Below are 144,179 nucleotides of genomic sequence, written 5' to 3'. Positions count from 1 at the left end.
TTTAAATACTTCATGTAAATCTAAATGAACCAATTTACCACTATAATTCACTTTCCCAATGGTATATACAGTAATATGAAAGACAGGATATTCACAACTTTATTAAAGCTGCATGCACAATACATTGTCACATTAAAACAGCTAGCAATGACACACTGTTAGTCATGTTACACTATTAACTGTTGGAAAAAGTAGTTACTGAAAAAGACACAATATTTAGAAAACCAAACTACTGTCATGCAAATCTTACTCTCCAACAGACTAGCATGCTAACACTACTTATGTCCTCATGGTGCAAAAACAAAGACTTACTCTACATGGCATGTCTTTACATTAATAGTTACATCATCACTGCAAGGAGTACACATTTGCTAAAATGAATGCTCCCAGTGATGGGAATCAACACACTACTAGAGCTGTTCCTATTAATTATCATTATTAATTACTCAATTATTATTCATTATTATTAATAGTGCTGAGCTAGTCAGGCTGTGGTTCTAGAGGACACAAGAAATAGATGTGTTACAGATCACAGAATGCAGAGCCCACCAGAAGACAAGGACAAGAGAGGATATAAATTATTAGCATGAGGGAAGACATTTGTGCCAGGGTGAAATTAACCATTTCATAAAACCCAAAGAAACATCAAAGGACACTTTTAATCCTGGGAGTGATTTATTCAAATTAAGTTGCACAGTTTGAAAGGGGCTATTTTCATATAGAACGCCAACAGAAAAAAAGAAAAGAAAAAAAGTTTCAAACTCATTTCATTCAGAATTTACAAGAAAATATCTTGGGAGCCTCTTTGATCATCCAAAACTATAGTACCATGAAATAATGCACTTGTTACCTATTATGTCCGTTATAATATAGCCCATTGTAATGTTAACAATAACTCTACTAACAACATTTGAGTACATTTAAAGGTGAAGGGTGTGATTCTGGTGCCGACAACCATAATTGCAAAACATTTTAATCAGATAGTGCTGCCATAGACTTATGCAATTGGTCAAGCTAATCTTGCTGCATCTAACTTTCATTTATTTTAATTATTTAATCCGCCTCCAACTTTCTTGTCTCTGAAAGTGAAACAGAGGAAAATATTTTAACAGCACAAACATTAACCACGTTTAACTTAATAAAAGTCTATAAGAGAAGGAAATAGATTCCACTCTGGACTGTATATGGATATACAGTTTCAAATATTCAACATAAAATCATTCCATTAAGACCAGCCATCTCATAATGTAATTGCTAGTCCGCTGTTGCCATGGCTCTTGACCAGTTTAAAGGCAAGTGAAGCCACACTCAAAGTTCACTGCTTCTGGCATCAGTCAACCCTCGCTGTTTATGCAGACCATTTGCAATGACAGATTACAGTTCTCAGAGATCCCTGGGCACCAGCCTTTTTACAGGCCACAACGCTCTATCTATCTATCATCTATCTATATATTTATCCATCCATCCATCTATCATTCATTTAGACTGTAATTCATCATTGCCATGACAAATGACCCCAAAATAACAATCAGAACCATGAAAAAACACCAGTTGGATTTAAGACATGAAATCAATATTAATGCAATGTGCGTATCATTCAGTCACACAAATCAATAGTACTACAAATAAAATGAGTGTGTCATTTTCAAGTCTGAAATCACCAACAAATGCTGTTTCTGATTTTGCATTACGCAATTTTAGATGCATGCGACCAGTGTAAATAATGGGTTTCCTTCCCTTGTGTTATTTTATGATCCAGTGCACATGTCTCATGTCACATGCAAAGAAAAGGTATATTGCTGCTCGTTGAAAACTAGCATATGCGATAAGAACCTTGGCGCTCGTTTTGCTTTGCCAAGCACCATGGTTTGTGTTCACTTTGAACCCGTGCACAAAACATACACATCAAACTTCAATAGATGCAGACCGGGCTTGTTTTTCATTTATTTATTTATTTATTTTCCTAACGTCTCCAGCAACACATTGAGCAAATAGCATTTTGTACGAAAAGAGCCGCAGACAAAGGAAACCCTGCTGGTGTTTGTCTCTTTATCTCCCTCGTTTAATTGGATTTCTTTGAAAGTTCAGCTGAACCTCATGGGGCTCTCCTCTCATTTTGCACCTTCACTCTTCTTTTCTACCTGCCTCTTACTGAAGCTGATTAAATCACGAAGCCTTGCTTTAGGGGCCAATTCATGTTTGATTGATTGTTATTTCCACAAACACAGAATAGGGCCTTTAACGGAGATCCAATAATGTACATAATGCTTTTTATTTCAATACAATACATTTTCACCTTATTAGAAACATCAGTAAATGTTATCTAAGAATATGTATGTACATGCATTTTTCTCTTTCTTATGATGCTGTAAGGCTCAGTTGAATGTATGTAACCTAATATATATATATATATATATATATATATATATATATATATATATATATATATATATATATATATATATATATATATATATATATATATATATATATGCACATGACATGACACAAAGCAAAAATAATAATATAGTGTAGACTTATAAAAATATAAGCTTATTTAAACAGGCTAAACTAAAGCAAAAGCATATTGTGTTGTCCTCATATGCACCTAAAAAGTGATAGTACAATACTCATACAAGACAAAAATCTCATGGCTTTTAAATATTCAACATCTGTAATTATCTTGATCATAATTAAGTGTTGTACGCTCATTTTTAATTTAATCCTGTTGGGAATGAGATTCATCTTTTTGTCTTTTTCTCTGTCTCTCTCTCTCTCTCTCTCTGTAACAACTGCATAACTCTCCGAAGCTATTAATCTTCGCTGATTAGACATGAGTGTCTCTCAGAGCCATCTGTACAAAACAAGCAAGCTCCTGAGAGAAGTTATTCTTTACATCTTTCACAATGATCAAAGTCAGTGGTGAAATTGAGAAATGTGAGGTATAATCAAATTAACTGCAAGCCAATGATATATAAACTGAAAAAAAACAACAACAACTAACAAACAAGAAAAAACACAAATGATTTAGAAGCATTATCTTAATACTAGCATGTAAATGAGACAGATGATGATGATTATGATAAAATTCTTTAATAATCCACATAGGGGTAATCCACAAGGTGAAAGCAGAAACACACATACACATCAACGAGACAGACAACCAAACACTGAACAGAATGCAACTTATGAGGGAACGTAAAGAGGGTAATTGACAAGACACACCTGAACATAATGACACAACTAGGTCACACAGAGAACATGAGGAATGAAAACTCAACATAAAGAGTCCAGGGGCTTGACAGTCCCACATATCAACAGTACATTTTTTCATAATGCCTTTCTATATGGCACTTATAAAAAACTATAAAACTATATGAAAAAAAAAAAAAAAAAAACATAAATCTGGAGTCTTCAACAGAGGGGTTTGCAGCAGTTCCGGAAGGGGTCTGCCAATTATGGTTTAAACTAAAAACTAATTCTTGTGAACAAATGAGATGTTACAATAATACTGATTTTACTTCAATAAAAGCTCAAGTTAAGAAGGTTTTATTGTAACCTTCACTTTATGCATTAAATGCATTAAATAAAATGAAAAGACCTGGTAAAAGACCAGATAAAAGTTACTTTAAATTGCAACAATATTTCACATCATTCAAATACTATAGTTTTCCCTGTATTTTTCATTAAATAAATGCAAATTAATTTACAGCTTGTGCTGAAAAATTGGTTTGTCTGTTTAATTCTACATTTAGCTCATTAACCCATGATTTTGCACCGCACTGAAGTTATATGTTAGTCAATGACCTGGTCCAACGTGGTTGTCACCTCATCAACAAATCTGAGCTCCCTCCCATCACCTGTGTTGAAGGACACAATGTCATTGCCTCCTGCTATATAAAAAGCCTATAGATGTCCAAGATGACATACTGGCCTTCACAGAGTATCAGTCAGCCAGGTATGATTTCACTATTGACATAAAGTCTGGTTCAAATGCCAGCTTATTCTAGCCAGTTTACATGATAGCTTATCCTGGCAAAAAAATTACCTTTTTCAAGGCGGTAGAGATAATCTGACTTACATTTAAAGTGGCCACAGTTTATTTTCTATTCATGAGTAAATCCTTGAGTAAATCTAAAATCTATTTGCAAAAGGGCCTATTATAGACTATCTTGATATTGCTGAGTTCAAAAATATTAAAAAAAAATTATATCTTGTACAGTTTTATATGATATATATAGAATGTGTGTGTATATGGTTTAAATCTATCGAAAATGCTACAACATCATATTTAGTGAGAAAGTGTGGCATGCTAGACCAAAACAGACACTATTTTTGGAATCATCAACCAAAAATAAGTAAGAAACAAGAAATAGAAATATGATGCACAGCAGTATAATATATAAAATATTGCAAATAGTCTTTGTGAATGGTTATACAGAAAACACCGTAAAGTGAAAACTGTGATAGCATATTTCACAGATGCAACTCAATAACAAAATGTATAGGCTTTAAACAAAACTCTGAAGCATGAATGCACATCTGCATATTACTGAATAACTACAAAATCCAGTTTAACTTCATACTGAATACTCCCTAGCACCTATTATATATAGCACATTTGCATCAAACAGGGACCTGGAAATTCTCAATCTCAAAGTGATGACATTTCATCTAACATGGATTCTGAGAATATGATTGCTTTGAGAATGCATGGGAGTGCAGGGATTATGGCAAACATGAAGGTCACCTAAGAGGTAAAGCTTTGTTTTAAAAGCCTTTCTTCACATAGCATTCACAGGATGCTTGCAGAAGGCGACTGCACTATTGCAATTGTGACAGCTCTCCTGTTGCTCTGCCATTAGAAGCCCCTATGGTGGCCCATCAGAGTAAGAACATGGCAAGATTACCTCTCCAAGGGACTGGCTGAGAGACACGGGAAATCCTCAATCATTAATGTGAAACAAGTTTATGGTGCCCTCATGGTAACCTGCTCTCTGAGAATCACTTTAAGATGCAGCTAAGGGAAGTAGGAAAACCAAGGTCTATCTCTTTAGGCCTGAGAGCACATCTCCTGCACCTTTTGTCGTCATTTATGCTCCTGGCCTTCTTACAAACTAACAATTTGATAAAATGCAATTGCATTATCTATTTTAAGCATGAATAAACAATACTCTATAGGAAACGAAACATTAGACCTCGTGCATGAGGTGGTGAAAATCAATAGTAATTTGCAATGCATACACTCGGCTCTATAATATTAACAAAGCCATAAAAGCATCAAATAGTTTCAAGCAAAAAGTTTCTAAAAAGAGCAACTTCTCACATCATCACACATCTTAATGTTGTTTCAATAGGGGATTTTCTAACGATATATTTTGCTGCTATTGAACTGAGACCTGCTACGTTAATGTGTTGCTGTATCTCATTAATGTTGGAGTATCATGCTCCGATGGGCTCCCATAATTCATTCTGTTCTTCATGCTGGAAAACGACAGCTGCCAAGCTCTTGCAAATCACAGGGTGGAGGAAATCCCCACACAGCACTTTCAATCAAAAAAAGATCAAGGGAGAGAGAGAGAAAGAGGGAAAATAGTAGAAGGGGCGGATGGGGGTGCTTTTCTCGTGAGCTCCAGAGCAGGAAGATATAACTCAAACTGGAAGTGGGAACAAACACTGGAAAGGTTATGATAATAAATGTATCTTTCTCTGTCGGCCTTAGTTGACATACAAATGATGTTCGCAACAAACTGTGGGAGGATGTGAAAACTTTCGAGAAATACTGGAATAAGGTATATTTTGGTGTCCCATTTTTTAAAGGACAAATCCCATGTTTTATTTTATAGAAAACTGTATAAAATATGTTAGATAAATTATGATCTTCTAAAAAAATTACCTAGACTGAAAGCAGGTGGTTTTATACTCATTAAATGTTTGCATTTCTACTTAAAGGGATAGTTCATCCAAAAATGAAAATCTGATGTTTATCTGCTTATCCCCAAGCCATCGGAGATGTAGGTGACATTGTTTCTTCAGTAAAACACAAACTGAGATTTTTAAAACGAACCGTTGCAGTCTATCAGTCTTATAATGTAAGTGGATGGGAATTATGACTAAAACATACAATAAAACAAACAAAAAAAAAGTACATACACAAACAAAACCAAATTAATTTTTTAAAGGACAAATCCCATGTTTTATTTTATAGAAAACTGTATAAAATATGTTAGATAAATTATGATCTTCTAAAAAAATTACCTAGACTGAAAGCAGGTGGTTTTATACTCATCAAATGTTTGCATTTCTACTTAAAGGGATAGTTCATCCAAAAATATCTGCTTATCCCCAAGCCATCGGAGATGTAGGTGACATTGTTTCTTCAGTAAAACACAAACTGAGATTTTTAAAACGAACCGTTGCAGTCTATCAGTCTTATAATGTAAGTGGATGGGAATTATGACTAAAACATACAATAAAAAAAAAATACATACACAAACAAAACCAAATTAAACCCTGCGGCTGGTGACGATACATTGATCTGTAAAGTCACAAAATGATCGGTCTGTGCTAGAAACTGAACAGTATTTATATAGTTTTTTTTGTTCTGTTTTTTTTTTTTTTTTTACCTCTGATGCACTGCAATGCCTGAACTGTTTGAACTGTATAAGCACCTCCTCAAAACGTGAAGCATCTTCTTCTTCTTGCTTTACGGCGGATCACAGACTTATAAGTTCATTACTGCCACCTATCTCTCAAATGGACCATTTACATGCTATCTACAATCTCAATTAGGAGTGTCAATGGTCTACTTGAGAGATAGGTGGCAGTAATGCACTTGTAAGTCTGCGATCCACCAAAAAGCAAGAAGAAGAAGGCATTAAGGCTCATGCGCAGGCTGTGCTTTGAGGAGTTTTCGTTTTTCGCACAGACCGATCGTTTTGTGTTTTATACATAAATGTATCATCATGTGACACAGGGTTTAATTTGGTTTTGTTTGTGAATGTTCTTTTTTGTATGGTTTAGCCATGATTCCCATTCACCTCCATTATAAGACTGACAGACTGCAACGGTTTGAGCTCAAAATCTCAGTTTGTGTTCTACTGAAGAAAGAAAGTCACCTACATCTTTCCTGCCCTGGAGGAAAGCAGATGAACATCAAATTTTCATTTTTGGGTGGACTATCCCTTTAAAATTGCGATTTTAGTCACTATTAAGTACAAAGCAAACCAGCTTTTGAATGGCAAAACTGAGTGACATCTTAGCTAAATCTGCAACTTTGTTACTTTCAAAAATGTTCAAACCTGATGTATAATAAATCTAAAATAATTTACAATAGCCTATATTTGGATTTACTTGAAGAGGTTTATGATCTACAGCTAGCCATATCTTGTATTCCATTCACAGAAAGTTCCAGTCTGGAAAAGATTCTGTCAATTTAATGGTTTAAAATATTGGTCATTGTGTTAAATGAATCTGCCAAAACTCTTATTTGAATCTTAATTAGAGAACTTAATGCAGATACTAAATCATTAACACTGTATGCATTTGTTAGTCACTGCAAACACACACTGGTGTTTGATAGGGCTCTAATGAGATTAGGTGGCTCATTATTCTTCAACAAGGCTAGAACCAGGAACAAACAGAGCAAATTCCTTAAAAAGCCAAGATCCACTGTTAAGAGTTCTTGATATAAAATATGAAATGTACTGTATATGAAACATGTACAGATTTCCAATAGTAATAGTAGCAATAAAAAACATTCTTGAGCAATGCCATAAATTAATCTCTTGAAAATCAATCATATGTTCTGTACAAAATCCATTGGTATGTATCAGACAGGCTGTTTTTCTATTTCGGTCAAGTGCTCTTATATAGATAGCATGAAACACTCCATCGCATTTGCTGCTGGTGACTCCACATGAGCTCCATGCATTAAAAAATAGTCAATAAATTATGAACAGCATCAAAATCTGATGCTAAGAAAAGGTCTACCAGTCTTAAGTGTCTATAAATCACTCAAATTCATCAATATTTTATCTAGATAATAAAAAAATTATGTGAAACACAATGGCTTTTGTTTTTCAAATCTAATATTTGGGACACAATGTCCGTAATGTCATTGTGAAAGTATTCCAATTGGATCTATTTGTTCAGACACTGTCCCCGAGGTTGAGAACATCTGAACTAAACCGATTGTGGATGGATACGGAAATATCAGATTTTTGCTGCCTGTCTGAACAAAGCCTAAGTGACAGATCGAAGGGGTCTAACTTAGTTTATTCTCGGCTCCCTGATTCCTGTCCCTCACTCTGTTTCCTCCCCCTAGTGTGAGAAAGCAAGCTTAATTCTCTTTCACCAAGGGCAAAGCAATGACCTTGAACAGAAGCCTCCATTTTATAGTTCCTCTTTCCACTCAGCCTGACTGTGTTGATGTTTCAGCAGAATGTCATACAGAACTCTGCTAAGTGGTTCAAAAAAAGAGGGCTTCTTTGAAACATCTGTGACTGCTTCATATTTCTTTGTACCAGGAACTTCACTGGTTGACAAAAATGTCCTTAGCGAGAACAGCTCAAAGAACTAAGACAACACATGAGAATAAAAATAGATTTTCTGAAGAATGTTTAATTTTGGGGGAAATTATCCCTTCAAGAGACTGAACCACCACAAATATACAGATATGCTTGATCTGACCCCGCAAAGAGTCTTTACAGACACTAGCACTCAAGACAGCATTTCAAATAATTACTGGAAAGTTAATTATTCATTTAGATCACAACAAATTAATTAAAATAAATTAATAAAAGAACTTGCCTTTGGGTAGTGTACTATTTACTTCATTTGCATTATTTAAATGTCTCCTGATGGAGAGCAACTCAAACCTGCTGGTGGGAGGTGAGAAACACAGCTGAAAGAAACTCAATGACGCCATCAGATCTGCAAAAGTGCAGTTGGTGTCTCTCTTGGTGAGCTGAGATGACATTTAACAATGCAAGTATCCTGAAAATATCATGTGGATTTTTAAAAGTCACAAGAAAATTAAGGAAAACATGCTCAACAATGAGCTGCAGTACTCAAACACTCAAGCAAGTACATCACATAAGGTGAACAGATTTAAAGACATATTTTATATTTATATTTTAAAGATATATTGAATAAAAGCCACAATGAATCTGATCATAAAGCAGGCCATTTGCAGCCATTAATTACAGTGGAGAAGGAGTGCTGTAAGGTAGTTTTTATGAAATAGGGAAACATCCCAAAAAAAAGTTTTTAAAAAATATATAATTGTGCCCATTTATGAAACCTAAAAAAAAAAATTAAGAACCATAAATAAGGATCATAAATAATTATCATTATTAATTAATAATAATTAATTTACTTTTTATCATTAACTAAAATTTTACATACACAATGTATATTCATAGTAGTCAAATATGTATGGTTATGTACTCTACAGTACATATCATGCCGTTTTCAGTAAGCAGTATATCAATTGGATAAATGGAAACACCACTTTTGATATTAATAAGACAGTGTTGTGAGAACAGAGTGCTGTAAGATAAAGCAAGATCATTAGTACACTCGCCTGCAGCCTGGTTAATCAGTAGTGAAAGATGCCACTATATGAAAGTACTGAATGTCTCATCCATCATGCAGCTTCAGTGGGGTGTTTCCATTAGAAGCGAGGGCAGACTGTGCTGTTAGAGAATTATTTTTTGTTTCAGCAGTCAGTCTCCCAGGAGCGTCTCTCTCCTCCTGCTGCCACTCAGGTGTGAGTCTGATGAGCGGCATTACCAGCGAGGCGTGGAGGGCAGTGGATCATGAAGGACAGGAAGGCATTACTTTCATTTCTTTCTCTCCATCTAAAATCATCGCGAGCCCTTCTCTTCCTCACTTCGTCCATTCCCGCAGGTGTGCCTGAGAAATAATGGCTTCAAGTTCACTGGCTGAAGTTTCACCTTCTGTTCTCAACAGAGCTCCTAGAAACGACACCATCATTGCCAATGGACGTTTTTGATTTAAAAAGCTTTAACTAATAATACAACAGAAAGGTCAAACTTGAATGAGAAGTTCAGTTTGCCAATTTGTTAAACTAATAAAGGCTAATGACAAGGTCATGGACGCAGTAGTCCAAGAATGATTCCATCTTGTCTGTGCGATAGTTTGTGACAATTGCAGCCTTTTTACCCATTATATATGTACAGTCTTTATGTGTTAATGGGAAACTGACAGTTATCTGAGAAATGACAGCCTCACTGGGTTTTCACCTACTGTTTGATTATGTTAATAATTTCACCTACTGTTATGATTATAAATAATACTGTTATTATACGGTTATAATTAAGAACATTGAGGTATATATATTTATTCATAAAATGCATGTATGTATACTTGGACTATACTTGGTCTAAATCATTTTAAAATGTCCTCATACATTTTTGCATCACGCAAGCTGATTTGTGTGGACATTTTAACTAGTTCCTTTTATTTGAAATGCTCCAAATCAGCCAAAACCTGTTTAATAATGTCAAGAGGTTCATGTACTGTAAGTGCTGTGCATTAAAGCAAATATCATTGTTTTAGTATGAAAACCATCAAATCTATAAGAGATCTGCGCTAATATAGCTTCAAAAGCATGTGTGTGGGTGGGTGAGAGAGTCTGAAATGATAGATGGTTCAGATCAACCCTGTTCCTCATTCCTCAATTTTATGCACCAGCACCTCCCTGGAATTGGATATGCAGACAGAATATGATGTCATTCCTTGTGATCGATGGCATTTGGGGTTTGCTGCCAGTGAAACCTCAGTGGTGCTGGTAAAGTATGACTGTCTGAAAAAATACACATATCAAAACCTGAAGTGATTCAGCAACTGATGGGCACAACACAGTATTATGTCTCACTCTCACTCAAGCTGTGATAATCACTGTCAATTCATTTAAAACTTCTTCCAAAGTAAGTAAAAACAAAAACAAAATGGATGATGCTGTAAATTGAGGTGTGTTTGTGTTTGTATTTAATGTTTAGCGTGTAGGGACTATAGGTTATTAGTGAATATGACAGAGGTTGTTCATCTGAAACATAATGCATAAACTCTTCAGTGAATAGGGATTATGTTTATTAGTATACTAGCATTCAAAAGTTGTAGGTCAGTAAAATTAGTTATTGAAATGATTCCTTTTATTCAGCAAGGAGATGTAAAATTGATTCAAAATAATTTAAATTCAAATAAAAACTGTTCTTTTGAACTTTCTATTTATCAGTGAATCCTGAAAAGAAAGACTGGATTGAGGATTCCACATAATATTAAGCAGCACAAATTTATTTCCCATTTATTTTTTCAAAGTTTTCTTCATTTATAATTATTAAAAAGTGCTTCCTGATCACCAAATCAGCAAATATAAGAATGTTTTCTGAAGGATCATGTGAAAATGAAGGAGTGATGGTATGTGATGATCCCTCCTTTCTTCAAAAGTGAGCTGTTACAAAGGTTACAGTATGACCATCCAAATGAATGGACCTCCAAAAGTTGGCTAAACTCACATCTCAAGTGAGAATTCAGGGCACCACTCTATTTTTTTGCCACTCATCTGACCTTCCGACATCACATTTTGACTTGCAAGAGACCTGTCAGTTAAAAAGGGAAGGAACTACAGGAATGACAGTGTTTTACCCCTCTCCTGCTCCCCTCTGCCCCTTCTGTTCCTGTCAGCAAAGACTTAAATATCCAGGTTCACAGGAAGTAAGGTGACAGGCTCTGACACACGGCCTCTTCAGTGTGTGTGTGTGTGTGTGTGTGTGTGTGTGTGTGTCTGTTTGTGTGTGCCCCAGTTCCTCTCTGTATATTTATGTGTGTGTAATCATGCTTGCCAGGTTTGCTGGTGCTGTCAGAGCCTAGCATATTGTGCAACAAGCTGCTATTTTGCCAAAGACAGGAGAGGAGATGACACAAGGTGGGGGGTCTTTTCTCAGCACAGGGGTCTGTTCTCAGGCCTGGGGCTTCACGAGTGTACAAACAGAGAGCTGACAGTGAAATGAGTCAGACTCTGCCATGCAGCCAGCGTTAACAAGCGATCTGGAGTTCTTCCTTAGCACCAAGACAAACAGAGGAAACTCTCATTTAACACCTGATTATACCCCCCTGATTCCCAACAGTGTCATGCTGGGAGCCTTCAGATAATTGTGGGTCAATCACAGCACAGGATATCTAAAAATACAGCTTTACCAGCTTCTGATGCTGACATTCATGATGAGCGTGTCGTGAAGCAGTTCAGTCCTGGTGCCAGGTGGCAAAATAAGGATCCAGGAGAAGTTGAGAGAGCCGTAGAGACATCCATCGGGGGTTGATTTCTTCTCACTAGCAGACAGGGAACGTTGTCCATCTGTCTCTCAAAGAGACAGAAAAGGCATGGCACAGAGTTACAGAAAGACCATGGTCCTATGAGATAATGAGCGCAGATGTATAGGAACTGTTATAAGGAAAGACAGGATTTGCTTTCGGGTTTGAGATATATTGACTAGATGTCACACTTCTATTCTGTATAGGCACATATTTTAAAGGTATTTTTACCATCATTGCTGGCCAAGGGGTAAAATAAAGAGAGAGGAAAAAAAGAAAGAAAGAGAGAGATTTCATATAACACGAATTGACCTTTCGAGAAAACGTGCCAAAAAAGATAATTTATAAAAAATAAATTAAACATACTGTAGGTTGTTTGAAGCCAGCATACAAAACCACAGCTAAAGACAATTTGTGTGAGTGTGTGTGTGTGTGTGTGTGTGTGTGTGTGTGACTTGACTCAAAATGTGACATTACACTAAAGCATAACTAATGTGATTTTAATCAAGCATCACAGAACAGCATTTTAAAAAGCAATACACTGGAATAAGAGTACTGAAATAGAATCTCTTCACAGTAAAGATTTGATCGAGTGAATATGATTTACACACCATTTTGACTGTCACCTCCTATACAAACCTTTTTGAAGCTGTGCCACCGCTTCATTTGTATTGTATAGGTTCTCAAAGCTGCTTTTCTCAGTCTATTTGTAGTCATTTGTGTGCAGCATCACACAAAAACCTGCCACAAGCATATTTCTTAAGAGCTTTGCCTACCGTGAAAGGCCCTTTGTAGCATCTCTAATTATAAATCTGTTGTCCTCGCATGTTTTGTATCCCTGTTTCTACACTGAAAGACACTTTTCACATTCTGGCGTTCCATTCCAAGGTTGACTGAAATTTTTTTCATACTCTAATTTCTGCAGCAATTTTAGAAACCTTGCCCTGGGAAAATTTTCTCTGTGAGTGGCATCAAAACAGAGACAAACTTCCTACTGGATTTGCATCAGGCTGTCAGATGGCGTTGATGAATGACAGAGGGAGTGAAAGGCTAGACGGATCTTTTACACTTGCTCCTCATCAGCACTCAAACTTCTCCAAAGCTTTTGAAATCTCTCCAAAGTACACGTCTACTGAGTACACAAGATGTTAAATTGTGCAGAATTTTTATGGCCTACTTGGGCACTACTGTGAACAAGATGACAAATCGAGACCATAAAAATGATTGATTTGTCACTGAGTAAAAAATTACATTCCGTATTTTCCACATTTAAGTTAAGCTGATGTTAAAAAGAAAAAGATAATTTAACCATTGTAGAATGCATGCAGCCTATTCATAACAAACCATTAGAAATGCATTCTGAAATAGATTTTGTTTCATATGAAATAGATTATTGTGAAATTAATTCAATCATTTCTGTCAAATAAATAAATAAAAAATAAAAATAAATAAAAACTTTTGAAATTCAAAAACAAAAACTAAATCGTACCCACTTTATATTAAGTGGCCTTAACTACTATGTACTTACATTTTAATTAATAATTTAGTACAATGTACTTATTGTGTACATACATGTTTTTACATTGTACTTATATTTAAAAAAAACTACATGTAATTACATGTGTATTTAATTTCTGTAATTACATTTATAATTACACTATTGACCCATACTTTACACCTTAGCCCACCCTTAAACTTACCCATACCTCCAACCCTCTCCCTAACCTTACCCCTATCCCACCTCAATAGCAGCAAAAGTGTTTTACAATAAAATATGAACACAGTAAGTACATTGTACTTATTTTTTTTATGTAAGTACATAGTAGTTAAGGCCACCTAATATAAAGTGGGACCACTAATTCCTTTAAAATAAATATTACAGTAAAACCTTTTAGAATATTACAAAAAGTTGCTATTTTTAAACAAGTGCTGTTCTTTTCAATGTAGTAAAATCATAAAAAATGCACTTGATCGCTAATAATATAAATGATACAGTTATTATATGCACAAATAGATCATTTCTGCCCCCCAAAAAAACAAGATTCAATTGATCAAACGTTAAATTCCAAAAAAGTAAAATTAACATAGTATACATGAATATAAAAACCTTGAAAACGCACTTGATCAATCATAATATTCATGATAAAAATTATGCACAAAAAAGAAGCCTTGTGACTAGAAATGATATATGATAAATGATAAATGAAACTGACTTCCATATTTGATTTTCCACATTCAGACCAAGCAAAGGCCATCGGGGAACCATAATAAATGTAACGTGTTCATACTCAGGCATCCAGGCAAGCGAAAATGTGATTGCGATCATCTAACTTCCTGTCATCCAAGGATTCTTTGCATCTACATTACATCTTCATAATGGCTATAAAGCCCCATTCAATTCCCCTGACCGCACTCTAAACCCTAAAACTTCTAGTCACAGCTCACCGTTAGTAGCATGTCACATCTGTGTGCCGCACAGAGCTGGACCAGTTCAACACTGCCTGCAGACTGCCATCGCAAATGAAGCCCCAAATCCCTATGTGTATCCTCCAACCACCTCTGCACTGAGAGATTCCCTTTTCCTCTCGAAGAGTTAAACCTATTGTTCTTTGATCTGTACCTGCACCCTCACAGGAACTCTTGTGAGAAGTCTGCCATGCCTTTTGTTTTCCGTGAGACATGTCTTGAATGCCAACTGAATGACTGATTATATGCAATCAGCTAGCTGTGTTGTTAACATCAAGGCAATAGCTATGCATGTTTTTGAATGACTCACTCGCTCACTCTTAATGGTGCCGTTTTTAGTCCCAGTTGCGGCAAGATGGGGGAAAATGTTCTGAAAAGCGGTTTATTTCACAGTCGATTCGGAGTTAGGGCACAGGAGAGGATAAACGCGATACACAGATAAAAGAGATTATTCTAGGGAATACATTTCATTATGCATGGAGGGAACCCTGTCTAAATAGCAATGTTGATGCATAGCAATGGGAAAATATGTATTCTATACATAGACAGAAAAAGAAATGGACACAGCGACCCCAGTGGATTCAACGGAGACAAGTGAAGTCAATTAGAAGCACACACTTCCTGGGGGTCGGGTGTACTGCGCAGACTCAAACTGAGCTTGATGACCTAGATGTCACGTGAGAAACCTGTAAATCTTCTAATCGCTGTGCCAAGAGAAATCTGAATCACCCACCGAATCTTCCAGAGAAGGCGAGCGTGAACAGGAGCAAATTTTGGTAAGTATTCTGATTAATTATCTCCCTTGACTTCATGCCTCCACATCCCCCCGATAGCCTTATAGACAGTAAAAGATTGCCTGCGAGCTTCTCCTCCTGTCCATACGGTAATTTCTTTACTGTGCGACAGAGAGTCACAGGTTATGATGCAATAGTTAGCCTATTTTTTTACAAAAACTGCTTCTACGGGACCATAACGTAAGATACAAGGTAATAGAGCCTTTTATACATTTTCGTGTTTCTTTAAAAATAATGAATGGACAAATGGAGTCTTTAAACGCCTCAGATGTAAAGTTATTCGGTGTCAAAGTGATGGCAAAATGAATGGGAGTCAATGGAATGCTAACAGCAGGTGGGGATCCGCTAGCCAATGGCGGCGCCCAGGGGTGCTTCAATAAAATATGAAACCCTGCCCCCCTGATTCTATACTATAAGTCATATTCATTTGTTCGAATTGCTTCCAGAAGCAATGTAATTGGATTTAAAATTTAGCAACTTTAGCTGAGAATCCCTAAGGCCACGATTTTACAAAGTAATTCATTTTCCTGGATCAACATCTTTTATTGATCCTGAATCAACATTACTGTCCAAAAATACAGAACTAACCCAATCCCTACCCCTAAACCTAACCCTACCCATAATTAATTTATAAAATCAGAGGGAACTGATAAGTGAATAACAAGGGTGAAGAAGCATCTAACCCTGATTGTAAGCCTAAATCTGACATTTCTTGAAAACTTATCCCTCGATTCTGATTGGTTGATTGGAATGTTGTTCCAGGATCAACAAGAATGATATCATGACCCTTTCTAAATGATAAAGACAGCTATAAAAAAAGATACATCTGATATTACAAAAACATTTCTAACATAAATTAATTAATAGTTTTTATTCATCATTGCACTAAAGGCAAAACAAATTATAAAAATGTCACACAAAAAAAAAACTAATTTTTTCAACAACAAAAACAACGATAAAAATTGTGTCAAAGTTTTGCTCACCAAGGTTGCATATTTACATTTTCAGGTTGAATTTTCCACATTTACTCCACTCTTCAGTGTCACTTGATCCTTCAGAAATCTTTCTTAAATGCTGATTTGGTGCTTCTGTCTTATTGTTATCAATGTTGAAAACATTTGTACAACTTAATATTTTCATTGAAAATTTATTAAATTTTCTCAGGATTGTTTGCTCAATAGAAAGTAAAAAAGGCAGCATTATATATATATATATATATATATATATATATATATATATATATATATATATATATATATATATATATATTAACACTAACGTACACTTGTATAAAATAATTTATATATATATATATATATATATATATATATATATATATATATATATATATATATATATATTTTATTACTGGTACTGTCTCAAATTTTAGAAACTTTCTGGAATACACAAAAGTAACCAACCACCAAGACCCCCACAAAAACACTATGACCACTCAATACACACTGGGCAACTCCCAGCAACCACATAGCAATACATTAACCTCACAAAACACCTGTGTAATCACCCTTTCATCATCTTTATTATCGTGACAATTAGCACTGCATGTGCAGCCACTGCTTACTCAGAAAATGTAAAAAAAATAAATAAATAAAAAAAATACTAATAACAATAATAATAGACTTTCCATCATTGTTTTGATTTTTTTCATTCACATTCAAACAAGGAACACTGCAAATCACCATACGAAGAAGCAATAATAGCAATGAGCCATTATGCAAGCATTATATTCAATGAGATCACAAATAATTCCATCTGTAAAGTATCACAATAATAGTGCAGGCAAACAGCTTGTCAAGATGACAACCGAGCTCTACTATTATAATTGATACCATAATAAAAGAAATCACACTTTTATGTCATTCTTTTGTGTTGCTCAGACAAACTACCCAATATGAGAGCATGTTATAGGCACTGAGGTTTCTATGATGGATATGAGGCTGATGGTTATGAACACAGTTTAATCAAGAGATTTTGAAAGAAATGAAGGCAATCGTCCACAGAGGGCTGAAAGATGGGCGCATGTGGGTTTTAGACAAACATCGAGAGCAATCTTGATACATAGCAATGCAGGTCATGTAATAGAAGAGTAACTGGAAAGTAATGGGTAAGGAATCATTCTCTTACCTGCAATGGATTTTCCAAGAAACCAATTGAGCTCTGCATTTGAGCTTGTGGAAACAAGGCCAGAAGGCTGAGATGGAGTCAGTACAATGCAGTCAAATGGAGCAGAGAACATCATTACTGAGGAACTGGCTGAGGAAAAGCACTCAGTTACTAGATTGTCTACTCTTTAGCTCTGCTGTAGATCAAGTTTCTATTTCAGGAGGCCTCTGTTAGATGTTTTCTTCCATGCCAGTTGGGTCAAAGGTTAGCTGGCTACAATAAACTGCTTTTAGCTTAGACTGTGAGAGCAGCTCTGTTTTTAAAAGAGGGTAAAATACCAAGTTCAAATGGAGGGACTCTGGGTTTTGTCTGGGGTTCAGTTTTAGATAGGCTCCCTTGACAGTTGAGATATGAGCGCTTTGATGTGCCAGAACTGTCAGCTCTGACACTCATCTAAAGTCTTTTAACCGAAGTCCAATGAATTCAAGTCAGCCATCAAAGGCACTGTCTGTTTGGGAGAGGCCCAAGAGTGCTAAAGAGAGGCCTTGGGAAGGACTGAATCAATGACATAAAGCTGTGCTTTAATCATTAGGACAGACTGTCTAAGGAAAGCCTGGTGAGTAATTGGAATAAAATTTCATGACCTCCTACATGAATATTTCAGTATGAGGTCATCTGAGGATTTTGGCACCATGTTGAAGTAACCTTGACCTGAGTTTTCACATTCATCACTTAAAAAAATAATAATAATAAAGTTTGAGAGCATATTCATCTATTGAGAATGAAATGTTTAAAAACTGCAATACTGACAATTTGGACATAAAATGTAAAGATTAATAAATAAATAAATAAATAATCAAGTCAAGTAGTAAATCAGGTAAAACAGAATTTTTTAAAATTAGAATTAGTATAATTCTATAATTAGAAATTACAACTAATTTGAGTAAACAATCACAATTTATCACCCTTGGAGCTGAGACACTTTCCAGCAAGCACATGCATTCAGCTCAGCACATGAGTGCTGCAGTTCATGAATATTATAAATGTGTTTTGTCCTTCTCGCGTTTGATGGACACAAATAATTGATTAAATCAACGTTAACCAGCAAAAGCCATGTAGGGGGGCAGCTTCTGGCACATTCTGTTGGCTAAACTCAGCGGCAAATGCTAAAAAGACTTCTAAAAGCTCTTCACTGTGTTCTATCAAGGAAGAAATTACATTTAGACGCACCAATTAAGAGCAGCCAATTGTATTTATTATAGTTTCGCTTAAAGCTGATTCTGATTTTATAACTTTATGCTGCACTGATTCAAGTGCTGCAAGGCCAAGTCACCAACTGTGATATTATTTCCACTGTGCAAAATAGAAAAAAAATCTGAAAATGTGAAGCAAAGGGAGCATAACAGTGCTGAATACTCCCTCAGGTAAACAATGAGGATCTAGACGCACACCTATATGCCTCCTTTCATTGGTTTCTTTAATCTGACAGTGACTGGGAGGTGAGAACGAGGGGAAAACCCATAAGAGGGCTAAGAAAGTAAAAAAATGGAGATGGAAGGAAAAAGGTGAACAAAGAAATACACCTGTTGCTTCACTACTTTTACAGAATGTCTTACTCTCGCCATAATGTGCCCCACACTGATATGTTCCCGCTCAGGTTAGCAATAATTCACCCCCTCATACTTGCATTCAGAACCACATTTTGACACGGCACACTTCCTGTCTGTAACTTCGTCCCTGAACTGTATAACAACACTAATTAAATAATCCAAACATACCAAAAACATACCAAAACCATGCTCTGACAACGAGCAAAGGACATGAGATATGTTAGCAGCAGGTTAAATAGTAACAATAGTAATAATAAAGAGATTGATAACTATATAGATTCAAAATATTCACATGTATGATTTTTTTTAAAGCCAGACTTTAAGACTCTGTCTGAAAGAGAAACATGTGGTACATTTTATTTTATTTTAATTGGAAGTATGTTCCACAACTGAGAAGCTCTTACAGAAAAAACATAATTGGCTGAATGAAGTGGACCTGAAAGTGATTTCACAGTGGAGTCAGTGGATCTTGTAGATCTGTTGTTTGGATCTTTCTGCTTAATAAAAAAATACCTAATGGTGGAAGAGCTTTTCCATTTCAGTTACTAAACATCAAGCAGGCGTCATTTTTTTTATCATATTTGCGCAAAATATCACAGTGGTGGTATGTATTAGGTTTTTTTTTCTAACACTTTATTTGCCTGCTTATACAGGGAAAGAATGGGCTTCAGTGTTGTACTGTGTTGTCATACAGTATGTTAAGTGAGAAATTATCATTGAGTTTATATATAATTTTGCTGCTGTAGTCTGCATTATGGGGGACTTGTAGATTGTATGCACAAAACATTTCTGTTTTTCCAATTTTTTCCCATTCATTTCATTTGGTAAGATATTTTTCACTGAAGACCTTGAGAGAATTTTTATTTTATTTTATTTTTTTATTCACATACCAAGTGCCTCAAAAGTCACCAAGTTTCATACCATTCTGTGGAAAAGCTATAATAAATAATATATATATATATATATATATATATATATATATATATATATATATATATATATATATATATATATATATTAGGGGTGTAACGATACGCGTATTCGTATTGAACCGTTCGGTACGACGCTTTCGGTTCGGTACGCGGTACGCATTATGTATACCGAACGGTTCGTTGGAGTAATTAATTATATTTGAAAAAAAAAAAAAAAGAGAGAGAGAGAAATATAATGATATGCGTTCAACAAGGTAGCCCAATAACCCAAACAACGTAACAGGCAACGCCCCTGACACTCCCGAAGAAGAAAAAAACACCATCTTATATGTTTATGTTAGGCTACTCAGCAGGCGCTCGCTCACTCAGTACGCCCTGAAGGCTCGTTGCAAAATAGCCAATGCGTTTAACAGACTAGAAATGAGAAGATCCTCCAATAACCAACAGGTCTGGTGTTTGGGTGCACTTTGGATTCCCTTTAAGCTATAATAGTGATGGCAAGAGAGTGGTGGATAAATAAACAACGGTATGTCGCATCTGCAACATGACAGGGTACACCAGCGGGAATAAAAAAAAAAAAAAAAAAACACCAGCGTGAATATCTGGGATATATGCGTCAGTACTATCTGGGAAAAGACGAAAAAAAGGAGAAACATGCACGCAGCAAACTATCCCTGCAGCATTTAGAAACTATAGCTTACAGGGAATCCAACCCAAACACCAGACCTGTTGGTTATTTTAGGATCTTATATTTCTGGTCTGTTAAAGGCATTCGACATTTTGCAACGAGCCTTCAGCGCGTGCTGAGTGAGCGAGCGCCTTAGGGGCCGTTCACATATCGTGCCTAAAAACGCATGGAAAACGCTAAGCGCGTCTTTCTCCTCCTTTCCAAAGCGCTTGGGCAGAAGCGCTCATGAGGCGTCTGTCTTTGCTAAGCAACAATGACGTGCTCTCTCCATGAGACGCGGAAATTTCAGCGAAGGATAAATGGATTTGCAGCTCTAAAAATCGCTTGCAGTAGCTCTGCTACTAAATTTATTTCAAAATTGCAATCCATATACAACTATGATCAGCTGATCCTTCATCTTGGCTGAGCTCTCAACGTTGTTATGGGAAAGGATGAAGCTGATTGGTTGGTTCTTGTCACATGACCCGCGGTGCGCTTGCGGCATTCTGAAAAGTTGAGATGTTTTTACATTTTGCTGTATCTAAAACGTATCGAACCGAACCGAACCGAACCGTGACATCAGTGTATCGTATCGAACCGAACCGTGAATTTTGTGAACCGTTACACCCCTAATATATATATATAATTAAAAAAAAACCGCACAAGGGTTTTAAAACAGAAAGAAAGAAAGAGAGAGTAAGTGAGAAGACAATGAAGACCTGAAATTCCAAAGACATATATTCTAACCTTGTGTCCAGGAGCAGGACGAATAAGTGAAGTCAAACTGAATTAAACATGAGACCCTAGTGTCACACCACAGATGTCAGTGAATTTGGATGGGTGTCTCTGCGTGATCCAGTGGGGCAGAGGCTCATTCGGGCAACAGCTGCATCTGGAGAGGACGAGTGTGTGTCTCGTGGTTCCTCTAGGGTTCATGATGAGGAAATCAGCAGCTGCCAGTGATGAACATCAAAGTGGAGCATTCCGTAAATTATTCATGCTGTTCTGAGCTGCTGAGTGTGTGCTTTTAAAGTTATATCCAGACTGGAATGTTTTAACCTGCAAAATCATTTCATTGAACTCATGCTAATATATAAATTATGCATTTGCTTATTATTAATAGTTTAATGGAACTTAAATGTTCAGATGTAATAGGCTTTTTGCGTTCGAAGAATAAGTGTGACTCTCAAAATGTTCTCTTCATACTTTATGTGAGAAAATAACCAAAGTTAAGCAACTTTTCTATAGCAATAACTGTGAATAACCCTGTAACCATAGTGACAGTCACTAAAGTAAATGTCAGCGATAGTGGCATTCATAGCACCATAAAGTCTTATCGCAACTGACATGACATTATTAAATAAACGAGTATAGTGGGGGTGTAAATTAATCCGTCTAATCTTAATTAACCAAGTAGAGTGCAGCATTCAAGTCGTGCCCAGAACACAAAACTGTGACTGGATCTAACACATTCTGATGACACCACTACTGTCCAGTGAGTTACAGGATAAAAAAAAATAAAAAAAATAAAATAAAAACAGCACACACTAGACAGGCATGTATGACAGACAGCTAGTTGCCCGCTGCATTATTGCATTCACACAGCACAGGCTAACTGAACTCAAGCACAAAATTCATTTAACCCTGCTGTAAATGTAAGGGAGTGCCTTCAGTTACAGAATACAGTTGTCAGTCTCACTAATAACTAAACTGTGTGTGAATCAGGGTTGTGGACCATTCAGATCTGAATTGAGAATGTTTTTCAGATTCCAGTTTAATTGGGATTGACATTAAGGTCATACAATTGTAATGAAACAAATGAATTTAAAAGAAATTCATAAAACCAAAACAAGTATAATTTTTAACAAGTAAACAACATTTTGTCATAAACTCTATGGGCCCTATTTAAAGGATCTAAGCATATGGTCTAAAGCACACAGCACAGGTGCACTCAGGGCATGTCCAAATCCACTTTTGCTAGTTTAATGACGGGAAAAACGGTTGGTGTTCTCTTAATGAGTAATGGGTGTTTTGGGGCATAACGTGCCATAAACCAATCAGTCTCCTCTCCCATCTCCTATATCGACTCGAAAGGGTTAAAGGTCAGTTGCCTCCACGCCATGGCGGGTTCGCTATTTACATGGCAGATAAAAATGTGTCATTTTTAAAAAAAATTGTGTGCTGCTCCATATCGCTGTGTGTGAAATACGCAAAGTGCACGCGTGTTGTGCTACCATCAATAGGCGCATAATACTAACTTCCTCTTTAAATAACAAATATAAAATACTGTGCCAGACTTTAGGATAGGTTTTTTGTTGGTCAGCAGCACAGTCTATTTCAGCTGCCTCAAAATGGCAATGCACCCAAACACAGCTCGTTTTCAGACCAGCATGACCATGGGCGCTCAAATGGGCGCACATGCATTTACCATTTAAACAACGTGGTGCAGGATGGGAAAATGCCAACTGTGTTGGGCTGAAACTAGCAAAAGTACTTGCGTCACATCTCTATAGCTTGATGTCCTTTTTTGAAAGTTTAAAATAAAAGTAAAAACAAATTTCGTTTTCTAGCCTTTATTGGCTTTAAAGACAGATGTATGCATTTTATTTACCGGAATGCATTGCCCATTGAGTTCCACTTTGTCATTCTAATTCAAATTCTGATGAAACTTCCTGTGGACTGTGGCCAATTCAATTCAAATTTCAAATCATCAAAGGTGAGGGGTTTAATTATTAATTTAACAAAGTAAAGGAAGGTTTTTGGAGACAATGTTTATAAGCCTTATAGAAAGATTTATGAATTTTGTTTTCTAGAATGTATGTATCTATTGAATTGCAATTCGGAAATTTTCACTACTTGTCATTTCAAATTCCAATTCAACTTCTTTTCGGTTGTGGCCAGTTTCATTTAAATTCTAACTCATTGTTCAAAAATGAGTCAAGTCTTTAGTTCTGAATTTTGTCCTAACTTGGTGTGATCAATTGTATAATTATATTAGTGTCCACACTAACAAATGTTCTGTTTAAGTATAGGCTGCAATTTTGCTGTCTACTGCTTCAAATGATTCTGATTCTGGTTGGCTGTTAAATATTTTATCGTTTAACAGTTGGAAAAAAAAAGAATAATTTTGAAAGGCATTCCAACAGTTGTTCCTCTGTGCCATTATCATTATAGTTCTGATGAGGCTGTGCTCTTCTTTTAAGTTTAGAAAGATTTTTAAAACAATATCTTTGCTGTTATCATTATAGTTCTCATCCTTGATTTGAATGGACCTCTAATATTTCCAAATGAAAATTGAAGGGAAAAAAGAGTCGATAGGAAAGTAAGTGCGTGCTCGTTTTAGAGGTTTTCACACTGAGAACTGCAGGAAAGAAAAGCCTGCGGAGACCCCTGTGGCTTGATGTTTGTATCTCTCTCCAACTGACACCGCCCAACATTGCGTGGGTGGCAGCCTATCCCAGGATGCTTTGCAGTAACAGGGTTTCAAGCGCCAATGGCATACTTTTGAATCCAAATAACTTCTGTTAAAAGTTTGACTGTTTAGAGCTGTAGACCTAGTTTCTGGCTGTGTTTGTAATCGCTGTAACATGTTTATCTATGAATGTTTCATAACCCACAACCACACAAACAGCAAATAGCTCAGAATAGACCTAACGGAGATACAATATAGAGCACGACGGTGAGGATTCTTTGAAAAGTCATAGTTTAAAGAGAAAGAACACTGACCCTTGAATGTCACAACCTTTTTCGGTGTATCTTTTTGCTTTGGTGCAAAATAAGATGAATATTTGAATTTTTTCATTAGCCACAAGAAAATCATTCAGGATTCATCCTTCATAGGTATGAAAATGGAATCTATTCTAAAATCCCGATCACCTGCAACAAAGACAAATCACCAATATGATGTTTTTAATATCTCAGTTATTTCTCCTAGACATGTTCCATGGAGAGTTTTTCATGGGTTACATCAAACAAAATCATCTCGAATTCAGTCTGTGAAAGTATGTAAATGCATTTTGTTGAAAATAAAATGTCTTTAGTATCGTAATTGTTTCTCCAAGATGGCAATGAGATTAAATAGTGATCAAATGGCGGTTTTCGCTTATGCCTTATATAGTACTTCTAAGTAATTTTTCTCCTGAGAAAAAGACACAAGAAATTTCACATACTGTACTGTATGTCTCCTCCAGAAATTCTCAGTTTCTCAAACTGTGCTGATATTTGCCAAGATACTGTCTGCAATCAAAAGTCAGAGACCTCAATATGAACTCAAACATTTCTTATCAAATATTGGCAAAATCTAATTATCTTGGCTGCTTTCCACATTCATTTTTTTGCTCTATGTTTTGAAAGAAGGTTCTCATGCTTACCAAGGCTGCAGTAAGTCGATGTTTTGGGTATTTTTAATAATAACCAAATATTTTTAATAATTTTTTACATTTTTAATTTAAATAATTTAAGGAATTCTAAGAGAAACACCTGGCAAAGGAAATGAAATGAAATCCAGAGAACTTGCTCACTCATTCATGCTGTTCTGGCCCAATACAGTCCTTTTTTTTTTCTTTTTTCTTTTTTCTGACAGCATGGTAAATTTAAAGTGAAGGGACATTTAGAGTGGTAGTCACAGCCGTGAATCACGCAAGGCCAGTGTCCATGTGTGCTGCTGTTGACCTTTCACTGACTTCACTGCTTTCACACGCACAAATATGCAGATGCTAACAAAGAGAGAAGTGAAGGCATGTGAAAAGGCTGCTCTTAAAAGTAATGGATCAATGCACCAAGGCATATGTGAGATATCAGACTGATCTAAATGATCATGCATGCCTCTGTCTTCATTTCCTACATTCTCACTTTCCTGTAGAAGTAGATAGGAATTAGAGATTTCCACAATGAGATCAAACTATCTATAGCTGTCTAGATGTCTTTGCCAGAGGCATCGTGGAACTGCACTGAACAGTACACACCCACTCTGTGCAGCAAACACACTGTCCCTTATCAGTTTACTCTATAGTTGCCTGTGGAATACTAATGCACTCTTACTGCAGTCCTGCATGTGATGCATACAGAATAGAGCATGCATTATCTTTCTGTACATCCAGGTTACTAAACGGGAAGCTACATCACAGAAAAAGTGAGAGCGAGTGAGAGACATCAATGAATGTGATTGAAGAGAGATTAAAAATAGAGTCTATGTTGAATGCAGAGAAGAAAAATGTGTATATTAACATTGCATTTATTACAAAACATTAAAAGTGACATAGAATAAGTTTAATTGAAGTTAAATATAAAGTTTAAAAGATATATATTGTATTGCAGCTAATTGCCAAGGTAACATTTCTCACTTTCATGTAGTTGAACTTAATGTGCAATATCATGGGGCTAAAAAAATAAAATAAAGAACATCATTTTTTAAAACAATTAAACTTACTTTTGATTTTGGGTCAAATTATGACACATGCTTGACAGTTTTCTTTGAAAGGTACATCTATACATCTCTTAAAGTTGATCTTTTATAGTTAATGTGAAAATAATAAATATGTGTATAGATCAGAACATCCTTACTAATTATCCTGCCTGGCCATATTTGTGATTGATGGCATGGGCAACATCCAAACTTTTTAAATGGCACCCCAAAATTACAAACTATCATCATGAATCTTCCTTAAACAGCAGACCTACAGACTAAGTTTGCAGCTAAAGCTGTTGTGGTATTCATTCACATTGTTTGTAGTAGGGATGCATGATAAAAATCAGCTGATAATTAATGCGCATCATGTCAGTAAAGCTGGTTCTCTAATCAGCAGTAAATTCCATAAGGTGCGTGATTTCACATAGAGCACCTTTTACTGACAAGAGCTGTTGTTAACTGACAAACTGCGCAAATCCACGTTCATTATCAGCGTGGGTTTGTGCAGCTTGTCAGTTAACAACGGCTCTGTGTAGTAACAGCTGCTCAATGGCAAATCACACACCTGATGGAATTTACCGCTGATTAGAGAACCAGCTTTACTGACAAGATGCGCATTAATTATCGTCAATTTTTATCATGCACTCCTATCATGCACTCCTAGTTTGTAGATTATTTTGTAGAGTGATCTGATGCATTCTAAAAAATTGCTGAAAGCTTCATTGGCCAAAAAATTAACTTTTCACAAAAAACTGATTTCACTGTTTTTTGATCCTGACAAAAAATTACCAGCTTAAATTATGACTAATCATATCAGCAGCACATGTGAAAGTGTGAACGAGTCCTAGTCATTAAAATCATTATCATACTAATTAGATTGTAAGAGCAGACTGACTGCTGTAAAAGGAGGGAAGAAGCACTTATTATTGTTGTGAATTATTGTTCATTCTGTTAGCAGTGGTTACCCCCAAAGAAACACATGCAGCCATCATCACTTTACATCAAAATGGCCTCACTTGAAAGAAAATTGCTACAAAGAATATTGCACCTGAAATAACCATTTACCAGATCATCAAGATCTTCAAGCAGAGAATTTTGACTGCAGTGAAGAAGTCTTCAGGATGTCCCAGAGCATCCAGCAAGCGTCAGGATCGTCTCCTCCTGAGGATTCAGCTACAGGATCGTGTCTCCAGCAGTGCAGAGCTTGCTCAGGAATGGCAGCAGGTTGGTGTGAGAGCATCTGCACACACAGTGAGGCCAAGACTTTTGGACAACAGCCTGGTGTTAAGAAGGGCAGCAAAGAAGCCACTTCTCTCCAAGAAAAACATTCAAGGACAGATCAGTGGCCAAGCAACTCCCCAGATTTCAATCCCATAGCGGTCCTCAAAAGGCAAGGGGACCTTTCTTTTTGCCAATTTAAAGACTTTTAAAACATTAAGCTTATTGTTTTTTCCAGTATACCCCTGAAATGTGGAAAAATTAACTACAAATACTGTACTGAAGCAGCAAACTTTGCAAAACACAACATTTGTTAATGCCAGAACCTTTCACCATGACTGTACACCTGATGCATAAAATTGTACCTTCAAAATGAGTGGCCCCGATGCACAAGAGTAGATCCTTTCCAAAAAAAAATAAATAAAAAATACAACACCAGTTCAATCACCCAATGGTCAGTATCATGATTAGGCTGTCTAGCCCTCAGTTTAACATGCTCTGACACTGCATGGGCCAATGTTCTTATCATTTGCAGTCCGAATCGGCCCGTGGGTCTCGTCCTCTGTCTGCAGCCTTTGAACAAGAGACATCTGTCAAACATTTATCCCACACACATCTTCATCGACAGAGTGACAGGCCTGACTACAGCCACGGATTCCACATAGACTGCAATGTTCGATGGAACCACCTTTCAACAGTTTACATTCAGTTTACAGGCATGCAGTGTCGCGTTAGCAAGCAACAGAATTGTGTTGGTGGTAATGAAACATGAGGCTCTGCTGGGCGTGTACCTCAGGGAGCATGTGCCATATGTTTACTGAGGGGACTGAACCAATTAGGGTGCCACACAAGACTGTTCATCTAGACTGTCATGGTACTAAGATGTTTTTTGTTTTGTTTTTTTTATCTCAATGGTTTCCACCACCTGCTGTGATCATTAAGATAAATAATGCACCATGAATACAACGCCAATCGTTGCAGAGTGTTTTAAGGTTTTCTGATGTTTCTAAACAAACCTGGCTGGACATTAGAAATGCTAACAATGAAACAACTGAGACTTTCTGACCAAGTTACTTGATGATGATCATGACATCATGTAAAGGTTTGTAGGTTTTAGTTTCCAAGAAGATAAGCATTTGGAAAATACTAAAAGTAATTAATAATTCTATTGGACAAATAATGTTTAAGTCTTAATAAACTGGATTGTGACATCTCAAATAAATCGAATCAATTTTGACTGTATTTTTTGTTAACAGTATGACTGAATTTTATAAATGGTAAAATATGAATTGAAAATGTGACAATATTTTTACCTACTTCATGAATTAAAAATATATTTCCTGAAACATCAGCAGTCAGAAGCTGTATAGTGTAGGGGAGAAATGCACAGATTCATCTCAAGAATAAAACTCTATGAAACCATTGACAAAAGAACTTCCCCACAGAGCAAATGTTTTCTGGCCCAGGTCCGGGCCACACAATCACTTTTCACTCGGCACAAGTGCTGCAAAGAATGACTACCATGAAGTGGTCCAGAACTGGAATAAAGTTCTATATAATTTAAGTTGTTAAACACTGAAAATACTATCCCGATCCACTCCGTGAAGGCGTGTGTTTCTTATTTAATAACCTGAAACATGACATGTCGCAAACTGATGAAACCAGCTTCCATATAATTTGTTGTAAAACTTCTTAACGGCAAATTTTTCAATAGTTACTATAGTTACAGAGGAAGGAGATATGTATATCGCAGATGAATGGTTTGAATTTGGATCCTCACACCACGCATCAAAATTCAACATTTTTATGATCATTTTATTAACATACTAATAAAATGATAAATAAATTATCTCTCTCTTTCTCTTTCTCTTTCTCTCTCTCTCTCTCTCTCTGTCTCTCTCTCTGTTTCTCTCTCTCTTCATGTAAGGATTTTAAGATTATTTGTACCAAGAATAATAATATAACATTTTATAAAATTAGTGTCAGGAACCAGGCAAGCCCGGTCTCAGTCAATCCACAATGCTCACGCTCCCCTGAGTATTAATCACCCGCATCTGATCACCATCAGCAAGGCACTATAAAGCACTCACCTCAGCACCAGTTCACCATCAAGCGTCCAACAGGAATTGACCTCACAATCTTGTCCCCAACTCACATCGCTTTCAGAAGACCTCCAGAAGTAACGTATACTTACCTTTGAGAAGCTAACCTGTGTGTGTCTTTGTTCTACTGTCTCCAGGACTCCTGAGATAACCCAGTTACCTGAATTCCCTACGAGCTTCGATATCTCCTGTGTTCCCATAAGACTCTCTGGGCAGCGGCTTCCCCTGTAAATGTAAAGAGACAAGTATTAGTATTCTGGAACTGTGTGGCTTTGACTTTTCGCCAGTTGACGAACTCCCCTTCATTCCGCCGCTCACTAAGTGATCTGCACAGAATCCGCACCTGAAATGATCTCCTACTCCCCTTTCACAAACTCATGAAATAATAAACACTGTGTTGAATTCAACTACCTCTGTCTCCAGTGTATATCCTGACAATCATAGGCCTTATTAATTGCAGTTCAATGGAGTTGACTGATTTACTGATTTGACCACATTCCTCCCACTAGAAATCAGCCCTCATATTGTTTGCTATGATCCACGCCGTACCATCATTGCCACACATGGCCCAGCCCTGGCTGAGAGGGTACATACCATTGCCGATAGGAGGCTGACTCAGTTAACTCTACAACGTAATGACGCTGGTGTTCACATAAACAACGTATAAATCAACATGAAACCTCATAAAGTAACAAATCTGAGACACACCTCACAGTAGGTGACATTCTTAACAGCCAGTTAAGAAACATGACTGGTTTCTGTCTCAGATGTCACACATTATGGACTGTTGGCTGAACATTTGATGCAAAAGGCACACAACATGGGAATCACTTCGGGAGTTTCTAGCCATCATCTGATTGGCTGAATTCTACAAGATTTCCAGGAGACGTGTGTCACATTGTAATGTTTTCCCACTCTCTTTGTTTTTTTTTTTTTTGCTGGGGTCCCAAACAGGATCTCTGTCATTAGTTTAAGTTTCAATTAAATAAAACCTTGAAAAATCTTGTGTAGTCTGATTTGTCTTACACAAAACCTGTTACTTAATAAGATAAGGATTTTGCAACAGCAATCAATGTTATAATAACCACTTAAATAGAAAACACAACCCATTCAACACAACAGGACACTTAGAATTGCATTTAAATATGTATATTCAAAAGTGAGAAAATTGTTACAAAATTCATTTTTGATTAGAGAGGAAAAAGGAAAAACAAGAACAAAAATCAGTTCCAAATTGTCTAGGCGCAAAATAAGATACAAATTAAAAATTAAAAAAGTTTCCGGTTCAGAAGGCAAACAGTAATCCAACCAGTATAACTTGATCTAACTTTAATGGTCCCGATACACCCTCATGGAAGAAGAAAGCCTGTTTAAAACTGACAATGAGATCAACGAAACGCTGGGTTTTTTAAAGAATGTGAAGTTCGCAGCATAGACTCTGCACCAATTTTTTTTTTTTTTTTAGCAAACTTGCTCAAAATTAATAATTTATTGGTTGTACACTGATCGGGTGTTATTATTAGGGCATCGACTTTACATTTTTATACCAAAAAAATGACTGATCAAACTGTGACTTGTTGCTTTATTGTGTGTCAGATGCCCTCTTGGTCAGTCCTTGGCCAGTCAAGGCTGTGACAGAGTCAATCTGTAGATCTGGCTATGCAAAACTACTGCCCATACAATAACTAAATTTTCTAATTACTTAATGCACATTAGATCTATAACTATTTCATAAGGACAAGTATTAACTGAAAACATGATTTTGTGTTGTCTCTATTTTGTCTAGTATATAAAGTATATATAATGTATCTAATATAATGCATCTTAGTGGACAGTCACTTCCTGCAATCAGAGACTGACTTCACATTGGAAGTGTGCCTATAATAGCCCCCAAAAAAGTGATCTAGATAAATAAATAACTAGATTTTGAGACAAGAGACTCTTTTCTTTTTTTCTTGCAATATTGACATTTAAAATGGATGGTGGGCTCATTTCCTGCCTTGCTTTCTTCCAGTAGACACCAATGACATCTGACCTGTCCTCCTCCTCATGGGAACAGCCCTATCAGCCACTTGCGGCTCCCCCTCCCCCCAAACAATAAGAGGTTATCAGCTGATACATCTCGGTCTAAAATATTAGCAACTAGAGCCACCTGGCAAGTCTACTGTTGTCTTTCTGTCACTCTTCTTTCACAGTTGTTCATCCAGCATAATATCAGGTGTTGGATTTGATTTATTTGTTTGACAGTTTCCTGCGTTATGTGTATTTGGACAGCATCTACCCAAGGTTATGACCATATGATCTATTCAAAGCTAAATCACATTTGTTTTGTTCTAAAGGGCATCAGCAATACATCCAACAACAACAGAGCAAATACTTAGACGAAGTCAGTTTAAACAGATAAAGGGTCCAAGGCAGCATCAATATACTGATAGATGCACATTAGAGGTAAAAGCATCAATATCACATCACTGAGAGTGCAAAGACACTCCTAATTAAAGCTGGAACACACTCAGAGGGAGTCAAAACAAAAGATTCAAGAGGTATTATGCAAAACTATAAAGTATCATTATTATGCAGATGGACAGAATGATAGAATGACAATAGAACAATAGACAAAGATCAAAAGACAAATAAACCGAACAGTGGATGGAACGAACAACAGACAGACAGACAGACTACATGAAACAGTGTAGGAAACTGGTTGTCAGGGACAACTGTCAATTATGTATCTTACAAAAATATATGACACTGTAATTGACCAATGAGAATCAAGGATTCCAGGGGACCTAGAAAAACATTTTAATAGCTCTAGTCCCACAGTGTGAATTGTTTGTGCTAAAATTCAAGCTGAGCCAAAGTGAGACAAACGGCTTTGAGGGGGGATTTCTCACATTATCCCTCAAGTAAACAAATATCTGTCAAGTTCTCCCAGGAGAACTATTATTCTCCATTGTGCAACAAAGTCGACATCAAACGTCCTTAGGCTTGCATCTAATAGATGTGATATATAAGGATGTAAGATACGTTAGCTATAGTGACATCTTAAGACCAATTTAATTTATTAGCTAGGTTTCAAAAAGTTTAAGAGAACAAAGGAAGGACTATTTCTGATCACGCTTTATCATGTTTCTGAAGATACATCAAACTCCAGATGGTAGAGGACCTGTCATTTTGTACATGTACAAAAAGCATCTTTGTTTGTGTAGGCTGAAGAGGAAGCAGCAGTGTAAACATGTCACAAATGGATGGTGACCACCGTTGGATGCTCGGGGTTGGTCGCTGATTGCTTTCCTTCTCACGCTCCTGAATCAAAATGTCAGCCAGCATGAGCAGGGCGCCCATGCTGTGTGTAATGGTAATTAGGACAGCTATGGTCTGTCTGTGTAACCAAACGCCAGGCATGAACCAGAAGGCTGCCATGAAGTTACACTGAAAACAAATTAAGTTTGCCTTCTTTTTAAGAACTAAATATCTAAACATCCTTAAAACAAGACTAGTTTTCATGGAATGCATTTGATTCACACTCCAGTGTTTCTTCTACTTCTTGTTTTAAGCACAAATCTCTGAAAAATGACAGATGTTTAAAACAACAAAACCAACAGGGTTGTTTTATTTAAGCAATATTGTCTCAGATGTTTCTCTTAAAATTATTTAGGAAAAATAAAAATGGACATTAAGAAATAATTCTAATATGCTGATTTTATGCACAAGAAACATTTCCTATTATGAATTATTTAAACAGTGCTGTAGTTCTTTTTTTTTTTCATATTGACCTTGCGATCATCTTGATCTTTCACTTTGGTTTGTTGACTTTGGCATCTTAGAAAATAAATCTAGAATTCTAGAGTAGACTTGTCAGATTATTAGGGTCTTTTTCTCAGGAGAATTTCTGAAAAGCAAAAAAAGTGTATATATATTAAATTGAGATGCATTGGACATTTTCCCTTAGAATATATATAAGGTCAGATTGTAGCTATCATTTTACAGACCCCATACACAGTCCAGAATCCCTGCACATCCAGCAAAAAAAGCTTTCTCGATGTGCCAGAATCCTGGATGTTAAACATGATATCATGCCAAGCGTGAGTGTGAAAGGTTTCCTCCAACAGCATTACCGCCGTTATTATAGTAACGAATCCTGCATGTGTGGGGCGGCTTTACTCACTCAGCACGGCAATGCAAACCTTCCCTGCATGCACAAGGTCAAGTGAACAAGACCAGACGACACCTCTGTGTATTCTTCCCACCAGGGGAATCGCACTCGGTCAGAGACATAATTTCATAGTGCAGCATGCCTGACTTGGAAGAAACCTGCAAAGATTCCAAAGCAGCAGAAATAATCTGAAGAATGTCTGATGTGTCCAATGGCATCTTATCTACTGCAGCCTTGAAGATGCTTTGAGTATCATGCAGCAAAGCAATGCAGTCTATACGGTTTAAGGCTGAAGCAGTCTGTGTCAATCATCTTCAATTAATCCTTCCATCCTTTTCTGCTTTCTATTGTGCCAACGGTCCATCCATCCCCCTTCCTCCTCCTTCCCCCAGTCTGATTTTGAAAACACCACTTCTGATCAAATTTAAGATGTTATGGAAGACTTAAAGCTGCAGTCTTTAAGTTTGTCTGAAGGCAGTGTTGGTTTTCATGGTAAGTCACTAAACCATTTTCACAAGTATTCAATGAACATTTTCACAAATGTGATGCTGTGAAAATGAGAAAAGTAGGCCTTACAAAGCGAATGTAATGACTATGCTAGTGTCAATATAATCTGCAAGAACAACATCCATTGAGTTAACGCAATTCATGTCAAATTCATCTTAGATGTTAAGAGTTTAGTGGGGGTGGAAACAACATGACTATTTAAGTTAGTTCACAGAGATTAAAAGCAATATGTTTATCTCATTTGTAACACAGAACAATCTCAGAACAGTAAGGCAACTAACTGAAGGATATTGGTGTAGGGCTTGTGTTCATATACATCGACTGCACAAACTACTGCATGTATTTCATATCACCTAAAAATGCATAATTCTCCAAGAGAGCTTAGAAGAAATAATGAAAAAAAATGAAAATCTGATGTTCTGATGTTCCAAAGATATAGATGCCATTTTCTGCCTTAGAGTAAAAAAAAAACAAAAACAAAAAAAAAAGTAAGAAAATTAAACCTTAAACAATCACAATTTCCATTTTATTAGATGGAAGCAGGTTTCCATGTAAACCACCTGACTTTTTCTTCTTCTATTGAACACAACATTAAACATTTTCAAAAATGTCCAATATCATTGTTTTATTTTATTTTATTTCATACAAAACATTGATCAGCAGCTATCAATTTGAATGCAAAAAAAAAATTAGCACACAACAAATGATGTTTTAGTAATAAGGTTCGGGAGGAGCGCGTCAGATACTTAAACTAATTAACACCGGTGGACCACAATCAAGTAATCAATACCATAGTATTAATATCACTGACTTACCTCTATCCACTGACGGTTTATCAGCATCCCTCCCCCACCCCATCTCCTCACTTCGAGTTCACTTTACAAATAGACTGGGAAGGGAGGGTACTCTAGTTTCGGGCCATTCCCAAGCTTGGAGCCCTTCTCCGGACAGCACGCCAAATACGCATTCCATACCTCAGCTAATTATTTGTAAGCGTGAACTCGTGAATTGATGAAAGAACTTTAAGGACTCGGGCATACTGCATGAGACCAGCTAGATAATTTTTGTTTGTTTGTTTGTTTGTTTTTTTTGTGTTGAAGCAGCATAGGTACACCTAACCTCAGCTATATCAGGTCTGCATCATCAAATCATACACAGTAGGATGAACGTTAACTATAGAGTCACTCTTGCCTTTGCATACTCATGCTGCAGTTGAACCAGTTGAACACAGAGCCTCTATGCATAAAGGCATATATATAAATATGCATTGCTATTCAAAATCAGAATTTATTTAATCAAAAAAAAAAAAAAAACAGCTGCATTGCGAAATATTCTGACTATTCAGTAGTCTATAAATATTATGACTATAAAATATTCTATTAATGACTATTTTAAAATAGTTGATTTTTTCAACTCTGATAATTACACATATATTATCAGTGTTGAAAACTGTGTCTTAACTGTCACTTCTGATCAATTTAATGCATTATTGAAGCAAAAAATAAAATAAAATGATAATAATAATCCTTTAAACAATAGTATATATATGCGACATACCACAGAAATTGTCTTAAAAAAAAGCAGAGTAAAAAAAAAAAAAGAGTAGAAGAGTTGCACTCATTTGGCATCACTATGCCATGATACACCTGGTACTGACACATTGGCAAATGATTCAAAATGCTGGGAATGATGTAAAGAGGGTAGAACTTCACAAAACAGGTCTTCCTTTCTGAATAATGATCAGCCCTGTGCTTAACACGGCACTGAACATTCTGCTCTCTTTTGAGGGAAGGGATCAACACAGCTTCAGACCGCCATCTGGACCATTGGACACAGTTTGCACGCTTGTTAAATAAATTTCATGACAGCTTCAACTGAGCCATAAAGTAAACTTCACAAGTTGCCTGCGACTTGGAAAGAGAAGCAGAAGAGGCTGTTTAGATTTATGTCAATCTAATTTGGTCCATATTTTTAGCATTTTATTGGTTTCCTGCAATTAATGTTTAGCGGTAGCATGGATACAAATAGCTCTTATTTGAACTCAAATCAAGTCATGTTTTAAATCTTGTAGCTTTTCCTTAACAGGTTAGCTGTGTCAAATGCAGCAATATATATATATATATATATATATATATATTTTTTTTTTTTTTTTTTTTTTTTTTACTGACCATATATCAGAAATTTTGTTGTATGTCTTGTTTTTGTCTAAACACAAACCTAGCTCTTATTCATGAATTAATCATCTTTTTAGTCAGTGTTATTGTAGTATCATTGAGATACTATTACTGTATTTTTGATCAATATTTAGAATTGATTTATTTTAGTTTTTATTTTATTCTGTTACTTTTTGTTTTGTTAAAATATGTGGGTATATAGTGTTTTTCTTAATTTTAATAAAATAAAATAAAATCAGTTTAGGTTGTTTTTTTTATTTTTTATTTTTTTTCAAAAAATGTGGATGTTTCAGTATACCTTGCAATAAAGGACTTTCTTTAACATGGACATGCAGCTACCAGCAAAAAAACATATATTATAAAAAATTTTGGTAACACTTTATAATGACTGCACACTATTAATCATTAATTAAATTTTGGTAACACTTTATAATGACTGCACACCATTAATCATTAACTAAGCATTAGTAAATAGATAATTCATAATTTATAAAGCATTAATAGACAGTAATAATCAGTTTATAAATACAGATATAAATGCTTTATTCTTGATTTTAAAGCATATCTATAATGTGTAATTTCATACTTTATTCATGATCAATTTATCATTTCTCAATGAAATATAGCATTATTTACAAACCAGTTATTTAGGAGTTCATAAGATCACAAGAAATGTAGTAAATTCAGGTAGTTATAAAGCATTTAGTAGTGGTCAGTTAACTATTTATGTGAGCTCATCTAAAGCGAGGACATGTTATGCCTTGTAAAGCATTTATAAAGGATATTAAAAGGCTCAGTTATCTTCTAAACAAAAAACGGAAACAAACACAACACAGTGATACAAAACATAGCAATATTAACAGCCTTTAAATCTCATTTGTAAAAGCTTTACAAGGCATAAATAGTCCCAACTTTAGATGAGCTCACAAAAACAGTTAACTAACAACTACATATGTTTTATAACTACCTGAATTAACCCTGAATTACTGTAGAAATACATGTTAATAAACCATTTATTAACACTATAAGTAACTATTACTATATGTCTGAATAAAAAGATGTATGAATGCACATTTAAATAGTTTATTAATCCTTTACTTACAATTTCTAAGTGTTCTTATGAACCACTGACAACTCCTTAATAACTGGTGTGTAAATAATGCTATACTTAATTTAGAAATGATAAATTGATCATTAATAAAGTATGAAAAAACAATTATTAAATACCTTATAGATATGCTTTTAAATCAGATATAAAGCATTTATATCTGTATTTATAAACTGCTTATAAATGTCTATTAATGATTTATAAATGATGAATTAACTGTTTCCTAATGCTTAACTAATGATTAATAGCATGCAGTTATTATAAAGTGTTACCAAAATGTTTTAATAGTTCATATTTATGAAAAATAGATCAAATGCAGCAGTCTTTTTTTTCTATTAGTAAATACTTTGTCTAAACAATATTTCTGCTTTGCCAACTGCTCTGCAGTAGCGGGCATCCCAGGACTGAGTTAATTTAGGCTAACCTAACCCCAGTTATAATTCTGAGTAATTTTTCCAATACAGCCTGACCAATTCAGATATTCTAATGAAATATGTGCTTATATCAACTCAGAGTGTGAAAACCATTCCTTGATGAGTATGAAGGTTAATTGATGTAAACTTTATGCAAAATAAATAGCATATGCATTAATCATCCCTTCTGTATTTAATAGGTCTCTTGAATTCCCTGTGCACAGCACTGACAAATGACACTCTGCAACTAACCTCAAGAGGTAGTAAACACATGGTAGATTGAACACATTACCATTGTTCCATTTTAATGGCAAGTGAGACACTAAAGGAACATTTGCACTTGCACTTAAGTGCGAGTGCAGATGTGGGCCTCCCCACGGGCTGGGGCGACAGGCCAAATTTAGAGCAATATGGCGCCTCTCTTGTTTGGGTGCACCTGAGGTCTGTCCTCTGTCATTATAGTTGCTGGAAGGAAAGACATTGCTGATGGAGGACACATGGGGGCACTAATATAGACCCTCTAAATAAGTATTTGCACAATGTTGGTCACTTACTGTAAATTAAACTTAATCAATTAATTAAATATAAAATGTATATATAAAAATATATAACAATTTAATAATTGCATTTAATTATATAACACTTATTAATAATAACACATAAAAAAAATTTTTAAATTATTTTTTTTTCTCCTAAAGAGGATAAAGATCATCATTCACCCAATCCATCTCAAGTAACTGTCTCCTTTCCGGATCTGCTCACCTTTATCTCCTCTTCATTCTCATCGCTCCTCTGAGTCAGTAGATATACCAGAGTTTACTAACCTTCTGTCTCAGAGTACGCTTGTTACAGATTCTCTGATCAAACTACTATTCAAAAGTTTGGGGTAATATATATATATATATATATATATATATATATATATATATATATATATATATATATATATATATATATATATGGAGGGGTGGGGTGTAGGTCGGTATACACATACAGTAGCAGCAAAAACTGTTTTCAACATTGATAATAATAATAATAATTATATATTATAAAAAATATTATAATCATAATAATTGAGCACCAATAGTACCTTATAATAATTGAGAACCAGTCAGCATATTAGAATGATTTCTGAATGATATATGACACTGGAGACTGGAGTACTGAAGCTGAAACTTCTGCTTTGCCCTGACAGGAAATCACATTTTAAAATATATTAAATATTGCAAAATTGCTATTAAATTAAATTACTATTATTTTTTTTGAAACAAATAAAGGCAGCCTTTGTTGAGCATAAGAGACTTTCAAAAACATCTCAAAATCGTAATCATTTCAAACTTTGGGCCGGCAGTGTATAATGCAAAGAAAATTATGCATTTTTTAGCATGGCTTAAGTGTTTTAAGTGGTTAAGCGTCCACATACTTTTTGGGGCCATTATATTCCATTAGCTACAGTCTGAAAGCACTACATCCTTTCAGTGCAATCCTCCATGGCTTCACTGCATCCATGCCAATGCTTATAATCCAACCTAGAACTGAGAGTCGGCCATCTGGGTAGGATGTGCATCAGTAATTCAGATGGTGGGAGTGAGAATTAACATCAAAAATCACAGATCCAATACAGTGAGCTGTGAAAGTCTTGCAAAATCCTGTTTAGAATACGAGATGCTGCTTCGTGCAGGAACAAACCTGTTGGATTTATTACAGCTTCATATTGACAATCTACAGGTCTGAAGCCTGATGCACCACTGACCTCACATCAGCTTTCTGCACTGAATGTGCAGTCCATTCGTCTGTTGTTAAGCAATGCTAAAATCTCATTAGGCTCATCAGAGGACAGTGAGCACATTATTTTAAGACTGTTACAGAAATAATTACCCATATACCACAAGCAGCTCTAGTGCTTATGGCATGTGCTAATGACCATTCAAGGAGAAAAAAATAGGTGTATTACTAATTATTGTCTTAAATAATGAAACAAAACAAAACAACAACAAACAAAAATATGTACCACAATTATCAAAAAACACTGTGTCACAACAGTATATGGTAGATCTACTCGCTGCAAAGGATCGGATGTCTGCTCACGGAAGTGACTCATTCTCCAAGTTTGCTTCTAAAACTTTACTTTTAAATCATGATGCAGGCATTGGCTCATCTCAAGTAGACTGAAAAAGCTACAATACATTAAAAAAGGAAGGTCTGTTTAAAATGAGGCTCATGCCTGTTCATTAATCTTCTTATTTAATGGACTGTGTCTACCAAGCACTTTGATCACTGGCTGTAATTCATTTTACCCTGATGTTCAGATGGGAATTGTTACTGAAGCACGCAATAAAGCAGTAAAAAAAAAACAAAACAAAAAAACACCCAGACCACTTAGCAATTGTACAACCGTACATGCCTTAGCAACCCTAGTGTCAACTTAACAACCATCCAGAATATCCTTGCAACCATCTAAGAACCTGATAGCAACCAATCTGAGCAACTGTCATTCTAATATAATAATATTATAATATATTATATATTTTTCTAATTATATACAGTATACACACACACACACTTTATATATGTATATAAACCAAGGGCCTTACACTCCCTCTCTTGAAACCAACACGGAAGTGACTAAAACTGTAATTCATTGACTGGCGCTGGAGACTCACTCCAAAAGGGAGTCAATCCCATAGACTCCCCATGTTAAAATGGCCAACTTTACAGCAGAAAAAAAAAAAAAAAACATTTGTACAATCTGGTTAAAAAAATTATTTTGGTTCTATAGCTAATTTTTCCCTTCGTGACAACTGTGAGGGGGTATATATTTTTTGTGACTCATCTGTTTAAATGATATTAAGTCTTAAAGTTCTGCATAATTAAGGGCGTGGCCACTTGAGTGACAGGTGGATTGCCGCTGCCAGCTAGGTGGGCGTGGTTTTAGCCACCAGCTACCGCCTTTTTGCCCATTTTCAAATATCCGGGAGTGGCTCGCTGCCAAGATAGCGACTGCCACCTCCGCCCACTTTTGACTTAAAAAACACTCATCGGAAACTAGTGGGTGACGTCACGGACACTTGGTCCATGTTTTTATCCAGTTTATGATATAAACACATGCATACAGTAAGTATATAGATTTAGCTTTGAAACTGTAGTTACATTGTGGTTCCCAAGAGTTTGTGTGGGCCTTAAGGGAAGTTTATAAATATTTTTCTTTGTTCTTCTGTACTACCCAGTGGCCTTTCTGCACAATAGGCAATTTTGTGTGCTGGATGTTCTCTTGAGAGCTGCCCTTTAACACTTCCCAAACCTGGAGTGATATCAGTATTCAAGCTGCATACATATTCTACAACAACCACAGAATTTTGCTAGTGTGGAGGTCTCATTGTGTGGCCTCCAAACAAAGCAGCAAGTGTGGTTTACATAGAGGGATAAACAGCAGATATCCTTCAAAAAAAAAAAAAAAAAAAAATTTGGATGTGTATAAACCCAAGACAAAGACTCTAAATGAGAAGCAAGACACCCTTGCAATCAATCCTTATTGTTTCTGCCAGGCCAACACTTGCCAAAAAACTGGATTATGATAAAAACGAAGGATGCATCTTCTCAGGAGCAGGGACAATTTAGCAGGTTGGCAATATAAAAGTGATACAGATTATCTTATGTTAGTAAAGAAAGCAATGTCTGCTCTTTCCACGAAAAGAGAGCCAAGGAGCTTAGTTACCACCTTGGATTTATAGGCGAAAAAATATGAGTATATGAGTATTACTGCTCATATAAATCTCTATAATCCATTGTAAATTAGAGGAACAGGTGGAACAAATTGCATTTATTGTTTTTGCAAATGGACCGTGCAGTCTGCATTTCAACTTCTAAAATTGCTCATATTTTAATAAACAATTTAATCAGAATCTAAATTAAATTACACGAAATCTATCTATCAAGTATTAATACATGAGCAGTGCATTAACAGAGATATGCAACCTCAGGTGGTGGGATCTAATGAACACAGCTTGATTTGGTATTCCTACAGGAATCAATTCTATACATATAACTTCTACAGTAGATCACACAAAATTGGTCAATTATTCAACTGCATTCTTACAAAAGTTCCACATGCATTCGTGATGCAAACAAATAAGACAGCTTAGACCCCTTTCCATGCCATATACCAAGTATGCCATAAGAATGCTGATTTCCTCAAAGCGAATGTGTTTACACTGCAAACACAAACACTGCTCCTCTAGGATTTACTTATTCAGCCTATTTTGACTCTTATGCCAAATACTTACACAATATTAAACAATCATACTTTCTAAGTAGCAGCAGCAGATATTTTAGGTGTTGTTTTTGGTTTTTCTTTGGTTTGTGTTCCTTTGGATTTATTTTTATTTTTTTGTTTTTTTCTGTTTCCTGTGTATTTCATTAATAAAGCAAGACCAGGCCAAAACGGGATTCTTAGTCTCCATGCATTTGGATTCAAAGCAGAGTATAGAACAATCCCATTCAGCAGCAAAAGTCCAACTGATAGTTCATATCAAATCTTTTATTTTATTTTATAAATGAATAAAAAAACATTGTACAGTATATACATGCAAAGAGCAACTTATGCTCACCGGGGGTGTGGTTATTTTATCAAAAATAGATATTGTTAGATATTATTAATACTAAAAATATATTTTAATGTATTGAAATGTATTCAAAACATATTTTAATAATAATAATGAAATTACATTTAGAATAAGAGCTTCCGTACTGTAATATTTATTGTTTTATTTATCCGTGAATCTCAGGGACACATCTGTTCCATTTATACTGTAAGTGTCAAATAAAGAAGGCCAAAAATGCTGTAAGAGGATTTTCAACATAAACACAAACACTGCCACTAAACTTGATCCTGTGGAAAAGAAATGAGAGAGAAAGAAAATGTGGATTCATTGAGTGGACTTATGGAAAGATAGAAGATTTGCTTCAGGGTTTGTGAGCACTGGTCCCTCTCATTCAGGCTGTATGGACAGGTAGCTGTGGGAAACTGGTGGCTTTTGACTTAATTATGCAGAGTTAGACTTCATTATGCTTCTGGCTCAATAACATTACTGTGATAAATCCAGGTGAGACAGGAGGGGTTTTCACGCACATGAATGGCCTGATGAATAAAAAAATGCTGCTGAACCACTAATTCAGTATCTCCAAAGGCAACCACAATGCTGAAGGGCTAATTCTCACTTTTGTTTAAGTTTACATAAACATACTTAATGGCAACATATTGGTAGCCATTTAGTAGCTGTAATGATGTCATGTGGATCTTCCATTAAAGGCTTGTCAACTAAAACCTCTGCCCATTGTAAAAAATAAAAAAAAAAAAGTATTTGATTTCACACAGTGCACTTGATTAGATTCTTAGTGGATATATTAGCTGCAGATGCTTTTGTAATATAAATGTTAAAATAAATGTCTAATGTTAAAATATATTGGGATTGTGCCTCTATCCAAAGTTAGTTTGACATCGTATCATTGGCTGTTTTGGCTGTCTACCTAACCTCCCTTACAAGATGCTCACAAGTCCCTCCAAACCTTTATTCAAGACAAACAGAAAACTCTAAGCAATCTCAAGTGACATTTACACATGAAAAATGTAATCACTTCATTTGAAAAGGTCAGCGTTGAACCTTCAAACATGTATATTCTCCCACCTCAGGCCCAACAATTTCTAGGGTTGTAATACTATAATATATACTGCTCCTAATATGATTTTACAGAGTAACACAACTGCTTTTTAACATCATTACATTTATGGGTTTATAATAGTAATAATAATAATAATCAGGGAATGCATTTTTTTTAAGTAAACCTTCCATGCACTAAATTGCTTTGGGTAAAAATGTCTGATAAATAGAAAAACAGATAGATAAATAAAAGTATAGTAAACAAAAATAAGTAAATAAAATATTAATATCTAAGAAATATGTAAAATGCTGCTGAAATTCTGATGTACCAAACATTCAGACAATGTAATTTATTTATTTAAAAATACTTTTAAAATTACACAAGCATTAAGTTCTGTGATCTTTCTGATAATCTTTTTCTCAGGACAAAAAACTACTTCTGTGCTGAACTAAGGGAACAAAGCATGAGAACTAAACACTAAACCAATCCTGATCCTCTGAAAAACAGTAAGTTTTCTCAAGAGAAAAAAAAAAGTTGTTCAAATGTCAGTTTCAAGAGTCAAGCAAAAAGTAGAATGATCACTTTTACAAAAGTTAACACTCATTGGAAACCTGCACATCATCAGTAGGAGGTGGTGAATACAAATGCCACTCTACTAAAATAATACAAAACTCCCTAATGCCAACTGTTCGGGACATAAAACTTGACAACAGCCTTATACTGTAGAATGTACCATGAACAACACGCATCCCGAGTGGGAACATGACACAGAACTGACAGTGAATAATCATGACAGAAATAGCAATGCCTTGGGTGGATTCGCCACAGGTCTTTTATCAGCGAAGTTGTGTAATAATAGGCCGAGAAACGGTCCCTGCTGTTAGTAACAGGGAAAACGAGAAGTGTTTTTTAACTGAAAGAATGTTCAGATCCATGACAAAATAAGGATCATTGTAGTCATCTTACTGCGAGGACAAGTTCATTGTTGAGCCATTATTCCTGTTGCCCTAAGCTCAACTCTAGAAAATGAAAATGGTTGTCCAACACATTACGTTTATAGTCCTCTAGACATTTTGTACGGAAATTTGGATCTGATTATAATAGAAGCGTGTGCTTTAAAGGAATAGTTGACCTAAGAATAGCAGAAAATTTTGAAGTTTGTTTCTTCAACAGAACAAATTTGGAGAAATGTAGCCTTGCATCACTTGCTCACCAATGGATCCCCTGCAGGGAATGGGTGCCGTCAGAATGAGAGCCCAAAAAAGCAGATAAAAACATCACGATAATCCACAAGACTCCAGTTCATCAATTAATTGTATTGTGAAGTGAAAATCTGCATGTTTGTTAGAAACAAATCCATCAATAAGGCATTTTGACATTAAACAAATGCTTCTGGCCAAAATATGTCAATAATCCATAATAACACTTCCTCCAAAAAGTAGATCTCCTGTTGACATCTCACATCAAGATCCTCTGATGTGTTTGTTTAGAACCGTTCTGGATTGTTTTCACTTGTAAATGGTGCTTGATATGTGTATATGTCTCTCATGTTTCGGACTAAATTACTTTTTCACTGGAGGAAGCAAAATGTAAACTCTTTCATCAAAGAAGTTAGTCTGAAGAATGACTTCCATAGTATTGTTTTCCCTGTTCTACATAAGTCAATGGGACCCGATGGGGTGACTAACATTCTTCAAAATGCTCCACGGAAGATAGAGATTCATTACGTTTTTGCACTAAAAACTCTCACCCAGAGACAGGTTTCATACCTTTTTTCCTGAGAGTGCATAAGGATTTCTGGATGCACTTTTTAATTCACGTTAACTAATGTTTTAGAGTTAATGAATGAGACCTTACTGTAAGTAGTAGTGTAGGATAAAGGAAGATGCTCCATTTAAGAACAATGTGGATTTACTTTTACATTGTAACATATTTAGATATAATATATAAATGTGCACAATGATGATGAATCAGCCAATATTATTTTACAGGAAATCAACAGTAACATTTGCTAATTTAGTTGTTATAGCACAAAATGTAAAATATTTAAGGAGGGGAAAGAAACCCCACCCACAGGTTAACTTTCTGTAACTTTTACAAATGACTAATGTAAAATTTAAATGTGAAATACTAGATCAAATATTCTATTTAACATTTTAGTTTGGCAATTTAATTTAATTATTTAATAACAAATGACAGACAAAGCAAAATCCCATTAAAAGAGATTCATTTTGAACGGTAAAATTATTTTATGACAGGTGCTGGTCATATAATTAGAATATCATCAAAAAGTTGATTTATTTCACTAATTCCATTCAGAAAGTGAAACTTGTATATTATATTCATTCATTACACACAGAATGATATATTTCAAATGTTTATTTCTTTTCATTCTGATGATTATAACTGACAACTAAGGAAAATCCCAAATTCAGTATCTCAGAAAATTAGAATATTACTTAAGACTAATACAAAGAAAGGATTTTTAGAAATTTTGGCCAACTTAAAAGTAAGAACATGAAAAGTATGAGCATGTACAGCACAATACTTAGTTGGGGCTCCTTTTGCCTGAATTACTGCAGCAATGCGGCGTGTCATGGAGTCGATCAGTCTGTGGCACGGCTCAAGTGTTATGAAAGACCAGGTTGCTCTGATAGTGGCCTTCAGCTCTTCTGCATTCTTGGGTCTGGCATATCGCATCTTCCTCTTCATAATACCCCATAGATTTTCTATGGGGTTAAGGTCAGGCGATTTTTCTGGCCAATTAAGAACAGGGATAACATGATCCTTAAACCAGGTACTGGTAGCTTTGGCACTGTGTGCAGGTGCACAAGTCCTGCTGAAAAATGAAACTGGCATCTCCATAAAGTTGGTCAGCAGCAGGAAGCATGAAGTGCTCTAAAACTTCCTGGTATACAGCTGTGTTGACCTTGGACCTCAGAAAACTCAGTGGACCAACACCAGCAGAAGACTTGGCACCCCAATCCATCACTGACTGTGGAAACTTTACACTGGACCTCAAGCAACATGGATTGTGTGCCTCTCCTCTCTTCCTCCAGACTCTGGGACCCTGATTTCCAAAGGAAAATTTACTTTCATCAGAGAACATAAATTTGGACCACTCAGCAGCAGTCCAGTCCTTTTTTAAGTGAGACACTTCTGACGCTGTCTGTTGTTCAAGAGTGTCTTGACACAAGGAATGCGTGAGGCTGAAACCCATGTCTTTCATACATCTGTGTGTAGTGATTCTTGAAGCACTGACTCCAGCTGCAGTCCACTCTTTGTGAATCTCCCCCACATTTTTGAATGGGTTTTGTTTCACCATTCCCTCCAGGGTGCGGCTATCCCTATTGCTTGTACACTTTTTTTCTACCGCATCTTTTCCTTCCTTTCGCCTCTCTATTAATGTGCTTGGACACAGAGCTCTGTGAACAGACAGCCACTTTTGCAATGACCTTTTGTGTGTTTCCCTCCTTGTGCAATGGTCGTCTTTTGGACAACTGTCAAGTCAGCAGGTTTCCCCATGATTGTGTAGCCTACAGAACTAGACTGAGAGACCATTTAAAGGCCTTTGCATGTGTTTTGAGTTAATTAGCTGATTAGAGTGTGACACCAGGCGTCTTCAATATTGAACATTTTCACAATATTCTAATTCTCTGAGATCCTGAATTTGAGATTATCCTTAGTTGTCAGTTATAATCATCAAAATTAAAATAAATAAACATTTGAAATATACCAGTCTGTGTGTAATGAATGAATCTAACATACAAGTATCACTTTTTGAATGGAATTAGTGAAATAAATCAACTTTTTGATGATATTCTAATTATATGACCCGCACCTGTACATGCATATGTATATTCACATATTTAATATTCCATATTAATGCAATGAATGAATTTGCCATATGGTTGCAAATTAAATGATTTCGCTTAACCACTTGGGGGATTCTGTGCCAATTCTGAAGGTTCCATCTTACCACAATGGTCGTATTTTATCTTTTTACTTCTAAGTAAAAAATTATAACTTACTTCACAAATCTAAAAACAATGACTTGTCTACAGATCCCTCATTAACAAACTTCAACACAATTCATGATCGTATATCACTATTTTCTAGACACAAAATTAGATCATTTAACCTCAAAACTGTTTTGACTGACTAAATCTCACAAATGTTAATTTTCAGATAAAATGACAAAATCATTATTCACAAAGTGCTGAGATGGGATTTAGTGCCATCTATGGCAAAATGAAAAAAATAATAAGGAGTTTACCCTATCTTTCTATTTATTATCTATTCTATCTATCTATATTTATTTTGACAACGTTTTAGGGTACACTTACACATACTGTAGATCTCAATCTCTAACCTTGAAAACATGCTCCTGTGCTATATAGATAGATAGATTCAGAAATCAATAAAATGTTTGGGTTGTGTATCTGAAGAGGTCAGTGGGTGTTGCACAGGCTTCCTTAGCGGAACAAACTCTCAGGTAATATAAGCATGATGTGAACAGCAGTGGAAGAAAAACAAACCGTGAAATTAATTTTTACTGCGCATGCAGTCCAGCCCATCTGGAGTTCAGCAGATCTGGTCTTGATTTGGAACTTTTATGGCTGTAGACCTGCACGTCACTACCCATAATCCTCCCACCATGGGGATTAATTAGTGGTCAGCGAGGATCAGAGGAGGTTTGTGGCTTCTTCAGCTGTGGTTGGAGAGATGGGTTTGAAAAGGTTATTAGCTGAAGTCATGGTTCATTAAGACTTGGGCTGTAACACCCACAGAAGTGGAATATGTGCAGAAATTATATTTTAACTGTTACATTCAGTGTATTCCTAGATGTTGAAATTGATTTAGAATTTCATCATGTGAGAGACTAGGTGAGACATCTTAAAGGGATAGTTTACCCAAAAATGAAAATTTGATGTTTGTCTGCTTACCCCCTGGGCATCCAAGATGTAGGTGACTTTGTTTCTTCAGTCAAACACAAACGAAGATTTTTAACACAAACCATTGCAGTCTCTCAGTCATATAATGTAAGTGGATGGGAATCACGGCTTTGAGAGTCAAAAAAACACACAAACAAAACCAAATTAAACCCTGTGGCTTTTTTTTTTACCTCTGATATACGCAATTCACGAGCCGCAGGGTTTAATTTGGTTTTGTTTGTGTATGTTTTTTTGACTCTCAAAGACATGATTCCCATCCACTTACATTATATGACTGAACGACTGCCACGGTTTGTGTTAAAAATCTTTGTTTGTGTTCTACTGAAGAAACAAAGTCACCTACATTTTGGATGCCCTGGGGGTAAGCAGATAAACATAACATTTTCATTCATGGGTGAACTGTCCTTTTAAGTAGCCGAGAAACCAATCCGATCAAAACTCATTCTATTCACTAATTATTTCTCATATCTGCCTGAGCAAGTGTTCAGCTCTTTACAGAATGCTTTAATGAAAAAAAATTTCATCAAATGAGTTGGGTTGATTAGCATTTCATGTATTATTTTTGTCATTTGACACCTGTCGATGCCACCTAATGAAGAACAGTTTACTGACAGATTTCCTTACTGCTAATGAGTGATGCGATATTTGAGAAGGAGGCTCGAAAACACTTTTTGTGGATCATTTGAAGCTACTGTGATAATTAAAATTTATTGATTAATGAGTATATTTTACCAGATGTGAGATGTGCCTTGGTTAAAGTAGTAAAAAAAAAAATGTATGTGGAAATCCGGTGCTTGACATTCTTAATGTTCCAGCATATTGTTTTTTGTTATTTATTTGAATAAGGCATAACACATCTCATTTTGTCTGCAATGTTCTCACTCTGATCCAAACAACAGCTGAGAATGAAGCCAGCACAAACTGTTCTAAGAGAATACGCAATGACATATTTGCTTATTCCTAAACATCTTTAAAAACGAACTCTGATGGAGGTTGTGAAACCAGGTCAAATAATCTACATGCATTTTATATTCTGCCCGCAATGTTTTTTTCAGTGAAGACAAGCTTGTGTTTTCAGGTTAAGTCTGAGCACGATGTGCTTTTCACAGGTGTGAAATCCGCATGAATATCTTTGCATATTTAAACGTGAATATTCAAATATAACACATTTTTACTGCTTTGAATATCTGAAAATCCTTGATGAGGATGATCTGGTGTACAACACAGCAACTCAAGCTTGTGGATCCTTCTGAGCATGTAGTCACCCCATATTTTACTTCAAACACAGCCTTTGAGAAATTTTGGTGCATTTAGTTTACAGTAGCTTCATGCGGAAATATGTTTTAGCACAGAAGTGCTAAATGTGCTAAATTAGGTAAAAAATGTCATGACCAACATGGCTGAATTACAAAACATGTTGAGCATGTCACAACTGTTTGAGCTCAGATAAGAATACCAGGGGGTTGACATCAAAAACAGAGAACATGTCACCACAAGTGATCTTTATTTCTGTACCAAAAAATGCTTCCCTCATTAATTCAATTTAATGAACTCATCTTTGGTTGTGTTCCATAACAGCTCTTAGTTTAACAAGACAATTATGGGAACAGCAATTATTAAAAAGATTATTAAATAACTAAAATATTTTGCATATATTATTCCGCGCACTGTATCATTTTAGGGCTTTTCATTTAATTATATTAGCTAACCTTAAAAAACTTTCTGCAACTAATTAAACCCCAAGATTCCAAGAACAATTTTTATATTTATAAATAAGAAAATGAAACCTCTCATTATCAGTTTGAGATTTGCAAAGAAATGTGCTTAATTGATGCACTGTAAAAATCTCAATGATGTTAAAATAGGCTTCATTTTCTTTGTGCATATATTATTATTTTTTTCCTAATTTGATTTCATTTTTAAATAGGACCTGGATTTAATCTAGAGATGTGATATTAACTTCTAGTATTGCCACTGTATTATGCAGAATTCCCTTGATTTTGATCTGGGCACTGATCGTCCCATTTTTAACCCATTTGTGATGTAAGTCAAGGCAAAGAGCTTAAGGTAGTCTTGTGTCTTTTGAAGTCTACCTCGGCGTGTGTCTCCACCCCTGCGCCTTCTCATGCATGTGTCGCCTTTGATCTGCCTGATATCCACTGATGGAAATCCAAGGAGGTATTAGAGATGACACAGGAATCAGAATAGAGACAAACGCATTAATATGTAATTGAGAAGAAAGCGCAGATGACTGAGCCATCTGGCCGGCGAGGCTGAGGGACTTAAAGAGAGGGATGCTGGGGAGAAGAAAGGAAAAGGTGTGAGTGGTTGATGAGAAAACTTCATTCCCACACAGCAAACCTTATGTCATGGGTGTACAAACTGCTTCAAGTATACTGACAAACATCTTGGCATCTTCTTCTATTTACATGGGTGTTCATTTCAAATGGGTTTAATGTAATAATTCAGGAAGCTGTTACAGTATGCATGATGGTAATCTGACAGTTTGATTGTAAGAATGTCATAAATATTGTGAGAAGATTAAACAGTGGTATTTACTAACATCACTAATACTGTTACTGATATCTCTGAGATATCTCTCCCTCCATTGACAGACTATGCAACTACCACTAGTACCATGCTTTAAAAAAATCTTTAAAAGATTTTAAAACTAATCCATATTAACTGAGTGGTTGATTGCTAAATTAGTTACATTGATCAGCAAACATAAACAGAAGATGATGTGCGAACCAATCCTCATTGGTTCTTACAGAAGCTCAAACATGTTGCATAACACATAAGAATGAACCTCATTGGGTCTCAGACGTCAAGCTCGCTTGAGTTTCTGTTTACAATCTCTTTTTTGAAGCGTGAAAGTAGAAGTTGTGTAGACTGTCAGTGGCAGAACAGATCTTTCAGAGATAATTAAAAATATCTTCATTTGTTTTCAGAAGATGAATGAAAGTCTTACCGGTTTGGAATTACATACGAGTAAGTAAATGATAATAGATTATTTTATTTTATTTTCGGGGGGGACTATGCCTTTAAACTTACTGTTGTACCTAATGCCAGTAAGAAACCACCTAGCAACTATACAAAATACCCTAGCAACTGCATAGCATTATTAATAATCAGCAAGAACTGCTAAGCAACTGCATAGCAGCAGGTTTAAAAATACCTACAGTAGAACATGTTATCAGCTGCTGGTTAACCCTTTGTAAACCATTTTCATGGTATTCTGACAAATTGAGGATTGTACATTACTTACACAAAGCTTAAACATGAATGACAATGAAACAGTCACATCAAAATATATAAGAGGAAGATTGTGAAAAGCTTCGGAAAAAGCTGCACTATGGTGGAAATTCACCTTCAAAGCCATTCAGTCTAAAAGGATTCTTTGTTTGAGGGAAAAAAATAAAAACAAATAGCATTCCAAGTACACGTGGAGATTGACACCAATAAACCTTAGGGGGAGTCAGAAGAGAAAGGAATAAAAAAAGAAAAAGAAAAACCTAATATTGCTTTGTACTTGCTTGGCTGACATGAATGCCTGGGTGAAATCAAAACGTCACCTTTAAATAACATTTTATGGTGATTCAGAGGTTGTGTTTCACAAAAAGATCAGCAGAATTAACATGGTGCCTTAAACCAAACAGTTGCTAAACTTGCTAGGTTTTGCCACAGCAAAAAATAAAAATAAATAATAAATCATATTTTCCCACATTTATTAGTAATAACTCTCTCCCAGTCTCTTAGGACTTAGTCTAGAATCTCTTAGTGTTTGTGTTGCGAGAAAAGCAGAAAAAAAAACAGATGTGAGAAGGAGTGGCAGATCAAGCTAAAGGTGTGTAGGTGCTTTCTGGAGGTGATGTAATTCTGGGCCGTGGGATCCAAACATCCCACATGAAAAGAAAGTTTAATTAAGAAGCATCAATACCAGATCAATTGGACAGAGCCGCCAATAATTGGACATGTTTCTCTTTGTTCTCTGAGCTTAGATGCATGTAGGTGTGCAACTGGGAATTCGCTTCCCAAATACAAGGCCATATTATTTTATTTATTTATTTATCTTTAAAAGAAATGAATTGTTCAGCAAGAACACATTCAATTAATGAAAAGTGACAGTAAAGACATATATAAGGTTACACATTGAAGCGCTGTTATTTGAACGTTCTGTTAAGAAAAGAATCCTGAAAAAAGTATCTCAGAAGCTGAGAGTCAGAGACGTCTGGAAGAACAGATTTCTCCTTGTGTAACAGAGATTCAAGTTGCTTGATGCAGCTGCAGACTGTTAAGTGACAACAGTTTTCTATAGTACTCCCGAGCCCATGAGGCTATATTTCACGCAGTAGCATGAATAATTCTTATGTAGGGCTCAAAGGTCATGCATTTTCCAATTCTTTCCAATTCTGAATTGAGAAATATGATTTTTGATTTGTCTAACAATTCTCTTTGAAATTTGGCACGAAGTGATGAGCCATGACCCATCTTTGCTGGCAAAGACAGAGGTGTCCCTTTTACAATCAATCACAATAATTTGACCTACTGTATTACCAATTCACCTGCTTATCTTGGACTTTTTCAAAACAATTCAATGTCTATATCATGTAATCTTTTTACTTTTACTATGCCTCTGCCAAACCTTTGAAGTGTGTTTTATCCATCAAAATAAAAATGTATTTATATTTACAAAATACATTTAAATTGGTCAATGAACACAATGGAAATATTTTCTTTGTACGTTTGTCAATTAAATAATGCTTAAAAAGACAGATTCTTGAATTTATTGCATTTTTACAAAACATCACAACTTTTCTGGAATTAGAGTTGTAGAATGAATTCTGAGACCCTGAAGACTAGAATGATGGCTGATGAAAATTCAGCTTTGCTTGGAATAATTTACATGTTAAAATATATATTACAATTGTACAATTTATTTAAAATGTAATAACATTTCACAATATGACTGTTCTTATTGTATTTTTTATCAAATAAGTTTAGCCTTGGTGAGCATAAGAGACTTCAAAAACAAAACAAAAATTGAACATTAAAAAATAAATGTATAGATAAATAAAAAATATCATGGCCCTTTTTTATGGGAATCTATTATGCATGAAACTTTAAAAAGGTTGTTAAAAAAAAAGATGTAAAGAGAAAATCTGAAACATATACAGTAGTCTAGAGAACATACTGATGAACTTTGTCAATTACTTCGCAGACTTCTGCAGTGACCCAGAGAGCGATTTCAGTTCCAACAAAGAGATTTTCTGAATTATATCTCCTCATGTCACATAACTCATGGACCCCTGACAGAGATTCAGACAATGCGGCTTATTGCTGCTAGTTTTAGTACCAATTTTCAGTGCCATTTGTAAGGGAAACAGGTCAATTTAGCTCAAAGGGAATCATTTAAGATTTTAAAGGGAATTTGAACAGATTCACTGTTTCACGGCTGTTCACGGAGACGCGCCTGCGGTTCAGTGAACGAGCGTTTAACATCAAATCTGCGCTGGATATTAATATCCAAACTATAGTGAAAACACTATCAATTAGCACAGTAACAATATCGGCAGTTTAAGACATTAACTTGTAAGCACAAAACACAAGATACTTCTCTTTTCAATATGAATAAGGCTTTATTAGATAAATCTAAGACATATAAACTAATCTAACACATAAACGCACGCACACACACATTCACACAAGTTGCAGGAAGGTCGAAAGTTAGGGAAAGATGAGTTTAAGAGAATGGAAATATGGAATCCCAAGTTAACAGCAATACGTTAAATTGCATAGACATGAACAACCATCAATCACGTAATTAGCGCTCGCATTGAGTTCCTCAATGAGGTTAAAATTATATTAGATACACCAGTAAAGGTCACAGTCTGGAGGTAAAGTTACTTGCATCTCCTGTGAAGAAGGAGCCTCGGTGAAAGGGCTATCCCGAGGTCGTTGATTGGCTGGAAGTTCAGTCTCTGAAGTGACGTCTTGGGGAGCCCGTGCTTGGGCGTTGGCTGAAGCTGGAGTTGTGTGGCTGGTTGGAGTTCAAACGCGCAGACGAGGTCGACGTTACAAAACTTAACTCAGAACACGAAACTCTCAAACGGAAAAGAAAAGAAATAAAGTTTGACGAGACTAGGTTGTGTTCCTTCTCATCGTGGCATAGTAGCAGCAGGCAGGCACGCTGGAACCGCGCTCAAAGAACAATGATGACTAACCGCATGGCTAGATGCTACAAGCTAAAGCTAGGTAGCAAAGCTACAAGCTAAAAGCTAAGAGCAAGCATGACTAATAGCATGACTGATAGCACGAGCAAGGCTGGAACTAAAAGCAGACTAAAAGCAAGGCATGACTGATGTCCAAAGTATTTAAACTTCCTTGTGGGCCACCCCTCAAATGTTGCCTTGACCAATCAGATATGGTCTTGGGTCTGGGGTCATAAATCATTTGTTTATCTTACCAAGCATGTGGTTCTTGCCTCACAGGGTCTAATTTTGGACATGATTCCTATAACATGATTATGATATATTTTACAAATAAATGATTGTCAGGACAACATCAAGCAAGAAAATTCGATTACATCAATACTAGACATGACTATGTATCCTATAGTTATCAAAAGACATACACAATAAGTTATTATACATGAAATTCAAATGTGTGGGATACACATAAATGAATATGGAGTTAAGCAATGGAACGATTCATTTATAAGTCTTTTTGAGTTCATTCTGGTCCATATATAATGTACAAAAAGCAGTTTCTTTGCCATTCTCTGGCAAAGGGACTTTTCTGTGAAGACGAAGGTTTAAAGCCCTTCCCCCTTAGGAATTTCAGTCTGGTTTCACTGGCTGGGGGGAAGTCAATGCAAGTATTTAACTTGATCTCCTGGGTTTACATGTGATGTCCAGCGTTGCATTTCAATCACGAACAATAAATTTGACAATCTCTTCTTCGAATTAAAATTGTCAATAATTGTTCTATTGGTGTTAATGTTGAAAGCTGTTGTGTGAACAAGTTGGTTGGTTGGTTATCTTGCTTGGTTCTTGTGGCACTATAACTGATTTATGACTTCCTGAGGAGTTCGGCTCTCGTTTCAATGCACACAGCTCTGATAGACTCTTTGATTTGTCTGGTTCGACTCATTTCTGCTACACATTCATATCCATGTGGTGCCACTTCTGAATGAGAGGCTTCTCTACCAGATCTTTTCTTTGAATGGGCCTATAGCCAAAGCCATCAAATTTAATACAAAATGCTATCTATAACTTTAGCACACTTATATACATATATATATATATATATATATATATATATATATATATATATATATATATATATATATATATATATATATATAGATAGATAGATATACAGATTTGAAACAGCAATTCATTGTACACAAATTACATGCATGGCATCAATCACCAATTAATACATTTTAAAATTTCTATTGTATGCTGAAACTCTCTTCTCTCAAACAGCCATGAAATCTCTATTCCAGAATGTAACCCTGTATTTTCATGCTGTTAGGCTTTAGTTGTTTGTTCAGAGGCTGTAAAAATGAATGGGAAAGAATGGAAAATGTTCTGAACTGTTGCCTATGCCTATTTCAAAAGCATACGCCTTTCTTTCTGGGGTTAGTCCAAGAGATCAAAGGTGTTCAGCATCAGCGTGATGCTTAAATCCTGCAGTCTGTATACATAGAGTACAGGCACTGGTCATGACCTCAAATAACAGGTGAACGTGTCAGTGGGAAACTGAGAAGCAAAGATAGGGGAAGTGCGACAGGGCAGAAGCCCTTGTAAATGGATAGAGAGAAAATTGCATAATTCACAGATTCTCTTCCCACCCAGGGTGAAGTTGCACATACACATTAAAACTACCAGAGCAAACTGAATCCATTCTTAAGAAAGAGTCCAGAACAAAACAAACAGATCTTATATGAGTGATCAAATCTTTCATCAGCAGTGCTGTGAATGATGCAATCATACCATAATGGCAACGCTACACTAGTTGCCATTTCCCCTGACACATGATGTAAGAAGATCCCTATATAGAAACCCAAGTACATCCACCATCAGCAAGATCTACAAAACTGACAATCTACAGCCAATCACCTCTCGCAGGCTCGTTTGCCATCATTTTGCCAAGTAAGACATGTTCCTGGATCAACAACTTTTGATGATCCTGGATCAACATTGTTGTCCAAAAATATAGACTTAGCCCAGTCCCTATCCCTAAACCTAACCCTAATCATAATTTATTCCTAAAATCTGTGGGAAATGAATGGTAGCTGATTAACAAGAGCGTAGAAGCACCTAAGCCTGATTGTAAGCCTAAAACAGACACACTCAGCATTATATTTCATTATTATATTTCCTGAAGCATTATATCTCAATTCTGATTGGTTGATTGGAATGTTGTTCCAGGATCAACAAGGATGATGATCCAGGAACATGTTGTACTTGGTGAAATCACGCTCACCCACGGGCCCAGGCATGCTAGATACCATGCATTGCTTCTGTTCTGAAAGATTTAGATTTTCTTTACAGATGTTTTACAAAATGTACAAGAATGTAAACTGACTTATGATACTTTTATGACACTATTTAAAAAATTATAATTTTGGGGTGAACTCAACTTTTAAGTGCTGAGCTTGCTTGTTCAGTACCGTGTACAGACAAACTCAGCCTTTCTACGTATAGTCTCAGGAACAATATAAGCAAGAAACTGACCAATTTGTGGAAAATGAATAGGAGGATTCACAGTGTTCAATACGGCAATTATAGTAAAGGAAAACTCAACTTTCAGCTGAAATGGCCAATTACCTTATTGACAAATGCACTGTGTGTGTATTAGCTCAATTGACCTGAAAAATACAGCTATTTTACCTTGATCTGAGCTGAGATGAGGAAAATCTGTAATAACTTCAAGTAGATTTGCTCTAGTGGAATAGCTGCCTGGGTACGTTACCATGATGGCCGCCAAGGGAACTGACTTGTTTCATTTTATCTGAGTGTGGAAGTAGTTTATCTTTGTGGTTAATCAAAACATCCATGAGGTCTTTCCTAGATAATAACCTGATGGTAAATCAAGATCCAGCTGCAGCCTACCTCCATTTATTTAGCTGTAAAGCCTCTGTGCCTTAGCGTATGGCTTTAATAAACATGAACTCATGAAAGAGAACTGAGCACTCTGGCTTTTATTGAAATGTGTGCGAGTAACACATCAAACAGAGGAGGAAAGCCTTTCCAACTCAAGGCGGGGGAGCAAACAACAGCCGCTGTGAGTTATTTTACTATGCTTCAGTAATGTGCAGGCACAATGGAATGCATTCAATGAAGACAAAGACATTTATCAAGTTCAGACTGCTGGATGGTCAGTGTGCGGTGTTGTTGATGTCTCCTCTGCTGTGCTTGCAGCTTCCACCTGTTCTCATGTGTAGAGACAGTGACATTTTGCTCATCGTTATAATTCACAGAAGTGGATTTTGAAACACTAATCCTATAATGAGGTAAAACATCATTTTAATCCATTTTAAACCCTTTGGTTTTAATTACTGCATTTGAGTGAACTCCTACGCTTGAGCATTAAACTTTGATGCACAACTTGTCATGCATCGTTTGTGCCACTGACATGAATTATACTGTATCTCATGTCATGCAGATTTTTTTTAAAGTAGCGCTGGGTTGTTCTTTTTTAAAGTAATCTGACTGACAATTTATATGTAGTGGATGATTAAACAAGCAAAAGAGATTTTGTTTTTCATTGAAGGATGGATAGAATATCAGAATTAAACAATTAATTCAACAATTTGGTTCTAGTTTGAGGTTGTTCGACCGATAGCATGCAGGAATTGTACATAATTGATCGTCGTGGTGTGCGAGAGTGTTGGACCTAAGCAAACAAAACTGCAAAGCAATGCAAACACCTGGCCAGGACAAAAAAAAGGAAGTATGGTAATGCTACTTTTAGGGGTGCTCCGATCACGATCGGCCGATCGTTAATGCGCATCTCGTCAGTAAAGCCGGTTTTCTAATCAGCGGTTAATTCCATCAGGTGCGTGATTTCACATAGAGCAGCTATTACTACACAGAGCCGTTGTTAACTGAAGAGATGGGCCAATAAACGCTGAAAATTAACGTGATTTGCGCATCTTCTCTATTAACAACGGCTCTGTGTAGTAACAGCTTCTCTATGTCAAATCACGCACCTGATGGAATTAACCGCTGATTAGAGAAGCGGCTTTACTGACGAGATGCGCATAACGATCGGCCGATCGTGATCGGAGCACCCCTAGCTACTTTATATATATAAACTTTATTTCAATCAATATATTTTAGCGTGCCAACAATAATTGTTTTTTTTTTTGTTTTGTTTTTTCTAGAGTGTGCATAAACGCGTATGTGAATAAATGTATAAGGAAATCTTGAGGAAAGAAGTAAGAGGGAACCCACGATGTATCAAACATCAAATAAGGCAAAACAATAAGATCAGAAATAGTGATGTTGTCCTCAGATTCCATGTTCATTACAGCTGTATTGTCTATTAATTATGTTGTGGAGACAGCTGCTGACATAATGAACCACTTTAATACAGGAATAAAGTATACACTAATTACATATAAGCATGAGGGCATTCTGTTTTTCATATAAATAATAATCTGACATTAATTGCGATCTTGAATCAATTCATTTCCAGATGTTGTTACCACAATCATATATTGTTGAACGATTACATTTCAACAAAGCATTGTACTACAGTAGTCGAGCCGTAAGTTACGTCATAAGGAACCATCTTAGCAACCACATAGCATCAGTCTGGCATCCACACAGAACACCCTAGACTTGGAAAACACCAGAAATAAAATCTAAAAATCATTTTGTCACACAAACTCTTCATGCCCTCCCGACTTGGACAAAATGTTCTTTGAGAGATGCAGGTTGGAGGCCAGATTCTCTCGATTCTCAAACAATTTAATTTCGGAAGACGCACTACAAAGATAAATTTGCTGTTCTGTCAGTGTAAAGAGCACCATGCATCCTCCATCTGTCAGTGATGCTACGCTCAGCATTTTATCGTACCACTCGAGTTTGGAAATAGAAATGTGTGCAGTAAACATAATGAAATGTGCATTTGCCATTTAGTAAGTCTGGATGACAAATTTATCATTTATGTAGCATTCAGTAATAGCTAAACAGCTGGGGTAACGTTACCTAAAATGCAGATCCATTTGCGTTCATACTTCAGTTTCTGCATTTTAATAGTAGTGGAGATCTAGCAATTTGGTAGACTGTAAGGCAGGTGACTTTGACCAAATATCATCACTATAACTTTGTGTGTACACTGGATATTAAGTAGTATCCGCTATACAGTTTGCACCTGTAGTTGGCAGTTCAGAATGCTAATTCTGCCAATATTTGTCTATAAGCTTTGTTAAGCAGTGTCAAAGTGATTTATAATTCTTTGAAACATCTGATATCATAATTACAGTTCCATGTTCCAGCCGGTTGAGTATGACGTGTGTAAGTTGAGAGCTGCACATCAGGACAAGCCTGTGATCGCTGGAGCAACTGTGCATCCTAATTATTCTAAGAAAGAGATGTTTCTGAAAGATTTCTGAGATTCTGAAAGATCTCTTGTGTGTGCCACTTACTCCTGTGTGGTGTATCATGGAAAGCAGGACTTTCCTTTCCTAAAAGTTATTAATACTCTTATTTAGCAAAGACGCATTAAATTAAAGGGGTCATATGACATTACTGAAAAGAACATAATCTGGTGTTTATGTGGTTTAAGGTTAAAAAACATATTATTTTCCACATTATGAACATTATTGTTCCTCTATGCCCCACCTTTCTGAAACGCAAAGATTTTTACAAAGCTCATCGTTCGGAAAAGTGATATGTGTTCTGATTGGCCAGCTATCCAGTGTATTATGATTGGCTGAACCCCTCAAGCGTGTGACAGACCCCTTATACCCCTTACCAAACTGTGATGCCATGTATTACATTTATGCATTCAGCAGATGCTTTTATCCAAACTGACTCACAGTGCATTCAGAACGTAATTTGTTTTACCAGTATGTGTGTTCCTTGCGAACTGAACCCATTACCTTTGTGCCGCTAATGCAATGCTCTACCACTGAGCCACAGGAACCCTATGAAAACATACTCATAGACTGTAAGTCAGAAGCGCCAGACTGTCCTTGCAGAGTTGGAATTGCCCCACTTTATATAAATAGACACATGCATTGTAGGCTACTCTCTCAGGAAACAATCCTCGTCTTCCATAAGATGCGCTACACACATCTGTATATTTGGGTTGAACTGTTCTGGCACAGTGTTGTAAATACAAATTAACCACTGTGATTTCTAGACGTGTTCTCTTTTGGAAGGCCAAACAAAGTAACTTTGCCTTAACAATGAAACACACAAGTGTCTCCACAACATGGCGCCGGTGGCGAAAGCGAGAATAAAAGTTACACCTTCTTTCTTATGTGAACATTTGGACGGCGTTATGCAAATCTTCCCACATCGTGATGTAGACATGTGGGGCCATGTTAGAACAAACCGTTTTAGGAGGGTGTGGATGACTCTTGACTAATGATGCTGAAAATTCAGCTTTGCCATCATATGAATAAATTACTTTTATATATATATATATATATATAATATATATATATTTTCACACCTCCAAAACATCATTGTTGTGTAAACAAGTGGCCAAAATGCATAAAAGTGTCTGTTTCAGTTGAAAATAGCGTTGTGTAAACACCCTGCAAGAGGCAATGCGCACCAGACCTTTTGTTGAGTCTAGGGGGAGGGAAGAAAATAATCATGCAAAATTAAAATCACGACTATTTTTGGTGCAAGAAACCTAGACTAATATAAGCAGACAAGAGATACTGTGAGAGTTTTGCATATCCTGAAGAATATGTTCAGTAGTGGTAAAACAGATAACAGCAGACACAAAGACTGTTTCTAATCATACAGGTCCAACATCCTGCATTTTTATTAAAGTTTCCTGTGCTCATCAAAGATAAGGGCTACCTGTCGGAAGCTCAGGATGTGAGAGAAGACGACAGACAAAGAGAGACAGAGACAAGAGAAGGGCAACTGCAGAGTCAGCATAATGTATTCATGCCTGAGCGGCTACTTTCAACCTGTCATAATAATTCACTCTCTCCACATGAGCAGTCCAACGTCGGTGAACTGAATGGAGCACTGGCGTCTCTCCGGCATCACCAGCATCAATCAGATGATGGTGAACGTGCTGTAAATAACAAGTACTCTGTTGTTCCTTCCTGGAGAACGGAGGATGTCTGCTATCCTGATCCTTCGAATCAAAGAGAAAATCCCAAAGGATGGACATGTTTTGGGGGTGTGTTGATGATTATTTAAAGAAGAAAGTGAGTTAACCCCTCCAATGCATCGTGTTGCTCCAGGGATTTTTTTTTATTAATTTTTTTCTCTAAAGAACCGTTCTCATTCAATAGTTTTATTTAGTTTTCAAGCATCATAAAATGTTATTTATCTCCTGTAAGCATTGACAATTGAATAGATATGGATGCAGCCACTCCAAATAGGGGTTTCTGCAGCAATGCCATATAGAATAACCATTTCTGATTGCCCAAAGAACATTTCAGTGAACAGTTCTTAAAAGAACCATGTTTCCCTATCTATAAGTCACTACATGTTAGTTGTGATGACATTAGTTAGACCCCTAATAATGTCGTCATGACTCCAGTGTGTGGCACATTAGAGCTACACTGTTGTTCCCAACTTTGATCATTATTTGGTCTTAATGCAAAATGTTATACTATTATGTTCAACATTTAAAAAAAATAATAATAATGTGGTGGCAGGATAATTACCGCACCAAATTTGCTCACCAAATGCAGCAAAGAAGTTGTTTTGCATGAAATCTTTTCTTGTCACAGCTTTAGGGTTCACACTCAAAGGCAACAGGAAAGGAACATCCAAAGGAGACTTCCTGTCAAGGCTTCTTTCATAGAGAGGAAAAAGCCCTTATTTTGAATCAGCACTCTATTGACTGCTATTTTGGAGGCATACAGAAGTGATAAAACAACCTAAATGATCTCATCCGCAAAGGCCCTAGATTTAAAGTAAGAAATGAAAGAAATCCCGCATCCAGCTGCAAATATATGAATGGATGCATAATGGATAAATGCTGTCAGCGCAGGATGTGTCAATTTCATCACAAAATCATAATACCAGATTGTGGTGTTTCAGTAAAAATGCAATTTGTCTTTGCTGCCAGCTCTACCCATGATTTACTTTGAGAAAATAGGTCAGTTGCTTTCTGGAGCAATAATTTGATCAGAATCTCACGCCACAGGGTGTAACAAAATTAATTAATAAATTCCTAAACACTTTGATGCTGTGGAAAACATTGAAGGCACAGGAAAATATCTCAAAGGAAGATCAGATGATCTGAATTTATAAATGGACATATTGTGCTTTACATTAGTAAAAAATATCCTGATTATGCATAATCACATGGATATGATGATTTTAATTTTGATGATATATTAATAATTATAAAATTATCATTATATTATTGCATTATTTATTATAATTTAAACGTTTATTTTTTTTTATTTTTTTTTTATGATTCAATCTGTAAAATATGAGACAAAACTACATTCAGAAATCATCGTTGTGTTGCTACGTTGTTTCTAGGGGAATTCTGGATGGATGGGGGGGGGTTCACCTGCTTTACCCTCCACCAAAGTTTCTCTTGGTTCTTGGTATTGACATGACATGAAATACATGTTCTGGTTGACAGAGAAATCGCCCGAAAACAGCAGTCTGCATCATCTCCAACGTAATTGAGGAAGGCATTTTAGCAGAGCTACCACCACGGCAAATTGCTTTAAAACTAAAGGCGGGCCAGCAGATGGGGTCACAAACAGAATGATCAATAAAGAGTTGTTGAGATTCCAGAAATCAATAGCAGCAAACACAGGAACAGAATCTTAGAACTGATGTCTTCTCTCACTGAGGTCCCTCTTAAAAGACTGGTCTGGAGAATATTACACACTTGAAAGTGAATGGATTGGTATACTTTAATATGAAACAGAATGAGTTTTGGGTCCCAAAAGGATTGATTCGCAAGAACAAATGATTCAAGTTGCTCTGCCTGAGCTATTTGTTGATTGAGCAGTCAATGTTCATTTGAGTCAATAATATAGCAGATGGGCCAGAAATAAATAGCATTGATTCTAAATCATGTCAATAAATTAAAGGATTTAAGCTAAACTAAGCTTTAGGCCCTTTTGCTAGGTTTTATATGGCATCCATTTTCCCCCGAAAGTCACCTCACGGACGAGCATTTCAGGATGACTAGTCACAGGCAGCTCTGATGTCCGCCGAGGTGGAGAGCGCATCGGAAATCCATCAGCGGTGAGGGACTGTTCAGTGCTTGTCCGAGGCGGTTCTGAAAAAGTTTCTCGAGGGGCTTATCTAGCATGTGGCCACATGCTCTGCTGCATAAGGAGCTTTATACATCACGGTGATGACTGCCCACTTTTTCAGCTGCCTATAGGAAGCATTTTTACTTTTTGTCTTCACATGCATTTTAAAAAAAAAATGCAAAGTAAAAAAATAAAATAAAATGAAACAATTATCTGAAAGTATAAAATACAATATTTGAGCTGCAAATTTCAAAATATTAAATAGAAAATTAACATTTATAATATGATAATATAATAACATAGCAATGTGGCACATCTGCTAAAATACATCATAAAAATCTAGCAAGTGTTAGCTGACTAACAAGCCTAATTTCTGATGACACAGTTGCAATCTTAGACCTAACGCCTATCAGAACGCATACATTACCATTGCAGGAAGAGAACATCTGACTGAACAAGTTGCTCATGGCAACCAGCCTGAATAAAAACACATACTGCGCAAGAGAGGCAACAGTCCATTGCTTTTTAAAAACACGTCTCGTTTATGCATAATATGGAATATACTGCACAATTACTCATGCAATCAACTGTTCAGCATTATAGCAAGGCTTAAAAGAAATTTAAATCACTTTAGCATCACGGAAGGATTTGTTTGAATTAAACTATAGGGAATGCAAGGTTATTCTATTATAATCAGTGGTTAAAGGGTCTTAAAAGTCATTGTCACATTCACAAATGACAAATATAGCAAAACCTTTAAGTTCCTTTTTGCATTTATCAAGTGGTTAGTACATAATAAAAATACACACATTTTCATTAAACATTCAAAATGTCATTATGCAAATTGCACATATTACTAAAAAAGAAAATCCTGTCCCTGAAATGCTCTATTGACCAATCACAACTACCCATTTCATAATGATTTTGTTATGGCTACAATTTCTGTACTTACACATTATAAAAATGCAAAAGCGACATTTCCCTTCAAGGGACTCAAAGTCTCTCTTAGCTAATATCTAACAATCAAACCCTGAAACAGAATTTAAACAAGGTAATATTTTACCCAAGCATTTTGGTTCACTTATTAGGCTATTTCTCATGGGGCCGATTTCCCTTCGGCTTTGTTAATGTTTCTTTTTTAACGTAATCATGAGGAACTAAAATTCTCAACAAGGAGAACCTGAAATGACTCACGCAGCCTTTAGCCATTTATTGCTTCCACAGCCAAATGAAGCCATTTCTTCATTTGTCCTGAGCACAAAATTCTATGGCAAGAATTTTAAAACTAACTGAGATTCATTCTCATCCTAATTTATTATTGAATATTGTGTGCAAAAAGCTGAATTACTTTCAGTTTCTCTGAACTCCAGCAAACAGGCATCAATATATATATATATATATATATATATATATATATATATATATATATATATATATATATATATATATATACATATATATGGCAAAAGTGGCACCTCATGTGTTCTGCTTCCATTGTTAGTATACTAATAGAATCAGATGATGTCCCAGAATACTCTTCAAAGCCAAAGCTATGACAGCTACAGTTTCACTCGCATGCCTCAACCTGTCCTAGACTTCAGAGACGGAAAGACTGGAAACATACAAAGTCCTGTGGTTGGGGTTTACAGCCTCATTTTATTGAGGGCCCTGTCTGTGTGAAGAGAAGATGGTACAAATGCCATAGCTGACCTTATCATTAGAAGAAGAAAGAAGAAAAAATAGCAGTAGCTAAATAAATGTCATGATAACAAAGTTGAATTTCCTCACATAGTTGATGCATTAAGTATAAACTAGCATTTATTAAATCTCCTTTATGTTTACATGTATTTGAGTGATCTCTAAAACAATTTAGGTCTTCCAGTCAATTGCTTTTTAGGCTTCCTTGCTGTAATTCTAATTCTAAAATTGACCATGAATTTTATATGATGGGTCCAAAACTATTACAACTATAGTAGAGTTACTACTACTACTACCAATTACTTTTTTGTTTGTTTGTTTGTTTTGCAAATACTTAGTCCTTCTTGTAAAGCACCTTGATAAATAATAAATAAAGCTAACTGATTGATTTTTGCTAATGTTAATTGTACATATACACATAAAATGGCATAACAATTGTTTTATTATTTGTGTGACTGAAATAGTATTTTCTTATAAAAATGACCTTTGATCACATTAATGAATGAACAAACTGATTTGATAAATGTTGTTCAGTGTTAGTTCATGATATGTATTAACCAAAGTTAACAAATTAAGCCTTATTTTAAAGTGTTACCCATCTCAACAACATTTTATTCAATTTTCCAGTGAATTCCTCTGAAGATATTTAACAGGCTTTGTCCAATTTCTCGAGCTTGCAGCCTCAAACCAAAAAGCCCAGCTCTGGCACTGTGATGACTGACTGTTTAAAGTCAACATGACACAACCTTCACAGCTTATTCTACTTCTGTAACATGATGTATTTCTAAGTGAAAATAAAAGAGATTACTGCCATCCAAGGTGGTCTGTACTGCTTATAGAGAAAGCTAAATAGAATGAAATTTTAGCAATTTGCAGTATATACACCAATTTAGTTTTGACTTACTATAAGTATCTTACCAAGTTTTGAGTATGTTTATACAACTATACAACTGACATCAAAGGTGCTTTATGCAAGTTTCTGGCTCTACTAAAGCATACAAATACCATAATACAGGTGCAGCTCAATAAATTAGAAACTTATTTCAATAATTCAATGGGGCAGCTGTGGCCTAATGGTTAGAGAGTTGGACTTGTAACCTGAAGGTCGCAGGTTCAAGTCTCTGTGATGGCAGGAGTTGTAGGTGGGGGAGGAAGTTAATGAACAGTTCTCTCTTCCTCCCTCAATACGCATGGTTGAAGTGCCCTGAAGGCACTGAACCCCCAGTTGCTCCCTGGGTGCTGGATATATAGCTGCCCACTGCTCTGGGTGTGTGTGCACTTGTATGGGTTAAATGCAGAGCACCAATGCTACCATACCTGGCAAATGTCCTGACTTTCACTTTCAATTCAAACTGTGAAACTCGTGTATTAAATAAATTCAATGCACACAGACTGAAGTAGCTTAAAGGGTTAGTTAAGTCAAAAATGAAAATTATGTCATTAATGACTTACCCTCATGTCGTTCCAAACATGTAAGTCCTCCGTTCATCTTCGGAACACAGTTTAAGATATTTTAGATTTAGTCCGAGAGCTCTCAGTCCCTCCATTGAAGCTGTGTGTACGGTATACTGTCCATGTCCAGAAAGGTAAGAAAAATATCATCAAAGTAGTCCATGTGACATCAGAGGGTCATTTTTTGAAGCATCGAAAATACATTTTGGTCCAAAAAAAAGTACGACTTTATTCAGGATTGTCTTCTCTTCCGTGTCTGTTGTAAGACAGTTCAAATCAAAGCAGTTTGTGATATCCGGTTCGTGAACGAATCATTAGATGTAACCGGATCTTTTTGAACCAGTTCAAAATGAACTGAATCGTTTTAAATGGTTCGCATCTCCAATGCGCATTAATCCACAAATGACTTAAGCTGTTCACTTTTTTAATTTGGCTGACACTCCCTCTGAGTTAAATCAAACCAATATCCCGGAGTAATTCATTTACTCAAACAGTACACTGACTGAAGTGCTGTGAAGAGAGAACTGAAGATGAACACCGAGCCGAGCCAGATAACGAACGAAAGAATGACTCGCATATATTTACATATTAAGAACAGATGAATGTTTAGCAAAATTACTGGAAAGCTTGTTTTACACTAGATGAATACACAGCAAAATAAATGAACAGGATCCTCCATTCCTGATATTTCATTAGACTGCAGATTTTCAAATGGTCATAAGTGAAATGAAAATGAATGAGGACATTGCAGGCTCATTACCTCAGTGTTTGAAACTCTAAAAATTCTATCTTATTTATTGACTGGTGCTGAGAGAGTGTTAAGGCACATTGTATTTCATTGCTGTGGTACTCTGTACGAATATGCATATGACAATAAAACTGAAACTTGAAACTCTAACGGCCACCTTTCCAAATCCATGGTGCTCCATTCTGTTTGTGCTGTGCATCCTGATGCAGCAGGGTCAGCTTTGTCACAGATTATTTAACATGGTAAAGAAATGACTAATTTCAATGAGTATTCACTTGGGAATTTACAAACGAAGAGAAAAGCAAGGCCATTATATGCGGTCACACCTCTAAACGGGATTTCTAAACGGGTAGCTGTGTTGTGTATCCTTTGTCGCTTTCCTTTATTCATTCAGAAAAGCTTTAATGCGCAAATTTCCCAAAGAGAGCTGACACAGGATGACAGGAACAGAAATGTATTGCATTCAAAAAAAGTTAATGTTTAGTTTTGTGTCAAAACAAATAGTTTTTATGCATGTATGAAGTACAGCCTGGAATTTTCTTTTTTTTTCCTCAGGCTCTCGTGTTGCTATTTAAATGAAATAACTGAACATAAATAAAGGAGCCTGAGAAAAATGCTACTTAAAGAAAATTTTAGATTGCACTTAGAGGCTTTTGCATCTGAACTTTTCATATATATATATATATATATATATATATATATATATATATATATATATATATATATATATATATATACACACACACACATATACTGGAAATGCTCCATGTATGACAAAATGTGTATGGGTAATTCATACAAAAAATTTAATAATGAAAACACTTGGAATAAAATGTAAATGTACATAAAGTACAATTAAAATGCAAATTGAAAATATGCGTCCTGTTTACTAGCGCAACACAAATTCAGGAACTGAACTGAAATTTAAAAGCCATTTTATTTAAAACAAACAAACAAACAAAAAAGTTAAATGTCAAATTTTTAACTATGTACAAAAAAAAAAAATCATAGGCATTTTTGCCCATTCATAGTAAATAGAATGTATACTAGCATGCATGCCTGGAGCATTAAACATCATAAAAGGGATTTTGTGCGATCAGATTATAATTTATTATGGTCAGATATTTCCTAATGGTTTAAGCAGAAGAAGACAAAAGACACACTTCTTTTTAAGGCATTTATTCATGAAATACACACTTTCAAAATTTTAACAAAATCTTCCATAAAATTGTAAGAAACTCCAGCCCAGTTCAAACAAAACTCCTTTGTGTGACTATGGAAACCATGTGCAATAAATAACCATTATGCCAGAAAAAAAAAGAGACAAGAAAAAGGACAATATTAAATGTCAATATTTTACCACTAAAAGAATCTTAATAGCTGTAACAAGAAAGAAAAAAACAATTATTATGAGGAAAACAATGTGCTATGTATGGAATATTAGTGTGAGTTGAGCCAAGCAGGCACCCGTAGAATCAGAGTGATGAGAACTGTATGGACTCTATCTGTGACCTGAGCACCTAACAAACAGATATAAATCGAATGAAGCTTCCAGAGCTGAAACCAAGAACCATCTGAGAGACATATATTGCACATTTATTTCCTTGGATACATAACGATCGTTCTACACGACCCAATCTGAATGCTTTTTCCCCAGTCCCACCAAAACCTTAAAATTAATTTACAGCTTCTTATACACAAGCGCATACATGGAGAAGACTATATGCTGATTCACAGAGAAGGAAAAAGGTTATAATGCTTAAATTATACTATTTCATCATGTTTGAGTCCTGTATATATCAATCAAAACATGTACAGATGAAGACATAGATGAGAAGCGGCAAATCTCAAAATGTTTTATATTTCAGATCACTTCTGTCTTTACAGTATTAATAAATAACATTTAATGGGGGGGGAATAGTTTGGACAGAGAAATGTGATAAATATAATGGGCTCATTTTGAGGTGCCACCATGAAGATTGGTTTTCTAAAATCATTCTTCAAAACAACAAAAATCCAAATACAACACACAGACTTCGAATAATTGTGAAAACTGGTTGCCCGGACAAGCTCCTGCTGCCAATTAAGACAAGATTTCTTACAGGGATGTTGCAATGTTTTTAACTGACAGCAAACAATATCCATATTGACATACCTGGCAACCACTGGGCAATCAGGCTCACAATCAATGCAACCCAAAACTGACCCATCAAAGTAGCTCAATGCTACCTTAGAAAAGCCGCCTGCTGAAACCATTTTAGGGCGGGTTTGCGGTTTCTGTGTGTCGGCCTCAGTCTGATTTTACAGACTCTCAGACGTTAATGCAGAGTGCTCTTTAAACACACTGCTCTAGTGAGAATACAATCACAGCAGATGACTCAGAGGAGAGACAGTCCTGACTCGAGAGAGTGACTGGAGAGAGATGATATACAGAATGAGACCTAAACTGAAATGGTGCCCTTTTAGGGCTGCTGTACGCTTTTCAAAAGACAATAAATAAGAAGTGCTTTCCAGCGCAGCTATAATCTCACACGATGGAGAAATGGATTGGGTTTGTTTTTTTTTGGAAAGGTTTTCTGTTGTTATAATTCACAAAGAGGTGAATCGTGAAAACATGTCTAGGTCCAAAATCAAAAGTAAAAAAAAAAAAAAAAGAAAAGAAAAATTATATTTTACATATAGAAAATTAACTCATTTACTCACACTGTAGTTGTTATAAAAACTAAAGATATTTTGGAAGATATTTTGAAGCATGTTGATACCAGCTACCAGCGACTGACAAAAGAAATGCATGGTTTGTAAAAAACATGGAGTAAATGATGAGGAACATTTTGAGTGAACTCTCCCTTTAAGGTTTGTTACATTATGGCATTTGTATAAAAAAAAAATTCATAAGAATTAGGCCAAACTTGCCCTTAAATTACAAAACAAGCCATTTTCCATATTTTATTATTATCTTTTTTTTCCACATGAAACTAATGAGATATTTTAGCATTACTTTACATGACAATTGGAGGAAAATTTATTTTATTGTTAAATACGTCACACTGGTAATAATTTCTTTTGTTTAGATTTTTGGTGAAATAGGACACAGATGTTTTACAGACAATTTCCTGAGGTTCACCTAAGGATCATCCTCTGATATCATCTCTAAATCCTCATATTTGTAGCTCAGTTTTGAATTTCAAAGTCAATCACGAAGCACCATTGTTGCAGGGCCACACGCTGCCAAAAAAATAAATAAAAATAAAAAATAAAAACCCTAGTATATGGAAATAAAATGACCAGTTTCCAGTCTTGGCAACTGCAATCTGCACACAGTCCACAGCTTCTAATGCAGTAAAGCAGGGCTCTAGTAAGCTTGTTACAGCCTGCCTGTCAAGTGAAGTAGCGCTGATGTCTCAATGCAAGTCTGATAACATGGCCCGAGCATCGATCCATCCCAATACTGCACAGCGAATCTACCTCAGAGCGTTAACACACCTCTCATGCACAATGAGGCCCTGGGAGAGTGGAACTGGGTGGTGATTTAAACAATACTACAGCAAAAAACCCTGTCTTTCGCCCTGTCTTCATCGCCAAAAAATGGAACAACCACATAGAGATTTGTGATAGAGGTTTAACAATATATAACAGTGCCAGAACAAGTTGCCATGTTCAAATCCTGGGGTGATCGAGCAAAGCTGTGGAAATGATGCACGATAGGTCTTTACTCTAAATGCCAGTGTTGTTTATGTCGGAAGATGTCAATGGTGGTGTTATTTTGCCATTTGAGACTTATTCAGAGTGTCATAGGACAGCAGTTAATGAAAATCCATGAATCCACACCCAACTTCCCTCTAAGACAAGCTGTAAAAACAAGTTTCACATGACCTGAGAGCACCAAACATGTAAAAAAAAAGCTAGGTATGATAAATACGGGTATTTAAAGACTCCCCCCGGTCTGCACCATGTTTAGTTCGGTTTATTTTTTAAAAGATACAAAAGATTAGCACCAGTTATTGGCTCAAATGGGAGAAATACCAGTGAAGATCAGCCTTCACACAATGGCAATGACTCACCCCAGTGTTTGCCATGGCAACGACCTCAACGACCCCACAAGTATATGTTGCGAGTATCAGAATGCATTAAATAAGAACAGTAAAATCATGCATTTGTTGCATTTTCATCACCAGGAAGAAACCTGCAGTCTGTGTTTGGAATGCTAGCCACATAAATGTTTGCATGAAATGGCTGAGACATACAAGAACGCAATATTTAAACCATCATGGCATCATCCTCTTTACAAGAACAGATCAGTGATGCAATAAAGCCAAACAATATGCAGTGAAGCTGAAGACAGAATGCATACTGAGATAATTCACATTATAAGAAAGCGAAAAAAGACTCACGGGCAGATGAAACATTGTTTCTATGCAAGACTGCAGTATTGGATTTACAAAACATCAGTACTTGTGAAATAACTTAATGATGAGATCCAGAAAGATTTGGTCAAGCTGGTTCGGCATTTACCCGTGTAAAAGATGACCACTGTAGAAGATGATGCATGCCTGCTCATTGCTTCAAAGTAAAAACAGACTGTTGAAGTAAATGTTTGGATATAAAAGTCAATTAGCTCTTTAAGAAAGGTTTCAAATACATTTCCGTTAGAAATCTTATAAGAGCCCTTTAATGTTTGTCAGAATGTCTGCCAACGTCTACAATGGAAATATAAATTACTAGAACTCATTTAGGGCTCACCAAAAAATAAAATAAAATAAAACAATCGATTTCAACAACTAGCCAATTTTCACGAACCCAACCAGAAAAATCATAAATATAAAACTCTGATCTCAATTTCCCATATTCCTCTATATTAAATCGGTTAAGGTCAAACACTGTTCGCATTCTGCCATTAATGCAGCTTGCCATCCGGAATAGAGTGAAGTCAGGGGGGAGGATGAAGCCTTTGGCACTAAAGACAGTGATAAAACATATAACTGTACAATACATGTGGACGGTTACTTTTGGGTTACATTCATACTGTGGAGGAGCGGAAAACTGACATCACGTGATCGTAAAGGAAGGACTGAATGTTTCATCTTTTTGCTCAATTAAAAGGTAATGCATTGCATATGTGACATTGAGGTTGTAGGATTATATGACAAGACATACATGTATCTGAGGGGTTGGCTGTTTATGAAAGTAAGTTAAAGATATTAACAAATTAAGAAATCATCCTTTGGAGGGTTCAAATGATTAAAAGCACCTTTTTTGTTCAGAAATCGATTTTTAATCACTGATGCATTTAATTAGACACTTAAAAATCCTCCTAAATTAAAGAGGACCAAAACATAAGCTTTTTGCATCATAAAAGGCTGCACACTGAAAACAGATGTACTGAAAGGGTGAATTTCATAACTTCATAAATAAGCTTGGGTCATACTTTACCCAAAAATGTAATGGAAAAAAAAAAGAGGGAAAAACTACATATTTATATATGTTTTGTAAAATATTATTAATTATGAATATTATTAAAGTTTATTTATTAAATTATATCAAAGAAAAAGTCGTTTGTTTTTATAACCATTGAGATTTTTTTTTTTGCATTGTGACGATATTTTCTTAATTATTAAACATTCTCCAAAACTTCTTATTACCTCAATGCATAAACAATAAATAAAATCTGATTTTTAAAATTCATTTATACATCACAGATGTATAGACTGTATTGCTATTAAGATGTGCTGTAAATAATAAGCTGAATTTCATTTTTGTTTTTACTGTAATACTTTTTTTTACTGTATTACAGTGATGAGAATCTTCATTGAGAAAAATGAAAATCAGAAAAACAGTATTTATAACGCATCTGTATGTTTTATGACAATGACTGAATTTGGGTGGGGGATTTGCGCAATTATGAAAATAATGGCAAAACAAATCTTAATGGTCCCAAAACCAAACTTAATTTTCTTTAAGCAAAATACAATTTCTTTTTCTTCTTCTTTTTTTTTTTCCTTTCGATTTTGGGGGGGGGGGGAATATTTTATGAATTTCACCCAATTTGCAATCTTCCTCGAATTTAGCTGAATATTTATGTCTTTTCCATGTACCCACATAAACGAAGGCCAAAATATAGCACTTTTGGAAAACCACTCTAAACCGTCTCTATTTTTCTAGTCTTTTAGTCTTTCACACACTCTTTCATCCTTTCTCTCCATCAACAACTTTTATATACAATATTGGTAAATAGAACATAAATACTACACATAAATTTGCCTATTCACAATTCCACTCGTAGCAACGTCGGAAAGTAAAGAAACCACTCATATAAACTGCTTTATATAAGTTTAGAAAGGCTCTGCTCTCCCGAGAAGTGTTAGGTTAGACCTGAGAGAGAGCGGTCAGTTTGAAACACCTCCTCTCTTCTGGTTAGCAGTGTAAAAGTGGACACTTCCACGGAGAACGGCAGAAAACGAGCACCAACTTGCCCATCATTGAAGTGGAAACAATGTCCAATAGTACAAAAAAAAAAAAAAAAAGTTAAACCTTTCTCATGAACTTTTCTTTTTGTCTTTTTTTGTTTTAATAGTGTAAACAGTGCACCAATTGGGTCTTGGTTCCACTTTTCTCAACCATACAAAAGTATAAATATATGCTTTCTCTCAATTTTTCACATATCTAGGACATAAAGCGGACGAACAGACAGAGAAAAGCAGTTGTTCCCGTAAGTCGCCAGCGTCGCAGTGGCTGTGCTGGTTTTGTTGTTTGCTGGCTCATATCCGTGTTGACGGGTGTTTGTTTATTGTGGGCGTTGATGGTCTATGCATATAAAGCACGTAGCACAGTCCTCAGCCACTGGGCCAAAACAACCAAGCCTTTTTGTCCAACTACAGCAGATCCATTTTGGGTCTGTAATGAAGGAGGAGGGGGGATTTCTGGAACGCACACAAAACACACAAGCATTCGTGTGACTGAAAGTCATAGAGCCACTAGAATGAAAACAAAGGGGAAAAAAGTAAAACACATCTAAACAACAAAAAGACAATTTCATAACTTCACAAATTCTATTTGATTATGCATGCAAAAAAAATTGCAAAGTATCCATGCATGTATAGAAAGTGACACACACATCGATACAGCAAACGGGAAGACTAAAGTCAGGCTTATCTATAATAAGCAAATTTGAATGCACGCAATTTTCTCAATTACCTTAAATCTCCATCTTGTTACCACAACAAATTTCAAAGTATGGTCCTTGCCCAAGATTTCTTCATTGCATAAGATGTCCAGCTGAAAGTAAGCACACAAATATAGCAAACAAACCCCAAAAAATATACCATACGAGAGAAGTCTAAACAAAACAACGCTTTCCGTGATCTTTCAGTACCATTAAATAAGTCAGCTGATCATTAGTGCACAATAAACTGAATATGGCTCTTATTAGGGATGGGTCAGGACGGTCAAATAGATGACTGCTGGATGACTAGCTGGCTATGCGGAAAGATCCCGAGTGAGTTTATTTGGATTATTTTTAAAGTTTTAATATTTTTAGCACCTTCTGACTTCCTTGAGAAGGTTTTAGCATGTTTACAACTTTAGTGTAACAATTACAGGAATCCACTGCTCAAGTTTTTTTTTCTTTTTTTACATTATTTTTTACTCTTATGAGTGATTTATTTTAATTAAATTTACAATTTAAGAATATTTTATTCACACCTAAATATGTAGAACACAATTAGGACAATGCTCAAGTATACAGTTTATCAGCCATGATACAAAAATATGAGTAGAGATTAGAGAATGCAGCAACTGACCAATCAGAATAAAGTAATCTAGAGGACCGCATAATCAATTGTGCACGAACGTCTCTGGGGACAGGTGGGATTTTATGGTGCTTTACAGAAAAGTGACAGTCCTTTGTACACTCAAAACATTTAGTTCCACCTATTATTCAAGCCAAAACAAAAGACGCAAAATCTTTAATGCACAAGAGCAGCCATAACCGTCCAGAGGATTGTGTGTAACACAGTATCTCTGGAATAGTGTGCACTGAAACACCAGTGCCGGTGTCTGCGTGTTTTGGCTCGCTGTGAGTCAAATGACAGCAGTACAACCACAGCAACACCTGCTGGAGGCCATGAGCTCTCGGCACTATTCGGCGTTTAAAGTCATCTAGGATGCGAGCCAGGAACGTCTGACAGTGAAGCAATGAAACGTTTGATGCTTATTAGAATTTAGTTCTTCAAAGATTCAGCTTTTTACCTGCACTTCAAAGCAGAGCCGCTACACAAACTGCTCCCATTTCGGAGTTGTATTTTTGGTATTATACTGTTGGCAGCTCAAGCTCTCAATACTTGCGGAGAACAACAGGCATCTGACAGTATTATTGCACGGGAAAGTTTTTGAGGGGTGTGTGCGGTGGAATAGCCCACGTATTTCTAACACAAAGGAGGAAACAACGGTGATGGAGCAGCAGTAATTAGTCAAGTTTTGTGTTAAATTGCACTATGAGATGTTGGCAGGCTGCGAGATACATGACAGAGAGCAAATGATATTACAGGCTATTATTTGTCTCTGAAAATATGAGGCACACTGAAAGCTTTGTGAGAATCGTGACAGCGCAGAGGAGCTTTGAAATCCATGTGGTGACTCACGCAAGAGCCATTGTCTTGAAGTGCATGCCGATGCTAGCCAGCGCAGTGGCAAAGGTCTCTTAACAAGTTAACTTCAGCTGAGGGAAAAGGAAGATAATGGGTTTTCTCTCAAACTTCGGGACTTCGAGAGAACTATGGGGCTTCAGGTCTGGCGGATCACGTACCTCATTGAAAGATGTCAGGTTTAGCTTTTTTGCGATGAACTTCTTGAGGTGGAGAACAGTCGCCTGAGCCGAACAACGAATCCACTTCCGCTTGAGGCCTCTGAGCTTACTGCTGTTACACTCCAGACAGATACTCACCTGAAGAGATAGAGAGAGAGAGAGAGAGAGACTTAGCACTGATAATCAGATGGATGATTTAGGTAACTGCACTGTGTGAACAAGAAAATTAATGAAGATTAACATGTTTTGCAATGTTTAAATCCATTCCGTCTAGGCTCAGACTAAATATCAGATACTATGTAGAGCTTCACAAAATATTTACACATGTAAAAACCTGATATTTCAGGAACTAAAGGATCATGTGTCACTGAAGTCTGGAGTAACTATGCTGAAAATACAGCTGTGTCATCAAATAAATAAATAACATTTTAAAATATATAAAAGTAGGAAACCATTACTTTACATTGTAATAATACTTCACAATATAACTATTTTAAATCGAATAATCAGCCTTTTTGAGCTTAAGTAACTTCTTTTAAAAAACATTAACTGACATACCAACCCCAAACTTTTGAATGGTACTGTACGTCACTGATAAATCAAGAAGCATTCTTAATATAATTTAATTAAAAGTGCTAATTATGTTTGCAAAAGAGTTTCTAAAAAAGTTACAAGTCAAATAGTAAGTAAATATCACTTGTGCTTAACAAGTGTTAACTTAGGCCCTTGCCTGTATGACCTTTATCCTTCCATTTGGATGAATCGTTCATGTTAAAAGCATCTGCTAAATTAATCAATGTCATTGTAAACCCACGCATAAACACAGACGGTGCATAAAGTCAAGAGTCTAAGCAAAAATATGCTAATTCAAAAAATGCATAGTCACACACACAAATATAGACTCCAGTAAAATAATTTCCACAACAAAGCAGCAGATGCCAGAAAGTGCTCATCAATCTTTAAAAACTGAGCTGACGGCTGAGTCGCCAGTCAACTGTGGCCGCTTCGGGCTCCCGGCAGGTGCAGTGGCAGAGTAAGGGAGGGCTTCAGAGAGTCAAGATGCATTAAGGGTTTCATGCCTCTCTCTCTCTATCTCTCTCTCTCTCTCTCTCTCTCTCTCTCTCTCCCCGACCCTCTGTCTGTGGGTCTGAGCAGTGCAGAGTGGCACAGTGGCACATTTAGAACAGGCCTCACCAAGAACAGACAGTAATGGAGAAGGATGAAGAGGGGCAGTTGCGCCTGCCGGCTAAATGCCGGTCCATTTCAAGGTCAAACGATGCCGGAAGAAAACAAGAGGCTTTCTTAGGGCCACGTACAAACACATTCTTTACAAGACCAGTGTGCTGTAAATCTGATATTTGCTTGGTTAAAGGCAGGTGGTGGTGAGATGTAATACAAACATATGCGTACTATTGAACTCATGCAAGGAACTTCACTATTAGCTGCGTATGTGTGTGTGTGTATGCGATTACTGGGTCATTACTGCACGGCCGGGGCTGATATGCTGACCGCAAACAGTCACACAAATGACTCACGGTAAACTCACTCAACCAATTAAACCTCCAGACCCCTAGAATGACTGTTAGAGAGGCCTTTTATTTTACAACTGAATATCCTTCCTTCCTCGAGATGTCGTGAGCTGTTGATTATTGTGATTTAAAATCTAATTCTACAAGGAAAGATATTCTGGTTTGTTTGGGGAATCACCACAGGATGGTATCTATCACACATTCGCCATGTTATTATAAGCCCATATTCAGACGGCATTTTAAAAAGGCTGTATTTTACACATGCAGGGTTTATTTTCCCCCACAGAACTAATATAAGGTTTCCATTTTCTATATTCTCTCTAGCCCTTAAAATTAAATTGGCTCTTTGTAATCTATTTTACAGGCAACTGATGGTCTTCAATATGTGAACGAATCATTCTTATGAGTCATATATTTTTTTGCGATTCCTATGGTCTGAATTGTACTAATTGGACTGATTTGGTCCTAGTGGTCCTTCGGAGACTCACTGAACTCTTTTAGAGACGTCAAACTCTGAATCATTTCTATAAACAACATGCAAAAAGTGGTGACAATTATGTGAGGACCAAATTTAACCACTGAAAATATTTTTTTTTTTTTGCATGTAATGCAATATAATTATGCTTTTAATTTGTAATTGGAGAAAAAAAAAATTTAAATGAACAATTTTAAACCTTTAATTTAAACTAGAGGACGCACTACCTAATAACAATCGCGTTGTTTGATGACGCTAAGAAGGACCGTGGAATAATGGGATTTGTTGTCTTCTACACAACCGCTGACGGCCATCAATCAGACGGAAAGATAAATCACGGATTTAACAGATGAGGTAAAGTTTTATAAATGTTGTGTTTGATGTCATCATTTTATTATATTGAATTAGACTCGAGTAATGGAAGGTTTACAACTAAATAGAAACGCATAGATCAACGAATTGCACGAGTAGATTAACGTTACATACAAAGTCAATGCAAAGACGCGATCAGACTATAGAGGGTCGAGGGTCTAGAGACACGATGCAACGCGTTTGTCGTGTATACCCCATAATACTAATCTTGTTGATCATTATAATAGCATATGATTTCTGTAAAGATACGAATCAAAACAACTCACCTGTCGCATAAAACACAAGCGAGATCAGCATCTCTTTCTAGTTGAAGTTTGTCGCAAAGCTCTCTCCATCTAGAAACCGTACGCTTATGTTTACGGTAGCTGTCCTTGTCGACAGAACCAGCAGCAGACGGTAAACAGTAATTATGTTCCATAAATAAGTAACACAATCCACCATAAAACGTGCAAGAAGTAGTAAATAAGGAACTGCTTGAAGCAAGCTAGTGGTATATAACACTAAATATATAACACTAGCCTAGTGGTTTTATGGATATTTTACTTCAAATATCTTACAAATTGTACCTAAGACCGATACAGGTTGTCTATTAGCAGTGGAGTGTAACATTCTGTAGCAATAGTACTAATTAAATCTTTACTGTTAATCTTTTGGTCTGAATGATTCTTTCACAGATTGGACTGAATTGGTCCTGATGCTTCTGAAGTAAACAATTCAGAGACTCACTGAACTGACTCTTTTGGACAAGTCAGACTTGCAATGATCTCAAATAACAACACCCATCACATGATGATGATCATCTGAGGACTGTCCAAAAATAACCACTTAACCACCAATTTAAGCAACGATTGTTAAAAACAAACTGCTCAAAGATCTAGTTTGCAGAATTCCCATTATTAAAGGCAATCCTATGATGTACTTCAATTCAAAATGGTGAATGAAGCAAGATAAACATGCTTATAATTAACTAAATGGAAGAAATTAACTATTTTAATCTTTAATTGAAGCCAGATACAGATTGAATGTTACCCAGCAAGTCTGTATATTAGCAGTGGAGTAAAACTTTCAGCACAAATGGTACAAAACAAATCAATAAATCCATTGAATTCATGTGCATTTCCCAGTTTTGGCACAGGCTGGTTCTTTTTGGCTCCAACAAGGTCATGTCGGATGGGTCTGACCCAACAGAAACATTAGCAGAGGGGTTTCACAGCCATCCTAGTGTAGCTTAACAAGCACTGCTGAAATTTTAATTCACTTTTTATATTATATATGAGGCCAAAGTGCCTGCTTTAGCTTTACTACAGCAGACCGCATGAACAGACAATCTGTCCTCGCACTTTTGCAAGACAACCCATGACAACAGGACATCAGTAACTCTTGAAATCTTCATCGATCTCTTCCTCCTACAAACAAGAACACACACCCATACTTATGCCATTTACACCCTAGCATACGGTCTCCATGCCTTCTGTTCTTCTTTGTGCTTTCTGCTTTATAAATCTCACTCACACAAGCACACACTCCACTAGGGATTCTTATATCACAGTAGGAGTTATTTTATGAGTTGTTTTTTTCCTGGAAATGCAATCATTGCAAAAAATGGTATATATTTTAATATTTCCAACCACACAAATATATCCAAGATGGCATATGCAGCATGACAGACAGAACACCCTACACTCCACTGACATCAGATTCTGTATAAGGAAGATAATCTATTCCACAAAGCAGAAGCAGTGAGTAGACAGCAGCCGCACAACCTTCCGTTATTACATTATTAAGAAGCTCAGAGGAGAGCAGGAATACAAATTACACCATATAAGAATCTGTAATGAAACTACCAACCCTCATCTGAACACAGACTGGATATTACAGACAGGCAGGGGCAGATCATTTGACATACTGACATTTTTTAAAATGGAACACTAGAACACTGCACTGAATACTGCTGTTTATATATAAAAAGGTAAATGCATTATGCAATGATAATAGTTCACAGTATCGTGGTACACTTGACCTCATTACGTGCACATTTAATTTAAAAGGTTCATTCAAAATTAACCTTAAAAAATAAACATTAAATATAAAGTTGCAACATTTTAAAATAAATAATTCGATTTTAAAATATATCAAATAAGAAAAGAGATCTTTTTATCTTGTAATAATATTTCAAAATATTGCTGTTTTTATGGCTTTTTGTAAGCCTTGGAAACAGCGACTTCTTTCAAAAAAACATTTATGAAATTTTGTGCAAAAAAAAGTCTAAAAAAAATAATAAAAGTTTATATAATTGGTTCATTCACCACTCTAAAAATGGAAACATTGAGCACATTGCATTATGGGATATGTTATTCTGTTCTGGGCCTGCTCTTGTAAACAGGGAAATATATGTCATCCATGTATTCTAGAGTACTGTACACTGCAGAAATAGACTAGTCCAGTGGTATGATATTCCAAACATAGCACTTACGTGTTCTTACTAACTAGGTCATGCTAACAGAGTGTAAGGCTCACTTGAGGGACATTAGCAAGGTCAGATGGGTACGGGGAAACCTACCTGCTCATCACTGCGATGGTAGTCATTTTCCTCCTCTGCTTTCTCGTCTCCTGCTTCCTTATTGGCTGGATCTTCTGATTTCAGGTCACCTGGTGGGGTAAAATGTAAACAATTGTTTTGTTTTTTTTACAAGACGGTCTCCAGACAAACCATAAGAACCATCTTTTTGGTGAACATCAATCTCTCCACAATTCTGCTTTCAAACTACTGTAGAAATAAAAGCACAGGCATTTTTCTTTCCAAACATCATCTTCGCATTTTAAAACAACACGTTTATCATGGTTCGTATTAGGATTCCAAGATTTTGTAGTTCGTTGCTTCTCAGAGCTGGAATCATATTGCGTACTAGTTTGTGAGTATGGGAGGAGTTTCTTCATTACACAGTGAAGAAACATTCATCAAACACAAAAAAGCAATTATCTCAACCTGCTCCCCCACGCATTCGCCAATCTCCAAAACAAGTCTGCACCTCATCAGTGGAAACAGATTAATTTGTGATTCAACCTGCCCAAAGAACGCTTCACACCTCAGACAGGCAGACAGCTTCCCACTGATCAGGTCAGAAACTAGGGCTGCATCTCATTACAGATTTATGGAAGCATAAAAATACTCTTCTTTATCAATATTGATAAGAGGGATCCAATGTAACGTAACCTACACTTCCATACAAAAAAATAGGGATCAGTAAGATTTTTTTTTTATTATTCAGCAAAATGCATTAATTAATAAATTAACAGTGACCGTAAAGATGGAATTAATAGCTGCTGAAAATTCTGCTTTGCATCACAGGAATTAATTACTTTTTTAAATATATTAAAACAAATTAGTTATTTTAACTTATAATAATATTTCACAATATATATTTTTTTTAATAATAAAAGCAGCCTTGATGAGCAGAAAATACTTTTTTCAAAATTATTTTAAAGGGGGGACGAAATGCTCATTTTCACTCAATATCCTGTTAATCTTGAGTACCTATAGAGTAGTACTGAATCCTTCATAACTCCAAAAAGTCTTTAGTTTTATTATATTTATAAGAGAAAAATAGTCTGTACCGATTTTTTTCGGAAAAACACGAGCGTCTGGAGGGGTGACGTGTGGGCAGAGCTAAAGAATCACGAGCGCGAGTAAGCTTTTGCGTTGAGAGCATTTTGAAGCTGTGACATTACCGTGAGGAAAAAAAAAAACAATCATCCAAATCAAACCATGGCTAACAGTCAGATTCAGCCGTTTATTTATGATCCAGAATCAGATCCAGAGGCTGAAATTTAACAAGAGCAGCATCAGCAATGACTACAGCAGGACATCTCTGTGTGGTACGTATTGAAACTGTATATATTTGCTTAGCGGTTTTGGAAAATGACTAAGTTCCACTTTATGTCGTCGTCTTTTTTTTTTTTTTTTTAAGCTGTACATGTGGAAAGTGCAGTTTGATGCCAACATCGCATGTTGTTTACTTGATGTGCTTACGCGCCGATAGCTAAGTTAACAACACAGAGATATTTGAAGCAGTTTTACTCACCGCCTGCGGTTCCAACACATGATCGTGACGCTTTTTAGTTGGGACCGCATTATCCTTAAGAAATAAACGATGTGCAAATCCGGCGTCAAACTGGGCCTTGTTTGTAAAACAAGCATCTTCGAAATGCAGGGGAACAAACAAAAACACTTGCACAACTCCGTGGATGCTCTGTAAAAATAAACTCCGTCCACTGGTCCCTTAATGTTTTTTTTTTTTTTTTTTTGGTAATCTGTGCAGGGTTGTCTTGCCCTGGCAACCAAAAACACACTTCTTTTGTGACATTTCGCGACGCTCTCGCTCTGATCAGTGAATGTCTCTGCTCTCAGTGCTCTGCTATACGGGAGCGCGCGCTCTTCCGGCAGACGCGCCCTTAGGACCCACATAAGGAAATTCCGCTCCATCTAACCTCACACAGACCCATACTCGAAAAAAACTTTCCGAAACTTGTGACAAACCGGAAGGAGTATTTTTGTAACAAAAAAACTCCTTCAAACGTACAACTTAATTTTTGAAACTTTGTCCATGTTTAGCATGGGAATCCAACTCTTTAACAGTGTAAAAAACTCAGTATGCATGAAATAGCATTTCACACCCCCTTTAAAAGAAAATCTTACTGACGTTCATTTTTGTTTCTGTGGCTGTTGACAGCAGGCCACAGACGGGTCCATATAGTCCTCAGTTTATATCCTCAAGACTACATTTTTTATTAAAAATCACCAAAACTGGCCAGACAGAATTAGATACATATGACCAGTCCAGTCAAGTGTTGTTGACTTATTTTATTGCATTTCAACTGATCGACTGTCCACACACCCTCATGATTTTATATGAGGGGCTGTCAAACATCACTATGACATTGTCATTGCATCACCAGAAATCTCAACTGCAGTAATGGGAAAGGAAAAGAGATTTTGTGCATCTGGACGAAATGCAGTCTGGGTTCAGTCGTTCTTAAGCCTCGACTGCTACAGCGATGGCTTCTTCCCAGGACACCCCCGAATATCCTTTCCGATAGTTAAAATGTTCCCTGACTGGAAAAGAAGTTCACGGAGTCTGAGCTAATCTGCGGCAAGCAGACTGTGAAGGAGAGAAAAAGCAGGACTTCCAGCAAAATACATTTCGTTAGGGTGGTTAATAGACGGGGTGCCTCCATAAAGCTGTCCGCCGATGAGGTGGACAAGCTCAGGTAGAAATGTTACCATGCTTTCCGGAAGGGTGGCTTCTTTTTTAAGCTCGGCAACAGTCTGGTTAATATCAACTGTGACGGGATTTGAGAAGCACTGTCAGGTACCCTACCATGGCAGATTCAGGCAGATATAATAGCACACCTGTGACACCAGGCCAGAAAAACACTTTCGATGCTCATAAAACTTCTAAATAAAGGCTGTCATGCTTTATGCTTATTTGTGGGTAGGTAATGTAGTAACGCAGTCAGTTACATCGTCATTTCACCACGTGCCTCTCCTCTCAGTTCAGATTGATAGTTCTGTAGATTGCTTGAGGACTGAAGACATCAAATGAAGCAGTATTGAGAAAAAAAAAACAGGTCTGCTAAACTAGCTGAGACAATGTGGAACAAGAGACCACTTATGTCTGAGTCTTATTTACAACAATGCATGAATCGAGCCATAACAACTGCTGACTCAACCTGCTTGAGGCCCAGTGTTTGCTCAGATTTCACTGCGCACGGTTCTAAAAGATGAAAAGAGAAAGATACTGCCTGGGTTAAGATGACTGTTTCCTCAAACAAACACTAAGAGTCTGTTTACCACCAAATCAACTGAAATAATGGGCTTGTTTTGAGTCTGGAGACTTTCAAACATTCTTCCTTAACAGCTCCTTTAGATTTATACAGGCGACATAATGCCTAAACAAATGTTAAGTTGCAATGTGGAAATTAAAGCATGTTTTCACATCAATTTTCTTTATTGTAATGCAAAAAAAAGAAAAGAAAAAAAAAGAAAAACAAAAGGCATGAGGTCAGTAACACGTTTTAATGTTCTTGAAAGAAGTCTTGTAATGCTTCCCATTTGTTTGATCAGTGATAAAAATAATGTTGTAAACTATTCCGAATTAAAATAACAGTTTTCGGTTTCTTTTTCCTGTGTTGTCAAAGCAAAATTTGCAGCATCATCATGAAATCACTTATATTTTGATTTGCTGATCAATAATTTTTTTTTTTATTATGAATGTTGAGAAACAGTCGTGCTTCTTAATGTTTTTGTGAAAACCATTATACTTTTTTCCAGATTCGTTTGACGAAAGTTCAAAAGAACATTATTTGAAATGGAAATCTATTTTAACACTGTAAATGTTTTTAATGTCACTGATCAATTTAATGAATGTTTAATGCATAAATTATATGAATATATATAACCTTATCCCCAAACTTTTAAATGGTAGTGCATTATTAACATTGGCATGTACAATAGGGTTGTAATAACTTACTAAAATACTCCATTTCAGTAATGAGGAAAACCATTGAGATTACAGAAAGCATGCAAAAGTAAATCTGTATGCAATACATAAATGAAGACTTGGTAGAAATATGCTAAACTAGCATGAAAATAATGTCATACTGCAGAAATGTTAATATTCCTTCAACATGCTTTAGTGTCTTTATACAAATTTTTATTTATTTTGTATTTTTGCGGGGAGGAGTGGTGAAATGTGTTACAGGCATGTTTTTGAATGATTTAGACTTTTAAAAGGCACTCTGTACCACTTCCACTCAGATCGCAGATGGATTGTACCACCGACAGTAATTAAAGAGAGCTGGGACGTACCATTGCGTTGAGCGTCCAGGTGGGTTTTCATGTTGCACAGCTCTCCTTTGATGTCTCCAGGCACCTCCATGCCTAACTTCTGATAGAATTCTCTCTGTTTCTTCATCTCCGCTGCACACAAGAGAGCAAAGAGGAAAAATTAAAGCCTTCCTATTAAAATCTTACACATAATAAGCTGCTTCATAAAATATGCATTACATAAGAAAAATATGAAACATCCAAAACTAAAAGGAGGGGTGTGGGGGAGAAGGGGGGGGGGGCAAACCTTCTTGCAATCCTGGCACCAACTTATAGACAATATCTTGCATTGTTCGGTCATGGCTGAGGGAAGAGAGAAACAGTAATGAATATAATTTATTCAAATATGCATTATTACACAAACAAGAAAATTGCATTTCGCATTTGCATTCGGCAGGCATGTTTCCTCATGACTATGATTGTTAATTAGCATATAGTGTAGTTCTTCTTCATGTCTTTATATTCTCCTGTGACTGGCGGTTCCCAGGGCTCGCAGGTAAAACTTATTAAGCGTGTGTTGACATGTTCATCTCTGTGGCGTCTCTGGTACAGCTGCCTGCCTCCGAGAACATGTTACCATGCTGAAAATCCCACAAGTGCCGGTTCCAAGCCAAAACAAGCACCCGCTTTGAGATTCACAGCTCTTGTCATGCTGCTTATACTTTCTAGGACACTGTAAATGAACTCTGGAAAAATCTGAAAGGAAATCTGAAACTTTAACTTTGAATCTCATAAAACATGTTGACAAGGTTTACATAAGCACGTTAAAAAAAATTGCCTGCATTGTGACATTATTTTCATGAAACTTAAGAACATTTACCCCAAATTCTCATTAAAGCAAAGAAACATAATTGAGGAATTAAAACATTTACACTACTTTTCAAAAGTTCTCACCAAAAATTTTTTTTGAGAAGCATTTTTCAAAAGAACAGCATTTACTTGAAACATAAACCTTCTGTAACATTGTAAATATATTTTCCTTGCTGAAAAAAAGCAATAGTTTCTTTTAAAAAAAAATTTCATGACCCCAAACTTATGTCTATAAAGCATAGTCTAATAAACATTCAGTATATCACAGTAAAAGGAATTAATTATTGTAATGAAAATAATGTCACAATGCAAAATACAATATGCTATTATTTTTTTTAGATTTTCTAGTTCAGTGAACAAGTCCTTGAGGCAGGATAATTCCTCTTAATGGCACATAATGACTCCGACTATTCGGAAACTGATCTTAGATCTACACTTGTGCCACTTTGAGAAACGAGGCCACATTCTGTGTCAGAGTCCAGCTTGCTGTTAGCTGATCTGCTCCCTGAGGGCACAATGAGCGAGAGAGAGACAGAGAGAGTTAAGGACTGTTAGGCAGAGGAGCACCTGTGTCCCTGGTGCACAGCCAGAGCTGCCACCTGTTCCCAAATCCCAGCAGCCTGGCGGGGAAGGCAGAGGTCCAATTAGCCGCCACGGAGCATCCACTGAGGGGGTCGGTAGGCCTGGTGGTGAGGGTGGTGACTGGCATTTAGCTAGCTGTTCAACAAAAGCTTTGTTTTGTGTGTGTGTGGGTGTATGTTTACACAAGTACCAGAGAGTACTGAGGATCAATCAGCTGCCACTGTTAATACAGACAAATCCAGTTTTCATTCACGATCAAACAGCGTGGTTCATAAACACCGGGGTGTTAAACTAAGGTCAGATTAATCATGCGGAGAGGGAAACGAGCTGGTTTGACAGCATACAACATGATGTAACTGACCTAGAACTCTTATATTGTCTCTTCTTCTCGTATCCCACATGGCTTTTTCTTTTTTTATCTACCAGCAGGGCCGCGTCGACTCTTTTCCGCCCCACTCAGAAGGAAGAACTGGGACCGTGGTGAATATTTAATGTGTTTGGAAATTGTTTCTCATCAGCGAGCGACTGTGAGCTTCTATGCTGCTAAATGACAATTATAAAAGACCTGGCATCCGGCCCAGTGCACCAGCAGATCCATCAGACACTGAGGCACCGATGCTCAGGGGGCAGATGGACGGCACACCCCAACAGTTTACACACACCTACACACTACGCACATCTGCGCGTGTCTCTCAGCAGCAGTTTGTTCTCACAGCATAAAAAGGTTAAGGCCATTTTTGTTGAAACAGGAAGTTTGAGTTGGAGACATTATTGCAAAAGGCTTGTTCGGTCAGCTCTTTAAGCTCATAACCTGCAAGTTATTTATTTGTGTTTTTTTTATTTTTTATTCACATTTTATGGAGTTTGTTGTGGTTGGTTACTGTCAAAAGAGTTCACATGTCTATGAGACTTTGGTATCTAGATAAGTCTTTGCCTCTCCTTTCTTGTACGTCTGTAGGATTTATTTTCTGCCAGGCAAAAATTACTCAGGAAAAGTGTGATCACTTAAAGCAACAACTCTTCTCAACAAGCGGCTTTCAACAAGCCATCAACCTTAAGAGTGAGCAAAAAAGTATTTTTTACAAATTACATATACATATATATATATATATACATATATACATATATATATATACATATATATATATATATATATATATATATATATATATATATATATATATACACATATATATATATATATATACATATATATATATATATATACACATTATATATATATATATATATATATATATATATATATATATATATATATATATATATATATATATATATATACATTATATATATATATATATATATATATATATATATATATATATATATATATATATATATATATATATATATATATGTGTGTATGTAATTTGTAAAAAATACTTTTTTTTTGTGATAAACAAACATCCTGTGATGGTTTAGCACAGCTGCTGCCCTTAAAATGACATCATCTGGAGCAATTCAGTTCCAGAAGTGTGTAAAACTTTCAGGTCACATCAGCAGATGTTTTCTCTGGGTTGAATGTGCTGGAGAGGAACGCTCCACCCTGGACATCAATAATTCACCCTCCGACAAAGACAGCTGGAGGGAGCCACGTCGCCTGCACGACAGTGACGACACACAACTAACATTCACAGAAGCCAGCAGTCGAAGACTCTGCTATTCACCGGTGTGCCTTGATGGACCCCTACTGGGCTGCTGTATGGTTTACATTGATCAAGAGGTGTTTGTTTACTGCGGTAAACTCTTACCCGATGTACTGCAGTGGATGGCTCTGGTGAATGACAATCCGACATGTGGGACACGTGTTGTTCTCTTCTAGATACTTCACCAAACAGCTCCTGCAGACTATAAATGTACAAACACACAGTTTAGACACCTTTATTAAGTTGATTCTGTACGCATCACATAATACATCACAACCATAATTATATTGATTTCCAAGAAACAAGAATGTCACATTAAAGTGAATTTGTTTGAATGACTCCGAAGTGAAAAAAAACAAACCCTAATAGCCCCTCTAGTTTTATGACTCAAACTAAAGCATACTAAAGCATAATTTCAAAGGCTCTTGATCTGTGGCACAATGACTCCCTCTAGTGTTTTTATTCAAATACTAGCTTGACATGCTAATATTAATCTGAAAAATATTTTTTGACTCCTCCTTTTGCTGTTCAAACCACATGATTTTAACAAAAAAAGATTTTGAGTCAGATCCTTTTAATGCATCTGTCAATCTGGTTCACAAAAACAGTAATAAATGATTTGTTCACTAAGACTCTTCTTCACATTCAATGTGCTGTTATATCACTGCAGCTGCATCCCTGAGCCAGTGAGTTGAACCTGAATCAGTCTGATTCAAGAACGAATCATTGGGACCTGATTTTGTGAACCAGACCGTTCTCTGGAAAAGATTTGACTCGAAGAATGAACAACTTAACTTAAATTTGGGATTTTATTTTTCATTTTATGTCACTTTATGTTCTTTATAGTGACAAGAGCGTGCAGAATGTTCTTTAAAATTCACCATTTATGGTCCAAAGAATAAAAAGTCTTTAAGGTGAATGTAAGTCCAATTTACATTTTTGGGTAAAGCACCAATTCTCCACCAAATATATATCTATAGACAACATAGATTCAAAATATTGTTCATAACTGAAAGACTAGATGGTGGCATAGCAATGACACTTACAGGTGTGTAAGCACTCCGTGACCGTGGTGGCGTCGATCAGGTACCCCTCACACAGACGACAGGTGATGTGGGCATTGATGTCCCACAGTTGAATCTTCCTGGTTAACATCTCGGGGTTCTGGATGAGAAAGAAAGGGAGGGAAAAGATAGGTTAAATCATTTAAAAAACAATCCAAAAGTCAGGCTGAACAATCAGGGGTCAAGAGGGTGAACTCATAGGTCACTGAGGTCAACCCTTTAAACCAACCATTGGCTTGCCTTCACCCATTTAATCAAAACAAAGGTCAAATTCAAATCTAACTTCATGTTTTAAGTGAAGTCAATGTTTTTGGGGGGCTAAAACCTAGTCTCCACTTTAAAGACAAAGTGTGTTGTTTGTTCAGGGATGTGAAGCAGCCAGACGAATATATTGACCAGACATGCTATCCACTGAAGTCCAATCCGTGTCAGGACATGTGCTGCTCATATTCAATACCGTTTAAACAGATTATTCACCACTTCAGTGGCCCACTGGAAAGAAAATAATTAGATACATGTTTCTCCGTTATTTGTGATTTAGCTTTTAAGAAAAAAAATGTGGGGATTTGCACAATATCATCCATTTTAATTTTGTGGTGATTGATCAGAGATTGTCTGAAATCCCTGTTTTAATACATGAATCAATTTTGATAATCATATTAGGATTAAGTACATAAATATTACACAAACATCAACATTAAAGTCAACATACCCAAATTACTTCCCCGTCTCATTGTGCATGGTTTATCAGTATATGTTATTTATACAGGTACCTACAGGTTTCCATTTTTTATAACATTATAAACAAATAATAAAAACTTTTAATCAAATCTAACAGAATTTTTTTTATTTTACATTATACATATGTACAAATAGCATTTAAAAAAAAATTGGAATAATGTGCACTGATAAACTGAAATTACAAAAACTGAATGGTGTCTTTAGAGATGTTAGAGATGGTTGGAGCAGAAACAAGTGCAGAAAAGTAGATGATGAAAGGGAAGCACTGTTAGTACCGCAATAAGGCTAAATGTGTTCAGTTAGGCATGACCACAGATGTTTTATGTTATGGCACTTCCTCATAAAAGATTTTTTTTTCAAACCTCATGAATTCAGCCACCAGCCATGATGCAATAACATAATCAGTGTAGTGCAATGTCAAATGAGGACAGAGAACTGCCACGGGCTGTAGTGAATATTACACTCCCACATTAGTGGGCTTCAATAAAAGTTGGAGTTTCAAAGCCATTAATTTACCCACGAGTCTAAATGCAGTATTCTGAGAAAAAAAAAAAAAAGTCAAATCCAAGTATTAACAACACATTACACAGGGCCATGGATGACACATAACAGATGTCACAATACAATTTTTAGTCTTAGCATAGACAAACTGTTAAAAAGTATGACAATTCAACTTGGCACAAAGGAAGTTTGTGAGCTCTGTGGCAGAGGAGATGATTATAAAGGAATTAAAGACTTCTAAGCTTTGAATTTAGCAAAGTTATTTGGATTACTTTTACTGGACCTTTTAAAGCTGAATAAATCACCATTCACTTGAAACGGACATTCTGAACGTCTCGGTTGATGAAGAGATAAAACAAAGGAAACAGAACAACATAATGGAAATTTTGGGGTGAAAATTTTAAAATTGTTAGAGGAATATTCACTCAAAAATGAAAATCTGCTGAAAACGACTCCCCTTTGGGCCATCTATGATCCTCTGCAGGAGTTCAAATAAATGGAAAAAATAAAAAATAACAATAATCCACGTAACTTCAGTGAAGCGAAAATCTGCATCTTTATAATAAACAAATCCATCAAGATGTTTTTTTTTTACTTCAAATCATGCTTCTGGCTGAAATACAGGTGCATCTAAAAAAACTGAATAACAAAAATAGAAAACTTCGTATATTCTAGATTTATTGAACACAAACTGAAATATTTCAAGAGTTCTTTTTTTTTTATTCTGATAGGAAAATTAAAAATTCAGTATCTCAAAAAAATTTATATTCCATTTTGAGCATGATTAGTTTGATTAATTTTGAGTATAAATACTGGGTACCTCTTGGGCTAGTTTGGAACATGCAACCACAATTATGGGAAAGACTATTGACTTGACAGTTAGACAAGAATTGTCCAGAAGACAATCATCAACACCTTCCACGAGGAGGTCATTGCTGAAAGGGCTGGCTGTTCAGTGCCATTTGAAAATATATTCATAGAAAGATGACGTGAGAAAGAAAAAGTGTGGTAGGAAAAGATTCACAAGCAACAGGGTGACCACAGCCTTGGGAAGATTGTCAGGAAAAGCAGATTAATGAACTTGGGAGAGCTTCACAAGAAGTGGACTGAAACTGGAGTCAGCGCATCAAGAGTCACCACGCTCAGACGTCTTCAGGAAGAGAGCTACAGCTGTCATATTCCTAGAACCAAGACACTCCTGAACCAGAAAAAACCGTCAGAAGCATTTGACCTGGGGTAAGGAGAAAAAGAACTGGACTGTTGTTCAGTGGTCCATAGTCCTCTTTTCAGATGAAAGTAAATTTAGCATTTTATTTGGAAATTAAGGTCTGGAGTCTGGAGGAAGACTGAACAGGCACAGAATCCAAAGTCCAGTGTGAAGTTTCTGAAGTCAGCGATGATTTGGGTGCCGTGACGTCTGCTGGTGTTCGTCCATTGTGTTTTATTAAGTCCAAAGTCAATGCAGCCATCTACCCAGGAGATTTTGGAGCACTTTATGCTTCCTTCTGACATGCTTTATGGAGATGCTGATTTCATTTTACAGCATTTCACCTGCCCACAGTGCAAAAAACACTTCCAAGTGGTTTGCTGACCATGATATTACGGTGCTTGACTGGCCAGCCAACTCACCCGACCTGAACCTCACAGAGAATCTGTGGGGTATTTTGAAGAGGAAGATAAGTAACATCTGACAAACAATACAGAGGAGCTGAAGGCTGTTATCAAAGCAACCTGGGCTTCAATAACTCCTCAGCAGTGCCACAGACTGATCGCCTCCATGCATCGCCCCATTGAAGCAGTAATTCATACAAAAGGAGCCCCAACCAAGTATTAAGTGTATTAGTGAACCTGCTTTGGAGATCTTGAACATTTCTGTTTTGTAAATCTTTTTTTGATTGATCTTCTTTTTTTAAATTAAATTACAAAAAATAAATAGCTTTTCCATGATATACTAATTCTTTGAGATGCACCTGTACAAGTCTATCAATAACATTAAATCTATTTACTTATTTTTCCATTGAAAAAGTCAACTCGCATGAATCAGAAGTGAAATCAGGAATGAAACCGATCAAGCACAGTTTACAAATAAAAACAGTTCTAAATAAAGGGTGGATTTTGATGTGAGAGGAACAGCAGGAGATGGACTTTTCCCTGGAGGAAGCATTATTATGGACAGATATAACACATTTTATTGTATTTTTTGCCAGAATTGGCCGTTTTAAGTTAAAACATCTAAATGGATAATAATGGATCCTTATTACAAAAAGTTCAGGTTTTCACTTGACAAGATGTTAATCGATGAACTGGAATTGTGTGGATTAATTGTGAATTATTGGACTCTCATTCTGACGGCACCCATTCACTGCAGAGGATCCATTGGGGAGCAAGTGATTTCTACATTTCTACATTTCTCAAATTCTGTTCAATCTGTTCAACTCATCTACATTTTGGATGACCTGAGGGTGAGTATATTTTCAGAAATGTTTTATTTTTTTAAACTATTCATTTAAGTCGGATTAAACATTGTGCAGCACAAAAGGAAGTGATTCACTTACCCCCAATGCCGCCATGTGTCTACTACTGAGGGTCTGGCAGCCCGGCTTCTTCTGCGAGACACAGGGTGGTGTTAACTATGCATCCTGTGCTCCACTTCACACAGCTGCAAAAACACACAGGCATTCATTTATTTACACACATTTATACACAAATAACTGCAAGGAAATAGACTATTTTCCCCCTTTGCCTTTCCAGAATGTTTTAAGTAAATAATATTTTCAGTTTTCATGATTAAGCCAAACTACAAATAGTATGGAGCTTTTTTCCCATGTCTTTCCTAAAACTGTACTATGGGGTTACAAAAACTGTGCAATAAAGGTATGCAACATCTTTAAGATAATACTGTTTGTTGATTACAAACAAGATATGCATAATTATGTCATGACCAATCATTTTTCAGTTACAACTGGAAAAACTTAATTATTAAAGTGCCACTATTAAGGATTTTTTTAATTACCTTTCATGCAGTGTGTACCACAGCTCTAAGTGAATGAAAACATCCTGCAAGTTTTAAAATCTGAAACTGCACTGTTTATAAAGTTATTGTCTCTCAAAAAAAAAGAGTCGACCCTGAATCATTGAAATGAGTCTTTTTTAAAATGAATCCCAAGCCGTTTCATTGTGACGTCAACATGAAATATAAGCATATTGCCTGCCCACTTCGTTGATCTTCGTTGATCGCGTTGTTCTGAATGAAAATTTTAATTCATTCTTTGCCAATGGGCTAGTTGCATATCTCCGCCATCTTGGATTTCCTGTCTTGCGAGTGTGTGCGTAGATATTTCCGGTTGTGCTTAAAGTCAGTGCAGAGAACCGGAGAAGTCCAAATATTACCTTCTTACAGGATTTATAATATCACTTCATATGCAAAGAAGATATACACTGCTATTATCACTATACTACAAATGTTAACTGAGCCAGTGGATTTGAAACTTGTGTATGTTTGGGTCTGGTGAACGAATTAAATACACTGTTCACGAAATGAAAGTTGAACTCATGGTGTGTATACACAGCTATATAATGAAAAGTATTGCATATTTGAGAGGTTTGTGTTTGAAAGAAGAAATCCCTGTGGACCTGACCTGACGCTGATCCGCATAATCAACAGAAGAATAAAGCAATCTCCGCGTTGTATCTTGATGAATTTCCACACAGAGGTACGCAAAATATAGGGAGGATGTTTCCCCATGTTTTTGATATACCACTATCGGCTGTTAAATTTGAAAATCATTAATTATATACATCTAGCCAAGTTTCGTATGTAAGCTTCCCTTACAGTCAATGCGAGCGTCGCAAGACCGGAAATAAGTATGCACACACTCTCCTCGCTGAAGCTCACCGGCGCCATCTTGTGCACCCAGCCCATAGGTGCCTCTTTTGGAGCGGTACAAATATCGGTTATCCCGGTAACGCTGTACACAAATCAGCACTGCGCTCACAAACGCTGCTTTATCAGTCAGGCATGATGAAATGAAAATGAGACCAATCGACCAATCACCGCAGATTAGCGTCACGCAAATGAGGGGATTGGAAAAATGAATCGTTGAGCGAGTCATTTGGGAGTCGTTGAGCAAGTAAGTTAAAAATAAGGTAAAAATAAATGCATATTATAAGACAATGAAAGTTTTTTTTGGACCTTGCATGCATGTCAACCTGTTGTTGGGGACTCCCAAAACCAAAATATGAACCTTTCATTACCCATAAAAGGGGCACTTTAACTTGTATTATTATTACGATTATATCAATATATGTTACCACCAACATACTATACTATAATTATATAATTTAATATATATTAAATCATATTATAATTTATGATATAAATAAAATATCACAGATACAGATTACAATTTGCTGAGACTTTTCTGAGATGCCCACACATGTTTGTTGCTGGCCTGCTTGAGTCCACACTCCAGACACAGAGACTCCCAGTCTGGGAGTTCCTGTCTGTTCGCTAGCCTGTGAAATTAGTGCACTTAAACCAAACACATGAATGTAGGTCATCTAAGGATATACGAGTAAGTGTGTATCATCAGAATCACAGCAGAACCAACAGTTGAACATGTTAGACTATACAAGTTTAGAACTAATGGGGAACTAATAGTTTAGAACTAATAGGTGACAACTAGCAATCAAATCAAGGCTTGGTCCACATTTTGTTTATGTATATCCTGTTTCAATCAGAAATGCATCACATTACGGAAGTAAAAATGGTTGACTTCAGTAATTCTCTTTGTAAACTGAGACTCTAGACTTCCCAAATTCCAGTTTAAGAACAACATTTCCTGAAAAAATCAACAGCAATTTAATCTACCATTGCTGAGGGCACCACTACTTTGTTGTGGTACTAAAATAACAAAAGAAAACAGATCTCATTACAATACAGGAAACTGTGCCTAACACAAACTGCAGACTGGAGCCACGTGAATCTCAGTGGGTTTTAAAATAACATGACCAATATAGATAGATCATTGCCACACAGAGTGTCCAACATTTGAAGGACCAAAGTGACATTGGTGCTAATTGAATCAGTTGTTAGTTTGGGTTTGGAGCAAAAACTTCATGCTGGGGCTGTACAGGAAATGAGCTGTGATTGGGAACCATCGCATCACAGCTGTACAGCTTAGAGCAAAATCAAACAGAACCTACACACAACTGTACATTGTGAAAACACTTTGACCAGAGACTTTGACCAGAGATGGTATGATTTGTCATGTTCTTATCATTAAACCTACTGAAGTAAACACTCTATCATCATCACCATATTCAGACAACAAAAGAACAAAACCAAACATGTTATCATGACAAACAAGAGTTCCAGATAAGAGATTTTTGAAAATTTGCAGTGAAGATGCAAATATTTCACAGAAAAAAAACTTAGACCTAAGCTCTTCATTATATATATATATATATATATATATATATATATATATATATATATATATATATATATATATATATATATCCTATATGTCCTTATCAAGACAATCTCCTGAACTCCAAACTGAATGTCAGAATGGGAAAGAAAGGTGACTTAAGCAATTTTGAGCGTGGCATGGTTGTCCGTGCCAGACGGGATCTGCTCAGTTACTAGGGCTGGGTATTGTTCAAAATCTTTCGATCCGGTGCCAATTTCAATACCTCAGTTTCAATACCGGTTCCTAATGATACTTTTTTTTCGATACCATATGTTTTTTAAATCCATTTCAAGATCAACACAAATACATTAAACACAAAACTTTTATTTTTCACCTTAATTAAAACTAATTCTGGTAACACTTCACACTCAGGATAACATTATTAATACAACTGGTTGTGCTTTTTGGATAGGGGTGCGCCATTCAGGGCCGGACTGGGACCAAAAAGTTGCCCTGGACTTTTTGAACCACAGCAGCCCACCACATCATAACGCAAACACACCTGTTTTGATGTAATTTATTAATTTAATATTTAAGTAAACAGTTTGGGGACTTTAACCAATAGGGTAACTGATCCTCTGTTGAAAAAAAAAAAAAAACAGCAGCTGTTCATTTAGCGACTCCTAGTGAGCGATACATGCTCATCAAGACAAACATTCTTCTAGAACTTACACTTTGCATTCAGTTAGCAGATCCATATCAATCATGCATGAAATCGAAGTTTATAAACTCAAACGACAGCTTTATGTGCTTTACAGATGAAATTGAAGTCTTTATTCATTTGAGATGTTCAATAATAGATAATCTTTCGCTTGTTAACTTGTTTCTGTTTCTTAGCATGTTTCTTAAATATCTGGTAATAGAAAAAGTCAAAATACGCCCCTCCAAAAAAAAGTCTTCACCAGGTGCAAGATCAAAGGCTAAATCAAATAGCAGAAAAAAAAAGATCTGCACAATGTTATGCTACCTTTATTCAAAGAGTTAAAAATAGCAACGTTTCATTCAAAGACCTTCGTCGGGCAAACACACAAGTCTGCAAACATATTATGGTATTTTTGTGCTTTAGCAGAGTCAAAATCTTTGACGCTAAACTATTTGACAAAACACATTTGAAACACCAAATAGTGCAGCAGAATAAACCTAAGGGCAGTTTAAACCTCTCTTACTCCGGACACAGCTCTCCATAACAAATGCAGTCAAAGATTATGACAAATTCAGTCTCAGCTTGAGCTTTCTACAAGAGAAACCAAAATCCATGTTCGGCCAGGCCACACAGTGAGGTTTACGAGCAGAAACTGCCTTGACGAGTGGGCAGCACTCGTCATAGGAAATGCCCTTACCTGACCCTAAAGAAAGGCCATCTCATATGCCACAGGTGAATAGGGTTTTCATAACGGGGTGTGTCAAACATTTTCATACAAAGTGTCCAGCAGTAACACCTTTCGCTCAGTTTCTCACACATTTGCTGCCACAAAGGATCCGCTGTTATCCGTCAGCAGCTATTGAAGTGCTCTGAGACGGCCAGGCACACAGACGCTGCCAGCTGTACGAAGCGCTCTGTGAGGAGCTAATGAGGCACCACAGTATGACAGACTTACTAAGCGGAGCAGTTTTGTCTCTGGAGAAATGGGTTTGTGTGCGACCCCAACGCTTAAATGAACACGGCCCGACAATCAGACAAAAATAGTGGTTCACGCTTGTTACAAACAGTCTTTTATGGCCTCATGCTAAAAAAAAAGAAGCATCAATTGAGGAGTGTCGGGTCTGTCTGAGGAGCAGGGAGCGACTCTATGGCTACAGAGCCGGACTATAAGATTGCTGGACAATTGAGATTTACTGATGTCATTCAGCAACCTGATAATACCGCTTTTCAGAGTGCTAGAGCACCTGGCCTAATGAATTAGTAAATGACAGATTCAATAAACCTTTACAAAAAAAAAAAAAAAAAAAAAAGGTATAGTGGAGGTACCATGGAACAGCAATGATATCAGATCGCAAAAACCTGGTACTTTGATATGGTGAGTGATGGAGTTTGCATAGTAGTCCAAAGAATATGATGGTACAATGTCCAAAATATAATGCCAAGGCACTTTTTTTGGTAAGTAAAGCACATATAGAAAATATCTGGTTTAAGTCACTGACTAAAATCCACTGAACTCATAATAATGCTTCTTTACAGACCTTGGAACATCTTGTTTTGCAAAAAACATTTATATAAAATCATAACTGACCCAACTACTGTCTTAACACACACACACATTCCTGCTCTTATTTGTGACCAGGAATGACAATTTATCAACGCACATCAAGAAACAGAAATGAACAAAGACACTGAAGTAAGACTGACAGAAAATTACGATCAATTTAAGTAATATAAGTCCAGCAGGATATACTGTGAAAAAATATGTATATCTCACACAGACAAACTGAACCTTGTTACTCTAATAGCCAACTGGAAACAGCCCAAGCCACAAATTCTAGATTCAATACTTTATCAGAATCAAATGTGTGAAAAGTATTTCACAAGACGTTTGGCCAAACAATTTCTTGTGATAAACCAGTGTAATATGTTGCAACCATTTCATAAAAGCAATAACTGATGTGGCCCCATTACCACACATCAAGAGGTTACATTCGTTTTAAATAATTCAATAGTCTGTTAATTCTTTCTTAGCAGACACTTTCTTATCAGACTTATCCGACTGTACATCTACTAAAGAAGAGTGATCATTGCCATATTGCCCCAGATCTGAAAGCATCACCACCTAAAAATTCAAAAGTTCATCAGACAAGAAGGCACGATTATATCAGTAAAATACCATATCTCTTAAATTCCAGTAGTTAACCTCATTAAAAAACATCACAATCACACAATCGGAGTTCATCGGCTTATTGCATGAAATCCTTTAAAAAGGAATGCATTGTTCAGCTCTCTAAAAACCATCACCAGTTTTACAAGCAATAGTAGGAACTTTTATATTGACTTGAATCTTGTTTGTGTTCCAGAATGTGTAATCGCACAGACAAATTCGGAGTTTGAAGGTTGTCTCCTTAAGATAAAATACACAGAAAGCACGCAAGTAGCATGTTGAAAGACTGACAACATCATACGGGGAAGTTTAAGTCAATGCTGTGATTCATTTCCACTTACACTGCTTATAAAGATGAGAATTTGAAAACCCAGGGGTTGTCATTTAATGTTCTTGATTAAGCCTGGTTTACAAATAAAACACTCTTCTTCACACTGAAAACTGTTAGTCATTTATTGTCATTTATTTCTTTAATAAAAGACAAAATGATACATTTCAGCACAATATCTAAAACAAATGGACAATGTGATATAAAAGCACAAAAAAGTAGTCCACATGGCTTACATTTTTGACAGTTTCTCACACAAAGCTATCAAACCTGAGCACACTTTAATAGTGTTTTAGTCATGTTTGGAACTTGACAGCATCCATCCATGTTCACGTTCACTTGTAGCAGCATAAACATTATGCCTATGATCATACAGAAAAAAGAAAAACATATGTTTGCACCAATGTCTCTAACTATCTAAGCAAGTTAATTATGTAAATTTCCATTTCTGGGTGAACTAAAAAAAAAAAAAAAAAGAAATCTGTTAAAACGTCCAACTCTCTTATCATCTATACACAGGAAACATCACTAGCTCTGCCATAACCCACATTTACGGAAGTGAGACTAAAAGTGTATCAGCAGAATTCATCCACTATGACCCTGGATGCTTGTGAAAGAGGGGTAGTAGAAATTGCAGAACACTTAGGTCAAAACAAAGGATCTTAAAGGGTTAGTTCAGCTAAAAATGAAAATACATATAGCTTTCTTCTTTCAGACAAATTCAGAACGTCCACCTCATACGTAATCCGCCTGGAAATGCTTCAATTTACAATAGTGAGCACAAGCTACATTAAATTTATTATAATGTTTAGAGATGCACCAATTGCAATTTTTGTTATAAATAAGAATAAATAAAAAGAAAAGCACAAATAAATGCAATAGAATAAAGTGAGCTATGTTGTTTTTGTTTTTTCAAGTTAAGTAAGTTTTTATTCAGGTAAGAAAAACTACAGAAATAATCAAATGTACATTTTTATAAAATTTAACTTCTGTAGTCTTCATTGTAAAAATTAAATACAAATTAACGCTTACCATTAAAGTTTTAAAACAGATTCTGTCAAGAGCAGAAAGTGATTTTTTTTCTTTGATTAACAGATTATTGGACAGCGGTCCCTTAAGTTTATCCACAGACCCAATATACTGTTACACAACACGAGTTCTCTTTCTCAACTATTTAACGTTCTGAAACTGACCGGGTTTTAAATGCCCAAGACGGGCATTTTGACTCAATATTGTATGTATTTGAACATTTTAGTGTAGTTAGGCACTCATTTAGGTATATGTGGCTCACAAGCTGTTTGAGACTGAGCGCAGTTTGTTCTCTTCATCGATCAGTGCTGGTGCGCGTGCTTTTGGTGTAAAGCACAAAACTTGGGAATGACTAAAATAATGCTCAGTACAACCACTATGTAACCGGTGAGAATGAGATGTGTTTGAAAGAGAAATAGAGGTCTGCACGGGCTTTAAACTGAAGCACGAGATCGTCTGACCCGACCCGAGCAGCACAGTTAAATTTAGAGCCTGACCCGAAAACTTTTTTTTTCTGTTTTTCACGACTGCATGGCAATGATCAGTAAACAAATACATGTAAATAAACAGGATAAATTAAGGCATGTCAAGTTCACAAGACGCAAAAAAAAAACCTTACCATTTATGAAAGTTTATGAACATCAGGTGCAGGCTTAGGACTGCGAGACTGCGCTGCTGAAGTTATTGCCTGTGCCGCTGATAACAAAATGGATTGGCTCCAAATCGGAATGAAGTGAGCCTGAATGGCCGGTCACCGATTTAGGCCAATAATGAAGAAAATCGTCTGATTCCAATCCATGGCCGATCGATCGGTGCATCTCAAATTACAGATTAAATATACACATTTTTCTTACAAAAAATGCATTGATTCACTACGGCCTTTGTGCAACCCCTGGAGCTGTGTGAGATACTTTTTTTTAATGGATGAGTGCTTTTTATTTCTCTTTTATTGGACCGAAGCACTGCAACACCCACTGTGTGCTATTAAACAGCTTGAAAGATCAAAGACAATTTTTTCATATGACTCAGACTGGATTCGTCTGAAAGAAGTCAGTCATATATACCTAGGATGCCTCTAGGGTGAGTAATTTATGGCCAAATTTTCATTTTTGGGTGAACTAACCCTTTAATGCAACCTGATAACTTTAATAGGGTTGGATCCCTTTACAGAGTGTTATCATCTGAAATTGGCATAAAACATAAAAAAAATCCGAAATGGACAACCAAAAATAGTGATACTGTCCAAGCCAATTAATCAGCCAGTCTTGGTCAATTTAGCATTGATTGATAAAACTGGAACATATAAATGTCAGTTCCAAATTCTTTTGATATTAAATATGAAAAATATTAATTTATCATATGCCTTTCCTAAATTATATACTATCATAAACATAAGGCATTGGACAAAAACAGTCCAGGCTGATTGTAAAAATGTGCCAGTCGCAATATTTCTGCAGAATATTATGTTGCTTCTTGCACATTTTGTAGCACTTTCAAAGTGTAATGTCCAATGAGCGGCACTTACAGCAAGTTCAGTTTTATCAGATACAGACGAACGTGAATTTGGCCTCATTTTATTACGTTGGTTGTCGCAGTTCAGAAATGAAATGTCCAGTGAGTCGAGCTTAAATGTTAGTGCTTTAACGGATAGTTTACTCAGAAATGAAAATGTTATGTTTATCTGCTTACTCCCAGGGCATCCAAGATGTAGGTGCCGTTGTTTCTTCAGAACACAAAAAGATTTTTAAAACAAACAGTTGCAGTCTGTCAGTCTTATAATATAAGTGGATGGGAATAACGGCTTTGAGAGTCAAAAAAAACATACACAAACAAAACCTAATTAAACCCTGCGGCTCGTGGTGATCCATTGATGTGTAAAGATACAAAACGATCAGTCTGTGCAAGAAACTGAACAGTATTTACGTTTTTTTTTTTACATCTAAATCATGCAATGTGCAAACTGCTTGAACTCTCCTAAAGCTTGTACTCCTGAGCGTGTTCTTGACTGTCCCTTTAATTGAGTTTGAAAATAAAATATCATGAACTCTATACTCCACCCTACATGTTTCACTAGACCGGAGTGCTCCGCATTGCAAGTGTAATGTTGTACCAGGTGAGCTACCGAGCAAGTTTACTTTTTTCAGAAAAGCTATACATATGCAGCTGCTTATTGGATACAAATGGCAAAATGTATTAGTTTACAAACCATGAGTTTTAAGGTCATTACATAATATTGTGCAACGAATGGTGTGAAAATGAATCTTCATTAATTAATTATCTGCCCCAACAACCTTAATTTGTGTGAAAAAGAAAACAAAAAAGTTGTTGGTGTTTCAACGCCTCTAGTGTTCATTTCAGATGGAAGTGATATGTGTAGGTAATTAAAAAGTCCATGTTTTTCCAATGAGCCTAGGTTGATGCCAATTAAAAACAATATATTTATATATATATATATATATATATATATATATATATATATATATATATATATATATATATATATATATTAAAGGCATTAGACTAGTCTTGATACATCACTTCTCTTAAAATCACTTAAATTATGAAGCAGAACAGATGATTAAAGCAAAACTGAAGAATTACATATTTTAGATAAATCAACGGAAAATGGAAAATGGAAAATGGAAAATGCTTTTTGATTTAATGCCTTCAATCCACTTGATCAAATCTACATAATAGTAAATGTAAGCCAACACCTCAGCAAAACCAGGGTCACATTTCACCGGCTCAATATTAAACTCATTTTGTTTAATGTAAGATAGCTTAACATCAGCGTGAATATCAGTCTATACTGCTTAATGCCAGACCGCAGCCTGGACCACTATTAGAACTCGCTTTTCAAAGTCTGCATTAAAAACATGGACAAACTGAAAGGCTTTGTTTTCACTGAAAACCACTTAGGCTAACTGTTGCTGGCACATTAGAGAGGACTGTGAAATAGCCATAGGCCAGATAAGCCAGTACTACAAAAGGAGGTAAAAGTGTTTTAAACATAGCTATAGGCATAAACAACACATGTCTCATGACTTGTATAAACTTCATCAGCCTGTCAAGAAAGAATCAGACAACAGGCATGATACTGACTAAGCGATTAATCATGTATTAATATGAATGTTTGACTAACTTATGTAAGTGACTGTGTGTGTGTGTGTGTGTGTGTGTGTGTGTGTGTGTGTGTGTGTGTGTGTGTGTGTGTGTGTGTGTGTGTGTGTGTGTGTGTAAACCTGTCAAGAACATGTCAAAGATATATTTAGAAATATTTAAACTTTTTTTAAATCAATATTTTTTCTTAGCATTCTGTGTGACATTATTTTCATGAGATTATTTATATTAATGCAATGCATACTTTTTTTATAATTCTCAACGGTAAATCTAAATACTGATTCGTGTGGGGGGGGGGTTATGTAAACAGTCATGAAAATAATGTGACAAGATCAAAAATCTTAGAAACAAAATTAAAGACTTAAAAATCTTTATAAAATTATTATTTTGTACCTTTCCATTTGTAGTGAAATGCAATCTGGACTCATTGTTAAAAGACTTTGTGAGATTTACGACAGCAAAAAAAAAAAAAGGCTGAATTGTAAAAGGCCTCACTCACAGTGCAATACTATAAACAGCGTGACATGCACAGCTGATTCTAAGCAGACACCAAATCAATGTGGACGTCAACCAATGTCCAGACATGACAACTCAACACGTCCATCATGTAGGGGTGTAGCATAGATCCCATGGAACATAAAGGAGACATGTCACCTCACAACTTTAGGACAACAGAAAAATGTCTATACTGAAATCATAACAACTATATCCTGTTTTCCGTCCGTCCCCCCAACTATAACACACAAAAGTGAATGTGTCCAAACTCATGAAGAAGGACTTGTTGGTTGTTCCTGCTCTAGGAGTCTGGGGTACAGGTTTGCACATGCTTCCCCTACAAACCCTCTGGGCTTTAACTTTTTCTCTGGCCCAGATTTCATTTTAGCTCACATGCAAACCTGCCAGAGCATCAAACCCCAAGTTTCAACAAACAGATGGGCAGATGATGATTATGATGGACAGGAAGCTCTCAAGAACATTCCAGGCAGGAGGAAGAGGAGGAAAACTGACCAACACAAGAACTGCAATCAGACACAGGAGTGCATGCCTATGAAACTCCAGCTTCACTAAATTACACTTTTTCCCTTCTTACAAAAGATGACCCGGTTAATAGCTGCAGGGCCCGGCGTCGCCATACACACATACACATTTACACACGTATACACACACGCATACAGCACGACCGCACATATAACAGTACGTATAGCCATGCAGAGCTGCCATCAAGCGGAAAAAAACAGCGAGAATAAATGAAAACTCCCCGTTTGCCGTCCGAAAGAAAGCTCGTGCAATCATCAGTTGAAGTTTAAAGGAACAAACCTGTTTATGGCCAGCGCGGTCCGCTGGATATTGGGTTGAATCCGAGTTAAATCCACTATCAGTAAAACAAAGAGGCGAAAATGTCCGGCCAGTGCCGAAACAGGCCGAAACAGCACACTGAGGAGCCCGCTGCGCATGCGCACACTTTGTGGAAGGGAGGGGGTGGATTATACTTTTTTAAATGTGATTCATTTATTTGAAAAAAGTTACAAGATAAGTATCATTTAAATGATTAGGCTTAACGTTTTAAAATAAAAAAATACATTATGATTGTTTTATGTTTTATGTATTTATGTATGTAAAATATGAACTATACGATTAATACAAATATAGGCTACAATAAAAACACATCCCAAGTGTATGGTACTTTTATTATTATTATTTTTTTTTTTTTTTTACGCTTTTGAGACACATATCCATATTTCTTAATTTAAAAAAAAACAACGAACTTAATAAAGTAAAATAAAAACTGGCCTCTTCACAGGTCCTTGTGTTATCATACCGCAGTGTCAATTTTGACATGATCTGTCCGATTTATATTCACTTAAGTAGTAAAAACCATTTTAATTATTCTCATTTAATTTCCAAAAAAAAAAAAAAGTTTTACTGTGTATTTACATCAGTTTTAAGAAAGATCAAAAGAAAAATGTTTTAAAAAAATCTAACATTTTCTTGAATTTGAACTTATAGTTTATCAATTACTACATAACAACATTTGGTTGCAAACTAGCTGATAATTTTAATGATAATGCTGCTGCTGCTGATGATGATGATGATGATGATGATGATGCACCCTGAAGATGAGTTTTGTTAAGGTCTGTACAGTCCTGGATAAAAAGTCTGACCTTTGCATGAGATGTATTTGAACGCAATGCTTAATTTTTTTCTTTCTTTAATTAGACTGCTTAGGAAATCCTTTAGTTTAAAGTACTTCAAGTGATGTTTCCTAAATTTGAGGCAGATAAAGTGTGGAGTTTCAGAGTAACCCGACCGGCGCTATGACAGTGAGTCACGGGTGGAAGGGAGTGGTGAAGTGATTGTGGATTGGAGGAGTGTTGTAATGTTGACTGCGCCTAACAAACTCTCATTCACCGGCATATAATGTGAGACTAAAACCATAATGGTTTCTCTAGACAAAGCATACAACCATGCACTTGAGTTTTAGTTGTTCACTATCTAGAAATGTTAGTCTGGAAAATGTTTAAGTAATTTGTAAAGATTATTAACAGAAGTGTTTTGTACCCAAATGGATACACCGCTCACGAGGGTTTGAGTTTTAAGAGTTTATAAAACTCGTTTAATGTGATCTGGTTGCGGTTCGAGTTTGTCATCATGGATGATGCTGGACACGCGGAGACTGAAGCGCTCATCGGGATCTCGAGTGAACATGGGCGCTCTCACCTGGACGCAAGAGACACGACTGCTGAGTTCAAAGTGTACAAAAGGAGATGGTTCATCTTATTAGTACTCTGCCTGCTAAACTGCTCTAACGCAATGGTAGGATGTTATACTCATTCATTTAAATAGACTTATTTGTACATAATTCATCGATGCACGTTATTTCAAAAACATTGGTTTTCTTCCTTATTTTTCATTAAAATGTTCTGAACATTTTAAGTACAAATATGCCAGAGAAATACTATCCGAAGGTACATCTGAATAACTCCGCCTCTACAACAACTGTTGTTTATGATGACGTCATGAATCCCTCTTCCCAATCACAACCCCTCCAGCCTGAGCTGTTTTTAAACATCCAATGAAATTAAAATTTACGTTTACATTTTAAGTGTTTTTGTTTTTGTTTTTGTTTTTATTTTTGCTAGCTTTCACCACTAATTATGTTTTAACAAATATAAGCAATTTGCAGTCCTCTACTTCCTGAAAAACTACTAAAAACATTGATATGTATCAATTCATTGTCACATATCTTGCACTTCAAGCAGATCCACATTTTTGTCCAATATAATATTTCCACTGAAAAATCCCTCCGACCACATGCATCTGACTTGTAATTGCATGTAACAAATCATGGTTCAAAGCCTTGATGTAAACTAAAGATTACTGGCTATATAAAAAAAAAAAAGAAACAAGGTTTTTGCAGGCCAGTGATAATCTCATGTACAGTCATGCGGATATATGCAACAACAACAACAACAACAACAAAAACTGCAGTTAATTGCAATTAATTTGAACCGTTGATTAGCATATCATTTTCTAAATTCAATTAAAACCTCTCCTCGTTCAATTTATCCATTGTTGAACCCATTTAGGAAAAGTTCACACATTCTATAGTGATCAGTGCACTAGGGGCTTCAGTCTACAGGGTCATACAGGGTCTTCCTAATAGCCCAGCTGTAGTAGGACATGGATACGTCCCCCCGAGGCTATTATCTCTGAAGAGGGCGTGTGCCAGAAAGGGGCTTGTCAATCTTAATTACGCACCCATGGTTCCCATGGGACATGTCATTTGCACGGACACCATTGTATATGTGTTACAAGGCCAAGACGTCCAAAGCTGTTCATCTGAAATATGAGAAATCTACACCGTGTCTTGGCACACTGTGTTAAAGCTTAGCAGATGGTGTAATTCTGGGTTTATTTAAAGATTACAATCTTGAGGAAATGCGATGACAGTCTAAACCAGTAGATGTGATTCTGGATTGTAGGCATGTGTTAAGAATTTTTAAGTACAAAAATAATGTGTAAGGACAGTCAGAACGGACAGTGCATTTTAGGAAAGCATCTTATGTTATACCAAGTGCACAAAGGACTTCCACACTGACCGTGAAAACAGCATCTATGCTTTTGAATTAATGCGAAAAAAAGGGTCTCAGTAAACTGTGCAGTGGTGCATAAAATGACTGTATTGTGTTTTGGAATCAGCTGACTGCCATCTGTCACACTGCTGCATACATATAATATTCTCGATAGCAAAAAAAAAAATGCTATTATTTACTTCACTGCAAATGAACAATCAAAAACACTGCAAAAACCCTTCTGACCTGTGGTTCCTGTTTTATGCTGCGCAGGCAATTTAATGTTAAACTAAGCTGGTCCAGTTTCATGCACTTCATATGTATAAATGTCATAGATACATAATATAAAGTATTTTATTTAATGTTGTATTTTTGTAGACTATATATTGGAATAATGTACACATTTAAGCTACACCTTTATTTTGATTTTGTTCGACTTCTCCACAGGCATGGCTGACTTTTGCACCTGTGGCCGACCAGACAGCACAATATCTGCAAGTCTCTCTAAATCTGGTCAACTGGCTGTCACTAGTCTATGTAGTGGTTGCTATCTTCTTCAGTTTGATCACAACATGGGTGCTGGACTCACTGGGACTGCGCTTCTCGGTTTACAGAGAGATATTACCATCAAATCTATATTGTTAAATATTGTTTACCAGCTGTTACCCACAACACCAAGGAATAATAACTATAGTTTTTGCCAAATACCATTGTTAAAGTTATTGATTCAGTTATTGTTAATTAGATTCACTTGTTGTAGACTGCCACCTGGTTACCTCACTTCACTTCAGTAGATTCTTCAGAAGCGTAAAAAAATATATAGATAACCAACAAAACACGTATGAAGCATAAAATGAGTTATCAAATTATTTTAATTTTTAGTAAATTAGTTTATTTACTTAACACATATATAATTTTTAATGATTTAAAATGCCATTCCACCACAGAAAGTTATCAAACACAATACATAATTTGGGATGTAGCCTACTCACAAAGACGCTGTGATGAAAATGTTCATCACCTTTGCTAAATATACTTTCTTGCTGTTTTCTGGAACACAGCTAATCATGGGCTCATGGCTACACATGTTGGGCGCTATCCTGCGTGTCATCGGCATGTTGAGGTGCATCCCTGATTGGGCCATTTTTCCTATGGTCATGGGGGGGGGGGGCAGATGCCTTCGCCCAGCCTTTGGTCATCTTTGCCCCCACCAAGCTGGCAGCTCTCTGGTTCCCTGATCACCAGAGGCCACAGCTAACATGATGGCTTCCATGGGTAACCTTTTTACTGTTCATATTGTATATGGTACTTTAATACCTGTAGCCTACTGTAGAATGGTGATATTCTTCTCCTTTGTTTTCCAGCTAATACTGTTGGGCTGCTCTTAGCGAATATCTTCTCTCCAATGATACTTAGTTACACCAATACTCTTTTCATGCTGGTAAGACAGAACTTGGGCAAAAAAAGGATTTTATTTCTTATATGATGCGTCTCTCTGTCCGACTTGTAGCTCTTGATATATGCTATACCTGCCACCGTAGCCTGTTTCCTAGCAACAGTGGGGATCCTTGAACGTGTTCCCCCCACACCCCCCTCTGCCAGCATGGTGACCTCCAGCTCTGAACCTTTTCTACAGGGGGTGAAACTGGTACTACACACAGTTTTCAAACAAACTGGCATAACAAATTTTCTTTATTGCATATACAGTATTAATGAAATATAGCCTCTGATTAAAGCTGGCTTTTATGTCGTTTTGTAAGGCTGTCTGAGATTCCCTTTGTTCTGTCACTCTTTTATTTGCAGCTACTGACAAACAAAGCATACGTGTTCCTGCTGGTGTGTTTTGGTTCAGGAATAGGGGTATTCACTTGCTTTTCCACCTTGCTGGAGCTGATACTTTGTGTTAAGGGCTACTCAAATGTAAGAACCCCAAAAGAATTACACACACATTTACCTCAATCCATAAAACCAACCTGAACCATATGTTAAATAACTAGAAATAAAGTTGAACCTCAACTTACTAGCTAACTTCAAATGCTGGATTTAGAAAGCCATTAATACTGCACTAACTGTAAGGATGGATGGTTTATATAAACACTTTCAATCACCTTCTAAATCTGTACAGTAGTAGTAGTAGTTTTAGTTTTGTAAAGTCAAGATAACGGTGTCTCTACATGTTTAATGAGGCAGGACTTTGCAGGACTGTGCGGTGCAGTTGCTATTCTATTTGGTGTCCTGGGTGCTCTTCTCCTCGGCCTGTATGTGGACAAGACCAAGAGGTTTACAGAAGTCACTAAAATAAACATGTGTCTGACATCCCTGGGCTGCTCGGTTTTTGCAGTGGTGAGTAGAGTAAATGATTTCACTGTTGTTAATATGTGCTTGACCTGAGATGCTGCCATCCTGCGGTCCATCAGGTTTCCCAGTTAAGCAGAAGTTCATCATTGGTGCAGTATGTGCGTGGTTTGGATTGTTTGGATACTCTGTATATCCTATCGCAATGGAGCTCGGAGTTGAATGCTTGTACCCTGTGGGTGAAGCAACATCTTCTGGATTGATCTTTGTGTCTGGGTAAACAAAGATCACCAATTCTGTTTCAGAATTTTTCTTAAAGGAATAGTTCACCCATAAATGAAAAAATGATTAAAATGTACTTGCTCTCAGGCCATCCAAGATCAGGTTATTTCTTCATCAGAACAGATTTGGAGAAATTTAGCATTACATCATTTGTTCCCCAATGGATCCTCTGCAGTGAATGGGTGCCGTCACAATGAGATTCCAAACAGCTGATAAAAACAATCGGTGATTCAAAATTTTCTCCAAACCTGGTCTGATGAACTAATAAACTCATCTGCATCTTGTATGGTCTGAGGGTGTGAAAATTTAGTCATTTTTCATGCTTGGTTAGTAGTGCTTTAAGCTTACTAACTTTTTATAGACTTAACTGATGTGTTTAATGTGATGTTTAATCAGACAAATTCAGGCTGCCTTTTATCTACTCCTGCTACAAGCTCTGGTTAAACCAATGGCAGAATCTCCATTATCTGTATGTGCAATTGGAACAGATGCCAATTTGAGCTGGACAGGTAAGTATTACATTCTATGAAATGTTAAAATACGATTCACTGAAAGATAGTTTGCTGTGCAGTTATGCAGTAGGAAAGCATGGCCTTATTCAAGCGGTGATTAGTTTCCCCCCTTCTCCATGTCACAACTCCCACCATGCTTTGCAAGTCTACTGGGGCTGGTTAGTGCACTGTTTTCAATTCCTCTTCCTGGGCAGGGAAAATGTTTCAAATGGGGACATGTCCAAATTAATCTAGCCTTCTGGCTTTTCCTGGTCGCTTGATGCCTTGAGTTAATGAGTGAGTTGGGCTGAGCTCCAGGCATTCATTTGTCTTTTTTTCTCCTAAATGTACACACACACACACATAGTGCCAGTGCTGGTGATGGCAGGCCTGTGTACTCTGGGCACCTGCTGCTTTGTTGGTTTTTTTCCATACGGATTACCGGAGACTCCGAGCGGAAGCCACAGCCTCACCAAACAGGGTGACAGACCAGTCAACAGGAGGAGACACCTGGGCAAACAGCACTGTTGCATAAAGGGACGGACTGATCTAATGGCAAGAGAAACCACTAATGACAGGGTTTACACACACTTTTAAAGTCTTTTACCTAATTAACAATATAAATGTGTCTTTAATACTACTTTGTTCAGAAGTGGTGCCACCTCAATACAATTAATGTTACATAAAGCCGAACTCATTATGTCTCTGTTAAAGGTAACCAAGACCAAAAGCTTTATGCAAATATTAGTCTCAAATCACAAATGTTTTTATTGCAATACAGGGTACAGGAATTTTCTAACTGTTATGCTTAATGCATTAAGAATTTTTATAATGTAGTTATTTTGAGGTACATATGTTTTTGAATGTTTCAGTTTGGAAACTAAGGCTACTAGTTATTTTATGATATTAAGTGATATATTTGAGTGCAATAAAATGTCCATAGTACTAATTTCTACCTAAAGGAGGAGTAGTACTTAAGGATTGCTGGAATAACCAACATTGAATTAAAAAAAATAATATAAACTCAGAATTACAAAAAAGAATTAGGAGGTATAAATACAGTTTTTCTTTCTGGCAATTCTGTTTAATGGTTTCTGCAATGCAAAAAATAAATAAATAAATAAATATAATAAAAAGGTAATTGCTTAACCTTTTTTTGGTAAAACTTTTTCCTCTTACAACTGAAGTTCAAAGTTCTCACAATTTTCTTCTCACAATTGCATGTTTCCATGCATTTAATTATTTAGAGATTTGGTAGAAAAAGTCACAATTACTTTAAGTGAAGTATTTTCAATTCTAATTACGGTAATATTTCATGCCCAATCATTTATTTAGCAAAATTGCCATGTAACAGTAAGTGTGACAATGTACAGTAAGATGGCCATTTACATAAATCCCAAAAGGGTGCTTAGGAACCATTCAAAACCTATTCTGCACATTATATTTTATAATTCCTGCTAACTTGACCAAAACATTTATATGTTTGTATGTTAATAAAACTATACAATCAAGAACATTGTTTTTTTGGAAAAAGGTCTTGTATATTTTATCAAAATATAGTTCAAAAAGTCTTTGAAAAATTGGCAGCTATACCCAGAAATGATCATGTCAGTCCACATCCTGTTTTCTCGTAGATGCTTGCAAGAACAAAAGACATGAGCAGGGTGATTTCTTTGATTTTGTATTTTTGTAAAAAAGAGGAAGACATTTTATCATTCAAAACACTGCATTACAGTGGCAAAAGAGCTTTTAAGAGGCACACCACTGATAATGCAGAATTACTTCGAACCCAACTCGACAAACATTTTTCAAATCGAAATGACATAAAATGAATAAAAATGAGTAGTTTCATACCATAGGTGCTTGAGTAAAACTAAGCTCTTCATCCTAGTTTACTAAACACCAGGTATTTTAAAAGATCTACACTTACCAGAGCCGATGACAATGAAAAATGAAGATAAAATTAAAGAAAAATAGAAACTCTACACAAACATATCAAGAGCCCCAAAAAGTGTCTGAGATTTCCCAACATCAAGACTTACAAAATAATTGTCTCCAATGATCCTGATCAATGTCACTAAACAGGCAAGTGTGACAGTCTGAAGTGATGTATTATGGGAATTTAAAGCTGAAGAGCACAGAACTGCTGGTAAACAGCCAGGATATGATGGTCGAGCTCAGCGGTGAACAGCAGGTTCTCCAGGGTCCCCACATACTGCTGGATGATCACATGATGCTGTGGACGACAGTGAAGATTGAAGGTAATTAATAAGTGATGTTTAATGTTCAACAGAACACAGTATAGACTGGCAAACAAGTGGATCAGGACTACCATGAGGAAGATCTGCTGTAGCCTCTCAATGCAGTTCTTGTACCAGGAGGTATTGATGTCTATGCCACTCGTTTCACAGCGAACCAGGTGCTCTGTCAGTAACATAATGAAGCGCTGAAAGAGAAAGAGAGATAACAACAGTTCTTGTCATCTTTTAGCTCCAGGCACTGTCTCTTCAAATATCATAATGAAGCACAAAAGACACACAGAGAAAGACATGAAAAGAATGTAATGTTTATTCTCTCCTGACGAATAGGAACAAGGTGTAAAAGGAGTTGTGACATAAACAGGGACACATCTTTTGCAGCTTTTTTTAATGTAGTCATAAAGTCTCTCTAAAAATGTATTAACAAAAAATAGCTTTTTACATCAGGATAAAATGGATTTGCATTGTCATGGACTCACCTGGAATATAACAAGGAAAAGGTTCTTCTGTTCGCTCTGGGCCGACTCGACTTTCTCCTGCAGCCTCTCGATCTGTTCCTCCAACTGACCCTCCTCATCCTCACTGTTCTTCTCCATGTCCTCTTCATCGCCACTGTCCCGCTGCTACAGGAAAAGAGAAACCGTGCGTCCTTGTGTTCTCATAGTCCATCATCAACTATCAAAGTTTAATTCCAATAATCCAGAACGCAAGTACAGAGGATGAATGAAAGTAGGCAGATTTGTTATTGATACTGAGGATGCATCGAATGCACACTTGAGAGAATTGACCAATGAGAAATCCCAGAAGACGCTGTGGCTTGATCCCGTACGGAAGTCTCTAAGCTTTAAACCTGAAGCTTCCTGCTGCAAGCTCGAAATACTTGACGGCTTGCGAAAGTAAACGTGTGTCGTTTTATTTTGTATCATTTTAATAAAAGTGAAAAAGACCTGGAGAAAATAGCCAATATTTTCACTGGCACATTCAAATAATCATAATATTGATGAAGCATAGGTGACATTAAATATACATACCGGTACTCATTTTCACAAATACACACAGTAAAAAGGTATAAAATGTGAAAAAATCAAATTGATAATAGTAATAATCATCATCATATCATTATAATCTGAAAAAAGTAAATTAAAAGCTAAATCAAATAAGACGACATAAGGATAAAAATCTAAAATAATGGGAGGAAAAAAAAGCTTTGCTCACACTGACAATGTGACAAAAATAAATAAATTCTGAATCTGAAAAACAATAAATAAAAAAGTCCAAGCATCGTAACTGTGGTCTGAAATACACATGTATAGGACATTTGTTTTTATCTAAAAGGACTGCAGTTTTTGGAAAGTAGTGTCTGGGTAGGATATAAAAAAATAATAAAAAAAACATACAGCAATCCGTCCTCAACAGCATATGTTGTCTCAGGCAACTCTTTGGCTACACATTGTGACGGACACAACCAAAGCCAAATTCCCAATTAATCTATCCTCGCTAGTTTCTGAGTGAGAAAGTCTGTTGGCTTGAGGCAGACACCTACATTATTACTACAGCAAACACCGGTGACATTGTAGATATTAACTGTCTGCACTGCACAAACAAATGATACAATGTAAACTCTTACAAAAGTAAGAGTGAGGACGGTCAATTCCAAAGATCAGGCAAAAAACAATTCAGAATGCTGTGTGGTTTGAACAAAAGTGGCAGTCAAGTGGCAGTCAAAGATATGTTTCTCTACCTTTTTGTTCTGTTGCTTCTCCAGCTTTTCTTTTGCCTCATCCAACTCTTTCTGGATTTTCTGCACGTGTTTGTTCATCTTCCGGATGGTCGAATGGAGAATCTCCCACACATAAAACCTGCATAGTCCCAATGAACATAAATCAATTACAGCTGCAATGACCTCACCTGTGCAGGTAAGCATGTTCTGCAGGTTCACCTGGTGAAATCATGAGCCATTTCAGGAGAAAATATCCAGTTGGCCACAGCTGCACAGTCCACGATCTGGGTCCGTATCAACTTGTCCACCAACACGGAGATCATCTAAAGAGCACATTGACAACATGAGTGCTCATAAATGCCACGGCTGGCATTCAATAAGACAGCACAACATATAAAATAAGACATCTGAATGATCCCACCTGAGGATGGTTCCTCCAGAACTCATACAGGACCCTGAGGATGTGCAGTTTCCCCTCATCACTTTCTGTAAGGTTTTTCAGAACCTCATGGAACCTGAAAGAGAAAGGAAAAATGCATCCACTGCCATTTACCAGAAGGACGGCACCTGAGCATTTTACAAGCATTGATACATTCTCAATGATCTGTGCTTTTAGCAATTCCAGGCAGCATTTGTGAGCAGGAGAGGGAGCATGGAGCCAGCCGCTGGCAGGTCTGTGTGGGGTTTGGCAGGAGATACTCACTTGGCCAGGGCACTGAAGGAATGACTGAAAGACTTAGCAGCCAAATGAAGCAGTGTCTGCAGGAACACTTCAATCTTCAGAGGGTTAAAGCCATCGCCCTCATCTGGATAGAAAAGAGAAGTGCGGTTACATACAGAAAACCACACACATTCACATTTACAATCACTCACGTAGGAGATGCTTTTATCCAAAGTCATACAAATGAGGATCATCAAGCAATATGGAGTCAGAGACAAATATACTCATAATACACACTGTCAAGTTCAAAGAATGACAAAATTCTGCTTTTATGAGTAAAAAGTAAACTGTAAATACTGGTAATGTGCAACTGTTACCTTAAAGAGTTACTTCTACCTGATCTAACCCATATAAATAAGTTTTTTTTTGGTAAGATTAATATATATAGGTTGGTTCAGTGATGTTAAACGCTTTTTTCAGTGTACTTTCCAATAACGTTTTAGGAATACCAACAATTTAAAATAAAATTAATAACATTAATAAAGTAATAAAAATCAATTAAAAATAAATACAAATAAAATAAAAATGCTTTTGGAAAAGAAAATTCTCATGCTCATCAAGGATGCATTTATTTGCTCAAAAACAGTGATATTGTGAACTATTATTACAATTTAAAAAACTGTTTTCTATTTTCATATTTTGTAAAAATACAATTCATTCATGTGATTCATGTCATTACTCCAGACTTCATCAGAAATCATTCTAATATGTCGTTTTGCTGCTCAAGAAACAGCAACTTTAATAAAAAAAATTATACATTTTTTTCAGAATTATTGAATGAAATATACATACACATGCATTATGAATTACCTAAATTATATAAAATATTTTGTTTGTTAATTTATTGAATATCTCTAACAATTATATATTTAAAAATCAATTGATATCCCTATGCTTAAACTAAAGATGTTACACTATGATTGGCAAGTGACTAAAATATCAAACAAGACCAAAATGCAGACCCACCATCATCATCATCCTGGTTTGGATTAGGGACATCTTTTAGAACAATAAGAATCTCCTCATTAGACGCCCGGTTTTTAATAGCGTTACTCACTGTAGTTGCCATAGCTAATCCTGGCAATGGAACTGAAACAAATTAAAATAAATAAAATAAGGCACATTACACAGCACTCCAAACCATACTGAAATACAATGTAATACAGTTAACTAATAAATAATAATAGATAGTGGAACTGGTCAGTTGTCACTATTTGAAGGTCAAATAAAAGACTGTTCTTGAGCCTGAACATACTCTCGGTCTCCTCTTCATATTTATAGCTGCACACAGGGTTAGCCGGGATCAGGGCAGAGAAACTCGGAGGAACAATGTCCACTATCCGCTGATGGTATGACAACCTGCAGGTTCAAGGCTCAGTGTAAATAAACAGAACATCATGCATTAACTGGCTCCATTCACCAATTATATAAAGCAATGCATCTGGAAAAAAAAAAAAAAAAGCTGTGTGAAATTTACCTCATACACTTTTCCAAAACCTCTTTAACGAACTTGGGTTTGGGCTTTTCAATGTCTTGAGTCAGGCAGTCAGCCCTGAAAAGATCAGAACTCGATACTTAAATATAATAAATACAACCTTTTACACACAAATAGACAATGCATTGTACAAAAGATTCCTAGTGGAAACAGTTCATCCTCACCAGTCATCCCAGCTCCATCTGAACTGGAAGTTACTCAAATGATGCGAGAACCAGTTGAGGAGTCTGAAACACAGAATAATCCACCACATTAAAGAAACATTAGCCTTCTAACCTGCTAACATTTCTCATTACTGTAATAAGAAAAGTTTTAATGAAGATTACATTCAAACTCTGTCATCATAATTTTAGCCTTGGAAAATTCAGCTGGGTAACTGGATGAGATATATTATTTAAACCAATGTTGTCAACAAAAGTGAGTTGTTTTACCAGCTATTCAACTTCAAGTTGGAAAGCTCACCGGTCTATACAGGTTGTGTTCATTGTGTCCAGCCTCATATACATCATTTCTGTGGCTTGAGCGAGCTTAATATCGGCAGGTTAAAGAAAGCTACAAGAGTAGAGAACAGTTATGTTTGAATTTGAGACAGCTGTAGCACAATGTGTAGGAGGAATCAATTAAAAACACACATTCACATGTCTTTCAGGCAGTATGAAGGATACAACTTGTGGTAATGAGCCCGGTTGCAGTTTACAGAGCTCAATGAGTAACGCAGTGTACATGACATCAATGTGAGGAGGACTGGGCAGCTGGAATAACTCGCCAAATATCACCTACAGAGAGACGGAGCATTACACTGAAATAACATCTAGGTGTCCATTTACTGCACTAACAGTAGCTAAAATATTTTGCCAAATTATCAAATAAAATTGCCAGCATCACGTTCCTATTTACCTCCACAATATGGTAGTTAAGGGGAATCTTGTTTCTTCCAGGGTAGCTGAGCAATTGGGCAGCACTGAAAGAACAAAAGAAAGAGGAAAAAAAGTATGTAGGATAAATAAAAAAATAAATAAGAAAAAGGCAAAAAGTACCGCGAGAGGGCGCTTTATGCTGCTCAGTGCTCCTGTAACTGTTAGGGGCATTCACATATCGCGTCTTTTGCGCGCGCAAGTTCGTTATTTCCAAAGTAGGTGCGCGGCATGTGCGATCATAATGGAAGCGCACGCGGTGCGATGTGCCCGTTTTTTCCAGGCGCGTCCACACCGCATCGAGTTAAAAACATCTCAACTTTTCAGAATGCTGCAAGCGCACCGCGGGTCATGTAACGAACTAACCAATCAGCTTCATCCTTTTCCGTAACAACGTTGAAAACTCAGCCAACATGAAGGAACAGCTGTTCATAGCTGAATATGGGTTGCCATTTTGAAATAAATTTAGTAGCAGAGCTACTGCGAGCGATTTTTAGTGCTGCAAATCCATTTATCCTTTGCTGAAATTTCCGCTTCTTCATGGAGAGAGCACGTCATGGTTGCTTAGCAAAAGCAGGCGCCTCAGGAGCGCTTCTGCCCGAGCGCTTTGGAAAAAAGGAGAAAGCAGTGCGCCTATTCAGCCTGTTGTTCTGTGTTCCATTGTGTACTGATTTTTGGACATTAATGTATTTTTGGACTGATGCAACTTATACTTAGGTGGGACAAAAAATACTGTAATGATACAAAAAGGACTGACCAGGTCTTCCTCTCCCTCCAGTGAGACTTGATGATGCAGTGAAGGTTCTCCTCAATCACAAAGCGCTCGACTGAATGACTTCCTGGCATCACTGGCCCCTGACAACAGACAGACAGAAACACATATACAAACAGCATCCACAAGAACATGAAACTAAACAAATTTAAAATAAAATGAATAACACTGATTAAAAAAAAAAATTATATATAACAATAACAATCCCTTCCCTTCCTATTACTTTTTTTTTCTCCAATAGTAAACGCACTATATAATGGCAATTAAAACAATGCATGTTTTTAAAGAATGACGCATTTTTCTTCTGAAGTCCCATTACAGATCCAGATTTTTTTTTTTTAAATGACTAGATAAGAAACATTACTGCACCTCAGGGGCATCAGTGTAGTCGAACATTCTGAAGACGACATGGGGCATAGGGTAAACAGCGTCATCAGAGTGGGCTGGAGGTGTGAAAGGGGGTAGGTTGTGTTGCAGGGCTTCACACAGCACACTATCAAACGCAATATAAGGCCGCAGAATGTGACGCTCCTGCCAGCGGTCCTTCTTCAGCTTCTGCACCTGAGCCCAGAGACAGTCCAGATACTACAGAGAGACACACACAGAGGAAATTAATTACAGTGAAAGAACAGAGCAGCTCTTAACTGGTGGGTGGTAGGACTGTTCTGACAGGGTCACTGACAAGAAGAGAAGAAGAAAAAAATCTATGCTAAACTGAAAAATGTACCATGTAATATAGTGTATAGTTAGGAGAGCAAAATAATTATGCTTATTAAAGGGATAGTTCACCCAAAAATGAAAATTCAGTAATTTATAGCTAGTCATGTCTTTACATAATCACAAGAGTTAAAGGGTTAGTTCGCCCAAAAATGAAAATTATGTCATTAATAACTCCCCCTTATGCTGTTTCAAACATGTAAGACCTCCTTTTATCTTCGGAACACAGGTTAAAGGGGGGGTGAAATGCTGATTTTCACTCAATATCCTGTTAATCTTGAGTACCTATAGAGTAGTACTGCATCCTTAATAACTCCAAAAAGTCTTTAGTTTTATTATATTCATAAGACAAAGATAGTCTGTACCGATTTTTCCCGGAAAAACACGACGACTGGAGGCGTGACGTGTGGGTGGAGTTAAAGAATCACGAGCACCAGTAGGCTTTTGCGTTGAGAGCGTTTGGAAGCAGACATTACCTTGAGGAAAAAACCATCATCCAAACCATGGCTAACAGTCAGATTCAGCCGTTTATTTATGATCCAGAATTATTTATTTATGGCTGAAACTGAACGAGATCAGCAGCAGCAACGACTTGCTCCGAGCGGGGCTCGAACCCGGGTCTCCGATGGGAGGCGGACTCACTAACAAGGAGGCAGAGATATCTGAAGCAGTTTTACTTACCGCCTGCGGTTCCAACACACGATCGTGACCCTTTTTCGTTGGGATTGCATCATCCTTAAGAAATAAACGATACGCAAATCCGTCGTCAAACTGGGCCTTGTTTGTAAAACAAGCATCTTCGAAATGCAGGGAACAAACACAAACACTTGCACAACTCCGTTGATGCTCTGTAAAAATAAACCACTGGTCCCTTAATGCTGTTTTTTCTTTGGTAATCTGTGCAGGGTTGTCTTGCCCTGGCAATCAAAAACACACTCCTTTTGTGACATTTCGCGAGGCTCTCGCTCTAATCAGTGATTGTCTGTGCTCAGCCTCTCAGTGCTCTGCTATACGGGAGCGCGCGCTCTTCCGGCAGACGCGCCCTTAGGACCCATATAAGGAAATTCCGCTCCATCTAACGTCACACAGAGCCATACTCGAAAAAAACTTTCCGAAACTTGTGACAAACCGGAAGGAGTATTTTTGGAACAGAAATACTCCTTCAAACGTACAACTTAATTTTTGAAACTTTGTCCATGTTTAGCATGGGAATCCAACTCTTTAACAGTGTAAAAAACTCAGTATGCATGAAATAGCATTTCACCCCCCCTTTAAGATATTTTAGATTTAGTCAGAGAGCTCTCAGTCCCTCCATTGAAGCTGTGTGTACGGTCTACTGTCCATGTCCAGAAAGGTAAGAAAAACTTCATCAAAGTAGTGCATGTGACATCAGAGGGTCCGTTAGAATTTTTTGAAGCATCGAAAATACATTTTGGTCCAAATATAGCAAAAACGACCACTTTATTCAGCATTGTCTTCTCTTCCGTGTCGGTTGTGAGTGAGAGTTCAAATCAAAGCAGTCTGGATATCTGGTTCGCGAACTAATCATTCAGTTCACCAAATCGAACTGAATCGTTTTAAACGGTTCGCATCTCTAATACGCATTAATCCACAAATGACTTAAACTGTTAACTTTTTTAATGTGGCTGACACTCCCTCTAAGTTCAAACAAACCAATATCCTGGAGTAATTCATGTACTGTAATTCAAGATGAACACCGAGCCGAGCCAGATAACGAACAATAGACTGACTCGTTCACGAGTCAAGAACCGTTTCTGTCAGACGCATCCGATTCGTGAACCGAGGAGCTGATGATACTGCGCATGTGTGATTCAGCGTGAAGCAGACCGACACACAGAGCGTCTGAACTGAACTGATTCTGTGCTAGTGTTATGAGCGCGGGTAAACCGAAGGCTTGAATCAAGGGCAATCATCGCCAATGACGCCATAACGTCGAGCGCAAAAGAACTGGTGAACTGTTTTCTTCAACAGGTTTATTGAATCGAACTGTCCGAAAGAACTACTGGTGATCAGAAAACCGATGCAACCGGTTCTTGACTCGTGAACGAGTCAGTCTGTTGTTCGTTATCTGGCTCGGCTCGGTGTTCATCTTCAGTTCTCTCTTCACAGCAGTTCAGTCAGTGTACTGTTTGAGTGCATGCATTACTCCTGGATATTGGTTTGTTTGAACTCAGAGGGAGTTTCAACCACATAAAAAAAAATAAAAAAAAGTTAACATCTTAAGTCATTTGTGGATTAATGCGTATTAAGAGATGCGAACCGTTTAAAACAATTCAGTTCGATTTGGTGAACTGAATGATTTGTTCGCAAACCGGATATCCAGCTGCTTTGATTTGAAACTCTCTCTCACAACCGACACGGAAGAGAAGACAATGCTAAATGAAGTCGTCGTTTTTTCTATTTTTGGACCAAAATGTATTTTCGATGCTTCAAAAAATTCCAACGGACCCTCTGATGTCACATGGACTACTTTGATGATGTTTTTCTTACCTTCCTGGACATGGACAGTCTTACATGTTTGGAACAGCATAAGGGTGAGTTATTAATGACATAATTTTCATTTTTGGGCAAACTAACCCTTTAAATTAATGTTCAAAACACAATTTTACACAAAAAAAAACATTTAATAAAACCCGAGAGTTTCTGTCCCTTCATAGATAAAGACATTGTAAAATGAATCCATGGGAATCAAGCAGTTTAATCAGCTCTCTCAATTAAAGTCTTATAGGGGTGGTTCACTGTTTTCTTTTTCTAGGCTTTACCGTGTTTATGGGGTGGAGTCTAACAATTTAATGATTAAAAAAAAAACTTATTTTTCACATATTTTACCTTTATTCTACACCGTGAGAAATGCACTGATCATTTCCTGCTTTTATGAAAATAGTCCTCAGCAACTCTGCTATTGCTGCAACTACATATCGGCCTAGAAAATCGCAACTTTCTGTCTGTCTTAGTATACAATGTTACTACAGAAGAGTTCATTTTTAAATAGGAAAAATAAAAAAAACTCTTTGGTCATTTTTTTTGCCAGACGCTAAAACTCAAATATTTAACTCTAGGGGAGTTGTAAAATACGCCTATCTTCAAAAAAAAGTGGAGTGTCCCTTTAAAAGTAAAGTAATGGGCATGAATGAAGCCTGTGGCCTGACTCTCACCTCTTCCTGTGGGTGTGGCTTTTCTGCAGTCCACACCTGCAGCATAGGAACATGAGTCTTCTGACGCCGCCTGTAACAAACCCAGATCATGACATATCACATCTACATGCATAATCACATTTGAGTTGCCAAGCATCCCAAGAATCCACATGATAAAATAAGTTAGCACACACTATCCACTAACGAAAGCTAGAGAATGAGGTTTATAACGTTTTAAATATGGATATTTTCAAACGCATCAATTCACTTCAAGAGGCCTTTATTAACTGCCATTTGCTACAAAAGATAATGCGTAGCAACTTTTCTTTCATGCACACGAGTGTAATTATACAGCTAAAAGAAAAACCTACTTTAAATATCCCTCAATTTGGTTGAACAAGCGATCCATTTCCACATCCTTCTTCTCGTACAGTTCCTTGCCAACCCAAGGCAGACTGGACAGCACAGCATACACATACCAGTCAGACCGCACCTGTACGGACACATCTGTCAGCCTGACGATTATCTATGAACATGATCTGCTAGGCATGCTGAGTTCATGTTCACCTGTGGTATGTCTTCTTCCTGTGTGACACTGACAAAGTTCTCAAACATAGCAACCATGGATGGAGCCGCGATGACATGACAGTTCACCAGGTCACTGAGAAAGCGCACCTGCAGTTCACATTGGGTTGATAAGGTTGATGCATTTAACTAACATACATACATACACACATATATATGTTAAAAAGCACATACCGAGTAAAGGGCCTCAGAGTAAAGGTTTGATTTTAGTGTCTCCTTAAGTTGTCGGATCATGGCCTCCACAAACTCTCCTCCAAAGTTGTAGTTGCGAGCGTTGAGAAGTCCCACTAGTGTTGTGTACACCGTCAACTTCTCCGGCAAAAGCCTTGCACTGTACAAAACAAACAGAATGTGTTATATACAACAAGCATTCCACATTTGCATATTTAAAGTGCAAGTCGCTTACACAGCACATAAGATGCGCAGGATTTTGCCTTTATAATTAGGAAGATCCGCCTCCAGGACACCAGCAAGACCCTCCAAATTGCTCTCTAAGGAGGATGTACTCTGAAAGAAAATATACATTGATCAGTTAATAGGTCTACAATAAAATAACTTCTGCATGATCTGTAAGCTGTGCAAGACTATACCTTCTCTCCCACTCGACATATCAGTGACTCTAGGCGGTCTTCAATCTCGATGGGTTCAGACGTCCTCCTCCGTTTGTGAGGCTGGGACCCGGCTGCAATGAAAAACTCAAGAATATGAGTCTTAAATGTGAACTTTTAGCTAACTTTGAAATTGGCCATGTATATTATCCTCTAACAAGGCCGTATGTAACTGACAAAGTAGAACATTTATTTTAATCAAAGTTGACAGTCAGTGTTATCAGCCAATGCTGACAGTACAAAAACAGACAAATTACTAAATTAACTAAAATCAAGCATAAATTTGTCCTTTCTAACATGTCTGACAACACCATTTGCTATATTTTGAAGTTAAGTTTTGGGAATGCCTTATTGTAACAAGGTTGTAGAATAAAATATAACTTGTTATGCAAAAATATATAATAGTTTTTAAAAGTGCAATGAAATAATGTTAAATAGTGCTAAGTATAAGCAGTTAGAAAGTGCTTGCTTTTGTCGCTTTTTTTTAAAAGGAACGTTAATAAGCTTTAACTGTTAAACCAATCGTCCTAATAGCATCATGTCTTAAAAGAGAATCGCATTCGGTCCTTAATTATTGTAATCAAATTCAAAGTGCTTTGTTAATCTGAAAGCTTTCTATCTGCTCAAAAAGTAACATTTAATAGGTTACTTAGTGCTTACTTAATGCAAATAAACAGACTATTTGCATGTGAAATACTGCACCCTTCGACTGCCGCATTGTCAAAACGTCATTAATGTGCAATCACAAGAGTAAACAAACACACAATATGAAAATGACATGAACACATCTCTGTCAGTGTGCATGCTAACACGCTAACCCACTCACCATCACCCTCATCGCTGTGCCTTCGCCGCGACATTTCTCTAATTAAATGCTCAGACCGTTGAAATAGTATGGAAAAACCACTGAGCAAACACTTTTTGGAAATGTTTTATAGCCACTGAATCTTGTTCATTAAAGCTTGCAGCCTTGAATGGCAGCAACCGTTAGCCACACTAGAAAAATAAAAGCGGTAGATTTAAGGACCGCACATCCGGGCTACCAGCCTCGTCAACGGAAACACGTGTTTGTTGCGACTCGGGTTGAGAAGTCTGATTCATCACCGAGAATCATTTCTTTCGAACTTCTTGTTTTTAGAAAGAATAAAAAGTCAGTGATTTTTTTTTTACGCCACTATGTAGGATAATGATCCCTTGTATGCTGTAAAACTCCGTTTCCCTCAAGAACATTTTTATTATTTTCTGTTTTGTAGGTTTTTTTTTTTCATTTGTGCTGCTACATGTGCTTATTTGTTTAATGTTTGCAATTGAACGGATTTGTGTCATATTTATTACTCTTGCAGAGTAAAAAAACACGCTTTAAAGTTGCTGTTTTAATAAGTGTGTCAGTCAAACCGTCCCAGTTCAGTTTGTTGCAGCTCTACCTAATATAAAAGTCATTTAGAATCGGATTCAATGAAAAGATCCGAATCAAAATATTTATTGGTTCGCGAATCGGACACCGGTAGATGCGAGTAATTTTATCTCCTCAAGCCGTGATTGCACGGTTAGTTTTCTTGTGTCCAACTTTATTTGATTAATCTGCCAGTAGAGTTTAATAAACCGGTTAAAAAATAACGACATAAACTGCATATAAAAATAGGTTAAACTTCTTTATATGATGGTTTTTAGGATCACGTTTGATTTTTAATTTGATTGGTGTGATAGTTGGTTTTCTCTCATAAACAATTATTGGAGATCATTATCATAATTATAATGGCAAATATGCTTGTTGATTTGGATGAAAGTTGAGAGTCTTGGTCAGAGCTCCATAAAGCAGACAAACCTGACTTTTCAGCAGCAAGGAAACTACTCTCATGTCAAGAAAAGGTTGAGTACAATGATCATTTTTAGTCACACTTATTGATATCATGATGATTGTAGTGTTTAATAGCAGTACTTTTCCCACCGTGTTTAGATGTTTGCAAAATCTGTGGCATCCTAGAAAGTTCCTCGCACCTTGGCACTGCTGTGGACAGTCATTCAGACAGTGGTCACAGCGAGGAAGAGTCCAGTAATAAAGAATCTACAGTTGTATCATCCTGGATCCCTGATGCAAGCCATGTCCCAGAGAATGACCTTATCAAGTAGGTGCATTACATGTTTCTGATATCATCTGCTCTGCTATATCAAGACTGATGATAGTTTTCATGGAGTTTATTTGTCTGTTTTAGGGGTCCAGGTGAAGTTCTGCTGTATTACTGCTACTGTCAGATCCTCAGATCATTTGTCAGTGGTGTAATAGTGGGGAATGCGAATCCCCAAAGATACACGGACAAACTCAGTGAGCCTGTAACTGTGTGATTTTAAGTCTGCAAACTTCTTTTTTTAAAACTGTTGTACCAGTTCAGTCGTGATTTAAAAAATGGGACACTATGCAAATCTTCAGTAAATTACAAATCAATCTCATTCTTAGTTTTATTTGACATTCAAAATCATACTTATTTGAATGAAATAGCTTAATTTGCCCAACAATAATTAGGTCATTCAACTCAAACTACACACAGACTACACACAGACACTGTACACACAGGTACTGTACATATACACACATTAAGAAAAAAACTTAATTTAATAAAATATTTCCTTGAACTTAAGGTTCAAATTAATAAAACGCACACACACAAACTCTCATGGTAGTCATTCAGCATGTAATGCTTCAGTTAAATAGTTTCCCAATGGTTTTGGCAATGTACAAGTTTCCGACATCTGCAAAGTGAACAGCAAAACATTTAATTCATTCACAAAATATAAAATGTCAGTGCACTCTCCTTATTATATAAAAAGTCTGATCTACTAACCTGCTTTATAAAGAAACAATTGGACCCTACTGCCAGTGATAAAAGAGGTACCAGATGGTATCATTGCTCAGTACTGGTCCAAACAACGGATTCAGTTGTGATAGAATAGCAATCAGCCAGCTGAAACATAACCAAAAGTAGTGAATGAACAACATGACAGTGAAGAGAAAATATTGCCAATATTCAGGAAAAAATGTAGCAGCGAAATGTTTGGTATGCACTGCCTCCTAGTGGCTGTTAGAGGACAAACACTATTACATTTCTTCTAAATAACAAATAATTCGCATCAAAGTGGGACAGTTGAGTGGTGTTTTTCTCTTATTTAACGCATTTTACATTTGCGTATTATATGAAACTGGATTAAACTGCACATGGCCTGCACGTGCTTTATTTCTTTTCTAATCGATACTCGAGTTGCCCAAAGGCGGTGTTTGACTTTCAGCTGATAAAGAACAGAACAATCTTGTTATTTAACCACATTAAGTCTCTCTAGACATGTGTAATATAAAGATAATTTAAAGACAATGTACTTACAATAGGTAGCAACAGACTGCAGTTAGCACCAGCATCGTCACAATAACTCTGAAGGATAAAAATAGAGACATGTAACAACTTCTTATGAATAAATAACACGTTTCAGCTATAAATAGCACGTATTATAAATTAACATTTTAAATAAGCATACATGCGTAAAGCGTGTTTTTTTTTAAATCACCTTCGTCCACTTGGCACAGTCACATCCCTTGTCAAAAAATCCTAAAGGATTCCAATAAGAAAACTGTACAGGATTCTAATTGGATTTTCTATCATATTTTGGAACCGTTCCTATAGGATTCTGATAGGAATAGTCTTGTAGGACAAGACATAAATATCCTGTAGGATCATTCCTATAGGATTTTAATGGGATCCAGTTGGGTGACTGTTTATATGGGATTTTTTTTTTATTCTAAAGGTACACTTTTCCATTGTATTTGTTTTATGAACAAATAGTACTTGCAGTTTGCCTAAACTCACCCTGATGTAGACATTGTTCATTGTACGTTGCACGACCTTCAGTAACATTGTAAAAAACATAAGAGGTGATTTGTGCAGCAATACAGCATAAGTGCAAAAATTTCTAAGGGACTGGTAATGAATTGATCACACGCACACACAATATGTAGCACTTGTGCTTCCAATGTAAATTATTCACACTAAACCAGTTCTATACCCAAAGGGAGGAACATATCTATAGTGAGGAGGAACATATAAAGTGTATACAGGAGACCAGAAGTTGAATATAAAAATAACACTTTACTGTAACAATAATAATAATAATAATAATAATAGCAAATACAATCACATCACAACACAGAACAATAAAACATCAAACAATATGTAGAATATGAAATTGTAACTCAGTATAATACACCTCAAAGGGAACTTAAACTGTTCATTTCATTTAATACAGTACTATTTGTGTGTAATGTAAAAACAGAGAATTTGCTCTGTCAAATGAACATATGCACGATTACTTCCTGGTTTTAGATAAGCCAGCTCAGTCATTTCGAGTCTTACTGTGCTTTAAGGGGAGAGCACTTTTCTCAGCTTCTCTACAAAATCTATTCACAATTTGAAAAAAAATCTTTGTTAATCTAAGAGGACCAAACGTCCACATTTACCATTTCAGAAATGACCAACGCGAGTGTTAAATATTAAGCCGGTAAATCTGCTAAATTTTTCTGGACTCATTGCTTCGATTGACAGTAATAACGGAAGACGCCATCTATTCTCCTGTCATGCGTGTCTTCATGTACACACATCACGGGAGAACTGTATCATGTCAAACTTTTTAACTGGAACATAAAACCTAACCTGCACAACAGAACATATTAATCCATCAATACAAATAAAGCGGTACACAAAACCGTAAAGCACAATTCAAAACGCTCAAAATGTTGGCAGAACAGGCATTTTGTACTCGCTACTTCAGTGTTTTATACAATTACATTTTATTATAAATGGCATACATTATTATTTCATTAATATCAGTTGTTAAATTAGCTTTTGCTATGTAAAGTTATAGGCAAACAGCAGATACAGTAACTAGATCAACTTCTCAGCAACAGATATAATTTCTTCACCCAAAATGGTTCGTTTGGGATGCAGCTCAGATAAGTATCATTATTTCTTCCTTTTTAGAGTCTTTCAATACATTTTTAACAAGTTTAACAACGTTAATCACTCGATTTCTCAGCTTCCTCACCTGACCGTTACCGTTCAAATTATGCACGCTACAGTGTCACGCGCACTACTACGTTCGGATTTCTTAAAGGGGAAGCGTCACGACAATATCATTATAGATGTTTGTGTTTCTATGAATTCTTAGTCACATGTAATACATTTTAACTTATTCGGATATTATATCAATTAAAATATTTTCCTTACTGTATTTTGATATATATATATATATATATATATATATATATATATATATATAGGCTGCATTTTTATGGGTTACAAATACACACACACACACACATACACAGTGCTACTCTAAAAATGTTAAGTTACTCTTAAAAAGTAATTAACAGAATCAAATAAGATCCTACAGGACAAAGTGAATTTCCATTTAAAAATCACAATGTCCAATACAAATCAATAAAAGATCACATGAAAAAATTTAATCCCATTAAATTAAACACAATATCCAATAAGATTCTAAACATCAAATAAAATCCTACAGGACAAAGTGAAATTCCATTAAAATGAATCAGAATGTCCAATAGGATTCTAAGAATCCAGTAAGATCCAAAAGAACAAAGTGAAATTCCATTAAAATCAATCAGAATGCCCAATAGGATTTTAAGAATCCAGTAGGATCCAATAGGACAAAGTGAAATTCCATTAAAATCAATCAGAATGCCCAATAGGATTTTAAGAATCCAGTAGGATCCAATAGGACAAAGTGAAATTCCATTAAAATCAATCAGAATGTCCAATAGGATTTTAAGAATCCAGTAGGATCCAATAGGACAAAGTGAAATTCCAATAGGATTTTTTGACAAGGGATATAACGTTACATATATATATAAACATATTTGCTTTTCATTTGTACTAAATACGTTACATTTGAATGGAATCTATTTACTAATGTCACACAAGTCAAATCCCAAACTTTATTTTATTGTGACGCTCAATTGTTGGCTTTCGTAAAGTCTTCCTGAACGGAAAAAAAACCATAAAGTGTATTGTTTAAGAACACTTTTCGTTAATAAAGTCTTTGGCATAATAAAATAAAAAATGCATCTATAATTATAAGTTAATAACTTCATACAGATAGTTTAGTAACGTTACAGTAAACTTTCGTTTATGGAAATGCTCATGTTGCTCACCCTCGATTCGGTCCTTTAGGAATAAACCAGGGAATAACTCCACCAATAAGACTCCAAAACAAAGTCATAACTGACATAGCTATCACAAACGTTGTGGCCGCCATGATATTTCTTTGAAGTTCGAGGTTTATTAACTTATTTTCTCTAAAATGAACTTCGTAGACTCCACAGCGTTTGCGTTCAGCACTGTGTGGACTGGACGGTGACGGTCACGTGACTCCTCGAGCCCATAACAGAACACACACATGACTGACGTCTCGCCTCTTCCTCTGCACTCACATCCCACTAAATATACAACTTTCTTTTGATACTGCAAAATGTTTAGTCTGGTACACACTGCATTTTGCCTGGTATTTGCCATGCATATATTTAATCTACTCTAGAGAAACATGAAACCTCTTTTCATTAATTATTTAAAATATCATCCGCTGACTGCTTGCATTGTTAAAACCAATTAGTGCAGCAGAGCGTCATAGGGTTATTAGTTACTAACTGTAAAACTAAATCCATAAAAAATCACGTTGCTTGAAATAAATATTAAAATGTTTTGTATTAAAATGTATCAAGACATGTTTAAAAATTAATAAAAAAAAAGAAAAAAACACTTTCAATAACTTTAAAATTATCGATAGATCGATAAAAAAAATTATAAAAGTGAGACAAAGAGTGAAATAAAAAGGAAAAGCATTTTTAAAACAAGAATGAAGACTGGAACCTGTGGATTAGCATTTGACTGCTGGATTAACTGTAGATTTCCCTCCAAAACTCTAAAGGATTTTTAAAGGAACTTCTAAAGAAAAAGTGTATAAAGAAAAACAAAAACACTGACTACATTCAGATCAATGGGAATCTTCTAGACAACTCTAATTACTACATGAAAAGGGGCCGTCTGTAAGGAATACGTGCACATTTTTAAAGAAGGAATTGGTCGAGGGGGAAGATTAACTACATGTAAAGATGAAATGCTGGATACAGGCAACCCCATTCTTACTATAACCTAGCGTACTAAAAGCATCTTCCTTCTGCAAGGCAATGAAGCAAGCCTTAACTCATTTGAGATGTTTCCCCTGCTGAAGGCCAGTGTTGAGGAGAGAAAAACGAGCCTCAAGAAGACTGCACAGACTCTGAGGAAGGCCCAGTGAAACGTTCACCTTCACCACATGATAGTAGACTAAGAGACAGTTTAGCTTTGCTGGAACTGGACTGCACTGAATAAAGAGAGCATGCTCAAGTCAAACTCTGACACACACACACAAAAAAAAAAAACTCTTCTTCAACAACATAACATCACAGCCATTAGTCAAACAGAACAAATAAAAGATATTAGAAGAGGGACAGACAGCAGCACTTGTTACGAGATATGAGTGGACAATTTCATTGTCTGAAAGTCACAATTTTAAAATTCCCTTACATTAATGTGACCTGCTTCCTATGAAAAAGACAATTGACAAACTTATTAAACAAGTGGTCATATGAGGCGAAGCGGTCTTGTGTGTAAGAGAAAAAAATAAGAATTTCCCCAGGACTCATTTTTCTGTTTAGAAACCAGTTATTGCTCAAGCTGTGATTTTCAGATGTTATATGAATGAAAACATAGATGGCACTAAAGCTGAGCTTAAATCCAAATTCTTTCATTTCAAGTTCAATTTGGTAACAACACTGCCATTTCAAACCAAAGCATCACTTTCATATAAAAGACAAAACAAGCACAGAATTTTCAGGTTTGTACAGTCTTTTTATTGTTGCCAAAAGAATCATTTCACTCCTGCATTTTCTCAATGGTCTCCTCCTTGTATTTGCCCTTCTCCTTTCCGTGCTCTCGGGACTTGGCCTTGCGCTCAAGGATCTTCTTGCGATCCTTGTCGAGCTTTAGCCTGGTGATCACCACCTGAACAACAAAAAGATTTATTTCATTAACATTTCCATCAACCTATAATGGCATAAAATAAGCAAGAGTTTATGCAATTAATCAAAAATATATATATATTTCAGCTATAACTAAACAGTTAAGATGTCTAAAAGTTTGAATTAAATTGTTCACTGGATTTGCATTTTGATAATGTACATTGACAATTTGCTATCTGAGGGAAGATTGTGATATATGGATTAGGCCAGTGTGGATCCGGACACAGAGGGAATTCACCCACTTCCATTTTGTATTTCAAGAGCACTAATTATATTTTATATTTTTGTATATTTTGATAAACGTGCATTAAATTTGTAAATCATTTGTTAAACTTTTTTGGAGATGGTCCGAAATGAAAGCCCATGCGAGATATTCAAACTTTTCCTTCACGGCATTTGTTTTCATGACATCCAGTGAGTGTATGATGTTAAGACATATATGGGCAACATTTCACCTCTAATATAAGTATTTTTTTATCTATCTATCTATGGTGGCCCATCACAATATCAAAACTGACAGCCACAAATAGATTTTACAAGAGACTTACACTTCGTTGAATAAATGGAGCACTGCAGGTTAAAAAAATAAAATGCAGCCTGTGTTTTTACATGACTATCTTAAAAGAACCGACCGACTTTAAACAAGCTTTGATTTCATTTTCATTTCATCTTTCCTGTAATGCCTGATAAAGTCACATTCATGAGCCCAGTGCTGATTTGATTATAGCAGTTACTGGGAAAACAATATGCATAAACATATCTCCCACTCCAACAGCGCCTCCTGCTGGCAGAGAATGATGTGTAATTTAGATATGTCAACCTATAGACTTTCAAACATCAAAATGTCATTAATTAATATGTATTTGTGTACAAAATGACAAACATATTTTCCTATTCTATTTTGCCTGAAAAAGCTTCCAACACACTTGCGTGTCGCGTGAAAAATAGGTGTCGGTTCAATTTCTAGCATGTCTCGCGCAGGCAGTCTGCAAGCTCTAACCTGTTAACATGGGAGCAAAATTAAAAACGGACAGGCCACGCAGCTGAGACGCTTACGCCACGCATCCAGTATGTCACCGCACTGATAAAGGAAGTCGCACTTCTGCTCCATTCATTAACACAGACACGCAGAACATGCAGGATTCATATTTAAATGGACTGTTCAGGCTTAAGATTTACAGATATTAGTCCATATTGTGATTTTATCTAAGTGCAGTGACCTATTTTTGATTAATTCATTCAAAATTTATCGAATTCCGTGCCATTCCTACAGTTAAACTGTAAATTCCGTTTTCTGCATCGCAGAAATCATAGGGTCCTAGTTGTGGTATGTCAGCTCTATTTTGCAATGGACACAGGCCATGACGTTCTCTTTACATTTTCCCTCAAATCAAAACACATTTTTTTAAATCATTTCAGCCCTAGATTAATCGTGCAGCCCTAATATATACTATTGACTCTCTAACAATACAAAGCTAGTTAAAGAGCCTTTAGCTAGCTCTATTGCATGCAACTGAAACGTGACCCCGTAAGCTTATGCATTTGTAGGTTGGTAACATTGGCAACTTATGAAGAACAATCAGACACTTTCTCATCAAAAAAAGTAATCCAAGATAACTGTAAATATGCAAATTTTGAAATGTCAAATACAGCAGTTGTTAAAAAGCATCTATCACTTATGTGGAAATGAAAGAACAGTGTTACGAAAGTTACCCTTAAGGCGGTCGCACACCGGACGAGAAGCGCAGCGTCGTGCCACATGTAGGACAACTCGAGGTATCGCACATTCTATACGCTGGAGCTCAATATCGAATCAAGTTCTGAGCAGCAAGATGAATGAGTTTTAATTCACTTTCTTTATTATTCTTTTAATTGATAATAGCTGAGTTTTGACCGTTAATGAAAATAATCTGTGTTATAATTTAGTCTAGAATGTCACTAGCATTCTAGATTGCCTGTCATCAATTGTTTTGCATTATAAGCAATTTCAGCATTTCTAATGCTGTAGCTAGTAATACTGATTTGTTTGCTCAAAAACATTTTTATATAGGTATGCTTATTTCTTAACATTTCTAATGACTGTCACTGGACATTTTACCTCAGATCGACAATTAAGACATTCCTATCTGAAAAACCGATGACAAATCTATCTTCCTCCACGTTTATGACTTCCCCATGTTGTCTTTGAACAATCTATGGTTGGTTGCATATAATTCTGTGTTTTTCCCCTACGTCGTTGATTAGTTTTTCATCTATTGTGTTCCGATTCTCTGCTATTTGAATGAGACCTTGTAAATCCACTAGGTGGCTGTAATCACAAGAGGCAAATACTGTAATATTTTGCATATGTAAAAATTACATTTACATTTATTCATTTGGCTGATGCTTTTATCCAAAGCGACTTACAATTGCTATATATGTCAGAAGTCGCACGCCTCTGGAGCAATTAGGGGTTAAGTGTCTTGCTCAGGGACACATTGGCGTCTCACAGTGGATTCGAACCTGGGTCTCTCACACCAAAGGCATGTCTATCCACTGCGCCAACACCACCCCCCTTTAAAAATGTCTCAAGAGAAAAATAAGATTAAAAGGACTACGTTTATTATACATTTAATTATATATGTTTACATTTTATTCAAGCTGTACAACTAATGTAAGTAGTATTTTGCAGTGGCATCTTGGTATAATGTATGAACAAAGGTTAGAAACAAATTTGTTATTTAATAAAAACTATGCAGATGGCGCTCTGTGGCACGGCAGAAATTTGAACAGAACTCAGTTTTGAGTTGTAGCTGGGCGCTGCGGACAGATGCCGAATGGCACGGTGGTGTGTGTATACTCAGAGAATAATGCGTTCAAATTTAAAAGACATGGCACGGCGCTTCTCGTCTGGTGTGCGACCCCCTTTAATCTCAGACAGAAATGTGAAGCCAGTCCAAAACTGGCATGACAATTCAGTAGTAGTGTTTTGATGCATTTAATAGAGCCGTAGATCACTGACAAGCTACACAATATCGCGTGAATTATTGAATGATTGTCGAAGGCAATAATGAATGTGATATTGCATAGCTTGTCAGTGATCTATGGCTCTATTAAATGGCGCTCCATTTGAAAGCAATTCATGCCGATTTAGCGGTAATCACGGAACCAGATTAACTGACTAGATGCGCATATGATCATATCAATAGATATATCGCCCAGCCCTAGCTAGAACCTATTCAAATGCATTTAGGATAGACTGGCCATCATTCTCTCTAGACATGACACAACCACTAGTTATTTTTTCAGTAACATTCACATCTCATGTTTTGCATTAAAAAAAAACTAAAAAACAACTGGAAATAAAATATACCTTGCTGGGGTGGATGCCAACATGAACTGTGGTGCCGTTGGCCTTCTCTCGCTGAACACGCTCGATGTAAATGACATACTTCTTCCTGTAGACCTGGACAACTTTGCCGATCTGCTGGCCTTTGTAGTGTCCCCGGACAACCTGGTGATGAGAGAGAGAAAAGCAAGCATTGTTATGCCGAGTGACCAGTACTAAATTAAATGACATTTCAATACATCACTCGTAATATTGACCAGGCAGGAAAACTGGTTATGTCCTCACCTGGACCTCATCGTCTTTACGGATGGGCATGGATCTCACGTTGTACTTCTGGCGGAGCTCTTTGGACAGAGGGGAGGACATGATCTTCCTGCGGATGTGTGAAGGGGCATTGAAGTGCCTCTTGCGGTTTTTGCGCCGTGAGGAAGTCACAAATTTATTGAGCTTCATGATGGCTGCTGATGAAAAGGACAATTAAAATTAACTTTGAACATAAAAAACTAAAGAATAAATGTAGCTGGGTTGCATTAAAGCCAAATTAAACACATAGGAAAAACTAGGCTTGTAAAAAAATTAACCCATGTCAAACTTTACTGACACTTGGTTTTGTCCGATACACCAGACATCTCTCAATGGACATATCAGCAGTGATATATATATACATACACACACACACACACACACACAATAATACCCTGAAAGCGTTATTTGTTTATTGATAACACAGTGCATTTGAAAAGCATGTTCAACATCTCGTGGTATTACTTGTAATTCCAAATTGACATGACAATATAAGCACACACATCTTAGGTTTTCATACTCATGTTGTGCTTCAAGGGCGTTAAGACGCAACACGTTTAAAACAACACATAGCAAACACAAACGGAAAGTATAGCCTTGTGTTTTGAAAAATGTAGTTCTCCGCACGGGAGAGAGCACAGCTCCTATAGCAGGCACTGGCTGAACATCGGCGACTTAAAACACCCGAAATGTCCCACCGTTACGTGTAAAATAACACATATAAATTGAAAGTAGTGATATTATGTAGCGATAAGGTGTGTTTTAAACTTTGAGGACATAAAATCCACGCGGATGCCAAAGGATGTTCAAGAAATGCTTTAGCAATCTCAGCTTACCCTGCCGACTTGTTTGTATGGCCGCCGGAAAAGAGACTTTAGAACTACATCCGCCAGAATTAGTTGTAGCTCAAATCTCGCGAGATCTTGGATAGAATGTGATCCTGAAGTAGCTGTCAGTTATGCAAGTGTCACGGTGGAAATAACATCAGATATAAAGGTCTAAAATATAAATAAATAATTAATAGTTTTTACTATTTTGTGTACTGAAAAAAAATATTATTTTAAAAATGTACATATATATATATATATATATATATATATATATATATATATATATATATATATATATATATATATATATATATATATATATTAAAAAAAACGTGTGATATTGATGCATTTAAAATTGGGAGAATTACCAGTCGGTTACTGGTCCTTTCTTTAATTATTTTGCAGGTTGTTTGCAAATATAACAATAGCAAAAGTAACAAATTCTCAGTGCTCAGCTCATGTCCTTATAATAGTGTGATTGCCCGCCTGCTCAGAATTCCAGTTTAAGCTGGTAAAGTTAACTATGTTTTGGAAGGTGGCAGCTGTATCGCTGGTCAGAGCTGGATATTATGTGAGGCATGGTGGAAAGGTGGTGGACCATGCAAAAAACACCCAGACAGACTACCAGCTAGAACCCAGCTACCATTTTCCAAAACAGCTTGAATTCAGCTTTCCAGCACTTAACAATCTTATTAATTCAGCAAGCAAAAACATAAAACAAATGTAATGAATAGCCATGCACAGCAATTATATTGCAAAATAAACATTATTAGTTTCCCCCTGACATAATTTAGTCACCCTCATGTCATTTCAAACCTGTATGCGTTTCTTTCTCCTGTGAAACACAAAAGAAGATATATTGAAGAATGCTGATTACCAAACAGTTTTGTTTCCCATTGACCTCCACTGTATATATATATATTTTTTTTTTTTACCATAAGTTGAATAATGTTTAATTACATTATTCAAAATATCTTATTTTACATTCCAGAGAAAACTTATATGAAAAGTTATACAAGTTTGGAAACCACACGAGAGAGTAAATAATGACGGAATCTATTTTTCGCTGGACTATCCATTGAACAAAGTTACAGTCTTGCTGTCTTTCATTCACTCCCAAACATCACAATGTCTTGTGAAGTTTCACAGGTGATTTAACAAAGAAAAAAAAAAATGCTTGGGACTTCCTTTGTCAAAAGATTACAGAAGAAAAAAGAAGGCAAATCTGAGTCACTAGCCATTTTATTAGAATGATATAATTGTCAATGAGTTTGAAAACAGTTTTCATTCAACACAATATTATGTGTGTCTGTTTTTCTGGCTTTTATCCAACCAGCCTTCAAAAATAGCAAAACACAGTTTGCCACAACTGTTCTCTTTGATTCTGCAGGTCTACACTGCCCGGACATGTCATACGAGCAGGTGTTCTTTTACACAGCTCATAGCCGTCCATTGTGAAAATGAATAAAGCATTGAATGAGCAAGATCAGGGGAAAACATGGATTGACCAAATCTGTAGCTGTAGACAGTGTTCTTTAGCCTGTAGTTTGGTTCACAGAATGGGTCTAAGGAGCATAAAGCTCTGTCTGGTTGTTTGTTCTCTCTGGGCTTTAGGACTTAAGAATAAAAAGGGTCTTTTGAGTGCATACGATTGAATAGACACACATGAAAACAACAAAGGTACAGAGGTTAGTGCTCTGTGAAATTGGACAAGATTCTATTGAAAACCTCTCATACACCTGTAAATTTGCAATAATACACTCTCTTTTAACTAATGATTAACTTACTATCTATCTATCTATCTATCTATCTATCTATCTATCTTATACACTCTTAAAAATAAAGGTGCTTCATGATGCCAGAAGAACCTTTTTGTCTAAATGGTTCCATGAAAAGCCTTTAACATCTAAAGAATCTTTCTGTTTCACGCAAGGTTGTTATTGGTGAAAGAAAGTTCTTCAGATTATTAAAAGGTAAGAAAGAGATGGTTCTTAAAAGAACCGTTGACTGAATTGTTCTTTGTGAAAACAAAAATGGTTCTTATATGGCATCTTTTGAAGAACCTTTTAAAGCACCTAAATTTTTAAGAGTGTATATCTGTTTATATCTTTATCTATCTATCTATCTTTCTGTCTATCTATCTATCTATCTATCTATCTATCTATCTATCTATCTAATGTGTTTGAGAGGGTAAGAAGAATAGGATTATTCTTGTATATAGCTATATATCTTGATGTGGCCCCACCTTGAACTGTTTGGTTCAGGTGTGTCCCTGTAGGCTACTGTGTCAGTGTGAGGCGTGACACTTCAGTATGAGTAATCCCACGCTCCTTCCATTCAATACATACACAGCGAGGAGACAAATGTGACAACTTATTGCACTCTGACTGAAAACAATGTGGAAAAATATATGGAATAAGGTGAGTATCAGAAAAGTGAAATATGTGTTTACTCGGTAAAGCATTATAAGAATTAAATTAAAGCCTCTGTACTTCATATTGCAGGTGTTCATGGTCCTGATGGTGGGGAACCTGTTTGTGCCCACTGACACAAAGTACACCAATAGAGAAGGAAAGTCTCGGAGACGGAAACTGGAGTCACATCCTCGCCGGAACGCCACATCTGTCAAAATCTCACCGGATCCAATGATGACAGGTCCAGAATCAGGTGTGATGCCCGGTGCTGTTGAAACTGACTTTGACAAGAGTATTGAGGACATGGTGTCTCAGGTCCGAAACAATCCCAACTTATCCATAAACACATGTGTGGTGGATCGCAAACTTTGGATGTCCAACAGTCGCAGCCTTTCTCCCTGGTCCTACAGGTGGGTGTCATACAGAGTTCATTGTTAGTTTCATCTTTGAAATGCAAACATTATGAATATTACTATATTAATATTAACCCCTATGTTCTGATTGTAGATTGAGAGACCTCAAAATTAATTAAAACAGAAATTATTTGTATCATTATAAATTATTTTATGCATCCTTGCATAAAATATTTTGCTTTAAATTGCTTTAAATCCTTGCATCCTAAAGCAGCCTAAATGCAGCCTAAAAAAATTAGGAAAAAAAATCTTACCGACCTCAAACTTTAGTTTATACATAGGCCTATTTTATTTCTAACTTTTTAATGTAATTTTTTAATGCCTTTGACCAGAATCAACCACGATGAGGACCGCAAGCCCGTGGACATCCCGGAGGCCGTGTGTTCGTGTGTGGGCTGCATCAATCCTTTCACCATGCAGGAGGATCGGGCTATGACCAGCGCCCTCATCTACTCCAAGATCCCCGTGCGCAGAATCCTGTGCCACCGGCCAACCAGGAAACCGACGAAGAACAAGAAATGCGTTCCCCGTTACAGATCGGTGGTGGAGAGCATCGCCGTGGGGTGCACGTGCATCGTGGGGTAGCCGAATGGGACCAACCTTCTGCAAATAAACCGGATCCCAATTGTGAATATCAAGATTTTATGTAGGGTGAGATCAATAAAACAACTAACGTAGCTGTGTAGGCACCTTTTCTATTTTGAAAAGGTGATTTTTATTTAAGATCTTGAACATTTATTGTCGTTAAGTATTAATTGTTGTGACATTTCGGGCAGATCGTTTTAGTGGCTATATGTTACGGAACTGTAAAGTGTTTTTATGTAAGAAAGAGAACTTAATTGTGAAATGTCTACAAAAAGCCTAATATTATTTTCAATAATAATACATTTCAATCATGGTATAGGGTTGTCTGTTTAAGATCGCCCTCTACTGACCAAAATATAAGAAATTGATACAAAGAGGAGACACTTTTATGATTTCATAATAATTTTGTTTTAATGGTTTTCTTTCATTTTAATATGGGGTTGGTAACTGGGTTGAAACAGAACCCGAGGACACTTTAAAGTATTTTGTTCATAAATGTTATCCACTATGTTTCTCATATGTTCCTAATACAGTTATTTTCAGTATATATTTGCAAATTGAGAAATGACATCGTGTCTTTAATGTAAATAAAATATACGAAACATAAATAAATGTAGCCTACTGGATTTTTTTCCTTTTTTTTTTTTTTTTTTTTTTGGTCGGTGTGTTAAGAAAATGTCATAGCTATGTATAAAGTAGCTAAATATGATCGTGCCAGCTCTTCACTGAAAACACATGAGCGACACAAAATGTACAATTTTTAAACATTTATACAATGATTTCATGATTCAGAATAAATGAATAAATGTAATTAAAAATGTTCTTCTTGTCTTCAAACAACTCAAAGTGATACCTTGCTACTTGATGTTCTTACAAACAATATCAAATAATATTCTTATAAAAATAAGACACTTTAGCTTCTGGTCTCGTGCGCCATCAGCAGGTCTCGATCGATCATCACCTCAGTCATGTTAGTGATCAGCGAGGAACAGTAATCGAGAAAAATACAGGAGAAGGACACATCATGCCCGGTATGTGTTTGGCTGATTAAATGACATAATCTCATTATGTCATAATCTCATAAACTGAGAACGTGAGTTTAAGTCTGATTGTTATTGTTTGATTACTTGCGAGAAGGACGCGGTTCAGGTGAACGACCCTGGCGTTTGGTGCAGGTGAAGGGTCCATCGGAGGCGACGGCGGCTGAAGGTAGGAACTGACGGACATCTGGACAATGATGCACTCTCAGATTATTTCCAACGCTCTCAGTGGGATATTTTAATCTAATAATGTACTTTCAGTATTCTAGATTTAATGTGATATTTTAAATAAGGGCGTTTCAGACTTTTTGACCCCTTCCTACAATATAGCCCTGTATTTTAAAAAAGAACAATTATTACAAAAAAGAAAAAAAAGAGGAGGGGGGGGGGTCTAAAGTGATATTACAATATTAAAAAATATCCTAAAATGGCTTTTATGTTGTTATTACTAAACCTCAAGCAAATTATTAAAACATTTACTTTTATTAAAAAGTGATTTTTTCTTATACCCACTAAAATACAAATAGAGAGAGAATATATATTATATATATCACATAATTTTAATGACAGTCTATATATAATCACAATTTTTATTTCTTACTGTTATTAACTTTATAACATTACTTTATGCGCACCCCCCCACCCTCAAATTATGTCACAATACAATTTACAGTATGTATGCACAGTATGCTCTTTACAAATAATAACTTAATATTCAATTCAATTCAAGTTTATTTGTATAGCGCTTTTTACAAAATAAATCGTTACAAAGCAACTTTACAGAAAATTATGTTTCTACAATATTTAGTAGTAGCTAGTAGTTTGTGCACATTTGACAGGATTTTAGAAAAAATAATAATAATAATACAAGACGTAGTCAGCTAGACGATGAACTATCAATATTATTAAGTTATTATATGATTCAGTCACACATTTAGCAATAATTGTTAGTTCTGTTTGTTGATTCAAGGTTAGCATCATCTGGGGTCCTCTGAGGGTCAGCATCATCTCTTCTCAGGTGTTCTGGATCCAGACTGGAGCTTGTTTAAATCCTAGTTACCACGGGATGTAAATCCCGTGGCGAAACATAGAAACAAAATACAGACATCATTAGCATAGCTGCTGATCCAACAAAGTAAAATTAGTTTAACCCAAGCTAATGAATAAAAATGCAACTTTGAACAGATGCAACTACACTCACAATTAAAAAGAAACATTATTCGAATGCTTGGCGAAAGAGATGTGTTTTTAATCTAGATTTAAACAGAGAGAGTGTGTCTGAACCCCGAACATTATCAGGAAGGCTATTCCAGAGTTTGGGAGCCAAATGTGAAAAAGCTCTACCTCCTTTAGTGGACTTTGCTATCCTAGGAACGACCAAAAGTCCAGCGTTTTGTGACCTTAGGGTGCGTGATGGGTTGTAGCGTGGTAGAAGGCTAGTTAGGTACGCTGGAGCTAAACCATTTAGGGCCTTATAGGTAAGTAATGATAATTTGTAACTGATACGGAACTTAATAGGTAGCCAGTGCAGAGACTGTAAAATTGGGGTAATATGATCATATTTTCTTGACCTCATAAGGACTCTAGCTGCTGCATTTTGGACGACCTGTAGCTTGTTTATTGAAGAAGCAGGACAACCACCTAGAAGTGCATTACAATAGTCCAGTCTAGAGGTCATGAATGCATGAACTAGCTTTTCTGCATCAGAAACAGATAACATGTTTCGTAGCTTGGCAATGTTTCTAAGATGGAAGAATGCAGTTTTTGTAACATTGGAAATATGATTTTCAAAAGACAAATTGCTGTCTAATATAACACCCAGATTTCTGACTGTAGAGGAAGTAACAGTACATCCGTCTAGTTGCAGATTGTAATCTACAAGATTCTGTGTAGTGTTTTTTGGTCCAATAATTAATATCTCTGTCTTATCCGAATTTAATTGGAGAAAATTGTGTGTCATCCAATCTTTTACATTTTTAACACACTCTGTTAGCTTAGATAATTGGGAAGTTTCATCTGGTCTCGTTGAGATATATAGCTGAGTATCATCAGCATAACAGTGGAAGCTAATTCCGTATTTTCTAATAATATTACCAAGGGGCAACATATATATTGAAAATAGAAGGGGACCTAGGACGGATCCTTGTGGCACTCCATATTTTACTGATGATAAATGAGATGACTCCCCATTTAAGTAAACAAAATGGTAGCGATCGGACAGGTAGGATCTAAACCATCTTAGAGCCTGCCCTTGAATACCTGTATAGTTTTGTAATCGATCTATGAGTATGTCATGATCTATGGTGTCGAACGCAGCACTAAGATCAAGTAAGACTAGAAATGAGATGCAGCCTTGGTCTGACGCAAGGAGCAGGTCATTTGTAATTTTAACAAGTGCAGTTTCTGTGCTATGGTGGGGCCTAAAACCTGACTGAAATTCTTCATACATATCATTTTTATGCAGGAAGGAGCTCAATTGAGCAGACACAACTTTCTCTAAAATTTTAGACATAAATGGAAGATTTGAAATAGGCCTATAATTTGCCAGTACACTAGGATCTAGTTTTGGTTTCTTAATAAGAGGCTTGATAACCGCCAGCTTGAATGGTTTTGGGACGTGTCCTAAAGTTAACGACGAGTTTATGATATTGAGAAGCGTTTCTTCTGCTACAGGTAACAGCTCTTTCAGTAATTTAGTGGGTACAGGATCTAATAAACATGTTGTTGGTTTAGATACAGTGATAAGTTTATTTAGCTCTTCCTGTCCTATGGTTGTAAAGCGCTGCAGTTTATCTTTGGGTGCGATGGATGAAACTGAAGTGTTAGACGCTGTAGAATCTACATTCGCTATTGTATTTCTAATGTTATCTATTTTATCAGTGAAGAAATTCATAAAGTCA

The 144,179-nt window shown here is 36.3% G+C and overlaps 5 protein-coding genes, 1 long non-coding RNA gene and 1 pseudogene across 9 annotated transcripts; 3 read left to right on the top strand and 4 right to left on the bottom strand.

Moving 5' to 3' along the window:
* Nucleotides 1-69,136: 69,136 nt before the first annotated feature.
* On the bottom strand, nucleotides 69,137-105,621 carry LOC128027630 (polycomb group RING finger protein 3-like). Its single transcript, XM_052615397.1, has 10 exons — nucleotides 105,479-105,621; nucleotides 93,956-94,059; nucleotides 90,141-90,258; nucleotides 89,200-89,296; nucleotides 86,283-86,338; nucleotides 86,018-86,128; nucleotides 81,710-81,798; nucleotides 76,774-76,911; nucleotides 75,165-75,245; nucleotides 69,137-74,890 (listed from the first exon to the last, which is right to left on the bottom strand). Exons 2-10 carry the CDS (start codon nucleotides 93,968-93,970, stop codon nucleotides 74,843-74,845), a joined length of 753 nt encoding a protein of 250 aa, XP_052471357.1. The 5' UTR covers nucleotides 93,971-94,059; nucleotides 105,479-105,621; the 3' UTR covers nucleotides 69,137-74,842.
* An 865-nt stretch (nucleotides 105,622-106,486) lies between these two features.
* LOC128027627 (solute carrier family 49 member A3-like) lies at nucleotides 106,487-112,899 on the top strand (annotated as a pseudogene).
* Nucleotides 112,900-112,970: 71 nt separating this feature from the next.
* On the bottom strand, nucleotides 112,971-125,283 carry LOC128027625 (nuclear cap-binding protein subunit 1). The gene is made up of 23 exons (XM_052615395.1): nucleotides 125,074-125,283; nucleotides 124,230-124,321; nucleotides 124,046-124,146; nucleotides 123,814-123,970; nucleotides 123,622-123,729; nucleotides 123,426-123,547; nucleotides 123,076-123,145; nucleotides 119,552-119,767; nucleotides 119,168-119,265; nucleotides 118,394-118,457; nucleotides 118,162-118,272; nucleotides 117,959-118,023; nucleotides 117,661-117,723; nucleotides 117,479-117,553; nucleotides 117,257-117,360; nucleotides 116,968-117,090; nucleotides 115,984-116,086; nucleotides 115,702-115,795; nucleotides 115,500-115,603; nucleotides 115,302-115,419; nucleotides 114,040-114,183; nucleotides 113,635-113,748; nucleotides 112,971-113,538 (listed from the first exon to the last, which is right to left on the bottom strand). The coding sequence occupies exons 1-23, from the start codon at nucleotides 125,105-125,107 to the stop codon at nucleotides 113,425-113,427; spliced, it is 2,394 nt and encodes a 797-aa protein (XP_052471355.1). The 5' UTR covers nucleotides 125,108-125,283; the 3' UTR covers nucleotides 112,971-113,424.
* LOC128027628 (uncharacterized) lies at nucleotides 125,274-126,695 on the top strand. 3 transcript variants are annotated; one of them, XR_008186771.1, is made up of 4 exons: nucleotides 125,285-125,397; nucleotides 126,035-126,116; nucleotides 126,205-126,373; nucleotides 126,461-126,695. It is a non-coding gene; the product is annotated as an uncharacterized LOC128027628 (long non-coding RNA). The 3 variants fall into 3 exon arrangements; XR_008186773.1 differs by lacking the exon at nucleotides 125,285-125,397 and adding an exon at nucleotides 125,497-125,793; XR_008186772.1 differs by lacking the exon at nucleotides 126,035-126,116 and having other exon boundaries at nucleotides 125,274-125,397.
* On the bottom strand, nucleotides 126,691-130,691 carry LOC128027626 (V-type proton ATPase subunit e 1). Its single transcript, XM_052615396.1, has 4 exons — nucleotides 130,462-130,691; nucleotides 127,622-127,669; nucleotides 127,088-127,207; nucleotides 126,691-126,995 (listed from the first exon to the last, which is right to left on the bottom strand). The coding sequence occupies exons 1-3, from the start codon at nucleotides 130,563-130,565 to the stop codon at nucleotides 127,114-127,116; spliced, it is 246 nt and encodes an 81-aa protein (XP_052471356.1). The 5' UTR covers nucleotides 130,566-130,691; the 3' UTR covers nucleotides 126,691-126,995; nucleotides 127,088-127,113.
* Nucleotides 130,692-132,175: 1,484 nt separating this feature from the next.
* On the bottom strand, nucleotides 132,176-136,968 carry LOC128027624 (60S ribosomal protein L26). Of its 2 annotated transcripts, none has more exons than XM_052615393.1 (4): nucleotides 136,834-136,968; nucleotides 135,980-136,155; nucleotides 135,719-135,859; nucleotides 132,176-132,349 (listed from the first exon to the last, which is right to left on the bottom strand). In XM_052615393.1, exons 2-4 carry the CDS (start codon nucleotides 136,145-136,147, stop codon nucleotides 132,221-132,223), a joined length of 438 nt encoding a protein of 145 aa, XP_052471353.1. In that variant the 5' UTR covers nucleotides 136,148-136,155; nucleotides 136,834-136,968; the 3' UTR covers nucleotides 132,176-132,220. The 2 variants fall into 2 exon arrangements, with proteins under 2 accessions (XP_052471353.1, XP_052471354.1); XM_052615394.1 differs by having other exon boundaries at nucleotides 135,980-136,152; nucleotides 136,834-136,949.
* Nucleotides 136,969-139,126: 2,158 nt separating this feature from the next.
* LOC128027356 (interleukin-17B-like) lies at nucleotides 139,127-140,757 on the top strand. The gene is made up of 3 exons (XM_052614901.1): nucleotides 139,127-139,247; nucleotides 139,332-139,651; nucleotides 139,987-140,757. Exons 1-3 carry the CDS (start codon nucleotides 139,224-139,226, stop codon nucleotides 140,237-140,239), a joined length of 597 nt encoding a protein of 198 aa, XP_052470861.1. The 5' UTR covers nucleotides 139,127-139,223; the 3' UTR covers nucleotides 140,240-140,757.
* Nucleotides 140,758-144,179: the final 3,422 nt, after the last annotated feature.

This window comes from Carassius gibelio, chromosome A14, assembly GCF_023724105.1.
Source record: "Carassius gibelio isolate Cgi1373 ecotype wild population from Czech Republic chromosome A14, carGib1.2-hapl.c, whole genome shotgun sequence".
In the NCBI taxonomy this organism is placed as follows: domain Eukaryota; kingdom Metazoa; phylum Chordata; class Actinopteri; order Cypriniformes; family Cyprinidae; genus Carassius; species Carassius gibelio.
This window is presented reverse-complemented; position numbering and strand designations above follow the sequence as displayed.

What these genes read in the sequence shown, in the direction of transcription:
- LOC128027630 (XM_052615397.1), bottom strand. An exon ending in GGTGCCAGGATTGCAAGAAG is followed by an intron (nt 86,129 to 86,282) that starts GTTTGCCCCCCC and finishes TCTTGTGTGCAG; the next exon opens with CGGAGATGAAGAAACAGAGA. An exon ending in ACCTGACATCTTTCAATGAG is followed by an intron (nt 75,246 to 76,773) that starts GTACGTGATCCG and finishes GCTTACTTTCAG; the next exon opens with CTGGACATCTTATGCAATGA.
- LOC128027624 (XM_052615393.1), bottom strand. Translation starts at nt 136,147, where the DNA reads ATGAAGCTCAATAAATTTGTGACTTCCTCACGGCGCAAAAACCGCAAG. An exon ending in GTAAAGACGATGAGGTCCAG is followed by an intron (nt 135,860 to 135,979) that starts GTGAGGACATAA and finishes TCTCATCACCAG; the next exon opens with GTTGTCCGGGGACACTACAA. An exon ending in TTGGCATCCACCCCAGCAAG is followed by an intron (nt 132,350 to 135,718) that starts GTATATTTTATT and finishes TTTGTTGTTCAG; the next exon opens with GTGGTGATCACCAGGCTAAA.
- LOC128027625 (XM_052615395.1), bottom strand. Translation starts at nt 125,107, where the DNA reads ATGTCGCGGCGAAGGCACAGCGATGAGGGTGATG. An exon ending in AGGAAGAAGACATACCACAG is followed by an intron (nt 123,548 to 123,621) that starts GTGAACATGAAC and finishes GTGTCCGTACAG; the next exon opens with GTGCGGTCTGACTGGTATGT. An exon ending in AACACAACCTGTATAGACCG is followed by an intron (nt 117,724 to 117,958) that starts GTGAGCTTTCCA and finishes TCTGTGTTTCAG; the next exon opens with ACTCCTCAACTGGTTCTCGC.
- LOC128027626 (XM_052615396.1), bottom strand. Translation starts at nt 130,565, where the DNA reads ATGGCGGCCACAACGTTTGTGATAGCTATGTCAGTTATGACTTTGTTT. An exon ending in CCTAAAGGACCGAATCGAGG is followed by an intron (nt 127,670 to 130,461) that starts GTGAGCAACATG and finishes TTTATCCTTCAG; the next exon opens with AGTTATTGTGACGATGCTGG. An exon ending in GCAGTCTGTTGCTACCTATT is followed by an intron (nt 127,208 to 127,621) that starts GTAAGTACATTG and finishes GTTATGTTTCAG; the next exon opens with CTGGCTGATTGCTATTCTAT.
- LOC128027356 (XM_052614901.1), top strand. Translation starts at nt 139,224, where the DNA reads ATGTGGAAAAATATATGGAATAAG. An exon ending in GGAAAAATATATGGAATAAG is followed by an intron (nt 139,248 to 139,331) that starts GTGAGTATCAGA and finishes TTCATATTGCAG; the next exon opens with GTGTTCATGGTCCTGATGGT. An exon ending in CTTTCTCCCTGGTCCTACAG is followed by an intron (nt 139,652 to 139,986) that starts GTGGGTGTCATA and finishes GCCTTTGACCAG; the next exon opens with AATCAACCACGATGAGGACC.